At 39.5% G+C, this 144179-nt stretch overlaps 1 protein-coding gene and 1 long non-coding RNA gene across 3 annotated transcripts; one reads left to right on the top strand and one right to left on the bottom strand.

The window, feature by feature from the left end:
- Nucleotides 1-8213: 8213 nt before the first annotated feature.
- Nucleotides 8214-60293, bottom strand: BCHE (butyrylcholinesterase). Of its 2 annotated transcripts, none has more exons than XM_032697928.1 (4): nucleotides 60025-60293; nucleotides 35333-36854; nucleotides 16839-17005; nucleotides 8214-9546 (listed from the first exon to the last, which is right to left on the bottom strand). In XM_032697928.1, the coding sequence occupies exons 2-4, from the start codon at nucleotides 36847-36849 to the stop codon at nucleotides 9425-9427; spliced, it is 1806 nt and encodes a 601-aa protein (XP_032553819.1). In that variant the 5' UTR covers nucleotides 36850-36854; nucleotides 60025-60293; the 3' UTR covers nucleotides 8214-9424. The 2 variants fall into 2 exon arrangements, with proteins under 2 accessions (XP_032553819.1, XP_032553820.1); XM_032697929.1 differs by lacking the exon at nucleotides 60025-60293 and adding an exon at nucleotides 39947-40229.
- A 1140-nt stretch (nucleotides 60294-61433) lies between these two features.
- LOC116791649 lies at nucleotides 61434-114438 on the top strand. Its single transcript, XR_004358810.1, has 5 exons — nucleotides 61434-61699; nucleotides 90532-90678; nucleotides 96040-96108; nucleotides 97247-97465; nucleotides 114212-114438. It is a non-coding gene; the product is annotated as an uncharacterized LOC116791649 (long non-coding RNA).
- The last annotated feature ends 29741 nt before the right edge of the window (nucleotides 114439-144179 follow it).

Raw genomic sequence — 144179 nt, forward strand, 5'->3', positions numbered from 1 at the left:
ATCCAGTTTTCAAACACTGAGGTTCTGTTCCAACTGCCAAACTTTTGCTCCCCAGTCTCAAAAATGCCCCCCTTCCACAGCACCATCATTTCTGGATTGTACAAGTAAAAGGCCTGAGTTTATCTTCCCAAAATTCTGCCACTCCAGAACATATTTGTGTTGCACTGAAAGTGTACATCTGGCTTAGAAGGGACAAGGAAATTGGCCCTGCAGAAAACTCAGTAATTCATGAGCCATGTGCTCATAAAGTGAGAAAAGCCTTATATCAGAAAATACTTTTTTATAATATATATCCAAAATATAGCAGAAATTGTTTATTAGAGTCTCCAGGATGAAAATATATTCTATATTTATTAATATTGGAAAAATTTAATTGTTTATGTTCTTTGAAGTTGGAGTCAAAAGATTTTACCAGAGTACCCATTCCCATCAAATTTTAAGTCAATGACAAACTATTAAGACACTTTCATGAAGCCCAAAGGATTGTAAAGCAAATGTAAAGATACTTTTAATTATAGTATTTTCTATCAATATATACATTTATACTGAAGTAGATACACTCTACAGAAAGATGGCAAGTTTTTGTATGAAGAAAGGTGAGGAGGGTCAGAAAAGATGAACATTGTGCAGAAAATATGGAATATGGGCACTGTAATTAATGGATCAAATTGCAGGGAATTGTAAAGAGGATCAGAGGGCACAAAGATAATTAGCAGATCAAAGGGTAGGAAGCCAAATGTTGAACTAAAATGATAGTAATGGAGACAGCTAAAGAGGAATTATTGACCAATAATTGTATTGCTTTAGGCAATGTGTGCTTTGATAGAACCATTATTAAGAAGGTTTTTAATGGACTAATCTGCCTCTATAAATGTGGAGTTATGAATGTCAAATGCCATGAATTCATTTTAGAGCCAGAGTGCACTAACAATAATCTAGTTTTTAGGAGTTTGCAACAGGAATATCCATGGAAATAGAAGGAATTCAGACCCTTCCTTTGAATAGAGAAATAACAGTGTGATTTTCAGTGATTTTCAGCCAGGCAGGAAGAGAGCTGGGAGTTGGATGGATAGGAAGCTGAACAGGAGCCAGAGTGTGCCCAGGTGGACAAGAAGGCCAATGGATCCTGGCCTGGCTCAGGAACAGTGTGGCCAACAGGTCCAGGGAAGTGATTCTGCCCCTGGACTCAGCACTGGTGAGGCCACCCCTGGAGTGCTGTGTCCAGCTCTGGGCCCTCAGCTCAGGAAGGACATTGAGGGGCTGGAGCAGGTCCAGAGGAGAGCAACGAGGCTGGGGAAGGGACTGGAGCACAAGTGCTGTGAGGAGAGGCTGAGGGAGCTGGGGCTGTTCAGCCTGGAGAAGAGGAGGCTCAGGGGAGACCTCCTCACTCTCTACAACTCCCTGACAGGAGGGGGGAGCCAGGGGGGGATTGGTCTCTTTTCCCAGGCAACAATCAGCAAGACAAGAGGGCTCAGTCTTCAGCTGTGCCAGGGGAGGGTTAGGTTGGATATTAGGAAGAAATTCTTTCCAGAGAAGGTGCTCAGCCATTGGAATGGGCTGCCCAGGGAAGTGGTGGATTCTCCATCCCTGGAGGTTTTTAAGATGAGACTGGATGTGGCATCAGTGCCATGGGCTGGGAACCGCAGCGGGGTTGGATCAAGGGTTGGACTTGATGATCTCTGAGGTCCCTTCCAACCCAGCTGATTCTGTGTTTCTATGATTCTATGATTCTATGAAACCTGCTGCCATCGTTGCCTTACCCCAGTCTGAGGGAGCTAAAGCCGCTGATCTGACGTTTTTGTGCCCAGGGGCAGGAAATAAAACCCAATGAATTGTCCTTTATTGCTTTCTTTGTTCCCAAGTGTTGCCAAATTGCGTTTCTCAGCCCTGCAAGGCTGAGTTTTGACTGAGATCTGCCTTTGCAGTCTGGACTAACAGGGACAGTCCCAGGCTTGGGAGCTCCTGGAGTGGGTGTCAAGACTCCTCTCTAGAAAGGAATTTTAGGATATATTGATGTTATTATTTTAAATAATACGTATTTCGAGTGTGGATAAAGATTGGAACTGCTCCAGGGGATCAGATTTGTGGTACAATGAAACCAAACTGTTGAGAGCTTTGATGAAGGAGCAGAGGACCCTCAGGTAGCTGAAATCACCACCAGTTTTTTGAGGATGATTTTGGTTTCTGCTTCCATTTTCCAGAGTCCATTAACTAGGAAGATATAGAAATATGGAATATGTAAAGAAAATGGCACCTTTAGTTAGAACCTGGTGGATTTTTCTCCACAAAGAGGAGTAGATAAATACAACTTGTTCACAGCTTTGTTCTCCCATTTAGCTCATCATTAAGAGAAATCTGTGGGAAAAAAAGTATGTTTTGAGGTGTGGAATTTTTTTTCTTACATAGTAAATATCTCTTAGATTATTAAGTGATAGAGAAGATTGAAAATGTCACTCAAAGGAGCTCTTGTGCTTCTGCTGAAGGCAACGAAAAAATTTTCATTAACTGAAAGTCACCCAATTGTCTAAAAGTGGGAGTGCTGGGTCACTCCCAAAGATAGATGGATATGGAAGTTTTATGGAATGGAGGCAATGGTGAGTGAGTCTGTGTAAAATTGAGGGTTTGGTTTGTAATAATAATTTCTGCAACCAGAATTATCCCTGCTACAGTATCACACTCTTATTAAAAACAGAGTTGGGGAAAGTTCTAACTATGCTCATCACTGTAGTCCTGAAAATGAAACATGAAATGGGATGAATATCTAGATAAAATATATATTGAAAGATAACAAAGCAATGCTTTTTTTTTTCTACAGTTATAACTCCTAATTTTAGGAAAAAAGTATAAATATATCTGTTTTAAGTCAGGAAGAATGAGACACAGTTAAGGTTATTGAATGACTGATGTAATTTAGTGACTGTAACAGTATCTATAAAATTGATATCTCTGTAATTAGTGAGTGAGAAAAGTTTAATATTTCAGAAGTATCATTTTGGATGTGTAATTCCAGCTGCTTCTCAGTGCTAAATAAGGTCCCTGTGAATTATTTTCTAAACAACTCTTGATAAATGATCAGTCACATCTTTTGCTGCTTTTTCTGCATTAATACCCTAATTGTCTCACATATGAGATGGGGAAATAAGAGCAGGCTTAAAACTCAGTTGAAATGTATGTATTTTGTCAGAAGTGGTGCTGCACAGGATCTAATAGAGAGAGGATGATGAGGTGCCCTGGAGTGATTAGAAATGCTGCAAGAGGGAATTTAATTTGGAAGATTGAGAGGTGTGGTGATAACTCCTTTCTACCTCCACACTTTTACCACTACTCAGTCTAACTGAGGACTTCTAAATACTTTATGAATTAAAGAAATTAACCCCAGCACTCCCAAACTGAAGAGACCTTTCACACTACTTGCAGATGGTTCTAAACATTCACTCCTGCAGCCATGGAATATCTTGAAGCAGAACTGAAAATAGCAGAAGGCGCTGCTCTTTTCCAGGCAAATATATGGATTTGGAAGGAATAGATAATTTCCAGTTTTAATATAGCAATGCTTTAACATGGCAATAATTTCCTGGCTATCTCCAGATCCCTGAAAAGAATTACAGTATTTTTCAAAAGTGATATATAGGCAATGTTCAGATTCAATAAATCCCAAAAGACAAACCCCACACACAGCCTCTGTAAGTGTCCTCAACTTAGAGGAAGAAAACTCTTTAATTGTTCACTATTGTGTTGGAATTAAGCTTCATTTTCCCTCCTAATTCTCCCCAAACTAACTGAAATCATTATGTGACTAAACCCTCCCTCCCTAGGCCAACACTTCTTGCCTTGAAGCCTTATTTAATCTCACCTGCAATCCAATTAAAGGCCTCTCAAAACTTCACACCTGCACTAATTGTAGATTCACATCAGTGCTTTGCAGTCATTAAGTCTATGAGTTAAAGTTTTTTATGAGTGCAACTAATCTGGTTTATCAACAAAGCACTGGAAGGTTTCCCTGCTAAAACAGGATAATCAGTGCTTGGGCTCTGAGATTTCTGCAGGGGTCAGGAAGGAATTATCTTGTCTTACCAAGCATTTCAAAATGCCTAATTATGTTTGTTCATAAAACTTGCTCCTGAAACGACTGAAATCCGAGGGAAAGCTTTTGAACTTTTAACTGTGAATGACTAACTTGGCTGAGGTGTTGATTTATGTCAGAAAGTCTTGTGAGTGTTTTATTCTTCAGTAAAGACCAAAAAGATACCGGGTTTCTGTTTTCAAAGTGGAACATCTAAGCTTCCATCTTCATGTTGCTGGGAAGGTTGAGACCCTATATTTCCATGGATATGTGTGTGCATGGATGCATATTCCCTGAGAGGGAAGGTTGAGACCCTATATTTCCATGGATATGTGTGTGCATGGATGCATATTCCCTGAGAGACACATGGTGTGGTCCCCCCCAGCTCACAGAACAGAGTCAAGGCGAATAAATATCTGTGTTATTACCAAGGTTGTTAATAACTGTGCACACAGTTGCCAAATTCCTGTTGTAGATCCCAAAGTTCCAGTATGCAAATACTTAAAATTTGCTATTTTGCTAAAGATTTCCTTTTTTAAATTGAGTTTCTTCCCCCTCATCCAACAGCAATCACTTAGCAATGGAAAACCCACCTAGAACCATAGATAAATGAGGCTAAAGAAAAACAGAGCAGGGACAAAGAGAGAAATACTTGTAATTCAGCCAGGGAGCTTTATTTTTTTTTCCTTATGGATTCTTGCTCCCAATCCACCCGGAGTAAATCAACACGTTTGTGGCACATACTCCAGCTGGAGCAGCCGTGGGGAACATTCCCAGCTGCACAGATCCCTTACACAGGTGCTGGGCTTTGGGCTCTCTGGCTGGCCAAGGGCAGGGAGTTTTTGGCAAATGCCCATCATTCCATGGACTGGAAGAGAAAAGGCAGGGAGAGAGTGGTCAGCTGGCACCAGCACTTTCCATACAACCCCAATTCCGAGCCAGACCTGCCTGTCTCATTCCTCACCCCGTATTCTGAATCACTGTCAAATTCCTAAACTTATTTGGCAACTCAGTGGGAGGATTTTTGGCTGGAGTTACTGAAACAGAGACATTGGGATACTCAGTACCTCTGTGTATGCTGTTAAACCCTTCAATTGTTCATTCTGGACAGAAGGGTTTGTGGGGGGTCTTTTTTTCTCCTTTTTTTTTAGTTTTTTTCCTCTCCTTGTTTTCTGCTCTCCCCTCAGTTGTTGGGTTTTATTCCATTACCCCCCTTTGTTTTTTTCTTTATTTTTTTTATTCCTCTTCCCATTTGTTCATTTTCTTAATTCCCTCCCTCAGACATTTTAAACTATTTTTTTGCCCCTTCTTTTTTTTTACCTGTGATTTCTTTTTTCCATCCCTTCCTTGTTTGTTTGATTTTTTAATTCCTTTCTTTGGATTTTAACCATTTTTTCCCCTTATATTTTTCCCCCCATGCATTTATTTTGTTGAGGGTTTGTTTTTTTTTTCTCCCTTCTTGTTTTTTTTTGGTTTTTTTTTTTTTTTTTGAGGTTTATCTTCCCCCTCATTAAATTTTCCCCCTCAGCTGGAGGGGAAAGGAAGGACAAGAGGATTCTGTGGCCAGGCTGGCACTTGGCAGTGAGAGCTCAGGCTGTTCTTCATGAGCTGGACACGCTGCAGGTGTAACTCAAGCACAGTGACGCTTGTTATGGCCCCTAAATAGCTGCTGCTGATGTTGCAGAACTGGTGCTGAGCCAGTAGAAATGATAAACCATAATTAAGCCCAAAACCACGACGTTATGATGTTGATAGAGACAAATATACATCTCTCCTCTGTTAGTGCCACGTTCGGATCAATCCATGTGGGATCCTCACACGAAAATGGGCCCAATCACCTGCTGATGGTCTGTTGGGAAAGGCACATTAGAAGGGCCTCCATCAGGTTTTTTTGTAAACTGAGGCAATTTTCTCTCCAGTACTCTAATTAAAGTAATAATTATATTAAAAAAAGGATTAGATTCCTTATGTTGCAAAGATACCTTTCCAGCTGGGAGCTGACAGAGATGAGTTGTCTGTTCATGAAGATCTAAACTGGGCATGTCTGTCTCTGTGTTTATAGAGCACTAATCTCTGCTGTATAAATAACCTCTAGTGACCAAAAAAGGCCAAAAAGCAGACTTCCACTTCAACAGAAATCTGGCTTTATCAGTGTGATAAACTTGGAGCGATGGCCAAGGTTTAGGACAGCAAGGCCTGAGCACTCACCCCAAAAATCCAAGCTGCGAGTGTCAAATCTGCAGTTGGGAGGATGCCTGGAAACTTTGGGAAGGTCTTAATTGTGCTAGAGATGACTTTTGGGGGCTGAAGGCCCCTGTTCAAGGAGGAAAAACTTCAGCACTGGTTGGTCCAGCTATGCAGACCTGCCCTAGACAAGGTACAGTGGACATCCCAACTCTCTCCAGCAGGAGAACAGGTGGGATTTCACTCAAATAATTCTTAGCTTTACTGACAGCTTATCTAACCCAAATTACTTCAGACAAAGCATTTAAAATAAAAAAGAAAAAAAAAAAAGATGGTTTTATTAAACAGTTTCACTGGGAAATGTCTGACTTCAGTCCTTTTTAAAATACGTGTGCAATGTCTGTCATTTAACCAGTGTGCTGGTAGATTATAAACCTAACGACAATTGGGTTAATGCCAACATTTTTGTTGGCACTGCAGTTAATTTTATTATAACCTTTCAGCAACTCCGTGACTAAATTCAGAATCCTTGCTTTGGATATCAAGAATGGTAAGAAAGAATCTACATATTTTCTCTGGTTTCAGAGAAAAATTTGTGGGTTTTGGCTCTTAAGAGTAAAAATAAAACATAATTGGCAACATCATAGCTTCAGTGAGGCCTGGGTGAGACATCCCCCTAATATCCCTCTAATACTATCAATGACACAGGTTTTTCTTTTTCCTCTTTGTTACCTTAACCATTCACATCCAAGTACTTAAGGCTTTCCTTTTTTGTATGTGTGAGACATGAATATATACATGATATAGTGATTTCATATGGATGATAAATGGAGATGTTATTTCCCAGCATGTGAATAAACACAAAGCCACCAACTCACACCAAGCAAATCAGTAAAACCGCATCTCAAAAAGTGATTTAACCTTTGTTTTATTCAAAGAAAGGACACCTTCCCCGCAAAATATTTTATGAGCTGCTTCTCCACCTGTCCTTTCCAAAGGTTATTTTACATTTTAATTGGTTCAGATATTTTTCTCCTCATTGATTAGGAGGATGGGGAAATATATCTAAGAAAGGGATATCAAAAGAAACAAATGCTGCTTTTAAATGTGCTGCGGGTGCTGTCAGTGCTCATTGTGACAGATCAGCACCCAACAAATCTATGAAGTCCAGAAATAAAATGGGCAGTGCCAGAACTGCTCAGTGATGGACAGAAAGTTCATCCTCCTGTGTTTATTTTCATCAGCTCATCACCAGCACCAAGAATATTCAATAAATACTCAATGCAATATAGACTGACACAGCTCTCCATGCCGTATTAATAGCAGTAACTATGCTAATATATGTAATGAGCTACTATCTGTGCTATAAACATGTAGGGTTGCATTAAAAGCTCTTTTTAATCCCAGGTAATTTTAAGGTTTGATCAGCTTGTTCAAAAATCAGATTTTTTTTTCGTTGTGGAGCTCTGACTGCAGCCTTTGAAATCCTGTGCTAAAAGGTGGTTTCCCATAATGTAGTCAGGAAATAATTGTGTTCTCTTGGAAATAATTGAACAGATGATAAGCCATCATCTCTTGCAGAACTTGGCCTTTCTGTATAAATAAATCCTCTCAGTGCAAGGATCCTGTGTGGTCAAACTGATTGCCAGAAAGAGAACACTCTCTGTTCATTATCTGGATCTCTTCACTCTACTCAATCCAAAGAGGCATTTTGCAAAAGCTTGCAATCACCAGAACAGAAATAGATGCACTGAGATGTTATGCATTTACAGAGAGCTCCAGGATAATTTATTTATGAGATGCCTTGTTGCTTTTACATACTACTTACGTTCATCAAATTTTTGGCATTTATTCTTCCCAGTTGGGCCAGTGAAAAGCAGCCAATTAAGGTGTTATTCAGGCATAAAAATTCCAGCCCCATCATCACAGAAGCAGAGAAGTAGGAAAGGGAATTATCCAAGGGGTGTTTTTTTTTTAGAAGCTTCTCATAGGTTCAGCTCAGGTGGGCAGAAAGGGGTCTGGGAGGTGGCAGGTAGAGCTCAGAGCTGGGTCCTTCCCACCAAGGGCACAATGTTCCTCTGCAGTGATGCCCTTCCCAACCCTCTCCAAGAGGAGTTTTTGGCAAGGTCCGCTCCTGGCTGAGCATGGCTCTCATGTCTGGTCTTGATGAACCATTTGGGTGAAGTATTTGGACAATTTCTTCCTGTGATCCGTGGGGATGTTCCTGTGCAGGGCCAGGGGTTGGACTCGATCCTTGTGGGTTCTTGTGGGTCCCTTTGAACTCAGCACGTTCTGTGACTCTCTGAACCTGCCACCACCTGTTCTGTCATGTTCCATGGGGCTGTCCCTCGACGAGGAGGCAACTCAGTGGACAAAAAATGTCATGACTGGAGCTTATCTCCACAGGAGAGACTTTTACCAGGTGAAGTCAGTGGGTGCCTGAGCAAGGCAAAGCTGTGAGTTCACCACTTGTGAGTCTGTAGTTCCTCACTCCTTGAAAAACGAGGATGGGGGAAGCAGAGGTGTTTGGTTTTCTGCCTTGTTTCACCCCAGCACTCACACACAGCTTGCTGATGATTTAGCCTTTCAATACATAGTTTGAATCCTCTCCCACCGTGGCTTTGTCCTACAAATTTGGCCGTGAAGGAAGTGATTCACGCTCTAATGGCAGCCCTAAAACTTTTTTGTCCAACAAACAAATATCATTTTGTGTGTCCAGCAAAGTTATTGTACCTTTATGTTGTGGCAATTCAGTTATGTCTGAAAGAAGATTTAAGTGTGGTGGTGTTTCAGTTAAAGATCAAACCCAGCTGTGTTTTGCATGGTAACACTGTAACCACTGCTATTTCTATTAAAAAAAATCCATTTTTCTCTAACAGATTACATTGTTTCTTTGAAGTGTGAATTCAAGCAGCTGATATTATATAACATGTACATCATTAATCTTCAGACTTTACAGTCCTATTTAACCCAGTGAAGCTTCAAAGGGTACAGATGCCATACACTGTTTATTGAGATAGGAGGTAAAATCTAAATGAAAGATCTGAGGAATCAAATTATATCTGTAACACTGTTTTTAATCTGCAGAACACATTAATGCCAGACGTGGTACAAAGCTACCTGGATCTTGCCTGATGAACAGTTCTATGGACACACTGCAAAGGGTAAACATATTAATTAGAGCTTGCACAGCTCCTTCTTGCTGGTGTAATCATTAAATTGATTTTTCCAGTCTGACATGTAATTGTTCCAGCGATGGAATCCTGCTTTCCACTCTCGTTCTGCTTCATCAATATTTCCTGTAAAACATGAAATGGGTTACATTAATCTAAATTTGAATCTCTTTGTATGCTAATTGAAAAATAATTTTGATTATCAATGTCATCTGCTCCAAATATGTTATAGGCTGATCCTTTGCTTGTTTTCTTAAACCTGGAATGACTGAAAATTCAGTGATTAACGCTTTGTCTTTACTTCAGGAAGGAAGGACTGCAAAGATATCATTCTGGCACATTGCAGGACAAAAAATATACTTATTTATGGGCTTGTTGCTTTTGAATAGTACTTCTGTCCATCAAATTTATCATTTTAAAGGCACTTTTTAATTTTTTTAGTCCTCAAAATATTCCTTTTGTTCAATATACTCTGCAGTGAGAACTCCATATCCTAAAGGCTACAATATGTAAAATGAGATAGATGCTTGTAAAGATAGAATGAAATCACAGCTTTAGTCCAGGCAATTGCCATTAGTTTGGATGGAATTCAATGGATGGCCAGGATTTCACCCTCCTCTGGAATAAATCCCCGAGTTAAAAGCAAAAAGGGCCCAGGTTGGAGAAGGAACTGTGAAATGTGAGCTATGTCAACATGAACCATCTTCTCTTTCCTGTTTCATCCCAACCTATAAAGCATTTGCTGACTAATCCCGTGTCCCAAGGCAATATTTATTGCCAAATTGTTATGAGCACCAGAGCAGAGGGTGAGGATGAGAAGAGTAATAAAAGTACATAATTTCACAAGGTTCTCAGAGTATTTCACAGATGGAGATCACTCTCTCCAGCCCCAAAAGGTAATTAACTGTCCAGGGAAATGCAGGTGACCTCCAGGAGCAGCCCATACAACAAGGACATCAAAGGTAACACATGAGGGCTGTGTCCACACCCTGGGACTCATCAGTTTGTAGCAGTTGTAGACTTAGGGAAAAGTTTATAAACCACTGATGATCTCTAAATGCTTATTCGTTCTGGACCTGACTATCTGATGTCCCTGTTGCCATTGCTGGCTTCCAAAAAAACTTGGTAATTGTGTTCTGGAGAGAACAGATCCATGGTTTCTTTATGCTCTTCTGACTTTATGTTCTTCTGCTGCAGTGGAGCATCAGCCCTTTCCCTCCATAAATACACCCTTTCCCCCTTTTTATGATCTACCAGCACTGCAAGTGTAGCTGGTGATGGGAAAATGAAATACTTTTGTGTTTTACACATCAGTAGAGAAAATATTCAGGAAAGAGAGATAACTGAATCAGAGATTTAGTCTGGAGAAGCATCCAGTAATTTGGTTGCTTATCTGCAGTTTAGCTCAACATTTCCAAACCTTTTTGGTCTGGAAATCCAGATGGCAATTTGATGAGAGTTTGAAATGAGATTTACATTGCTTCTTGGTTTTAGTGAGACCAGAAATAAAATCAAGATACTTTTTCTTGGGAAGTTCTGTGTTTCTACGTGGTTCAAAAGGGAAAGTGTGGAGCACAACTACGGGAAAAAATCGGTAAAAAATTAACCACACTCTTCTCCCTCAGTTCAAAGTTGTAAATAAGCTTGGTTATATCACAGATCAAGAAAAGTTCAGATATTTTTATTTTTTTTTTTCTTCAGGCTACAGTTGCCATTAACTCAGAGAGGATTTGCAAGCGCTGGTAACAATAAAAACCTCATTTTAGTTGCTAAGCCATGACTCAGAACATATGGGGAGAAGACACACACATCATTCTGCTTCCTGATTTAAGAACTCTCCTTTGCACAGTTCTTAATTTAAAGATGTAGGCAGGGTCTCAGGTAAAGCCAAATTTCCATGTTAAGTCAAATGGATGGTAGTTTAGTGTATGAAGCTGTGTTAATATTATTTGGAGAAAAATACCTAAACATCTTTCTTATCTTATTCTTGATTTTGGGTATCCAGTTTTATTTATCCAGGCAAAGCCTCCACTTATGAATTTAAAAAAGACCAGTTCCTTCTTTAATTATTCAGGTGTAGATGTGTTTGAAGTCTGCCCGAAGACTTTAGAAACTAGAATATCTCTACCATAGACACATCTTGAATTAAAGTCACTGTTGTAGGATATAAATATGGGGCATTTCTGTGCTTCTTAAAGATTATGGTGAAGAAGGAGACAGCTAGAGAAAGCAGGTACCAAAAATTGAGAGTAGACACCATTATGAATCTAAAAGACAAAAGGGGGAAGGAAACACTGAAATAAGAACTTGAATTCCAATTTGTTTGCTTTTTTTTCTTTTTTTTTTTTTTTCCAGTGATAAGATCCAAATTGAAGTCACAAGTCAATGCATCCCATTATCACCAACATCATCAATCTCTTCGAGGCAACCACCCATGACTTAGATGAGCTGACAGCTGGGAGGCAGGGAAGGAAAAGATTAGAGAATTCGAGCTGACCGATAATTAGAGCTCAGAGCTCTGGGTGACTGCTCTGGGCTGCACTGCCAGGGGGGCCACTAACAACCCACAGGGAGGATTCTGCTCCCTGCAGTCATTTAGGCCACCCAGACTTTGGACTAATTCTCATTAGCCCAACGCAAAGCCCAGCGAAGCCGACAAGGAGAAAAGGGGAGATTCTGCAGGCAACGAGTCAGAGCTCTGAAAGGTCCCAGTCACAGAATCATAGAATCATAGAATCAGCTGGGTTGGAAGGGACCTCAGAGATCATCCAGTCCAACCCTTGATCCAACCCCGCTGTGGTTCCCAGCCCATGGCACTGATGCCACATCCAGTCTGTCCTTAAACACCTCCAGGGATGGAGAATCCACCACTTCCCTGGGCAGCCCATTCTAATGGCTGAGCACCCTCTCTGGAAAGAAATTCTTTCTAATATCTAACCTAACCTCCCCTGGCACAGCTTGAGACCGAGCCCATCTTGTCTTGCTGATTGTTGCCTGGGAAAAGAGACCAATCCCCCCCTGGCTCCCCCTCCTGTCAGGGAGTTGGATGAGAGTGAGGAGGTCTCCCTGAGCCTCCTCTTCTCCAGGCTGAACAGCCCCAGCTCCTCAGCCTCTCCTCACAGCACTTGTGCTCCAGTCCCTTCCCCAGCCTCGTTGCTCTCCTCTGGACCTGCTCCAGCCCCTCAATGTCCTTCCTGAGCTTCCTGGGCCTTGCTGGGCCCAGAACTGGACACAGCACTCCAGGGGTGACCTCACCAGTGCTGAGTCCAGGGGAAGAATCATTTCCTTAGAGCTATTGGCCACACTGTTCCTGATAATCCAAGGGTTCTTGGATTCCTCAGCAGTGCAGACACTGCATTTCCTATCCTTCCATGCAGCCCTTTCATGGCATTACAGCAAAGTGACATTTAGCACCACACCGTCCTTTGAGCTGCTGGATGTGCCAATAAAGTGCTAATCTTCAATGTATTTTGTGTATTAACATTAAGATTGGGACAAAGGCCATGTATCTGTTATGATATAATAGAATTAATGAGGGATGACAAGTTAGGATTAATTTTGTGTCCTCAAGAGCTCATAATTAAAGGTACTTTAAAACTTCCTGATTCATTAGTGTGATAAATGCTGCAGGTTTGTGCTGTAGATTCTCGTGGTGAGAGTTTCACAAATGCCCAGGAAGGAGAAAACAAATAGGATCTATATTCCAGTATCTCTATTCAGTGTTCTTGTGACCCTGCCTTGGGACTGAAGGATCTCCAGAGGCCCCTTTCCAACCCCCCTGTGATTCTCTGATTCTTTAAATCACGCTCTCTGAACACTAAAACTTGTTAACCCCAACATATATTCCTTTTCCATGTGTGTTTAAGAACTTCAGATTTATTTCTTTATTGTTTTTTTTCTTCCAAAAGTCAGTAGAGCTCTCTGGGAGAGGAATTACTGTAAAGGCTGGGATCTTTCCAATGACATGGAATGGAAGGTACTGGAGTCAAAAAGAAATCAGATTGTTAAGGTACAGAAACACACTGCCCATAGGTGCAAAGAGTAAATTTTACTCTGTCAGTAGGTGCTGCATATTGGTGAGGTTACTTTGACTAGTTCACATTTCTGTGGAAATTTAAAACTAATTGTGATGATGAATGTTCTATTTAGTCAAATTTTCAATATTCTTACTCCTCTGAGTGTTTAGCTCTGCAGAATCCAGGCACTGCTTGGAGGATCACAGCAAACACAATTATTTTTGTTGCTCACTGGCCACGAGGTTGAATTTCCTGCCTCCACATCCAAAATTTTTTTAGGGTGATTTTAAAACTTAATGTATTTATGGCACCTACTTTGATTTCTCTATAGATGATACATGATGCAGTAATACATAAAAAAATAGAAAAATATGTATTAGGCACACTAAAATAGTAATGGACCAGTAATGGAAAGCTTGGCTGCCTGCAGCTTTCTATAATCAAGAGGAAGTAGGCATATATAAATAACTAGGGCTCTAGATGCATTAAAGATTGTGTTGAGGAGGTAGAGACTAACATAGATGCTTTTATAATTAACATATGATTACTCTAAAAGCTACTTAAAAGTCACTTAGTGTTTACTGTCCCTCCAGTGTGTTTCTTGTAGAACCAGTCACCAGCAAAACTTCTGGGGCTCGTCCCAGTGCTCACACCCTCCAATGGAACATTAAATCTGAGTGCTCCCAGCTTGGCTGGGGCTGAGGGGGATGGAGAGTGTGCCCAGTGCCTTCAAAATAGGGTTAAAATCCCTGTGGAAATTGTGTCTACTTGGAATTTAGAGCTCATGTGAGGCAGGTCTAGGGCCAGTTTACTTGTCTAGTGATTGTTACCAAGCCGGGCACAAAACTGAGAGCTCTGACCCAATGATAGATTTCAGTGTTGAAACTCAAGGAGAAGACATTGAGAAATCTTCCAAAATTCTAGAGAGATCAAGGCTACGTTTTATATGTGGCTGTTACTCTTGTGTTACTGTGTGAGGTTTATTCTTTCCTTATTGATTTTTCTAACCCGTAACCGTTAATTTTTTTTTTAATGTATCTGATTTAGTTGCTTGAGGAAAATGTAAATTATTTAATCATAAAGATGGCAGGGGCTAAATATTTTCCTCTCTCATATATTTTAACTGCCTCAAGGAACTTGTCTTGCCCAGCCTGTGATGAGAACAGGCTTGTTCAGATGCAGGACATGTTTGGAGCTGGTCATTAAAAGCTGAAAAGATCTCAAGATTGGCAAGGTTTCTGCTTGGACGGGTCAGGAACTAAACAAGTGGCTACCAAGCACATCCTGATCACTTTACACTGAGAAATCATTGCAATTTCTGTAAAATAAGTTGCTTTTGTTGTCCTCTTTGGGTTCTGCCTGATAGAATTCTACCTACCGGAACCCTACTTGAACTTGTAATAATGATAACATAAAATCTCCTTACCTCTTCTTCTCTGTTGTCTTACATCACCTCGTGTTAAAGCAACTTTTTTCTAAGACTATTGCAATGGAAGGAGTAACAGAAAAGAGACACCCTCAGAAAATGAGAAAATACATATATTTATGGGATTCACTGTCCTTTGGGCATAAGAGGAGAAAAGAAATGCAAAACAATATTTCAGTGAGGAGAATTATTGCAATATAAAGTATTAGATCATGGTCTTAAGCAGAATTTTAAAGAGGTTTTTTTTTTGTCAGGATGCTATAACGTCGTATAGGGATCATAATGGAAATACTATGTTTTTATATTTACAATATTTCAAGGACTGCCAGATGTAGACACATGACTACAGTGCTACCTCAACAACATTCCTGTCTCAGCTCTACATTAGGATCCAGACACGATGATTCTTTCATTTTCCTGAGAATATTCTCATGAATGTCTTGCAATTGGATGATGTACATTTATGTTGTACATCACTGATAATGGCAAAGGGATGTGTTTCTCTCTCCTGGCAGATCCTGGGTGCTGCTCTGCCATCCCTCCCACCACAGGACCATGCAAAGCCACTCTGGGGTTGGTCTCTGCCCGAGGATGTTCTCCCTCCTGCTCCCCCCCCCCAGAGCACTTGGTTGTACTCAGCCCATTTGTAGGATACATATTTTTCCACAGGGATTCCCAGCCAGGTTCAAAAAACTACGGAAAACAGTTCAGTTCTCCTGGCTCAGCACAAACAAGTTGTCAGAGTCTTTGAAACCTCCCCAAAATCCATCTGTAATTTGGTACACTGTGATTTTAAAATCACAGAGTGAGGCTCATAAATTATTCATTTTACCTACTGATTTTGCTTCTCCTGATTTAATTGAAAAACATCTGTTGAACTGAGAGGGGATAAAAGTTGAACCATAATACAGTCATAGACTCAAATGAGGAAGGAATAAATTATTTCAGAAGGAATCATCTATGCACCCTGACAGTTTACATATTTTTAAGACTTCACATATTTTTAAGACTAGCATTCAAACTGAGCGTTACAGGAAGATTTTAAATTACTAATTAACATTTTAAACGTGTATCTTATTTCTGAAACGAGACTTTCCCCCAGTGAAACTGCAGAATGTGGTTCCAGAGCTGCAAAATCACTTTATAAAATCAATTCCTTTTCGAAATCCAAAGCACTCGGTCTGTTTGCTGGGCTTTGTGAAAATGGTGGTGTTTGCCTGCTAAAAATTTGAGTTCTCCCTGTTCAACTGGACTTAGAGTTTCACACAGCTCCTTATACTCTTCCAAGTAGTGAAATCTCAAACCCCTGTTTTATACAGGGTCAGGTACAAATCAGTTGTTTAGTTTAGGCAGATCTTGCAGTGTCTGTTTGTCATCAATGGCTGACACTCCAGAAATAAAACACAAGGCTCTCACGTGAGATGGAAACCAGAATCCCCTTTTGGCAGCAGCAACACACTTAATATCCTCTGTGGATTAGCTGCATAATAATAGAATCCCATAAATAATAGATAATATAATCCAAATATAACAACCTTAGACACAAGAAGTTTATACAGAACATCTAAAGCTTCCAGAAGTCCCTCCTTTAGCACTGTTTTTCCTGCTTTCTCCAGCACCCAGGAACCCAGAGCCTGGCAGCACCAAGACTCTTCCCTTGAGAACAGGGATTTGTAGCACTTTTAATGCCTCACATTGTGGCTGCATCTGCATTTTGGGACAGAGAAACTCCACATCACAAAGTCCTGGGCCTTGGTTTGTCCCCAGTTTTTGTCCTAACACCAAAGAGAGTGGTGACCTCTGGCCAGAAGCACAGGGCACGTCCTGGGATCCTCATCATGGACAGTTTTAACCAACACCCGAACACCTCAGTTACAAATAATATAAAGATTTGAACTCAAGCATCACACTAATATCCAGCAAAAGATCCTTGCATAAAAGTTTCATATAAAAGCATGCATAAAAGATTTTTTTACCTGTCATTTCCAGGACTTTGGGGAAAAAATATTTCCAGAATCGACACTGCTGAGCCCGTAGTTTCGTCAGGATCTCTGGAATGCTGGTGTTTAGTGTCAAATATTTCTGTTCAGTGCTGGTGAAGGCTGGCCATCTTATTCCATCAATCAGGGTCCCATTAGGAGCTCTAAATGAGAAAAGAAACACTTCATTTGGAATGAGAAATCACCTCAGCACACCAATACAGCATTATTTGGTCTTACTTAACAGTTATTTCAGTTTAAGTGTGTTAGTTTGGATTTACTGGTAAATCCTTTTGTAAGTAACAGGGGGGAAAAGGAAGGTAAATGTAATTTAGTCTCATTTGAAAAAAATATATTTATATTCCCCTTTTTAGGTGTTCTGGGTTCATCTAAGGGAAAAAGTTAATAAATGACCATATACAAACTACTTGATGAATTTGGAAATTCTCACAGAAGATATAAATTTTTGTGGATTACTCAAGAACAAGCCAAGCCACAAGTCTGGGAGGTTGAGTGGTTTATGATTCAGTTTGAAGGTTGCTGATGCCTTTAAATACATTGGACTAAATAACTGAGATAAACATGCAAGTAAAGCCACAAATAATGTCTAAACTCGAAGAGAAAACAATTATCCCTCATTAAGCAGAACTGTTCCTCCTTGAATTATGTTGAGCCCTGTTAGTAGAGTGTCAAATGGAAACAACTTGAAATCTTCTGGAAACTGGGAAGAGGTACAGAGTCTTGACCCTCTATAAAACAAGCTCTGCATGTTAAAGGACCACAGCTGTTGGTGTTAAAATAGTTGTGATAAATATTTATAAAACAACAGAATTCATAAAGTTCTAGGGCCAGACATCCAGTTTTTCACCTCTAAAAAAGACAGTACCAAATGAGGAAAGAAATGGTTTAAATATGTAGAACAAGAGTTTTGCATTAAGGAACAAATGAGACAGAACATGATTTTTAGAAAAAGAAGCAGATCAGTACTTCAAACAGTCACAAACCACCATTAGTTCAGAAGAGGTTAGGAATAGAAACTAAACATCTTGTTTCGGTGTAAGCAGAAAGAGTCATTCTCTTTTCTAGAAGCTGATATTGAGGAAACTGGGATTTAGGGCAGAACAACAGTAACTGATGATTCTTGGTGGGATCAATTAAGAATATTATTAGCTAAGTTGGTTCTCTCTGCTCTATTTTGCACCAGAAGGCAGCAGGCAAAGGGGAGTCCAGGGTGTGTGGAGCCCATTTTTGGGTTCTGCTTGCCAAGAGTGGGAATTGAGGTGCCAGGTGCAGGTGGGAGCAGTCAAAGCACAAGATGCAGCTGCTGAAGTGATATCAACATCTCCCAGTTAACTCAGAATTAACCAAGTTTTCAGACCAGGTTTTAATATTTTGGAGTCTTTGGCACTGGCTACTTAGAGAAACTATGTTGGGGTAAGAGCCTCAGCGTGTCATTTCCTCAATTGCTCCCTTCTTTATGAATTTTTCGTGACTAATTCAGCTCTGATTAACCTGTAGCACCTTTTTAAGCTGCACATTTATTTGTGGCTCATGAGAATGATGACTTAAGCAGAGCTGACTTGCACTTCAGTTCAAGATCAGAACACTAATGGTGCTGTCAGTATTCATTTAACAGCTTTTATGCTATGAAATAAATCATGACATCCCACATTATAATTTCCAGGTGTGTGGGGGGATTACACAATGGCTCAATGGCTACAGATGTATTTTACTAAAAAGTGATTGAAAGAACTGTCAGATGAACACAGCACTTTGAAATCCATGAACCTGCTGATTATGCCATTCCCTCTGCATTTCCAGGAAGTTTATGGCTCAAAGAAATGTCCAGTAATTTCCTTCTTAGCTTCGTTATTGAAAATTTCCCAAGTTAAAAAGCAGCTCCCAGTTAGAGCAAAATGGAGATCACAGGAGCATAATTTTGAACGGGGAAGAACAAGTTATGATTATAACCTCATTGTTCCCTCACAATTGCTTTCATTCCTTCTTGCTAATAACTTCATGATGAGAATTGCAGTGCCCAGAATAGGCTATAAAATTCCCTCTTCTTTGCACCAAATTCTGAGTTTAATAATATTCATATAGAAAAGTAAAAAGTATGGTGAGAATATCCTTAGTGAGCAGACAGGAATCCAACACACTGTACAAACTTCTGTCCATCTGCGTTTGGATGGACAATCTTTGCTGATACATCACAGGAACTTGTTTCTACTGACAAAAATAAGTTCGATTTCCATGGAAATCTCAATCTTATTGTCTTTATCAGTTCCTCAGATCTCTGCTTTTTCATCTTCTGGCACTCCTTAGCCAACTCTGCTTTACCACCTTCCAGTTTTGCCCTCTCTGTGCTGTCACTGGAGACTGAAGGTGTGTCCTGACAGTGTTTGGATCATGCAGCTTCAGGGAAAGCTTCTATCTTCTGCATCTACCTTGTCAAATCATCGTTCTTGGACCTCTCTCCAGATCTACAAGCTCTAGGTAGGGAAAACCTTCATTTTGCTTGGAGAAAATCATCAAATGGTTTGGGTTGGAAGGGGCCTTTGAAGGTCATTTAGCCCAACCCCCTTCAACTAGACCAGGAATATGAGCTTCACTCAATATTTCAGAAAGAACCTAGTTCCTTTTCTGCACAGTTTTTCCTGTTTACAGGAGCAAGTCTTAAGGCAATTAAGAAACACAATTATTTGAATTGCTCCCAGAGAAGAAATGCAAGAGATAGAGAGGAAAAAAAAAAACAAGACCAAAACAAACTCAAACCACCTGTGTTTAAATTCTGATGTGAACAGAATTTGTCTCACTATTTCAGATATTTTTTTTCCTTTGCATATGCCCTGAAGTTATAGCTGGACTCTCTCTACTCTGATAGTGACACAGCAGCTCATTTACAGTTAATTATTTTGTCTTTAGGGCAGCCAAACTTATTTTCTCATTAACTGGAAAACCAGAGTATCTTTGTGGGCTCAGTCTCCAGTAAAACTGCTCTCGTGTTCTACCTTCAAACTCATGTGTGCTGTTGTTGAAACTCATGAGCATTATTTAATCTTGTACCCAGTGGAAGTTGCTTGGCTGTACTTGTTGTTACAAAGATCAGGTTCATCCCCCTTCGAGTATTTATGTCCACAACTGTCAATAACATTTAATTTTCAAGATTAATTCATAGTAAGTATATTAGATTTGACATAGAAGTGAAAAGGGTTTTACAGGAGCTTATTCACTTATCATTTCTCTGCATTTAATGTTTGTCTTCAGCAACTTTAGAAGGAGAAAGTTAATTTCATTCAGATTGAAAATGCAACACGAACACAGTTCTGTTAATCATAATAAACATACATACATTATCATTCTCATTAATGTGATCAGTATAGCCTGAAATACAACCCTAGCTCACCGCATATTTATTTATATTCAGATAGCATTCCTTTTACAGATGGTCTATCACACAGATACACAAAAATACGTAATTCATCATCTGACTTTTTTTTGGTAAAAATTCACATTATAAAGTACTTGGGAAATATTCACTTTATTTTGTGAGTGAGCTCTGAAGAGCAGAGTGAGAACTCATAGAGTGCATTCCATCATTTAAAAGAGGTTGTTCTTTTGTACTTTTAACTTATATTTTGATATAGTCCACAAAGAAAAATTTTCTCTGCTAACTCTCCTGAAAACGTTTGCAGGCTGTTTTAGGATGAGTGTTGTAAACCAAGTGTAGATGGTCCCAAGCTTTCACCATACTCCTCTTTAGCTGCTCTATTTGTAAACAGATCTGGTTAACATGTTGTGCATTTCCCCAGAGCACAAGAAAACCAACCTGCCCATCATTTTAGCTGCTGGGTTAGACCAACCCAAACCCACCGACAGATTCAGAAGCTGGAACACACTTTTACCTCCAGTCCCTGGTGCAGCCCCTTCCTCCAGCCTGACAAATATCTGCTCTGCCTGGCTGGAGCTGTTGGTGGAGGGATTGCTCCCTGTGAAGCCTCATGCACTAATTGCACCTGGAAACCAAATGCAGACCTGCCCCTTCCTAAATGTGACTGTACTGGCTTCACCCTGGTTGGAACTGCTGATGCTTGTTTTCAACTCGGCCCTTTTTCTTTTAACCAGCTGGTTTTAAAGGAAGGAGAGAGTGAATGTGAATCATTTTTATGACCTTTTGTGATTCCTTGTAGCTGTTGGGCAGCGCTGGCAATCGGCAGGTTTTTATGGGATGGTGTTTTATGGTGTGTTACCGTGGGCACCACATAACTGGGAGGGGGAATGGCCTTGGAGCTGCAACAGCAGCAGTAACCCCATCTCTTGCAGGGTTTCTGCAGCTGCATTACAACACCTCTAAGAATGATGGAAACAGTCAGCTGGGCATCAAACAAGAAGCACATTGGAAATGCTTCACCCCAAAGGAAGCTCTGGGAGCAAGGGGTGTTTTTGCACATTTCTACACTATGTGAACATGCCTATATATGTCTGTACCACCCCTGGAGGGATTTAAAAGATGTGGCTCTTGGGGACACTGGCAGTGCTGGGGTAATGATGGTGATCTCAAAGGTCTAAACCGAATAGATGAACCTCTTTTCTTCTTTTCTTTTCTTTTCTTTTCTTTTCTTTTCTTTTCTTTCTTTTCTTTTCTTTTCTTTTCTTTTTCTTTTCTTTTCTTTCTTTTCTTTCTTTTCTTTTCTTTTCTTTTCTTTTCTTTCTTTCTTTTCTTTTCTTTTCTTTTTCTTTTCTTTTTTCTTTTCCTTTGCTTCCCAAACCTTCCCTTCCCATTGTATTTGTTTGTTTCCCCCCCCAGTCTGGAAGAAAACACCTTGTTGCTTTCCCTTTTATTCCCCATGGACAGAAGGACCCTCCTAACTAGCAGGAATGCTGATGAGGAGCACCAGGCTTTGCTGAGGGCTGGGAAGTGTTTTTGGCATTACCAGGCAAACTTATCCAGAGGTATCACATAATTTCTAAAGGCCATGATGTGTGAAATTTATACCTGTGTTCACCTTCCCAATGCAACACAACAACTGCCAGATTAATATCAATTTTGGGTGGTGGTGTAGTCCCCACAGGGCACATGTTTTTGTTGGGCTTTGCTTGGATAGTACAACTGGGAGCTTAACAGATAATTCCAGCCCAGTCCCATTAAAAAAAAGAGCAGGTTTTACTGTTAACTACTTGTTGAGTCTTCTCAAATCCTCAAACAGTTTGTCTTATTACTGGGTTCTTCATCCCAGGCTATTGGTTTCAGATGACTCACTGATAAGTAGACACCAGAGAGGGCTGTGAGGTTGAAGGCTCAAAGTCCTTAACCTGAGGAGCAATCCCACCTCCTGCAACAAAAAAAATGAACATTCCCTGGAAACTTTCCTAAAAAAAGTTAACCAGGGAAAGGATGAAGAAATATCTGTAAAAAAAAAAAAACAAACCCAAACCATTAACTGTAAAACATCCCCAGAAGCTCCAATTCCTGCATAAAATCTCCATTCAGAGACCGAGGGCTGTGTAAATCTGAAAAGCTCTCTCTGAGTGAATATGCAGATTGCACCTGATGCAATATCACCATCAATTGGGTCAATATATCCATGGTTCAGTATAATGAACTTATTCTTACCTTTTTTTTTTTTAAATTCAGATAGTTATCCAGGACCTTTTCCCAAGTCAGTCAGCTCATCTTCTGCCACCCATCAAAATGACTTGATGGGTCTCCCTGGATAAAATCTTTACATTACGCCAAAATATTTTACATTAAATTGTACACTTTGAGGCTGTTTGCTATTAAAAAATGCAAAAGCAAAAAGAAAAAAAAGATGACAAGGGCACTTTTCTGTTCGTTATCCGAAGTTTATGAGTGGTCCATTTGGAATAAAAAGCAAGGGGGAGTTATATTGGTTTTCATGTCACTGTTGCTACGAGTTGGTGCTCTTTATACATGATACTGCATAAAAAGTAAACTTGCTAGTTTTAATTTAATTAAGGGGCCCTTCAGAGTACTTCTTAATATCAGCTAATCATGAAACATCTTTTCTTATTGAACTGATGGACCCTCTGTACAAATGTACTGCCACATTTAATATTTTATTTTATAAAACTCTCTTAAGGCCTTTATCTTAGACTGATGGGACAGACAGCAGCAATCTAATCTATCAACTGAAATTATTATTATAATTATTATTATTATAGAATAATAACAATAACAATATTACTACTAATAATAGCAATAATAGCAACAATAACAACTAAACTTTAAAAACTATCACACTGGAAGGTAACAACTCAGACAGGGGTATTGTCAGCATGTGCAACACTGGGTGATTGGAAAGTGTCCATGGTTATCAGTTTCATACACTAAATTTCCTTGGAGCCTTTGGCATCAGTGTTCCCAAGGTCTCTGTGCCTGTGCCACTATGAAGAACTGTGGAACTTGGAAAGAAAATTAAAAAAAAAGTGTCGTATTTAAAATAATTTGGCTTTTTAGAAGTGACTTGTTGTGAGAAAATAGTAACCAGTTTCTGAAAATCTAAGTAATTAAACCCTTCTCATTTACTTGTTCCTTAATAAGGTGTAAAAATCATAATTTTGTGACATGGAAGGACATGAATGGAAGGACTCCTATGACGAGCACTACAAGTCTGGCAGAGGTGCAGATTTGAATCCTTCAAACTACATTTATTAAGCAGCTGGTTCTGGGAAGTTCATTAAATCCTGTTGTGCTCAGCTCTCACTCCCAGCTCCCACACACAAGTCCATAATCCAGTGACTATAAAGTGCCCCTGAGCCAGAGCAAAAGGAAACTGCTTTGCAAGTTCTATCGAAGGTAAATATTATTCCTTCTGCTGATCCTTGAGGAAACCTGTAGGATCCAGCTGGCACAGCCTTTAGCTGACAGAAACTGCAGAAGGACCTTTGCAGCCAGGCTTCCTTACACCTTCACTGGCTAAATAAAGCTCAGGATATTCCTTCCAGATTCCAGCTGGGTGACGGAGCAGATGAGTGTTTAAATGTCTTAAACTATAAATTATCATGCTATGTGCTGTTACAACCAATATCAGTTTCAGGAAATGAAGCAACAAGCTGTTGCTTCTTTGTTTTGGTCTTATTGTGTTCTGCTCAAAAGACAAGAACCCGTCAAGTTGAAATGATTCTTGATTGTGCTTGATACTTATTCATGAATCCCTGGTATATATATAAGATAGATCTTAAGGTATTGGCCATAAATAATGCAGTTTCTGAGAAATTCAGATCCAGCATGTTCTGCCTGAGCTCTCTCGGTATGTCTGTTATGCATTTAGGGTTCCTCAAATCCCTGGCTCCTGGATTGGAGCCTGCTCTGCCATCAGGAGGAATAATGAGCTGGGCCAGTTGAGCCAGAGCTAACGAGCCCTTCAGACCCTGCCTGGGTATTTCTGACCTCCTGGTCCCCCCTGGCATTCCTGCACAGAGGGGTCCTCCACTGGGAAAGTATTCCAGCAAAGCTTGGGGCTCTTCCAGGAACCCTTGCCCCAAACTCCACACAGAGGGTATGATCAGATGTGATTTTATCATACCAGGTCTGGAACTGCCCCACTGTTCCAAGAGTCACTGCCACAGTGATGATTTCACACCTTCTCCAGGACTCCAGGTTCTGGTGTGAATATTCACATTTCACATTTACATCACTTTTGAATAGCCATGAGAGAGGCAACACCACAGCTTAGTCTCTCTTTATTCTGAAGGAACACTTTTGCCTTTTTTTTTTTTTTTAAATGTTCCTGTAAAGTACTTTGTAAGATCCTCATGTCCTTTGGTATGGGATCAATTTTAGCTTTAAAGGACCACTTTTCAAAGCTGTTATTTCTTAACACTCTTGGCTGCAGCAAGAAATCAAACGCAACCGTAGTTTTTAGTCTTAGCTTGTAGAGGTTGGAGAGGCTGTTTGGAAATGGAAGAAGGTCCTGAACCCTATTGAGACTTTGAAGGAGGAAGTAACTTCCAAAGAAGGTAAGTAAAGGAATAAGCAGAGAGGAAGGCACATGGCACTTGTCCTTTTAGTCATCCTCGGAGACTGGTTTATCTCCTCTACCACCTCTTTTCTTTCTCAGGACCTGGGGAGAAAAAAGCTTATACAGTATCTTAACCAGAATTACCCCCTGGGACAAACCTAAAGAGTGGGTGTGAAGGGAGAGAAAAATGGTTTTATTGCTGTGGAAGTATTAATACCGTGTTTCAAATTCCCAGTGCCTTTGGTAAAATCTGTCAGCCCACTTGGTTGTGAGAGAGAGTGGATACTGTGCTCATGTGTGTATGATTGCTAGTTCCATCCCTTCCTTTCTCTCCCATTAATAAAGCTCATCCCAGGCACCCAGGAATTGTTAGATAAATGTGTTCAATGCTCTCCTTATCTCTAGAGCTCCAATTTTCAGTACAGACTGTGCAGTTGATACTACAGTAGGATATGATGTTTGAGATTTGTTTTCAATTGTAATTGCCCTAATCATGATTTCCTTTCCAGGCAGATGCTCCACACAGCCCTGCACCCAACAAAATTGTGTGGATTCAGCGTGTCCTGGTGGATTTCTTCATAGTTGCATTTTCCTTTTTATTTTCCACTACTGCCAATGCTTTATTTCTCTGAGTGGGAGGAAGTGCATGAGTCACAAACTTTCACTACGCTGTAATCCAGGCCAAATTGAGCAGTCCTATAAAGGAAACTATTGGATAGCTTTTGGGAGGGTGTATATGTGTTGTTGCATCGTCAGAATCAGAACTGCTGAAACTTCATGTTGGAAGATGTAAACAAGAATATAGAATCTTCACAACCCCCCCAAAGATATTTAAAAATAATGATAATAAAAGTGATTAAGTTATTTTCTTATCTGTTATAAATTCGTTGTAGGTTTGACATTTACAAATAGAAGTTACATGTAATTTTCCTCGATAAACACATTCAAATTCTGTCCCAGCATTGTAACATCATCTGAGTCTGATTTGAACTATACCAAGAGGGAGGTACCAACATTTGGACTGAGAGTTATAAAAGACATGCCCTCAAGAAGAAAAGGGGGGGAGATATCTGAACCTCTTCAAAGTTCTCTTTCAAAATTGAGGGGGGTGTAGTGGAAATTATGGTGTGCAACTATTTCACAACCAGGAAAAAACAATTGTTAAACCTCCAAGCATTTCCAGTTGTACAGAAAATTCACTTGGATGCTGATCAGTGAGAACACCATGAGTGAGATGTGTGAGATATTTAAAACCTCATTAGTTAAAATTAAAAAATCACAGTATTTGAACAGCCATTCCAATAAGAAAAGGATCCCTCTGGTGTGAATTTGAGGCAGCAGCCTTTAGAGCTTGTACTGTATAAAATGAGGAAGTTGTTTAATATTCCCTCAAGGAAAGGTAAAGAACACAGATGGGGATCAGAGATGTCTGGAAAAGCAGAGGATGGAAGCTTTTAATTTTACATAGAATCATGTAAAATTTGGTGGAAAAGCCTGATTTCTACTGAAGCAGCTTCTAGATTTGTGGGGACACAACTTCACAAGCCCTGTGACTAAATTTCCAACTGCATTTACCCACAAGTGCCTTCTCTTGCTGCTGAATGAAAAAAAAAAATTAAACACCATATTGAGCTACCTTCAAAAAATATGGTGTTGGGTAACCTCTGCTGCTCCTCATTTCCTCCCTTCTCCCCTTTGCCACTTCCCTGAAATAAGCCAATCTCTTGCTTTGGGGAGTAAATTAAAATGTCTACTGAAAGGTTTCCATTCTTCTCGGGAATTTTCTCAGCAGGGCTTCAGATTAGTGTTCCAGAACCACCTGGAAAAATGGGGTTTGCAGACCTTTCCAACTGCAATTTCTGTCGTCTGATGATGAAACAAGGACTAAGCTTCAGAAAAGCAGCGTGGAAGAAGAGTGGCCCTAAAAAGAGGATTAACTGTGGGTGAACATTAATTAGAATTTCACAGTGGCTTTTGCAGCCATGTGTTTAGGTGTCTGTAAAAGTTATGGTATAGGGAAAGCAATCCCTAATCCTAAATTGTCTCTGAAGGGTGCTGCTTTTATTAGTGAACCTGCCTTACACATAACTCAGAATAAGTTCGTGTATACCCTTCTTCATTTCTCTGTTCACAGATTTCTTCACCCCCTGAAATGCTTAGAAGTCTTTCAGATATTTTCTTCTTTCATATATCAATCTCTTTTTGCTCTTTCTCTCTTTGTGTATTTCTTTGTCACTGACTTCTTCCATCAGTCAGCATTTCTCTCTCTTGCTTTCCCATTTTCCTTCCTCACATGCTTTTCATCCAACACTAAATTATTTCCATTCGGGCTTCTTAATTCCACTTCCAAATTTGAGTAGCAATGACACTATGGTTTTATTTCAACTCTTGAAACCTTTGTTTGTCTTTGCTCCTCTCCTTTCCCTGGAAAATATCCGTGTAGCCTCTTTGCCAGGTTCTTGGGACAGCAGGGAACCATGTCCAGTGCGGGCTGTTCTACCCATCGCTGTTGTGAGAACAGGTGGAGCCACACCCAAGATATAGAGCCACAGACTCACAGAATCATTTAGGTTGGAAAAGACCTCTGAGATCTTCCAGTCCAGCTGTTAATCCAGCACTGCCAAGGGCACCACTGACCCGTGGTCTGAGTGCCACGTCTGCACGGTCCCTCTAGGAATGGGCACTCCACCACTGGGGAGGGCTGGACAACCATTTACATTAAGAATTTTTTTCCAGATATCCAATCTAAGCCTCCCTTCATGCAACTCAAGGCCAATTTCTCTCCTCCTGTCCCTTGTTCCCTGGGAGCAGAGCCCGACCAGCCCCCCCCAGCTCCCCCCTCCTGTCAGGGGGTTGCAGAGCCAGAAGGTCCCCCCTGAGCCTCCTTTTCTCCAGGATGAGCCCCCCCAGCTCCCTCAGCTGCTCCTGCTGCTCCAGCCCCTTCCCCAGCTCCGTTCCCTTCTCCAGCACCTCAGATTTCCCTCTCTTTTGTTACAGGGCCAGCTAAAGGCAGCACAGCTCTGCAAAAACCCACCTCAAAGAGATCCACTCCTTTTCTTGGACCTTGTGTGGGGGTTTGTGTGTCTCTGCCTCGGCTGCAGACCCAGGGAGTTCACCTTGCTCCCTCCCAGGACCGTGAATCATCACTGATGGTTTGGATCCCTCAGCCTTTGACAGTGGAATTAAAGTTCCCCCTTCTCCACAAAGCATTGCCAGTCCTCTCTTCAAGGCAAATCTCTGCATTATGGTTTTAGGTTTTTAGTTTTATGTCTCGCTCAATTACTCCTACAATATTTGGACATTTCCTTAATAGATGTTCTCATCTCCTGTTTGAAAATAATAGTTTGACTCATCTGTTGTAGGGAATAAAATCTGTGTGGAACAAATTGCATTTACTGCACGAGATATCCTCTTGTAATTGCAATATTTGTAATAGCATTAAACCAATCTAAACAATTTTATATCCCAGGCCTATTTTGAAAAGAGGACTGAACCAAATACTCCTGTTTTCAGTTCTGAAATTTGATGACAGCTTGTCAGCTTGCAGCCAGAAAGGGACAGATGCCTGTCAAAGCAGGGCTCTAGTTACTGATTTTTTTCCATGATGTACTTTTTCCAAAGAGTTTGCTAAAAAGGTGTTTCCATTACTGCTTCTGAATGTAACAATATATATGGACCCCACAAAGATGATGAGTCACTTTTAAGAACCTAAAACTGAAGGTGGAGAAATAGGACTAAAGTTTCTTAAAATTTGACCTTGTTTTGTTTTATTTTGTTTTGGTTTTTGTTCATTTCTGTGATTTCCACAATTTTTTTATCATGGCTTGGAAATTGCTCACATTAATGGGAGTGGATGTGAGAATAAACGTGCCCTTTTGGGCCAAAATGAAAGCTTTGGTTTTCCTTAACTTGAGAAAGGAAGACTTTCCACACAATTGTTTTTACTTTCAGCAACCCTTCTCGTGATTTGTGTTTTTTACCTCACATCCAGAAATCTTTTGTTCAGGATTCTTGACCTTATCACCAGAAATCTTTTGTTCAGGATTCTTGACCTTATCAGGGAAAACCACTAGATAAGATGAAAAATGACTTTTTTTTAGATGAATGTGAGATGTCAGGAGCATCAACCTCAGGAAAAGTCTCCTCTTGGTGCCCCTGAGTTCTGGCTCTGGTGTGTTTGAAGACCCTGTGAGGATCAGAGGGGCTCCAACCCAACCACCTTCCTCTCTCCATGTGGCTCCCTGGAAGAAATACAGCCCACAATAAATTTCTGACCTTGAAGTGGCTTAGTGGTACATAAAACTTCCTGCTTCCTGAAGTATAAGAAAATTAAAAGTGGTTGGAGTTTTTTATTTTTACTTTTTGCCACTATATTCAGTCCTTGCCATATAGAGTATATAGGTCCCCAGTTCAACTGCTGTCTGCACTCTATATGAGGCTGTTGGTTTTGTTCTCACTGGTCTGAAACTACTCTCTATAAACAGGTTGTGATAAGTTGGTAACAAAAGCACTGAAATTTATTATATGTCTACCAGAGGAACATCAGGGAAAGGCAATAATAACCAGACAAAGTGCTTCAGAGCTTTAGTGGGACAATCAAAGCCTCACAAATTCCCCTAAAACATAGCAGGAAATATTTCAAAGGCTTCACTTTATAGAAAAAAGCTGCAAAGATTTGTTTCAGCAGTTGTAAAACTGGCAGCCAGGCAAGTTTTGCCCGTTTCCTTTTATCCAAAACATTTTTCACAAAGCCTTAAAAAATATTATCTTTGTGTGTTCCGCTGCACCCTTATTTGAGTTCTCATCCCATCTAGTTTGTCTGTCTCATGACTAAAGAACACAGTTACCAAAATAAATGAAGAAAGTAATGAGAAAAGCATAACCTGGTGCCCACTGATTTGGGGGCCATCTAGTTTTTCATGTTAAATAAAACTTCTCCTTCCTAGAGGTGGCAGAGAATTCTGCTGCTTTCTGATTGATAGTACCTGTTAGTGTCACTTTACTTTTGAAAGCTTTCTGAAGAATAACAGAAGTGCAGCAAAGAATTGAACTTCAAAAGTGTTATAAAGAGAAATTGAAATTTTTTTTCACCACAGGTGGAGCTTAGAATAAAGTCTACTGGAAAGAATTCAGGAGAAGGCCACTGAAAACTGACATTAATGTTAAAATGAATGTTATTTACATGTGAACATGATCATTCTGAGCCTGATCCATATGACATCACACTGTGGTTTCCTGCTGAATCCAATTTGACCACATCTCTGTCCAATTTGATGATATGTGGTATTTTATCAAATGATTTTAAGGCTAACAATTGATATTCAACTGCCAATGTTCTTAAATACAAGAATAAGCAGAGGAGACCTTGGGTCAAGGTAAAGGGGGGAATTTAAACTCCCAGTGTAAATCAAATGCATTGATTTTGGAATCTGTTCTTTTTTATAACCCAAATATTTTATTATGCTTGATTTATTCAGACAGCAGGAGTAATAAGTCTCTTTCTTCCCTCGCTGGTAGAACAGAGATTTTTTTGAGGGTATGATAAAAATGTTGTTCTTTCAAGGATCAAATACATACAAAAAAAAAAAAAAAAGTAGTTTATGAAATTACATTAACTGCATGAGGAAAAATGGAGATATGTGGTCAACCCTACTTGATACCAAAAGTTCAGTCATGAAAAATTATAATATAATGAAACAGCAGAAATGTTCATGTGACAGAAAAGGAATTATCATTCCTGGAAGCTTTTGCTTCCAATCCCAGGAACTCATTGGCAGTTTAATAGTAGTTTAATTTCTCTGCACCTTCATGGACATCAGTATCCACCTCCAGACTGACCTCACACTGCTCATCCCTACCTGTGAACTCTCTCCCTCCTTCCAAGATCCCAAGAGATAACCTGTGCCCCTGATTCCTTAGATCTGCTTTGGAAGTAAATCATGGCCCTATTGGATATTTCTGAGGGAAGAGACACTGGGAGTGTTTAACTGGGGGGTGAATCCCCCACACTACCACTCTGCTTGGCCACAGCTCCAGGCTGGGGGCTCCCCTGTGTCCTGTGCTCTGTCCAGAGCATCAGGGGCAGCATTAGTTGGCAATAATCCAAAGGGCTGATCCTCAACATTGCTGCCAGGAATCCCATGGGCCTCCCAGTCTGTCCTTTCACCACAATACTCCATGTTCAGACCCAAAAGGTCATTGGGTTTTTTTTTTTCCATTCTTCTCAAACTATGTGATAAATCTATGATGCAATGAATAATATGGTGTGATATAATAGTATATAATACTTCATACTATATTATACTGTAATATATTATCATATAATACTAGATGATGTAATAATTGGGATTGTTCAGCCTGGAGAAGAGAAGCTTTGGGGTGACCTAATTGCAGCCTTCCAGTACCTGAAGGGGGACTTCAAGAAACACGGAGAGAGTCTATTTACAAGAGCCTGGAGTGACAGGACAAGGAGGAATGGCTCTAACCGGACATAGAGAAGGTTTAGACTGGATATGAGGAAGAAATTTTTCCCTGTGAGGGTGGTGAGGTCCTGGCACAGGTTGCCCAGAGAAGCTGTGGATGTCCCAACCCTGGAAGTGTCCAAGGCCAGTAGGAGGAACCTGGGCTAGTGGAAGGTGTCCCTGCCCATGGGAGGGGTTTGGAACAAGATCTTTAAGGTCCCTTCCAATTCAACCATTCTACAATTCTATCATAAAAAATAACCTTATTTCTCTGGGTAAATCTTGCAGACAGTCATCAGCAGCCTGTCCCTACGTGCAGCGACAGGTAGTTATGGCTCCCCAGCTCCAAGGGATTCCCAGACCGAGGAATCCTGCTGTGGATAATGAATCTACAGGGACTCTCGTGGCTGAAAACCAAAGGCTGATTGTCAGAGAAGACCATCTCAACAGGATCTTCACAGGTGTTACAGACTGTGTAAATATATGACAGATTCCTAAAAGTGACACTATTCCTAGGGATCCAGAAGAGGGATATTGGAGCATAACAACAGCACCTAACTTCAGATATTTGCTCCTGTCTCCTACTGAATCATCTACATCTCCCATTCCCTATTCGTATTCACAAATACAAATTCTTGACGCCTGTAATTCTCCAGGAAAAGTGGTCACTTATCACTGATATTTATTTTTAGGAAGGATGTGAAATAAGCAGTGCCTGGAGATTTGGAAAATTGCATCTGCTACTGACAGGGGTGGCAGTGCACTGGGAAAGCCTTGGGCTGCCTGACAGTCTCCTTTTAGTTACTGAGAAAGGCAGAAATCGAGAATTTCACATATACTCTTGGGATGCTTTGAAGAAATCACTTCTCCTTTTCTCCCTAACAATTTGCTTTTGTTCTTACATGACTTTGGGCATTTCTCAGGAGTTTTCTTGCTTTTACCCTTCAGATTCTCTCCCCCATCCCACTCTGGGGGGAGTGGGTGAACAGTTTTCTGGGGTTTAGGTGCTGCCTGGGGTTAAACAATGACAGAAGCAGAAAATGCTCCTAAAGTGCGTATTTTTAACTTTTTCTCTCACTAATTTCATTCCTCAGATGAGAATAAAAAAAGAAAGACAACTAAGGTCAAAGTTTGGGCTTGAAGACCACTCTGAGAAACAGCTCTGCCACCTCTCAGTCCCTCCCAGTCAGAAAACACCAGGAAAGATATGATGTCTCCCAGTTTTGTTGACTCTACTCCATCTCCTTCCCTCTGCAGGCTCCTCTTCCCTCCCTTGTGCTTTTGTACTTCTTCACATTAGAATATTAGGTCAAACGCCCTCACTAAAAATGTGCTGTACAACATTTCTCATTTTCATCTTTTCTGCTTGATTTTCTCCTCATCTGCTGGAGACATCAATGGTAATTTTTCCCTCAGAGGTTTACCCTTTGATCATGCCAGAGTTTCCTATAAACATTATATCAAAGCAGGGCTTCCCCAGTTCTTTAAAAATGTTTACCATGTGCTCAAATACGCCAGGAAAACAAGGATCACTTATTAATCTTGGAATTATCAGCAATTTTTATTACTTCCCCACCCATTGTACACTATGAATAATGTGTAACAGAGCCTGAGGTGTCTGAGCTTTGCTCAGGGAGTAAAGTGTCATATAGTGGGTTAATCCTCACCTTTTACTGTTACAAAAATTGCACAATTTTATTGTTTATCCAAATAGTGATGCTTTTGATACTTGTGTGGAAGCAGAGAGAGGGATTATTTTGCTGTTTGCTGTGGAAACCACTTGAAATTCAATCTGTAGGGTAATCTAATGTGAATGATAATCAGACTAGATGATAGGACTGTCTTCTACAGACTTTAGCCTGAATGTACCTTATGTTGTCTATTTTTAGCAGGCTACAGTGACAGGGACAGTGCCCTCTGTTTGCAGAACAGGTTATTGAGATTTATATATGTATATATGCACACAAAAATTATGTAGATGAAAATTAAATATATATATATATAATTTAGGGTAAAAAAGGGCTTCACAGAACTGTAAATATAGTTCTGCAAAACTTATTGTGGACCTGAATTTTCTTTTTCCACTAAGAAATAGTTGTGTTTAATGGAAAGATCTGCTCTCTCTGGTGTAGGATCCTGATTTCAAACTCCTGTAGGGCTGGAGTGTGTAATAAGGAGCCTTCACTCACTTTGCTCTCCACCAAGGACCTAAAAATACATCACAATAATAAAACCTGTATTAAAACACTGTGTATTGATGAGTACTGTTGTTTTCTGAGTTTTAGTACGCTCCCCACTTATGGTAAAAGACATATTACAAGCTCCAAACATATAAAGGGGATAGGAGTTGTTAAGATAATTAATATTCCTACAAACCAAGGTAATCAATCAATCAATCAATCAATCACACCTTGGATAACACCACAACCAAGGCAACCCTTGGATGAGTAAACAGGGTCTATCAGATTGAACTAGAAGGGATAGATGACACCTTTAATTATGACACCTTGGGGACAACAGTGCTTAATTCCAACAAGGAAAGTTCCAACAAGGTGTTGATGAATCCCAGGTTTAAAAGTGGAGAACCATTATTTAAGGAATTGGAAAAAAAACACATTATAGTGAAAGGCCTAAGAGTACAACCTGCTATTTAATAAAAAAAATTTAAAAAGGATTAAGGGTTATTAAAGATTATTTGAATAGACCCTTAATAAAGATATTTATCTATATATGGAAAAAAATCATAAAATAAAGCTTAAAAATTGTCAAACAAAACATAGTGCTTGGAAAAAGTAGTAGAATAGGCGAATTCAGGCTAGAGACAAAATTTATTTTTATAACTCTAACCCTTTTAAATGTAATTAAACTTTAGAACAACCTATCAATGTTTGTTCTGGGTTTTTAATCACTGGAAATGCGTTTTGAGTTCTGTACGAGGTTGTATGGACTAAATGAGCACAGTGGTCTCCCCTGGTTTCTAATCTACTAAGAAAATTAATTAGATCCTGTTACAATGCTGATTTCAACCTTTACAAATCTATATATAAATCAAAGGAATGGTTCACCTTAGAAACAGAATTAATGCACTATTTTGAAATTTAAGTTAAATAAACACTTTGTAGTGTCAATTAAGTGTTTGGATGTGAGTTCTAAAAGGCAAGTAGTTCTATATATATGATTTTCTCAGGAGAGAGCACAAACCAAGCTTCTGGAACACAAGATCCCCCCCATCCCATCAGGTTTGCAGCCTTGAGATTAATCACACATGACTGCAGCAGTGGCTGGTTTTCTTATTGCTCTGAAATGTTTTCATTTCCCACTGAGTGTTGCACTGAGAGCCCAAAACTCTGATGAGCAGAGTGGGGGCTGCCTCACTTCTCCTGGACACCAGCAGAAGGCACCTAACGAGGGATTGTATTTAATCCATCTCAAACATCCAAATGAAATATTCTAATTTGCTTCTTGGCCAGGCTTGGACATATTTCACTTATAGATGAGTTAAATGGAAATAGGGAGTGATTTGTCATCAGGATCAGTGAAGTCCAGGCTCATCCTCACAGCACACGTGGGAAGAGAGGCTTTCTGGGAAGCATGTCCTGAAATCCCAATCTCTTCATCATGTGTACATAACACACCTCTATATTATAAACCTGCATGTTCTGAGCAACTTACATCTTCAAGGAAATTGGCTTTTTTGCTCCTACTTCTGCTCCTACTTCTCTGTTTCCCAGAGTCTGAAATCTTTTGTTTCTAGCACTTGAAACCATTACCTTCCTTTGTAACCACTGCTGCTCTGGCAAAAAACAATGTTTTGTACTTGCTTTTATGGGTGGATAAACATTGTTTTCTTAAGCTTATTCAATACTGTGAGCAGCATATCAACAGTTTATTTTATTAAGACAGTGTTTTTAGCAGAACTAAAATAGGAATTTTGAATAACTGAACAATAAATCTCTTCTCAGCATTCCAAGCAGTACCAAAACCATTAAGTTTTTTCCGCTGGTGAAACAACAAGCAAAAATCAAACCAACTTCCACAGCAAACTTACCCAGTTTTGGCAAAAGTTGCCCAGTCTCTCATCATGGAGCGGCTCAAGATTTCCTCAGCTTTGGTGTAATTCACCTTTCTCTCCAGGGGCAACCCAAACACAAACTCAATCTCGTAGCCATGCATCACTCCCATCCACTCGGGCCAGGGGAGCTTGGAGGATCGATGTTCAAAAAAGTAGAAGAACACGTTGTTTCCCAGCTGGGCGAATTTTGTGCAGAATTCCATGACAGGACAGATTATGTTGTAGTCCCCGACGGCGTCGTCCGCGGCATCACAGTAGTGCTCTGGCTTGTGCTCGTTTTCCCAGTCCGTGTACTGAAAGATTATGGATTCTATTGCAAGTTTGCTCACTCCTGGGAAGGCCAGAGTCAAGGCTGTCTCAAACTGGGTTTTATTGACCAAGCCATCACTATCCTTGCTGAAGCCAGGGACTCCATATGCTAGAAATCCTGACCCTTCATCTTTGTTAACACCCACTAAGATCTGTGTTTGTTTGAAAAGGCCCTTCTCAATCAATTTTTCTGGCATGTCTAAGAGAAAATTGCCATCCACCGTTGGACAAAAATATACTTGCAGAAAAGAGCCACCTGGAACAGCAAAAATTTCATTCTCCAGTATTTCCTTCGGGTCCTTGTCTTGGAGGCAGAGAATTAGCTCTGTCTCGTTGCTGGTGGGACACTGGAGCTGTTTAGCTAAAGCCACTGTTCTGTTTCTGGCTTCAGTTGCTGTGATTGCAGCCCAAGGAGCATTGGCAGATCCACTCTGCATGATGGCTCTGGTGAATAAAGGATGGCTTTTGGGGGACAGGAGGTGGTAGTTGACAGAGGCTGAGCCAGCACTCTCCCCAAATATCGTCACGCTTTTTGGGTTGCCTCCAAAGGCTGCTATGTTCTCCTGTACCCACTGAAGGGCCAACCTTTGATCAAACAAACCTGCATTTCCAGGAGCTTCTAGGTTTCCTGGTAAAGCCAAAAATCCTAACGCAGCGACCCTGTAGTTCATGGAAACCACAACAACTCTTTCTACCCTGGCCAGAAACTTGCCGTCGTAGACCGGCAGGGCAGTGGACCCAGACTCGAAGCCGCCGCCGTAAATCCACACCATGACACTTGCATTCTTGGGCTTGGGAGAAGGAACCCACACGTTAAGGTACAAGCAGTCTTCACTCAGGTTAGTTTTTGGGTTCCACATCTCTGATCCAGCAAACCCCGGGTAAGCTGTATCTATATGCTGGTAACAGGAGTTGGCGTGTTTTGTGGCGTCCCAAACATCCGACCACTTCTCCCGAGGTTCTGGCTTTCGAAACCTCAGTCTGCCCATGGGTGGCTGTCCATAAGGTATTCCAAGGAAGGCTGTCACAGTTCCCCCCAGGACCTGCAGGTTTGTCCCTCTGACTCTGCCTTTCGTGGTTGTTATGATGTTGTCTTCAGGCACCACCTTCCTGATGAACATGTACAGGAGAAGAAACCACATCAGAAACCTGGTAGAGAGACTTGGGCCATTTGTCCAAATCATGATGCCTGAAACACACGAAAAAGAAATTCAGAATTAGTGTTGCAATATGTTACTACCAGAGCCAAAATGAGATATTAATTAAGAATGTAGGCTTTGAAAATAAGATGGTGCTGCTACACAAAACTCAGCAGTATTTAACCATAAATTCTCGTTTGTCCGTTGTGTTGCAAAGACTGTGTTTGGTATTTGGTATTTAGCCAGTACTTCAGACAAATTCTGTTGCTAAAAAGCACAGAACTGAACGAGCCAGACCAGGGAAGGTAAAGTCATATAAACAGGCTCTGATTACTCCAGTTAGCAGGTGACTTAAATGCTAGTCAAGACTTAAATGAGTCATGTCTTTCAAGATCTTGTTTCTCTAGAGGAGTTTAAGCAAGTTTACAACCATCAGAGTCCTACAAACTAATAGCCAAACTTCTGCTACTTAGAATGAACATTAAAATGCTAAAACATCAAGGATCTTTGAATACATGTAGATGATGCCTAAAAATTTACATATTGTCCACTCATTGGTTCCTGAAAACCTTTCCAAGTGATAATTAAAATAAAAATAAAAGTTGATTATATATCATATATAAGTACTAATAGTCTGATTTACCCCAACGTCCTCAAGTGCTATAAAACCATAGTACTGTCCTCTTGAAACTGAAAATTCAGACAAAGACTATTTGCATAAATCCATTTCTGTGGTTTACATATCCGAAAATGCTCAACAAAGCTCCCTTCTATTTTTCACTTGTTGCCCTGTAGTACATCATGTACTCTGTCCTGCCCCTTTAAACAGGGCACTCTTTGTTAATGAGGAGAATTTGTGTCCTTAAAAGGAATGAGGCCAATTTGTATGGAAAATACAGCTGTGGCCTAATTTGAGCTCCTCCTGATTGTTTGCCTGTTCTTGGAAAGAAAATGTAGAGCGGGGGGGGAAAGGGAATATTTTGTGCAAAGAGGTTCCTAACTTTGAGACAGCACCAAAGGAGCAGAGGGGAATCTTCAAGGATATTTTTATCATTCATCAAAACGGATAGAAAATAGATAAATTTTAGAAAGCAGGAACATGTCATTTTATCTTTTTGCTGTGTTAAAAAAAATAGATAAGGTGGTGAATGGGGACAACAGAGTTGGTGTCACACTCCACCTTCAGCTTGACTTGCAGAAATCTGCAAGTGACCCCTGTTTGCTCAATTTTAGAAATGTGAGTTGTCAGCTCACGTGGTCCAGCAATTCCCAAGGAGTTTGGGTGAGCAAGACTTGCTCTGGCACGGACAGGAGACTCACTCACATCAGTTAGTGGCACTTAGCTCCTCTCCCTTTGTGGCCTTAGAGAATCATAGAATATTCTGAGTTGAAAGAGACCCACAAGGATCATCCAGTCCAACCCTTGGCCCTGCACAGACACCTCAACAATCCCACCCTGTCCCTTGAGCTCTGGCAGCCTTGGGGCTTTGCCCACTGCCCTGGGGAGCCTGTTCAGTGCCCAACCACCTTCCAAAGGGAAAACCTTTTCCTGAGATCCAACCCAAACCCCCACAAAGACCAAAGCAAGAGCCTGTATTTACAGTTACCATAGTTTGCTAAAACACTCAAGCCTAAATCCCGCTGTCTTTGAGAGAATTTGGCATAACTTAACCAGTCTGCTGAATATTTCCAGCCTGCTAAACCAACACAGACTCCACTCTCACTCGGGATCACTTTTTAACATGGTGTGTTTAATTTTGAAACTTTCTCAAGAAAATTTAAGAGATGCCAAAGAAGGAGAGAAAAATAACTTGAATCTGCTCTTAAAACTTCGCTGGTTTTGAGCACCCCAGGGCTCATCTCAGCCCCTCTGCAAAACCAGACCCAAACTCTTCCCCCAAGGTCCTGAAAACCCATCAGAGCTGGGAGAAGGATGATGATGGAGAAGGGATGGAGAAGGGATGAAGGCATCCAAGGCAATGGGGTGACTGGGAGGGATCTAGTTGGGTATTTGAGTGCCCAATACCACTGTGAGATGGGAGAAGTTACTTCTATTCATCTCTTGCTTCACTGACACTGTCACTTCACTGAACATGTGAAGAAAGATCAGGGTCAAACCACAACAACAAGCTGGAAATAATAAGATATTTCAAAGATTGTCAATGTGAAGAGAAAATAACACCAAGAAAAGCAAGAGTCTTTAAAGTTTCTAAAGCTTTTACTATCAAATAGTAATTAAAAGGAATTCCCTTGTGCACTTTCCTGTTAGTTAAAAAGGAATGGGATGGGATGGGAGGAAAACACTGTAGCATTGCAAGATATGAAACTGAAGAAGTTTTAAACAAGAATATAAGAAAGAAAAAAAAAACAAAAAAAATCAGTTGGGTACTTTTTAAATTAGCTCTGCAAATTTCAAAGAAAAAGTTAGAAACAGATCAAGCTTGAAAAACACAGAAGTTTCGTACTAGTGAATGAAAGGACTTGTCTCAAGCTACTCTGCCAATACTAACAGAAGCAGTGACAGGGGATTATTGTTACACCTCGACTGCATGGCAAATATTACATTTAATAAGGTTTTTAATGCTACTTTAAACCAAACTCAGCAGTGTAAAACACACTGAGCAAAACAAACATGACTTGATTATTGCTATGAGAGTATAAGGGTCAGAAATTGCTTTAGCTCATCAACATTAACCCAGTATAGTTATATCCTACAATGTATTTGCATATTTTAAAAAGCTGCTGCTGGAGTAGTTTCCTCCAGCAAAAGTTAAACAGACTCTACTTTTGCATTCTTATTCAGCAAGGGAACACTGTTTATTTCAATGACTGTTTCCTCCCCTTGCAAATCCTTACCCAGCTAAAAAATCTATACACAGAGCTATAAAATCACTATTTAAATACGAAAGATGGTTGAATTAATAAGAGATTTCTAGCTCAGCTTAATTTACTTAGCCCAGGATCCCTTGAATAATCCCGAGGTTGGATACACACGCTGCATTCGCAGAGCAGAGGGAGTTTTCCCAGGAGAGTAACAAATGGGCAGAGCAGAACGTTTTAAAAGATCCCAATCCCCCTGTAAATCAAGCTGAACTGTAAATTTTCCTGGCAGACAGAGACATGGAAAGAGAGAATCACTTACCCCACTTCTATTACAAGAGCTACAAAAGTTTTTAGGAGTCGGGATCTTTGGGTACCTCAGGGAAACGCAGTCGTGCAGCTGCTGCTTTAAGCCCGTAAATTGGCCAGTGCTGACATTATAATCAAGTGTTTCTGACATAAAGCTCGCGAGAGTTGGCAGCAGCAACTTGATCTGCAGGCAGGCACTGCTTCCCACCCGGCATCTGCTCCCGGGATAACGGGATCACTGTGGGAATGCCATGGAGAGACACCCGCACTGGGCAAAACCAGGCAGGAGCTTCCAGGGGGCTGGGGGAACTCAGGGATGTGTCCTTTGAGTGGGGCAGCTGGTTTAGGAGCTGGAAAGATAAATGGAATTGCAAATACAATAAATCCTGCCCGTCTTTGCTCAGAGCTCTCTCCCACCTGTGCTTTTTTTGCCCAAGATCAGCACCATTTTTACCCACCGCAAACTTTGCACTGTAACATGAGTGGTTATTTTTGGTTTTAAGCAACTGTGGCAGATAAAACAGGAGTGTCCTCTGCCCAGGCATGTCACAACTGGCAAAGCATCAGGTGTGTCACTTGACTCGCTGCCATCAGGGCTGTGGCAGAGCTCTGCGTGGTCCTCTGCTGATGGTGGGGTTAAAAATGGGACCCAGACAGCGTCACATGCTGATTTCTGTCTTCTTGGGCTTCCAACAGGAAATCACCCACGGTGCTTAGGACACCTGATACCCTCATTTTACCCCAGCCTCCTAAGCACTGTTCCCACCAGAATTCCACCCTGCAGGTACAAAGCCAGGCTGAACAACAGGTCAGGTCCTACAACACAGGGAGGGTCTTCAAAAGACAAATATTTTGGGGAGCAAATGAATAGAGAAGAGGGGTGGAGAAGAGAAATAAATTATGTAAACCCTCCCTGCAAACTGTCTTGTCAAACCCACATCCCTGAGCCACCCCATGAAACCAGGAGGTGACTCCTTGGTGGTGGGACTGCTGCCCCCCAGGAGCCTTTGCCCTCAACCTCTGCTCTGAAAAAAAAGCAACTTTTCCACAGTTTAAGGTTTTTTTCTATGAAGCACCTTTACTTCCCCCTGTACAGCCAAATACAATTACTTTCCCTGTTTAATAATCAAACTATGGCTCTGTTTCAATTACACAAAAGCAATATTTGGCAATGCAGAGAAGAGGAATAAAGCAGAAATAAAAAGTTAAGCATGAAGTTTATAGACCTTAATATGGAGAGTACAAGTGGGTTTTTTTTTTTAAAGCTAGAATGGGAAATGGTGTTTTAACAGAGGAAAGTTTAAGAAATCATGATAATTTCATTTCTCCTGATAATTTTGCAGTCTCCCTTTAGGTGTATTGCATGGACAAGCTCACTGGAGAGAACATGTCCCAGTCTAAATCTAAACCATCAGGGTAAGGGGTTGGAACTGGAGGATCTTTAAGGTCCCTTCCAACCCAGGATTTTCAAGGATTCTATGATTTTGTGATACATCCCTAAGCTTTCAGTATGGGAGCGTCCATTAAAGTTGCCAGTTGGGAATTTGGAATTCTTAGCCGAGATTGTTGTGTCAGCAATGCAAATAGAAATATTTGGTGATGAAATAAGATTAATTCAGAATTAATTCGAGTGACAACTCTGGCTGATTAAAACCTTTCAAGCGCAGTTTCCTGCAGGAAACACCAAATCATGCTCTTCAAATTAAGACAATTTCAGTGTTCTCTGCTGTGCATCCACTGTCTTTCTCTGACGCCTCTTTACCCCCTTTGGAGACGTGGCCAGGTGAGACACATTTCCTTCATTTCCATGACATCAGAGGAATGAATTACAAGCCCCAAATCTTGTTAGATTTTAAATAAGGTATTTCAGATGCTTGTGACTAACCATTGCATTCTCAAACCTCTTTGCCTTGAGCAGCAGAGGAACCACAGGACACTCAAACACTAAAAATGCAGTTTCTGGCTTTATCTATTTTCCAGCATTGTCTGCCTTTTCCTTTATCTGCCATCAGGGTTGTGCCTTCCCCTCTCCTCCCCCCTGTCTGCTCCTCTTTACAGTGCCCAGGGCACTCAAACACCCCCTGCTCTCAGGCAGAACCCTCAGGAAATGCAAAATGTGGAGCCTTTGTGACAAGGTGACTCTGGGATAAGTGAATCGACTGTCTTGAGCTGTTTCTGAGGCAGCAGAAAACACTGAATTCAGCCTTGGGGTTACCTGGGTGTCCTCAGGGAAGAGTGGTTGCGCTGTTAGACATCTCAACTATTATCCTCCAGTCTAATGTTAGACTATTATGCTACACTTTTAAAGAAAACTAGACCCTCTTCTATAATTCTTTCCCTTTAATTAAAAAATTAACATATAAATTAAAGTTTCACAACTGTGTGCTGCACAAGGAAACACTTCTTTTAGTTATTGCTGAGCTTACTAAAAATACCTGGGCGAAAATTAGAGCTTAAATACATTTAATGCCTTTTGTAATTCTGTGTAGAATCGTTGTTTTCTCAGTTATCCTTTGGGAGCTTGAAAGGAAAGGAGGTATAAACCAGTGCATGGAATATTATATGTGTGTGTGTATATATATTTATATTTATATGTGTGTGTGTGTGTGTTGTACATATACATACACATATATATTTATTCTGTTACTTTTAAATATCTCCATCCATCTATCTAATGAGGTTTTATGAGGTTATATGATTTTTTCATTTAATGTTCTGAAAGTTCACTGCAAATTATAAAAGTGTCTTTTCATTATTTCATGTGTGTATGTGAAAGCAGTGTCAGACTGTCATAGGAATTTTGATACAAGAGATATCTGTCCAGGTGCCTTAAGAAGTGAAAACCAAGGTCAGCTCTAGAGAGGGTTGATATTTATCAGGCTAGGAAGTTTAGAGAACAATAATTATTATATATAAATACATAAACATACATGGAAATGCATAATCAATATATATCATAAAAAATATTTTTGTTGTTATTTAATTAATTATTTAGGTGCCTTTCAGGATATTATTTAAGCATATGCAGATTTTTTAAAAATTATTAATATCCTAAGTCATGCACATTCCATATTATCATAGGATCATAGCCCTCTGAGCTTTCCAGGTCTACCTGCACACAAGGAGCCCCATACACCAGAGCTGGTCCTGTCCTTCCAAGCCACCTACAGCTCTGGAAGAGCACCTGGGCTCCTGTGAGGATAACTGGGCTGAAAAGCTTTGCAAATGTCCCTTCAAAGTAAAGGATGTCACATACCAAGCGTGGGCACATTCAGGGAAATATTTACATGCTCATACTTTGTAAAAGTAGGAAATATTCTTATTTTTTAATTGCTGGGAGGGTAATCAAAAGGGAAATTATAACTGAACTATATGTAATGTCACTTGTGTGAAGATGTGGGGAGGTTGTTTTAAACTCCAGCTCTAAAATCCCTCGGGAGGGTTCAGCTCTCTCTGATCCCTGGCTGAATTTTCACGCTGAGCATCTGTGTGACCTTGGCTGAGACCTCTGAGAAAACCACCACCTTGGGAGGGAAAAAAAGCTGTGAGGAAAAACAAGTAAACTCGAGCTGCACAAGATGCAAAAGGTGAAATTGCAGGCAGGGGGAAGATTGCTGAGAAGGGGACACTTAACAGCTCAAGGACTCGCAGGGAAAAAACATCAAAGCTGCAAGCTGTGAAATTTTCAGGTAAAAAATAAAAACACAGAAGAGGGAGCTCAGCAGCAGCAAAGAACTACTGATGTTCAGCTTTGGGGCTTGCAGCCATGATATTCTACTGTGAATATTAGGAAATAAATCACTACCTTTTGTTTTGAGTTTGCAGAGAATCTTTTCATGCCCAAATCCAGTGACCATGAAGGGTTACACCTCTCAACTCTTTCCGTATTTCTTTTGAAAATATGTTTGGTATGAGACTGATTGCTCTTACTGCCCACACACCTCTGTATATCCATGAATGTAAACCAGGGACACCCTAAATAAACCTGGAGAGAGCTGAGGTGTTGCTGCAGGTGATTGTAGCTGATGGTCAGACCCGTCGGAAATTCTGTTGTTATTCTGATTATTCCAAGAAGCCTCACCACAGAGTGCATTCCAGGATGAGCAGAAGTTCCCAACAATGGAACTAAAGGGTAATTTGATAATATTAGGAAAGGTGTCTTAGATACACACCAGGAAAATAGATACCAATTTATTAAGTAAACAGGAGACACTAACACTCATATAAGCCATTAAACATGATTATATTTTCCCCTTATTGGTTCAATTATGATCTGCTGTGCCTTTTTCCTTATTACTCTAATTATAGATCAGTATAATTTCCTCTTTATTAGCACAATTATGGTCTGTACTTTTGTAAATGTCTTGGAGAAATCAGAGCCAATGAGAAGATATAGCCAGTTAAAAAATAGAGATATTATTATTATTTCTTTTGAATGTTCCTGTATTCTTAATTCCTTGTGGTATTACACAACTCAGTATTTTGTCTCATATGGGGATCAGGTTCAATAAAATATGATTAATGTGTACAAAATATGTCTTTCATGACATTATTATAGCCTGATGTTTACCTTGCAAGAAAATAGGCAAAATTGAAGCCTCAGCAAAGAGCTCATCTTGTGTGAGCTTTTTAAAGCTAATTAAATTACAAGTTGGGTTTCTCAGATTTCTACAGATGATTAATTAATTGACTATACACCTTTTTCCCCCCATTTCTTTCCTATGAACAGTAAAGCTCTAATTGTTTAAAATAAAGATATTTGAACTCCTATGGTCACCCGCCAACAGCAGATTGAAGTTCATGATATTATGTTCTCTCACACCCAAACTCTGTGAATAACTAAGAAGTTTGGTGGATCAATGATCTCCTTTGAATCTCTAAAGTAGAATTTCTACCTGAAAGGTGGGAATTCTCCTCAGTCATCCCAATTCTCACTCTTTATTTTAGGTTTTCAGTTTCTACATCCACAAGAGAAGGAACATCTCTAATGAAAAATGCCACAGGGATGTTCAAAGGTTTATCTTAAGTCACTGCTGTGTTCAGATTTCAATTTCATCCAGCGTGGTGAAAAAAGGAATGAAAGACTTGAGCCCGACATCAGGACCTGCTGGGACCTGCGGGAGGGAAGTTACAGAGCAAACAAGTCCAGTGTGCCCCAAAAATGGGTCATAGCACCTGAATATGTCACAACTGTGGATTTTAGTGGAAATAATGAGGTGTTTGGCACGAGATAAAGTTTCAGTTCCACTGGTGCCCTTGTGGTAGGTCTGAAGCTTTTGGGAGGTGTGGGAGGTCACTGCAGCCCCAGTGCTGGAAAACCCTTTCCAACAGCTTTGTTAAGGAGAAAGAAGAAAGTGTTGATGGAGGGATTTAAAAGACATGTAGATGTGGCACTTATGGACATGATTTATGGTGGCCTTGGCAGTGCTGGGTTAGTGATTGGACTCAATGATCTTCGAGGGCTTTTCCAACTACAATGATTCTGTGTTGGCCACATCAGGACACACGTTTTATTTTTCCACACTAAAATTGCATCAGGGCAAAACTAAAAAAAACATTCCAGAGCCAGTTTTACTTTATTTTCTATAATTCCCAGCAGACTTGATCTCTTTGCCTTCGTGTTTCAGGAAAGAAATATAACTTTGGGAAAAAAACAAATGACCCTGGAAGAGGTTGTGCTTGTTTTGGCACCGGTGGGGCACCGCAGGCCATCCTATGCCAAAGGGTCAGGAAAGCTCAGAGCCACCAGACCAGCAAACTTCTCAGGCTGGGTGACTTCCCAAGAGAAGGACTTCCCTTCCTTCTGTGGATGTGCAAGTGTTGTGGAATCATGAAAACCCCGTTACAAACATCTGTGCAAATGTTTCAGGAAGACGCGGCGATTGGTGAGTCCCAGGTAATCCATCACGGGGCCATCTGCCTCAACAACAGCCTTGTCAGACCAGGTGGCTGAGTGCTAAAGTACAGGAGACCCCCTCTGCTCTTGCTATATGTTTATGTATTAAGTACATAACGTTAAGTGAAGGGTGATGTGATGTTCCAAATGTGGGGCTCGATGTGAATTTTGAGGACACGAGTCAAAATATTAAGGCTATATTTATTCCAACAGTGTTCTTAAAATATTAATCAGGTATAACTATTAGAGAACATTATATTATAAAGGGGATAGAGTTATTCTACATTAGTTTAATAACAGTACAGTCTGCTCATGATTATCCCACCCCGTGCAGATTCCTGATGGATTCACCCATCCCATAACCTTATCTTTCCTTCCTCTCACCTTTGTTTGCACGAAGGAAAATGTACAAGCCTGAAACAGCACTCACTTCTCCCAATCCCGTTCCCTCTATCATGTAGGAGCATTTTAACACCAAAAATGATGCCTAAGCCTATTTTCCCCTAGCAGGAGTTGCAGCAGGGAAGGAAAACTTCAGGGCAGTGCTAGAGAACCTGGCACTGTGAGCAGATCCTGCCGACCTCGGGGAGAAGAGGCAGTTTTAGTGATTACAACTCTCTGCTCATTCTCTCCCTTTTGCCTGAAGGCAGGTTCAGTACAAAATGCACAAAGACAGTCTACAGCCTGAAAGACTTTCTATTTAAGTTATCAGACCAAGGATATTGGGAAATTGAAAGATGTGCCCAAGATCATAGAAAGTCTGAATTGCATTCAGACACTCAGGATTTTAAGACACTGTTCTTTTTGGTTTGTTTTAAATATCCCACTTTTATAGCTGCAGTGTGGTAGGTTTTCTCTCAATATATCATTAAAAATAAAGAATTTTTGATGGTAATCTTGAATAAAAGAAGCATTTCCATCTATTTTCCACAGTAAACAGAAGTCAGCCCTTGAAATTCAGAGATTACATTTTCTAGAAGTCACCACAGGCAATACCCAAAGGAAGAGAGGGAAGGATATCCCTGGGCTCCTGAGCTGAGGAAGGAAAGCCACGTGGGAGTAGCCTGCCCAGGAACTGCCAGCACTTCTTGTTGGAGCCACCAGCACAGCTGTGAATCTTGTGTGCACAATAATCAATCATAATAAAGGTTGTAGTGAGGATTCGGTCTGGAAATGGATTCAGGAGGCACAGATGGAATAACATGGCACAAACCCCTGTGCCTTCCTTTCTGCCAAAGCAGCAACTCACTCACACTGAAGAAAACCCACAGGTAGGTGGGTGGGAGCTGCTGGGTGAGATTTACATGGATTGCTTTCCAGTGCCCATCCCACAGGAGCACAGCTTCCATAAAGTAGAATCATGGAATCATTTAGTTTGGAAAAGACTGTGAGTGTATTCCCAGTGCCCCTGGAGGAATACAGGATGGCTCAGGCTTGCTCAGTGAAAGCATTCAAGTGAGTTTAATTTTTGTCTTCACGCCAAAAAAAAAAAAAAAAAGGCAAATCCCACCCCCGGCTGCTGAAAACATGGAAGGTTTGGAATGTTGCACAAAGAGATGGAAGTGCCTGTGGTGTTGCTTTTCTAATCAAGCACACTTGTGCCTATATCAGATATGAGCTGTCCTCCCCAGTGAAAAGGCATTTACCAGTGTTCAGGATTTAACCATGTGAAAAGTGAAAAGCAATTTTCTAACCTTCCTATGCTGCCTTTTCTCTCCTCCTTTTATTCCACATCTCCCCCCACACACCCCAAATTTTAGTTGGCTATTCATGAAGCCAAAAAATCTGCAGTGATGTCCTCACATGCAGACTATAAAAAATAGTTTCTCTAGTAAATGTTAACAGCAGCCATAAAACAGCAAAATAAAATAACCCTAAGAAAAGCAATCGATAAAAATCTGTACAAAAATTAAGTATTGGTGCATGAAATAGGACAAGGGGTTGAATCCAAATATTTTACAGAGAAACTTTGAAGCTTTTTCCGGAGAAGATGGGCAAGGAGTAAAACTGATGAATTTTTGCTGACATAATTATACCAGAACAGACAGAAGCAGATTCAAAGCAGAGGCTACAGAGGTGCTTCCTGTTCATCAATGGATATTTATTCGATAAAGTGGCTGAAAGGAAGACATATTGCAGCCTCCTCCTCCTCACCCAAAAATCATGAGGTAGAAAAACACCAACAGCCAACAGCCTCACTTGAATAATGGGGTGAGATTCTCCAAGTATGGAAAACCCAAAATATCTGCTGGAGATGACAGTGACCCCACAGTGAACACCCCATCAGTGATGATAACCAGCATGGGACATAGTAAACATCCAAAGATTTATATGGAGCAAAGCTTTCACTTGGAAAGCTGTGCTGGGCCACTCCACGACTGGATTTTCAGTCATGATCTTCAAGTAATGCAAAGAAGATCAGTATGAGCAGCCTTGGTGACAAAAAGCTTTCCATTTAACATAAGTGGCATCTGGTGGGAGCAGAAAGATGGGGCTCACACACACTGAAAACCACAAAGCAACATTTGTCAGTGTATAGCCAAAGGAATGTAAGGCACTGGGAGGTGACAAAGTTGTGTGAAATTGTTTATAGGAAGCTCCTTGCCATACACTGAGGAACAGAGAGGTGTTTGTCTGAGACAGGATCAGCCAGAAATGAAGTCTGGAGCTTTTGGCATTTTTCCAGCAGCGAAAACAAGAGGTAGGATGAGGGCAGGCGTTGAGGACAAGTCATTGAGAGGGAAGCAGGAAGGGCTCTGGCACCATCAGGATGCACTGAGCCAGTCCCATCCCAGTTATTTGCATGTCCACCTTTGACAGGATGCCTGAGGAGTTTCTCCACGGGACAGCTGCTGGATTGCATCATGTCAGGGCACAGGACAGAGCTATTAATGACTTTTAATGTGATATCCTGCATCCTGACAATGCATCCATTCCATACCATTAGCAATCCTTAATCCCTGGATCAGGGATATTGATACACCAACCCCAACAGCTCCAAAGGTGTGCAGTGCCCATGTCTGCAGCACTATATACTTAAACCATTAGGCAAAGACCCAAAATGCTGTTTAGTTTACAGGAAAATTAGGACACATCCAGGATTTTCTGAATTTTCCTTTTCCAGGTGTCCACCTACTCCTGGGTTAATGAGAGAGTGTCACAACCAGCTTTTCAGAAATATAACCAAAAAATATTGCTGCTTATTTTCCTGGCAGACTGCTTGCATCACTTTAATTTAGGAAGCAAAGCATTTCACAATAATCACAGACATGTAAATGAGGCAAAAAAAATGGTGTTTATTCTGTTGCTTTCCAAATTGAAGCTGACCTAAATAATTTAATGCAAAATTTACAGCAATGAGAACACACAATTTGGTGGACAAATATGGGAACACATCGAATTAGTTCTACAGAGCTGTTGCTCCTCCTCCTACATGTACTGTAAGTGCTGATGCAACATTTATTTTTGGGTCACAAATGGCACTGTGAAAACAATGCAGACCCTCTCCATGTTCCCTCCACTTACAGGGAGAAAGGAGAGCATGAAAACTGGGAACATGACTATTCTCTGAGAGGGTTTTTGATACTCAGTTGTCAAGAGTTTGCTCTCTACAACACCCTGAAAGGAGGTCAGAGCCAGGTGGGGGTCGGTCTCTTCTCTCAGGTAACAAGTGACAGGACCAGAAGAAATGTCCTCAAGCTGCCCCAGGGGAGGTTAGACTGGATGGCAGGAAAGATTTCTTCACCAAAAGGGTTGTCTGGAAAAGAAACAGGCTGGAACAGTGGGATCACCATCCCTGGAAGTGTTAAAAAAAGTTGAGGCTGTGGCCCTTGAGGACATGGTTGGCAGTGCTGGGTTAATGGTTCGACTTGATGGTCTTGGAGGGCTTTTCCAACCTGAATGATTCCATGACTGGAAGGTGTCCCCAAGGAGTATAGTAAATTATTTCCAACAAATTCTTTCTGCTAAGATGAAAATATGGCTTAACTTTGGCAAAGAGCTAAAGGGGAAGCAGAGTGGAGGACTGACCCTCCCAGAAGTTTCTGTGCTACCCCAGACATCACCCAGCAGTTGTGGCAGGAGGGGCTGATGGAGACATGTCAGCTCAACCCAACTGATCTGAGATGCTCCATCCAGCAATCAAAACTGTCTCTGCTTCGGGAGCAAAGCACAAATCAGTGTCTCAGCTGATGGGATATAATTAGAGAGTGATCAAAGCACATCAAGCAGATAGACTTGACATCACCGTGCTCACCAATCCTTTTCAGCAAGCTGGAAAATAATCTGGAGTTCTTCCATCCTGAAGCAGGATGTGTGGGAAGCTGGCACAAAGGCATTTCATCTCAGAGGTTGGTTTGCTGTCCATAGCTGTGGATACCTGTGGCAGAACTCAGCGTGGTTCCCATACCTACTCTAGTGGGATGCAGGAACCACATCACCTCCCTGTGCTTTAGTGGGCTATAGGAAAAAGTTGTGGACAACAGCATTTGGTCTTTGATGATTTTGTCCTCTAATTTGGCACTCAAGAAAACAATTCTTTCTCTTATTTATCTTTTCTGTTTGTTTGTTTGTTTTGTTTTTTGTTTTTGTTTTTGTTTTTCTATTCTACACTTTTCCAAAGCTCTTTGTACAATTTTTCAGAAGTGTCGTCACTGGGCTTCAGAGTATTTTGTCCTATTTATGTAATAATGTATTTCCTCTGTAATAAACCAAAGCAGAACAATAATCATCTTCATGAATTTCGACACGCTTTATATATTTGATCACCATAAACAAATAAAACTTGAACGAGTTTAAATGCATTAATCACACTTCCACATGGACTCAGTGCTTTCTTGGACCGGGACTGTGAGTCATTCTTCAGCCATGAACTGAGCTAAAGGACAAAGATAAAGCAAAGAGACACCTCAGCATTTCTTTGTGAGGAAAGTCCTGTAGGAATATTTGCTGCATAAATATAATGCTACTTTTGCCCCAAAGCACTTTAGTCCTTCAGTGTTTCCATAGGTGTCTTTTAAAATCCCTTTGCTCTCAGGTCCAAACCCACCCAGGTGAAATTAAAGGTTCTTTCTATCAAGCCAAGCAGGACTGAGCAGTCTGTGTTTTGGACACAGCCTGAAGATAAATAACTCAGAAGGGTTGTGGATTCCCAGTCCTTGGAGATGGTGAAGGCCAGGCTGGATGGGGCTCTGAGCAACCTGGTGTATGGAAGGTGTCCCTGCCCATGGCAGGAGTTTGGAACAAGATGAACTTTAAGGTCCCTTCCAACCCAAACCATTCTATAATTCTGTGATTCTATGAAAAAGCCTTTCACAATCTCAGTAACAACCCCAACATTGGACTGAAACCTTTTCTAGTTACAGTCAATGGCTTTTGTCCCCTTCTACATGATCAATAAATGACCTGAATATGTAGTTTGCAAGATATTTAGTTCAGCACCCACAGCAGTCCCAGCTGCTTTGCCAGTAATAACAGCCTGTTCTTCAGAGCCCAGCAAAACACAAAATGTAATTAATTTTATTTGGAAATTCTGTCTGAGCACATTTGCCACCCGTTTCACTTCGCTGCCACATCAGAAGCTACACCCTGACCAACGTCACTTACCCTGAAGACACAGAGGAAAGAGAATAAATGTTATTGGTGTCTGAATATTCATTCTGTGTAAATGCATTTTATACTTTGCTTGGCTTCGACATAATAGAAAGAGCAAGACAAACTTGCATTTTTTTCTACACACACTTTCCTTTTGTCTATTTTTCCAAAATTTCGCATGCTGCATACTGCAAGCTTTTCTTTTCAGTTATACACCTCTAGCTATTACCTTGGAACAAAAATTCAGACATATCCAGCACGAACCTCGAGGTTTCACAGTCAGTGATGCTGGGAAGGATCTGCTATTTTATCTTTTTGCAGTGCCCTGACAGTCTGTTTTTTTCTATTTATTCTGAAAACCTCAGGTAAAATAGTATCTTAGGAATGAACTAATGAAAACCAGCTGCAGTTCTGAGCAGGTTTGTGGGGAAGGGAAATTTCTGTGTTTTCTGTGCAGATACCTGATCTGATGCATTAGAATAACCATAAACCACCAGGTTGTGCTGTTGCCCTTAAGCAATATTCATCACCACAGAGCTGGCTCATCTCATGGCTGCTATTCGTCTGAAATCCTAGAAAATCAGAAAGAAAGCAAGCCCCTCAGACTCATTTTGCTTCTGATTATACAGCTCAGTATTTTTCACAGGACTTTGTCTCACTTCGAAAACCACCAGCAGCGTTTGCTGAAATTCAGGTAGAAAATAAACTAAAATAAGCAGTAGAAGTAAAATTATTAAAATAACAAAAATAAAATAATAAAAATAAAATAATTTATAACAATAATTTTAAAAAGAATCAGCAGCAGCACAGGCTTAGGATGCAAACACTGCACAGCTGACCCTGGTGTTATGTACAGTGCAATTTCCAATGAAGCTTCCATTAATTTCATAGCTGCACCTAATTTTCACTATTGCATTTCTACGCCTTGCATAGACCATTTCAGTCTTTCAAAACTCTATATTATCTCAAAAATCAAGAGTGTGCCTAGGAGAGAGCTCTGAGGATGCCTTGGATAAGTAGGGATTAATTAAGATGTTGGACATGGTGTCCCTTTGCAGTTGGAACCTCAATGCACTGCACTAACCCTTTGAATCTTATGAATGCTTCTACCATGCTGACCTCATCCATAATTTATTCAGAATATTTTTCAGATTACCCTTTTTGATAAGTTATACCTGAATATTTATTTTCCTTGCTCACTTCTGAACAGATTTAATCTTTCCAGGTTCCCCGTTATATAGTTTTTAAGTAAACCACAACTAAACTAAGAAGATTTTTTTTTTTCTACAAGACTGGTCACCTCAGACAGGGGTGTGACTCAGGGTTACTTTTCCACCCTGTATGACTAAAGAGATGTGTTAACTGCAGAGATGTGTTAACTGCAGGGATATGGTAACTGCAGGGAAGTATTAACATTTTTAATTAAATGAAGAATGTGCAAGAATGGCCAAGCAGAATCTGAGCAAAGGTAAATCAACAAATCGTAGAATGACAGAATGGTTTGGGTTGGAAGGGACCTTAAAGGTCATTCAGTTCCAAGCCCTGCCATGGGCAGGGACACCTTCCACTAGCTCAGGTTGCTCCAAGCCCTGTCCAACCTGGCCTTGGACACTTCCAGGGATGGGGCAGCCACAGCTGCTCTAGGTAACCTGTGCCAGGGCCTCACCACTCTCACAGGGAAAAAATTCTTCCCAATATTTAATCTAAACCTCTCCTCTTTCAGTTTGAAGCCATTCTCCCTTGTTCTGTCACTCCAGGCCCTTGTAAAATTCCCTCTCCAACCTTCTTATCATCTCCCTTCTGGAACTGAAAAGCCACAATAAGGTCTTCTCAGAGCCTTCTCTTCTCCAGGCTGAACAATCCCAACTCTCTCAGCCTTTCCTCATAGCAGAGGTGCTCCATCCCTCTACTCAACTCTGTGGCCTTCTCTGGACTCTATTCAAAACTTTGCAAAAGTAAAGTAGAAGAGCAGACAAAGCATAAACTGATGCAAGTAAAACTTCCCAGCCAGCAGAAAATGGAGTCTCAGTAAGAGGTGATGTTTTTAGTTCCTGTTGCCACACAGCTTTTCTTCCTTGAATTAATCCAAGCACTTTTTACAACCTTAGAAACATTCAGCATCCAGAACATCTGGTGACAAAATCCACTGCACTGGGACATGAGCCGTGAAAAATGGTTCCTTTGCTTTGAACCCGTTCCCTGGGAGCTGTGCATGAGATAAAGGGAAAAGCAAACCTGGTTAAGATTCAAGGCTGGGTCCTGATACTATCCCTCATAAAACTAGGTAATTCCATAAAACCAGTTTTATGGGCTTGTGACACAAGAGATAAGACTGTCCCACAACATGAAACTAAACCAGGATCCCAATCTTTAAACCTACATGAAATAACTGAGAGTCACATTTAGAAAGGATTTAGTTGAATTTTAACATCCAAATCACTAAGCATTTGATTATTTATTCTCTTCTTAATATTCCCAAACATTTTAAGATTCTTCCTCAACTACCCTTCAGCTTTTTCCTTGGCTCTGGGGAGCTTTTCCACGCTGTGTCCTTTCCTCCTCAATTGCAACATATACTGTCCTCTAGCTTCCCTCAAAGTACTCCAAGAAGAAAACCTTTTAGTTCAGATTAAAAACAAGAAGGGGAAAGGCTCCTTTTCTTTCATGCACCTCAGTGGGAATACACTGGATCAGGAATTGTTGTAACACAAGAAACACAACTCAGGTTGTTCAGTTCCCAGTGGGGAGCTGGGACCATCCTGGCTTGTGGATCACACTGCAGTGGCACATTACAGGCTGCACAGTTACTCCCTCTCCTAAAATAGTCTCCCAGGGGATAACACCAGATTTTCAGCTACTGAACAGTAGCACTTTATAGCTTGTTTCTGTCCATCTATTTAGAAGTGAATCTGTCCTTTCAGAAAGAGGATAATTCTATGCTGGACATTTCCAGATTTCCTCCTGCCCAAATTATTGACAAGCAACTCCTGCTGTGTCCGGTGCAGTGTTATAAACACTGACAAATGTGAATATTAAACCCCAGAACATTTACTAAGTGGTGAGAGAGGGGGAAATCCTCCCCTCTCCCCTTTTGGAATGGTTAAAAATGTTGTCCCATAGATCTGTTGAATGCCAGCAGAAAGGTTCACAGAATAAAAACCAACCTAAGGAGATCACTCAGTGGTAGTTTTAGAAGGCTTATGACCCAATCCATCACCAAAGCCTATTATAGAAATTTGAAAACTACAGTGTAAAAGGTAAATTTCTGCCATGGATTAAAAGCTATTCATGAGATAGAGAAAACAAAGGAGAAGAAAAAAGATCTAATTCTTGCCATACAGAGAGGTTAATATGGAGTGCCCCGAGACTTGCTGCTGGGACTGATTTCTTTTTTGTCCCTTTAAATCCCTGTCATAATGCAAAAAGTCTTTGCTTACTCAGCAAATATTCTGCACTCCTCTCTTGCAATAAATACTTGTGCTTCAGCTCAGATTGGAATAGCACCCACCAGACTATCAGGGCACACAGGGAGGAAGCTCAATCTCCAAGTGGTTCCACTTCAGCAAAAACATCCCAAGGGGGGGATCTCCCCTTGGTTGCTCATAAATCAGAACAAAGACAATCTTTCTTTTCAACATTCCACGTGTCTGAAGCTCTGCAAGACAGATAAAACACATTTTTCTCCTCTTATATACTAAAAAAATAAAATATGTGGGAGCCATGTTGCTGCTGTGGAACACATTGCTGTTATATCTTAGTGAATGGCATGAAGCATCGAAAGGAGTCCTTAAATACAAAGTAAAATCTTAAAGGTTTAAGTGATAACATGCATGTATGCAGATGTTCAGCAAGGAAGTAATGATATATATATTTATACAGCTCATAATAATAAATATATATATCTATAAATAGTGAATATATATAAATATATATATTTTTATATATATACACACACATAGCTCATTTTCCAGTAAATGCAGCTATCTGGAAAAAATAGTAAAGAAAGTTTCATCCAGATGAAGATTGATGAATCTACCAATACAGACATTAATGGATTCAGAGATGGTTGCTTAACTCTTAAAAATAAACTAAATCTAAAAAATGCAGTAAAAATGTCTGGTTATTCTTCAAAAGCAGCCAAAAATGGTTAATGTGTTGCAAGTGACTGCCAGCAAAAAAAGATAAGGGCCAATTAAAAAGTTTGTTGCTATTGCACATCTTGATTTTGAATTCAGGTTCAGTCACGACAGAGAAAACACGGTAAACACTCAGAAGGAGTGAACAGAAATGTCTTCTAGGTAACAAGAGCTCTAAGAATTGTGAGAAAAAGCAGTTTTACACCTGGTTCTGCTCCTTTTTGACCAGAAACCCAGAAAAAGTCTTTCAACTGGGCAGTGTCTCCAACTGTGCACAGATAGCAAGATACAAATATGATAAATATGATTCAGGACATAAATTGATTTACAGTCAGTTCAGCCCAAAAGTTGTCCTGGTGGTGTTTTTCATAGGCATCATGGCAGGAGGATTGGGCAGAAAACAAAGTTGAACATTTAATTTCCAGTGTCAGGTGATGAAACAATGAGCTCAGAAATTGTTATGCCAACCCGTGTGGATAAGGGGTTCTGTGGAATATTTTCATTTGCGTTATGAATAACGACACCTAAAATATCCCATTTGCCTAAAAATGTTTTTGGGAGCTTTCCCAACTTACACAGCACTTTTGCCCTTTTGAGAATGCTGTAGAAGTGAAGGCAATAACTGTGTTTTATTTAAGGTTGTGTGCAGCACATGCAAAGCATTCAACTTCTACTCAAGATTAGCAGCTGGGAAATCTTGATGGTCCCTCTTCTGATGGAAATCAACAGTGGATTTCCCCCTTGAAAGGAATTCAGGGAGTATCCCTGATTTTATTGGTATTGGTAAGAGTATCTATAATTTTTTTTAAAATATGGATTTTCCAGTACCTCCTTTTCCTTTCTCTTGTTCTGAGATAGAAACATTATGGTAAAGCTGAGTTTACTTGTTTATTTTGTTAAAAATGTAGCATCTCCCTTTCCTTATATGCCTCAGTGTTACTTAGCTGTGAGAACAGAGTTTAATTAAGCTAGAGAGGCCCACTAACCATACTAAACCCCAAAACATCTGTTTGCTGGAGCAGGCTGGTAACTTCTGCCCATTTTTTTCCTTCTGAACATGTTGTTAACAAAAATCAGAATTGGATTTTTTCACAGCACAATTCCTTAAGACTAACTGTGTCATGCCCAGATCTCTACTGTTATAAAAAAATCATCATATATTATTTCACTCATTACTTGATTAAGCATAATCTTATAGCTTCTTGGTCACTTTGTTCCTAATGTAAAACCTTTGAAAATCTCAGTCACGGGTGATTAGAAACCTTACTCCCCTTTCCAGACAAATGTATAATGAAATTTCATTATGAATTTTATAATTTCTTCTTGTATTCTCCCTTCTTGGATGGTTCTTTATGGTTAGATTTATAAGAGGGAAACATCTTTATTAGCTGCACCATATTTCTAAGTCAAGTCAATCTGTTTCAGTCTATCAGGGTTTTTGGGAATAACAAAAAATTTACTTTCCGAGCATCACCCTGTCTCTATTTGAGAGCATCACTCTTGATGTGGAAGGATCAGAAATATATAAATACATCATTTTTATTTCTTAGAGGTCAGTGCAGACCATCAAAAGTGATAGTTTCAAGACTTAAAAAAAGAAATACTTTTTGAAAAATACTTATTCTGCTCAGAAATGAAGGTCCACTGGACTGTCCAGAGTCAGTCCTTGTTCCTTCCTCGTTTGGTGTACAGGACCCCTGGAGCTGTTCTGGCCTCATCCACCCCATCTACTTTACAGCTTTTTTAGGGGGGAGAAAAATGAGAGAAGACCATTTCTTGAATCAGAGAAACTCTGGGAACAGGGATAAAGAAGCAAAGGAAATTGAAGCAGGGCAAGTGATGCAAAGCAGAACTGGGATGTCCTGGAGTGAATATTGAGACCGAATTTGTCCTGTCACTGAATGGTCTGCAGGCTCTTTGCATGGCACTGAGACAGGAGGAGCTGGGTTTCCAGACTCTTCTTTTCCACATTTCTCTCAGATTCCTTCTTTTCTCTGCAGCTTTGCACCAATATTCCCCTCTGCCAGGTACTGAGAGAACTGATTTGGTTCCAGGCAGGAGGCAACTGTTTTCCCTGTGCAGACCACGCACCCACATGCCCCAATACACACACACCTCTCAGGGGAAACTTCTCCAGCTGTATTTTCTCTCCAGAAAGCTGTTTTATGTAATTCCATATTGACTGAAAGGATTTTCGGGGGAAAATACATCCAAATTAAAATCAGCCACTTTAAAAACATGGAAAGAAAATTGCTGTGTAACAGTCATATTCCTGCCAGAGAAAACCAGGTGTAGAAAGGGAAGAAAAGCCTTTCTAAGGGTTTTAGAGCTGGGAAAGCCTGGGAACTTCATGTTTAAGGATTCTTAGAAATACACTGATTTAGTGCTGTTGCTCACTGAAAGTGTGCTGGCTATGGAAAAATGCAGAGAGGTTTATGCCAAGATTGAGAAGATGAGGAGCTCTGGGATCCTGACAGAGTAGCCTGGCTTCTCCAGAGTCCAAAAACCTGAGCACAAACGCTGGCAAATCTATAAAATGAGATCAATCCCAGGAGGGAGAATGCAAAGATTTAACTGACCGCTACTGCAGCATCACACGTGTTAATCAGAAGTTACCAGCAGCATCGACCCCAGGGCTGTGTCAGCTAATAATTAACTTAATTGTGCCCCAGTCCACCCCTGGCTGCTGCAGGAGCCCTTGGGGCCAGCTGGGAGACAAAAGGAAAAGGAGAATGGAAAAGCTGAGCACAACCCATGTGTCCTGAGGAAGCTGGAGAAGAAGGAATAATCACTCAGAGCTTGTCTCTGAGCAATCAGGCATGTTACATTATGGCTGGAATTTTTAACTGTGAAGGCTCTGGGATATCAGCAGTACCTTGTTGAGCTGTGACCAAGGATTAGCTGCAAACAACCTCTGAGGAGCTTCCCCAGCCCTGAAAGCTCAGAACCCTCCCAGCATAAGCAAAGAGCACGCTGGGAAGGCACCATGGAGTGCTGCTAAATCTCAAGAGTCTGAGCTTTGCTGATCTCACGGCACGACTGCAGCACAAAGAAAGACACATTTGAAGCATCCATCTTTCTGCCACCCCTTCTGTGCCAGTGGAGGAGCAGGGAATGAGCTCAGAAGTGTGTGGCCCGTGGGTTCTGTTTATAACCAGCGTGATCAGCCAGAGAGGAAGAGCTGAGAAACTGCAGCACAAGTGTGAGTGCATTTATTATGGCTGGAGTTTTGATGATTGGGAAACTCCCAGTGGGATCTGGGAGATGCAAGCAGCTGACATTTAAAACATTTTAATTCCACCTTCATGTCCCGCTAGCACTTTAAAGAGAAAAGAATTCATGCAGTTTCCTTCCACTCTGATGCCTCATTTTACCTCATTCAGTTTACACCACCTAATGCTAATTCTACCTCCAATATTTTCTGCAAAGGCTGACATTGATTTTTTTTTTTGCACCCATTTTAGATTATTTTTTTTTAATGTTTAGATTTAGATGATGTGTTTTGCTCCTCTACAGCTCTGGTAGTTCCTACACCAGTCCCCTTTTCACAGGGGTGACCCCACCTGGGTGAAAACCATCCCCTTGCTTTTCCACGTCTGTACATGTTGTAGAGTCTCTCAGTGTCCCCCAGTGGGGCACCGAAGTGTCTATATGTCCCTTTTGTGGTCTAAGAAGAGATTTTTCAGTAGTAAAATATAATAGCAAAGTATTGCAATATATTTAAGTGCTTATCCATTCTCCAGAGCATATGGGGCCCTGAGCAACCTGATCTGGTGGGTGCCATCCCTGCCCATGGCAAGGGGTTGGAAATGATGATCTTTAGAGTCCTTCCAACCTTCCGTTCCTTCCCATGATTTAGGATTCCTTTCTATATTTTGCATTTTCAACAATAAAGAGCGCAGAAAGGACCAACAACACGATATTTTCAGCCATCAGCAATCAGTTCATTCTGGTTTGGAGATCCCAAAATAGAGGAAACACACAGACACACACCCTGATTTCCTGCTTAACACCTTTAGTCCATGCTGTGTGAGCAGCTCAAAGCCCAGGGCCAGGCTTGTCTAGCAGCCTGCCTCAGGCTCGGGGGGGGCAGTTCAGTTCATTTTCCCAGATTCTCATGGCTGGTTGGAGCTCAGAACACCCTCCAGCTCTCCTGGGCCAGTGCCAGAGGCAAAGTCTGCAGGACCAGCATCCTCCGAGGGGCTGGTCCAGAGTTCAGGATAAAGGACAGGGGAGCACCCGGAGCCCTGGACGAGGAGCTGTCACAGCTCCAGCTGGTTCTGCTCTCACCCTCCACCCTCCGAAATGTCAGACCCGCGGAGATGGCACCAAATTAACACAGAAATGAGGGGGAAAGCAGCAGCTCTTCGTTCGTTTACTCCGACCCACCTGTCTGATCGCATCAGCGCTGCCACCTCTCCCGCTCTTAACACTCCTGTCGCTGAAAAGGAAGCAGAAAGGACCAACCTTGAAAAAGCTGATTTTCCCCGTCTGGCTGCTTCTCCTGTCGAATAAAAGAGCCAAGAGCCGGCTACCAAAGTAGCCAAACTATTTATACCCCCAAATGCTGGTTAACCCCCAAGATAAGCGGGAGGTTGGGGAGCCAGGAAGAGCACATGACTCCAAAGATGGGCTATTTTTTCTCTGTAAATAATGTACTGAAGTAAGGGCGCTTTGGCAAACAACTGAATGAACCACACACGTTTCTGCTCAGCTGTGTTTACTCATCTGTGCTGTTCCTGCTTTGCTGAGACCTTTCCCAGTTATTGCATGTTTTTAGAGTGACTGGTAGGACCGGAGTTTTTTATTTGTTTTTCAATCCTTTCCAAGCTCCAAAAGAAGCACACGCAGATTTAATTGTTTTCTATAACTGTTTGCGGTTTTAATTCACAGGACAGATTTGTCATTTGAGAGGAATTTAGATTCCACGTTGCTTTTATTAGAAATAAAGAAGCAATAAAATCTAATATAACAATGAGGGAGACATTCAACTCAGTTATTCAGTTTTCATGGTGTTGCTTGGCTGGATGAGTGGTGGGACATCAGTGAGAAAGGGCTGTGTTCTGGTCAGGTCCCTGATGGGGCACTGAACTACTTTCTTTTCCACTTCCAACCTTTTGAAGAAAAATAAAACTGTTTTGTTGTGGCTATTTGGTTGAGGGGTTGGTTTGGTTTGTAGCTTTATAGAAGTATTTTCTGCTAATATTTTGATTGAATATAAACCCCCAAATTTTACTGTGGAAGGAAAACATCTGAAAAATAATTCAAATTGAAGAAACTCCACTGTTCAGTCCTCAGCAAATCTGCAACGTTGTCACTCTCACATTGCCATTGACTGTATTTTAGTCCTACGTGTATTTGCCATCTGCATTACAAACTCTTGAGCCTGAGCCATTTATGTCCTGAGTTTTGGCCAACTAAAACAACACAAGCAAGTTCAGCTGGAAATAACATTTGCCTGACTCCAGCTGCTTCCATGATTGTCCCCAGCTTCAGTCTGGTGTTATTATGCTCTGGATTCCATGTAATTAAACATTTTAAGAGGATCAAAGGTGACCATGCCCTAAGCTGCAGAGAGAGTGGAGCCACTCAGGAAGTGTCCAAGGCCAGGTTTGGAGAAACCTGGGCTAGTGGAAGGTGTCCCTGCCCATGGCACGGGGTGGAACGAGATGAGTTTAAGGTCCATTCCAACCCAAACCAGTCTGATTTTATGATTTTGTGATTCATTCAGTGGTAAAGCACAAACAGGTGGCACAGCCAGGCCATGATTAGCTTGTTAAGCCAATGGTAATAATTAACTGGTAACAGCTGGTAATGGTAACACCAGAAACGGGGGTGGGAACAGGTGCTGTGGGTGACACAGACCTTGAGCCTTTTGAGGGAGGGGAGTGCTGGGACCTGGGTGGATCTTCCAGGTGCCACCAGCTGGTTTTCCAGCTTTAAATCTGTGCTGCCAGACCTTTGTTGGTACCTGTTGTTCTGGGACCCCTCACACCCCCTGGTTCCAACAGGTAGGTCTTTCCCCCATTACACCTGGAGCAGGTTCTGTGCTCAGCCTCTGCCCGTGCCCACACATCACATTCCCTGCTCCAGAACGATCCTGTTCAGCACCAACAAACCCATTCAGGAGGTTTTATTGAAGGTATGTGTATTTAAGATGTTAAATTACAGATGCATGTTCAGTTTTTAGCTGAAAAGACCACAGCAGGTCCTGGGGGAAGCTGATGAGTGCAGTGTATGAGCAGGTCTTGAAGGACAGTTGGACCAGGAAAATGGTTTATAGGTTGAGAAACTCATCGGGAAACTGGACTGGAGTCTCTCAGTTGGGGTTTCTGTTTATTTCTACAGTATCAAAGAAAACATGGCTTGCTTTATGTAAGTTTTCGGTAAATATTATTGTACCTAAGATACATTTCACTAATGCCAACAGTGTATTATTTTATCCAAATGAACAGCTGGCATGATTATTTTGATTATTTTTCTGTGGAAAACGCTCACTGAGGCCATGATATTTCACCCCTGGGTGTTAGATTTATTCTATACACGTTAAGACAGCTCTGGCTTTCAGTATTGTAATTTGGAAATATAATCTAAACACACTTCACAAGAATTTACTGTCTCTTTTGATCCTTGACCTGTTTATATGGTAATTATTAACCAGCCTAATTCTGAGAACTGTGTTCATGTTATGTTTTTACACAAGATACCTTGGCATGATAAAATGATGCCTAATACAAGTCAAGGTTGCTTTTGCTCAACCAGAACAGTCACATTAATTCTAAATTCAGTGTAAACAAGAAGCAGAATAAATGTTTTCCAAGTAGAAGAACAAACCTGGCAAGGAATAAAACATATTCATGCTTTTAAGTTCATAATATGAGTGTGCAGAAATACAGAATCTCGGTTTTCAAGGATGTCAGGACATTTTACAGGCTATGGTTTATGTATCTTTTCCCTTTAGTTTTGAGCTAATTTTTTATTTTAACCAGCCTTAATCTGTTTCATTCCAGGTGTTTATAATTTGTACATATATCCAAGACTGAATTTGGGCCTGATTTTGAATGTCTTTTCAGGCAAGTGCAAATCAGAGCACAGGTTCAATTTATCTGGGGATAAAGTACCAGCACAGAAATCCCCCACTATGAACTTATTCTGACTCACATAATAGCAAGACTCCAGTGCTGTCAGTGATGCTGTCACAGTTTGTGTAAGGATCAGAAGAGTTACTACTTTTTAATAACTTATTATTACATGATTTTTCACATCACTGCTTCCTTGACTTCAAGAGAGTCATCTCCTACACCATACTCAGATAAACCATACACATTCAGTTTTATAATTCACTTTCTATAAAATATCTTTTCCAGACATCCTACTTTTCATTTTCTGAATATTTCTTGTTTTCATTGTCGGATTCAAAATTAGGCTGCAGAATTAAACAGATCATTCCAATAATGGTCCCCATGGACAAGATGCCACCTCTTCCCTGCTTTTTCTTCTTCCTGTCCTTGCTCTTTCTTGCAGCACTTTGCTAACACTTTATATTCAGCTTCTTATCTAAGATCCTTGCTTCTGCAGTGCAGGATATGTTGATTTTCTAAGCATAAATATGTGACATTGCAGATGTACAAAGTATGTTTGTCTACAGTAAAATACATGTGATTTACACTTGGTAGTGGTAAACCTTCCCCAGTAGTTCTTTAATCCACATTTCATTGTATCAAATCAGAAATGGCCAGAAACTATTTTTCAATGTGTTTTAACATAGACTGTAGTAGTGTGAAAAGTCTAAAAGCAGTGGTTTAATGTTGCCCAAGTGTACTATTGATCATTAAAAGTGGTACTAGAGTGAGTGAAGTCCTGTACTTTAACACCTACTGAAATATGTGGTCATGCTGAAATCAAAATGAATAAACCTGTGATCATTTATGCCAAGTAAGAGCTGGCATTTCCTAAGTTTACAAATATTTAGCAATATTTTAAATTGCCTTTTTCATATCAAAAGCAAAAAATAAAAAACAACTTCTTTATTTATCATCTGAAATTTGTCTCTACTTCCTACTTTTGGGAACCAAAATACAGAGGGTGGAAAAAAAGCAGAAATTGCTGAATAGAAATAGCTCCCTCCCCTGTTGTGAGCTGTGTTATGGCATAGAAGTCAGCTTTTTACAGTTTTCTCTTTGCTTAATATTTTTTAGTCAAGCTCTTTGCTGTGCAAATGAGTGGGCACATGCAAATAAACAAATTTACTAATGGCCTTTAATGTTGTCAATACTTTTAAAATCTAAATACTTAAGAAAATAATGTGGCCAGAGAGGAAAACTCCTGAGAAAGAGTCTTACACCACCTGTAGTCAGCATTTCTAACAGAAAAAAACAACCAATCTCAGACAAATCATGGTAAAAAATGTCCTCTGCCAACAAATCTTTGGGCTACTGCTACAAATACCCTCATTTCCCATGCCAGTAAAGCCTTTTTTTGCCTCTGAGTTGAGCAAAACAGTTTGAAGATAATGACTTGAATACTACATTTGAGAAAAGACTGTAATCTTAATCAGGGAGGGGTGGAAGCAGAGAGAAGATTACACAATCAAAAGATAGGAAGAGTGTTTATTCATTATTAAGAACAATTTATCCTCTGCTATTTCTGCATCTCCTGGTGCAGGCTTTAAAACATATGGAACTTGCCCAGGAAGGGGCTGGGAGGAGGCAGGAATCTTTTTAAGGCAGATGTATTTCATGGCATCCTGGGGAATAGGAAAGATTACTCTCTGCATTTCAATAGCTGGCATTCAATCTGATTTTTAGAAGTCCCAGACCATAGGACTTCCATCTCTTCTATTATTCAACAGTTTAATATGCTGCATTTCTTGATATTTACATCAAATGTCTTTCATCCCTTATAATATATTCCCTTCACCTGTTAAAATTCTACTGTCATATAACAGAGTGAATAATTATTATCCTTTCTACAGGCTTATGTCCTCAGACACTTGAAAGCTGTTATTGTGTTCCTGCTTATTCCCTATTTGGTCAAATTATAACTGCTTAATTCTCTTCATTTTTCTTCCTGCTTCAGTTCTCACAAAACCCCTTAATTTTTTATTCTGTCTCTTCTCTGATTCCCTTCCAATGCAACATCTTTCTGGGAGAACATTTCTCAGAGTTGCCTGCAATGGTCAGAGCAAGGTTGCAGATAATCCCTGCTCTGTCACTGCCATCCATGGCCAAAATCCTTTGAAGTCCATGGCTGAGCTTCCAGTGGATGCGAAGGGCGCTGGATCTTAAACTTGCATTTTGCTTTTTATGCTCCTTGTGACATCCTCCAACTCTATTCTCCATTGCTACTGTTCTATTTCCTAAATTGCTGGTTCATCTTCTGATTGGTTCTGTGCTTTCTGTTGGCTTTGTGTTTGCAGTAAAATAATTTTCCTCCCTTGCTGAATCTGTTTTGGCCAATGTGCACCTGCGCTTCCTCTCAGAACCTTTTTATTTCACTCTCCTTATTGACATTTCAAATCTTCTAGAATGAGTATAATCTGTGTGTTTAATTAAGATCTCAATTATGTCCTTTTTCTAAATCATTAATGAAGATATGAAGTAAACCCAGGCTAACAATCAGTGTGTGTTACCCCACTGGACATTTCCAACCATCTCGTTTCACAGCTGTTTGTCGTCATTTTTTTCATTTGTCTTTTAGCCAATATTCAATCCACACACCATTGTCTCCAGCCAAGCAGACTTGAATTAATTTTTCAATTAAGATTTCATGAGACAGTGTCAAATGCTGCACTAAAATCCAAATATCTGTCAACTCCCATACTGGGGGATTTTTATTATTTTTCTTTACTTTTTTTTTTCCCTGCTCCATCTGTTTAAAAGTTATTCCTTCAAGTGCTTCACACAAAGACATCAACAACTACCCCACATCTGGATCACTTTAAAATTGTGCTTGTCAGCAGGTAGACTTGAATTACCTGTATGTCTAAACACCATTTAGCTGAGGGTTTGCAGACCATGAAGAGACATCTCTCTCCTTCTCTCTGCAGAGTGACTGGTGAAAGCTGGAGGAGTTACAGGCTTGTTCTAACTAAATCCACTCTCAGACTCCTAAAGCCCTCCATTATTTTAGTTTACACAGATTGAAAATACTTTCTGTCCCTTCCTTATCATGATCCAAAAAGCAGCAGATGAATCTGTAGCTACATTCACTGATTTTTATGCCAACTAGAGAAATTTCTTTCCACCTCCATCATCTGGTGTCCGTGGTGTGCCCAAACCAGCAAACCCAGCCTTCCTAAATCCAGGTGGCTCTTTCTCAAAGGGTCTAAGGATTTGAATTTTGACAGTTTCATTCCTTTCCATTAATCCTCTGGTATTTCCATTGCTTTCAGAGGGACTAATCATGTAGAGAAGTGCTGTTAATGTTAATTAAAATAGTCTAACTTGGATTTTATTTTTTTTTTTTAGAGCTGCTCTGTGCTTCTCTTATTGAGGGGAAAAGATGGTAACCTGTTGTATTAATACATTACTCAATTTAGTTAATTCCTTTCATTCACTGACAACAGCCATGAAATAATTGTTCTTGTCTCTATTAACTTGCAGTGTCCTGGATCCTCACTCTTTACTAAGGAAGTTTCATGTGATTAAAAAGATAGTAAGTTTCTATGAACATATCATTCGTGTCCAATTAAAAGTAAATCTCCAGCCACTAGAATGGATTTCAAATTAATTCACAGTGACTAATTAGAAGGCGTTTCTTCATTTATTCTAGAAGAATATTACAGGAAAAACATTTTATAATATATTCACACTCCTGCCAACACAGAGCAAGCAATAAACAAGTTTTGAAGAATTAAAGTGCTTTCTCCTTCTGTGAGAGACCATCAATGTCCAATTTTTCAGTAGCCAGAGACTCAGATTAATTGCTGAAGGATTATGTATTTCTTTTTTTAAAAAATCACATCTGAATCTATGAAAGATTTAAAGAGGCTTTTGAATAATGAAGAAAACCATTGAAATTAAAGAAAGCCAATGGCTTCTATTTTATTGCAAACATATTTTAAGGCTTGACAACAGTTGCAGTGTTCCCCTAATTTTTGCTGTAAAAGGGAAGTAAAACAATAGTTTATTGTGGCAATACTTCATACTGCCCTACTTCTGTAAATTGTCTTTAAGCTCTAGGGTAAGGACAGAACATTCATGTTTTTAAATTGGATACAAAATGCTGTTTCTATGCAGTGGCTGCTGTAGCATAAATTGCTGTACAGAGACTATCAGATATATCTGAACACAACGATGCTCAGCGAGTTGTGGATGTTCCTTGCCTTGCTTTACCTGCAACGCTTGTAGTCTGTGCTCCTTTGAAATGTTTTCCAATGTTTGGAAGGTAGAACACAGACCTGGAAAATGTTTCCTGCTCGTGGGAAGTTGCAGAGTTCTCCTCAAAACAGCCCCCAAACTCTCTGAGCTGTCCCAAAGTTTTGCAAAGTTTTAGCACAGCTAATTTATAACATAAATTGGGTGACTGGTGTGAACCTGGATCTTGCACCGGGATTTTTTTATGAGGACATAACCTTCTACACACAATAATGGAGAGAAAATAGTCCTTATTAAAATTTCATTGGAGAGCAGCAGAGGGTCATGTGCGGTGTCAGGGAGGTGCTGCTCTCTCCAGATGCCACCGAGGAGGGGCCAAAGGGTGGCCTTGCCTTGTGCCTTCTTGGCCAGGCAATAGCAGGGTGATGGATTTAGTCTGTGGGGTGGGTGCTGTGCTGGCTCAGCAGGAGCAGCACCTTCCTTGGTGTCCTAGTTAGAACAGCTGGGACCAGTTCATCACTGGATGGGTGTAACCCAAAACTGTGTATTCTAGAACCTTCCATGCCATTGCCCAGAAACTGTTATCAATAGACCATTTACACCCTCTGCCCAGAGCAGCCTCACTCCTCAGGCTGTAAACTGGGTGTTAAGAGACCTGTGAGATAGGAGGGTGCCCCCTGTCCTCACACCCTTTGTGGAACTCCCCACACTAAGGGAGGTTCTGGGCATTCCTGCCTGAACTGGAGAATATATAATCTTGGGGTCTTGGGACTTTTTTAACCACTTGTGGGATCCAGAGGAAGACTGCAGATCATCACTCAACCAGGTGGCAACCACCACTCTTGACCAGACTGCACCAGCACTCTCACCAACAGGTTTTCCCCTCTCCTTTTCCTTTGGACTCAGGGGGCCCAAGGAACACCACTCTGTTCATGCCCCAGGGTGCTGGGTTATACATTTGGGTTTTGTGGGTTAAAACCAACTGTTTGTCCGTATAATCATATTTATTGTATTATTTTATTAAATTGTTATTCTGATTTATAATCTCTCTTTTGAGTTGGGTTCATTTCCCCTGCTGGTTTACCTTTAAACCAGCACACTTGGGAAAAGGTCCTGGGAGTGCCCAGGAAGCAGCTGAACGTTTTGCAGGTGGTTGGGATACTGCTCATATGTGTTCGATATTCCAGATGGCATCTGGAATAATTACATTTAGTGCCACGTGAGGAAGGGAACTGTGCCGTTAAGGAGCCCTCACTAAAGCTGTTTGAACTGCTGCTGCAAGTCAGACAAGTGCATAATGTGATACTGAGCAATTAGACATCGAATTAGCAATTAGCTACTGAATCGAGTAGATCTCTGCCGCAGATACCAACTGTCTCTGGAAACTCCTTCCTTGCTTGTACTTTCATTACACTTCCTTTGTTATTCATTACAGAGCAGGCTTTTGCATTCGAAAATACATTTTAAGGCTATTAAGTGCTAATGATCGCATTGTAGGGTCCTATTGCTTTGTTTATTTATTTATTTAAGACCAGAACCAGCAGCAGCAACTTCTCCCTTTGAGAAGTTTGGGTGAGATGAGGCCGTTTGCAAGAAGAAACAGGCAGCTTTTGCCTTCACAAAGGGGTGGGAAGTCCAGCTGTTAACTGCAAAATTAACAACCTAATCATCTGATATTTTAAAGAATAGGGGACATCTGAAACATGAGAACAAATTAAGCCCTGCCGTGGATGAGAAAATATTACCTGAAAAATAGGTACATATTTAGAGCTTAGCAACAGATGCTGCACCTGAAAAAAAAGGTATTTACGAAGATGTACAAAGCTGTCTCTGTACTTTCCCTCTAAACTGCTCTAAACTTCACAATAATTACAAATTAACTTCAGAGAGGACAAATGTGCACATGCAGCAGCAAGCAGTTGTGAAACAATTGTTCCTTGTTTCTGAGATTAACACATATGTTGAGGTTTAATTGGCATCGATTTATAACGAGAAGAATTTCAAAAATAACAGCATGTTCTTATTTGATTTTAGTGCTTGGGTACTAGATTTCTTTTTTTTTGTTACTATTTATTTCAAATTGATGTTACAAAACCTTGAATTTGCTGCAAGAGGAAAAATAGCACTTTTCTTCAATGCTGTTTTCTGACTCAGAAAAAAGTGAAAAACGTGTCTATCAACTTGTTCACTTCAGAAGACACAGCAAAATCTGGCTACGGTGGAAACATATATCTCCGTATAGTTTCCATATCTCCAAACTAGTGCCCGGTTCAAAAGCAAATCTTCAATTTACAGCAAAATGCTCAGCTTGATGTGTGGGTTTTCAGCAGCTGCACTTGTTGAGTCCTTGGAAGTCCCCTGCAAAGTCAGCCCAGTGGGTGGAATTAGGCCTGTCCGTTATTCATGGAACTGTGTATTCCGAGCCATCTCCAGCCATTCTTCCTGGGCATTAACCTTTGGTTTTGTCAGCTCCAACATTTTCTGTTTTCCTGAGTGTCTATAAGCTGGAAATAAGAAGGCAGTCAAGGCTGACGTTAAATACAATCAGCTGTCTTCTAAGCAGGACCTGATTTAATTTCTCTTAACTTGCATTTTTAAAATCATGTTTTGCTCCTCATAGGAAACTTTATTGTCCTTGATATTAATGCTGTTCAAAAATTATTCACAAAAAACATGAAAGACTTCAGATATAAGTATACAGCCACTATATGCTGTTAATAATTAGATTATTTTTTGGACTATCTTTTAGAAAAGAAAGAGTTAAAAGACTTATGACCTATAGCTATAATGTGTTAAAAAGGCTGGGTTTGAAGAGAATGTAGCTGTGGCAGGTGCAGCTTTTATCACCCTCACAAAAGATGAGGGCACACAGGAGAGAAAAGGTAGGGAGGTGAGATATCTACAAATCAGACTCTAAATAGACAACCTTTCAAAAAATATATATATTTCTTACAGTTAAGAAAGAAACAGATCTCATCAAGTTATTTTTCTCTATATTTAAAAATCTTATAATGTTCTGTAAAAAATAACTTTCCTAAGGCTCCAAAGGCTGAATATATTATATTTTCCTTAAGACCTAAAACTCCTTACAGAGTCCATTTATTTCTAATGGCATCAAGAAGATGTGAATTATGGGCAGCACAATCAGTACATTAATATTTCCTAAAAGACTTAGAGTAGAACTGCAGACATGGGTAACTTTTGTTTTCTTTGTGTTAAGAAAGTTTGGTCTAAAACATTCCATAAATGGGGTCCTGCAGCAGGTTTTGGTGCTGTTTTTTTGGTGTTGTAGAATGATTTCCCCTCAATATTTGGGTGCATTGTAGAAGAAAATGGTCACACAAACAAACTGGCTGCATATTCCACTAATTCATAGGATGCCAACAATAGGTTAGACAATATTAGTTCAGTCCTTTATCATTGTTGAGACTTTCCCTGGATAAATGTCCTCATATCTCTGATGATCAGGTATCTAATATATGCTGTTATCTCATCGTGGCTGCTTTTAGTGGATAAAATGGACAGAGAGCAGAGAAATAAAGCTTCATTTGCAGAAAAAGCCTGTCTGGGTGATGTTATATTAGCCCAGACTTAGCAAAATAGAGGCGAAGCGTTTTTTTGCAAAGTCTGTTGTGAAAAAGAAGTTTTATTTGCTTATTACTTGTACTCTGATGCAGATTCCAAGAGATTAAGTGAATATAAAAATGTGGGGATTTCCGTTCATGAAATGATGGTTCCTATCTGTTCGTCCATAACACCATTAGAATTCCCAGAGATTCAAACAATATATTAAAGCTCATATTTGAGTTATCAAATGTTAGTTTGCAAGATCTGGATGACATCCAGGCTGTGGAAAAATCAGAATTGTCCCTCCCTCTGGACTTCGGGTGAAGGCAAAGTATTTTCTGATCTCTCTGGGAATAAAATATTCAAGTAGATTGAATTTGGCCTCTATTGTCCAAGGAAGAGGAATTGTACGTTTTCATGACAATCACAAGGTGATGCTCAGACTAAACCTGGGTTTAACCAACTGGGAGCGCAGATGAATCTCTGAAATTTGTCTCCTCCATTCCTGCATTTTAGGCAGCTCCAAAACAGCTATTCTACTTTATCTTATGCTTTCTAAATAGCACCTAAGAAGCAGATAGCCCATAAAGAGGTAATTTTATGTTTTACTTCAAGTGTGCATCATTTTATCTTTCTGTTGTGACATTGATTTATGTATTATGCCAAAAATAGAGAATGTGTATGGAAAGAGCAGCTGCTTGCTTAGAAACACTCAATTCAAGCATTCCTTAACTTACAGAGTTACTCATGGGATTTTAAATCACATCACATGGTTATTTGCTCTTTGACATCATTTTTCATTACAGTACAATACATTATTTTTCCCCCTGTATCTTGCCACCTTCAGTTGATACAATTCTCACTGCTCTGTCATGTAGTCAATAAATATTGCATCTAATTCTTGATTTTTATTTTTTTAATATATATTAATTGTGTAGTCTTCAAAATGAGGTTGTTATTCCTAAGTAAATGGGGGGGGGGAAAAGCCTTTTATGACATGATTCTACGATTCTAGGATCTTTTATCATTCTAATTCTTGGTGCTGCCCTTGAGGTATCATGGTCCATCCTACATCTCTTGGCTTGTAGAATGTCTATTTAAGCATCCACAGCACAAGTTTAGGTTTGTTGCTCCAGCAAAAAAAGAAACATTTGGAGAGGGTTTCTTGTCAACATAAAATCCATGTTCTTTCCAACACACAGAGAAAGATTTCCTAACCTGGGGCACTTACCTGCCTCCTTAGTGGTACGTACAGAGCTGCCCAAACGCAGCCAGCTTGAGGTTCTTGGACACACAAGGAGCTACAAATTAGATATTTCTGTCTGTCAGCAGCACAACCTGAACTAGCCTGGCATCTCTACTGGATAAGGCTCTGAGCAAAACATGGGCATGGAAAGAGGGAGTCCAATCTCTCCTTTACAACTTAAAGAAGCACCAGGATATGGGGGGGGGAAAAAAAAAAAAAAAGGTTAATCCCTCCTTTTATCTTCTTTATAACCAGATCCCTGCTTCCCTGTTTAATACTCGAGCTCCCAACCTATACCTTGCAGGAGGAATGGGGGGAACAACCAAGCAGTGTGTGGCTTGACAGGAGGCTGGGGGGAACAACCAAGCAGTGTGTGGCTTGACAGGAGGCTGGGAAGAGGGAAGGATGTTGCTTTGCTGACAGTTTAACACCAGGAAACCTCAGTGTGTGTGAACCTGAGGGAGGGGGAATGTGGGTTGGCAGCCAAGTCTCAGCTCTTTGCTGACCCAACAAACCCTGAAGCTCAGCAATGAGTTGCCTGGTTCTTGCAGAGGTGTGCGTTGCAGGGGGGTAAATACCTGTTAATTCCTTACTCCAATTGTCCCTAATTAGGCCTTTCTGTAGTTTTGTGAAGGTTTGTTTTACTTTGTATCTCCACAGACGTTTTCCCTGTGTTTTTTGAAAGTACCTTTGAAGTGTTGCAATTATCCCTCTGCACTGTGTGACTCCCTCCCTTCTCCTTCTCTCCTTTCTGTCTGTAGCTCCATCACTCCTCCTTTCCTCAGCTACAATTTCCCACTTCTCCTCTCCATTTACTCCTGCTCTGTCCAACTTCTGTCACTCTGTTCCTGTTCACAGTTGTTGTTCTTGATGCCTCCCAGGTTCACCAGTCCCGTGTCTCATGTCAGAAATTTTCCACACTTTTCAGAGGAGCAGGAGGACCAGGAAAAGCCCTTTGTTTTGCTTTTTGCCTCCTACCACAGTGGGCCTGGCTGGAAAAATCTGTTGAGGGACTTTTGAGTAGGGCATGGAGTGACAGAACAAGGGGGAATGACTTCAAACTGAAAGAGGGCAGGGTTAAAAGCGATTTTGGGAAGAAATTTTTCCCTGTGAGGGTGGGGAGGCCCTGGCATAGGTTGCCCAGAGAAGCTGTGGCTGCTCCATCCCTGGAAGTGTCCAAGGCCAGGTTGGACAGGGCTTGGAGCAACCTGGGCTAGGGGGAGGTATTGGGGGGTTAGAAAATGATCTTTAAGGTCCCTTCCAACACAAGCAATTCTGTGCCCATGAATAGTCTAATTAGTAAATAGGAGTTGAGAGAGGCCACAGCACAGAGAGTAGAATGAACTGTCAGCTGCTTCTTGGCACCTTGTCTGGATTTCTAATGAACAACTCTGTGCACACTCAGTTTTCAGAAGCTTGTTATGGAACCAAATTTGTTGTTGGGGAGGTTATTTTAAAGGGTTTCCCTACATTAAAAAGAATTCTGTTAAATGAAACAATCCCTTACTGGCTTCCTGTGCCTAGAAATGCTAAATTTAAAAGGTCCTGGATTTAGCAATTAACACCATTCCTGACTAACGTTGTGTTAATGCAACATGACTAATTTCATTCCCTGTGCTGTAGTGCTACATGGCTTCCAGTCAGGAACACCTCAGCACAACAGTTCAGGAATAGTTCAGCAGAAACTGGTTCTAAGAAATACTGAGTCGTGGTACAGGTGGTTTTTTATCTCTATATTTATATCTCTATCTATATCTATGTTTACAACTCATTCCAGTGCATTAAAATAGTGTTTCTCCATGAAACAGCACTGAAAGCAGTTCCCCTTTAACCAAGAAATGTTGTAGGTATTTTAGAAACCAGATGTGGTTCTACCATGAATTTTTAGAAACAAGATGTTTCTAAAATACGCCAATTTTCTGCTGTAGAATGTACCCCTTAATAATTTGGTTTGCAACAATAAAACCAGGTGAAAGTGAGCCCTCCCAATAAAAAATTCCAGGCAAGTACAAGGGTAAGTCACCCATAAGAGAAAATGATAAAGTGCTTTTGAACTCTGTGCTACCATCAGGTGTTTTATTACTCCATGTCATCTTAGATATTTTCCATGTACTTAGTGTTGCAATTAATAAAAATCCTGATATAAAGGTAACAAGGTGTCAGCTTCATTTCCAGTTGAGTCTGTCTGTTGATTAAAAACTACTTCACAATGACATTAAGCTGCAAAGAACGAATCAAAAAAAAAAGCATAAGCCCGAGACACACACCGTCAGTCCCCATAGATTTAAATTTAATTAAATGAGAAAACTGCAGGACTCTTTTTGCTCACACTGGAGATTCCCAGAGCTATCCCATGAGCAGTGTTCAGTCATTGCGAGTCGTGAGCTCAGCTTGGAATATTGTTTTATCATTAAGGCTGCCAGTCATTCCCCATTAGGTCCAGGCTCCGAAATGCCACGGTGTAGTGATGAAAATAAAAGGCCTTGGCCTTGTACTAAAAGCATCCTGAGGATGCAGACTGTGTAATCACATCTCTTTATCCATTTACTAACACAGCCAGCCAGTTGTTTGGGATGTGAAATCCAACACTGGAGTGCTGCTATTTTGAGAGGTGGTGACCACCTGCTCCGGGATGCAACAGAGCCCTTCGTTTTGTAACACCCAAAATGTGGGGTTGGGAAATGATGGAGAGGAAAATGGTGGTGTTTTATCTCCCTTTAAAACCACATCCTGGACCCACAGCCACGGGAAGCAATGCCCCATCTTCCCCCTGTGCTGGTGTCCTCATTCCTCAGGGAACACGGAAAAACGCTTCATGTGCTCTCAGTAAATCTGATATTTTTCCCACAAAGTATGAGAAAGAACCCGACAGTGCTTCCTAACCCCTGCAAATAATTTGCTGTCCTTTGAAGTATGGAATTATTCATCTGACATTTCATCTTGTCTCTCTACCACCACCCTCAAGTCAAATATAACATCTTTTAAGTCCAGTTTTCTATTTCTCTTTTTTTTTTTTTCTTTTATTTTAGCTCTAATATTTGTAGGTTTTCTGTTCTCAAAGACAAATTAGGAAATAAATGAGCCTGCAGACAAAGCTGAGAATATACTATATGATAACAGTAATGCACAAAGATGAACATGTAAATGTCATCAGCATCATTGCCAGACATGTTCTTGTTAATCTTTTTTTTTTTTTTTTTCAGAAAACTGGCTTATAGTGTTGGAGAGAGAAATAAAAAGAGGCTGAGGAGATGAGAAGAAAGAAAGGAGAGAGCTGGACAATCAGACCTCCCCAGCCCTTCTTAACTTGCTCCAAAAAAAGGTAATTCTTGTCTTTGTAATTGCTGAATTTTCTAAACTGGCCTGGTCTGGGTGAGGAACTGTCCTTTCAAGCAAGTACTGTGACTTTTGGAGATTAAGGGCCAAACCATGTGTTCATGAATTTTAATGTAAACAAAATCAGCTTTTTTTTCTCCCAGTTTTGAAGATCTTTCTTTCCTTTGTTGTGTGGGGTGAAGGGCAGGGGAGCAGAATGGCCAAAGGCTGAGCTGCAGTGTGCTGGGTCATGTGTTCCCATCTCCAGCTGAATCTTACCCTCCATGCTCCAAGGACATCACATTTACAACAAAGAGACCTGAGAGACTGACACCAAATAAGCACCTGGAGCAAAGCTTTTCCCAAACACCACTGATAGGAAAAGAACATGAGACAAGATTAACCCTCCTGCTCTTCCCAGGTTTCTCTGAATCTACTCTTTGTTAATAGACAAAATATAGATTTCATAATGCATGATCACTGTGGATTTTTAATAAATTGGAAGGGAATTTCTTCCTTGTGTTGAATTAATAATAATTGGACATTAAGTAGTTGTTTGTTGCAGCTCAGTCTGCTCTGAGTACCATGGGTTAAATTTGTACCTGATTAGTCCTGAGTGGCAAAAATACAAATGTTTGTTCTCAAACATGACAAAATTTCTTTAAAACCTCAGTTGATTTGATTCCCTGCCTAAATGAATCCACGAAAGCAAATTGCTTTACTGCAACAATAGTCATTAATAATATTCATTTTCAGAGCACTTTTAACTTATTCTTCTCAGCTCCAGTGAATTAGCTGAACATTTCTGACTGGTTTGTCACCGGGGAGGGAGCAGAGGGAAGCAGAGCTCTGTCCTTGCTCTGCAGAAAGGCATTGACAGGTCTTTGGTGGGACTGTGGCTGTGGCAGCTCCATCCCAATTATCCTCAGCAAATATCCAGGCCAAGGTGACCTGTCAGAGGAGTTCAGGCAGGACTCTTGTGAGGCAGCATCTGCAGAAGGTACCAGCCATGGTTTCTTACATTACTGCTGTCCTGTGAGTCCCTCAGTCACAGAATGTGTTCCCAGCACTTATTTTGAAGCAGAGCTGATTTTGCAGGGCGACTCCCATCCCCAGTTTTTGACTTCTGAAGCTCTAACTAATGATGCTGATGCACCAAAAATGCCATCTGCTATTTCAGAACTGACACCTGCCCTGCACAGAACTCCGAGCATCTCATATGGTAATGCCAGAAACATCCAGGCTTCAATCTCTGCCATCCACCTCAATCCTCCTCACACATCTCTCCCTGTTAGATATTCCTGTACCTACATCCCTATATAGCTACACTAACATCACAGAGATGCTCTGGGAGTTAAAAATTCAGGCTCTATGAATATTTTTGGGAAGGAGCACAACGCTTATTTCTTCAGAACTTCTTCACTTTGAAATTTGCAAGAAAAGAAGTACCTGCAATTAATTTTTTACTCTATTTTAAGAGTACATATTTTTTTTTTCTTATGCAAAACAAAAAGTCTGGGTGAGTAACCACATTTTGAAGTATATTTGCTCTAAAATAAAAGAATTGTGCAACTAGTTTTGACACCTGCAGTATAAAGGTACTGAAATTCTGAAATTATAAAGAACATTATAACTTCTTGTAATACACTGAAATAATATTTGTATTGTGAAAAAATGAGTTCATGTCATCAGAAAGTGACTGAATTAGTATTTGACCTCTTTGAGCTGAAAATGCTCATTCCAGCCTGAAGTTCTCCAACAATTCATAGAATTCTCAGAATGCTTTGGGTTGGAAGAGACCTTAAAGATCATCCAATTCCAACCCCTGCCATGGCCAGAGACACTTTCCACTATCCCAGGTTGCTCCAAGCCCCATCCAACCTGGCCTTGGATACTTCCAGGGATCCAGGGTCAGCCACAGCTTCTCTGGACAACCTGTACCAGGGCCTCCCCACCCTCCCAGGGAAGAATTCCTTCCCAATATCCCATCTAAACCTACCCTCTGGCAGTTTGAAGCCATTCCTCCTTTTATCAATCCATGCTCCTGCTGGCAGTTCCTCCCCAGCTCCTTTGTAGCCCCTCTAGGTCCTTTAAGCTGCAATAAGTTCCAAAGGACAACATTGTGTGACTACAAACGACAGCACTGTGACAACAGCTTTAAGTCCTTTTCCCAACCTTCTACCTCCATCTCTTCAGATATTATTATTTTTGGTCCAAATTCCACTTGAGGCAACCCAGCACCTGAAACCTGCCCAGCTCCAGCAGAGCTGCCTTGGCTGAGCTCCCCCTGAAGTGAAGCTTTTGTTTACAGCACTTGCTCTGCTGCATCCCCGTGTTTGTGCTGGAAAAGCCACTCGAGTGATTTGTGAGGACTTCAGCCTCTGTGCCAAGCATGAAGCCACAGCTCTGCAGGAGGAATCAAGGCTCTCAGCAAAGCAAAATGCAGCAGCACTGGATGACTCTTCTGCACAAGGACCACTCGAGAGCACAAAGCTCTTCTCGCTGCCACCAGCACAATGGGACTGGTTATTAAGGTTTCTTTTTCAATCACCACTTGAAATTTCTGCTCTGAATCTCAGTAGCTGCAAGTTAAGATTATTCTCACCCTCTCCTAACTTCTGTCCATCATCTTCATTTCAACACAGTGTGATGCATTTTTGTTAGCAGGCGAAAATTATTTCTGTTCCTCTGTTCTCCATTGTCTTTTTTTCTCCAAGCTCAACTATGTTTGCTCCTAGAGAAATACCAGGCTCACACAAAGGTCTTGGTGTGACTCTTAAAATGTTCAGGCCTTATGGGGACAGTGGGAGTGAGGAGCCGTGGTGCAGTTGGGATGCAGCAGCTGCATCCTGCAACCCTCCTTGAGGGATGATTTCAGGAATCAAATTGTTTCTGCAAATGATAAAAAAATTGATTCAATGGTTCAAATCACTGAGGAATGATCGATTCAAAATTGATTCAAAGTTGATTCAATGATACAAATCATTGAGGAATGATTTGCATCTTGTGGCTGCTCAAGCATGAAAGCTCAGCCTGGAAGGAACTCAGTTTTGGGGCATGGCTTTTAGAGCTTGCTAGGCATTTAAAGTTTCAGACCTAAAATATCAAAGTGATTTTAATTTTGTTTTTTTCATTAGCAGGCTAAAAAGAGTGAATATCAACCCCCAGCCCCCTCCCCTTCCACAGAGGGGATTGTTTTAGTTCTGTGAAGCTGATATGTTTAAAGCTGTGTGTTTGCTCTCTGTTGTGCTGCACTTTTACATTCTGTGCATCAGAAAGGTTATACAGAATATAAATAAGTTTAATGATAAAAAGACATTATAAAACAAACAAATGTAGAGCACCTGTTTTTAAATTGATTTTGCTCCTCATTCCTGACACAAATAATGGTCGAAACAGGATACTCTTGCATAAATCATTTCCATTTCAATGAATTGGTTGTTGCCAGCAGGACAATATTTACATCTTTGCTTGTTCTATCAGCTTCTGGATTGCAAATATGTCTCAAAAGAGCAGCTAAGCGAAAATATTTTGGGGAAGCTACAAAATGAAAAAAAAAGATTTTCTTGGCCAAAGAGAAAACTGGAGGGATGAGCTGCTTGAACTCTAACACCTCCCATTTAGTGTGGAAGCACGGCAGCAGTGCAATGCTGAATTGACAAAAATTACTGCCATTCAGTTCAGCCATCCAAACTATTTTGGTTCCAATTAAGCAGAAGAGAAAATGCAGAAAATTGGACCAAAAACATCGACAAAAAAGTCCTGATTAGCTCAAGTGAAAAGGCCAGGATGAAAAGGCTCAACTGCACAAGGGCAGAAGAGAAAGTTGAATCTATATTTGGAAATGATAAGAAGGGTGGAATAAAAGATGAGGGTGGTTATATTTATTTTGGTTTTCACAGTTCTATCTTAACTTGAAATGTTTTGAAGGCAAGGTCTAGGAAAGATTGCCAGCAAGACATTCCATTTTACTTGTCAATTATTTAGTTCCTTTATAAGAACAAAAAAAAAAAAAAACAAACAAAAAACTAAAAAAAAAAAATTAAATCTGGCCTTTGATCTCTCATTTCCTTGATTGAGAAACTACATAATCATTTTATAAAATGGAGCAACTGTTCTTTTATCCCTTCATTAGATCAGCTGGTTCACTGTGCCAAGAGGGTGATGGAACCACGCGTTGAAAAGTGGTGTAAATTCGGAAATTACTCTATATTACAAATTCCTTTGAGCACTGAGCTGCTGAAGCAGCCTGGGATCACCAGCCAAGATATTCTGTGGTGTCACAGCAGCCTCAGCCCCTCCAGTGCTGAATGTCTGCTCTGTTTGCCCTTCACTTCATGATGCAGGTGCTGCCTGGAGGTGCTGGGAGGGCTCCAGGAGGGGATGATGGGACTCAGGTTGTGCTCTCAGAGCTCCTTTAGCCTCAATGGTCCTTTTGAAGGAAGAATGGATAAAAAAATGAGGGGAAACCCAGCTGGATCTACCCATCAATCTACCTGTAGCACATCCTAAAAAATCCACATTTTGTTAGGAATTAGCTGGTGGTGTTTCACTACATTTCTCATCCAGCTTCCATTAATATCACATTCTTACTACCTACTATGGAAATGTGATTTAATGCAAATATTCTGCATGAAAACAAGTGTGAGGAACTAAAAGAAAACTGTCACTGTTATTGCTGATCCCTCTCTGCAACTGCTTTTCGCCATGTGCTTTTGTGTTGATTTTTTTTATTTCCTTATTGGCATTTTGGGAATATGTGTCAGTGCTCAGCCACAGTGTGTTGTGTCACAGTGTGTGCAGGGAAAAAAATACAGCATAAAAATAAGAGTTATGAGCAGTTGCATATATTGCCATAACAACAATATCAGGCTCCTTCCTGGCACTGTTTGCATAAACATTGAACAAAATGTTCTTTATGGAGAAACCTGACATTATTTTCAGTTTTACTGTGAGGCCTAGAACAAATCTTGATCTTGATATTATACTCTTGTATAAAATTAGACCTTCCCTAGTACCAATATCAGTCTAGATTTACTGAAAAGTATCTAGTTCATATATAAATTCAAGTGATGTTCACAGCATTTGTTTATTGAGTTTACCAGATTCCAATGAGAAAAGTATTTAATAGGATTAGTTAGGAAATAGTTTGTTCAATTTTTAATTCAATTTTAATTAACGTCTCAAATGAGTATCTTCACATTAACTTTTCAGCTTAAAAATGCTGAAATGTTTTATAGTAAAACATTTCAACTGATTGTCTTAATCAGTTGTGTTGATTGCTAATTTTGTGTTCCCCTTGCAAATGTTTCACAGCTTGGGAGCTTCAGAGCAGAATGTGTAGCCTGGGCTTCTGAAGTTACAGAAACACAGAAATGGCAGATTATTTTTGGTTGTTTTTTTTTTTTTTTTCCTCCTGCATTTCTATTTTTATTTAATTTTTTGCATCAGATACTTTTTTTATAGTATGTTCCTGGTTTTGTTTGATATCATAATCTTAATTTCTGCAGCACTAATGTGATGCAACATGTTTGATACTTTTGACTTGCAAATATTTACTGTCACTTGGGTTGGAAGTGAAAGTCTGAACTGGTTTCTGTGGTGGGAGTAGCATTTTTGTTAGTTTATTTAGTCTGCCAAGAAATGCACTGTTTGCTGCCATCCTGCCTCCCTTATTCCCTGAGTACATTCCAACAAGGTGAGGTACAGCAAGAGGTGTGAGGGGATCAATCACCACACACCCACAGACTTTTCTCTTTACATAATTCCAAAGACGGATTTTAACCCAAACCGTGACGGTTTGACACCAGTTTGGTCATTTATACAAAGGAAATTAGTAGCCTCCAACCAGTTGGTAGTGCAAGTAGGCCTCTGCATCCAAATACTTAAATTAAATTCGTACCTTTGTCTGGAAATCTCAGCAGAGCTTTCGGGATTGAATGTCACAGGGGTTTGTCTCAGGAACCACACCGTGCCCTGTTAGTGTTTACCCAGGCCTTACTGGGCTTTATGGATAACTTCCCAAATATTTCTGAAGTGTGGGTTCTTTCCATCTGTATTTTACAGAGAAAAGTACAACAGTGATCACAGCCATCAGGCAGGACCAGGGACCAAAACATCAGCTTCTTTCCTTACAGCTTATGTAGCTTTTTTTTTTTTTGCCTTAATCCTCCATTTCTAAAATTGAGGAGTGGTAGCGGCGCTGAGGGTAACGTCGGGATCCCACTGCACTGACACTATCTGTGTTTTGTCTCATTTCAGTACTTTTTGCACCTCAGAAATCCCCTCTGACTCCCCAGGCAGGTGCATTGAGGAGGATCCCACCCCACAGCCAATGCCTCAAAAGCAGCGACTCCGTTGGCACTTTCTCCTGATCCTCAAACTGTGACGTTATTTTCCGTGCCACGTGCAGGAATCCACCCCAAATTTGATTTAATTAAACATTTATAGCACACCAATGTAATGGTGCTGTTGTAGCAATGCTCCTGGCAATGATCCAGTTCCCTTGTTGGAATAAACGGCGCAGGCTTTCGGCTCCGTGGTTTATTCACTCAGGGACTGTGTTACTGCCTCATAAAACAGTGAGATAGTACCATTATCACTTAATTATCCAGCAAGCTTTTCCAGGCTTCACTTCCACATCAGCCACAGCACATTTCTCTGAACCCCAGAATGTGTGGGAAATACAAATTGGCCTGTTGGAACGTGCAGGAATAAATCTCGGGAAGGTGTTTTGTCAGGACTCGGAGATTTATCAGTGCATTATACTCAAATGTGATAAATTGCTACTTTAGAACAAACCAGTGAATATATTCCTAATAGAATTAATTTTAACAGATAATTCTGAGTCATCACCTGTAATACCTTACATAAAAAATCCCAGCGGTAGCAATGGGCTACTTATCTGGGGAATGAGGATTCACTGAGGAAAAAGAGAGAAAGAAATGCTGAAATTTAAACTGCATAATCGTTATCACTAATTGTTGGTATCTGCAATAGGTATTTTTGGGGGTAATTTCAATAATAAAAATACCTAAATGTCACACATGGCCACAACTTATTCCAGGAGATCAAGGTTATCAGTACTTTTTTCTCTTTGATGATTAACAGACTTTTCTTCTGTGTTGAAGCACTTGTCAAAGTGAGGAAATTCTGCTGAAAAAGAAGAAAATAAAAAAAATCTAAGTTAAAACAATATAAACTTTTCCTAAGTTCTTATTATTTTAGGTAAGTTTAAGACATGATGTCACACAAATTAATGGAAAGTGTAGGATTACTTGTTTCATATCTTATTTCTGTAGTAGTTGTTATTTTTTTCATTCAATGTAATAATTTGTTTATTTATTTAAATTCATGGTGATTTAATCAATGCCTAGAATGAAACTTGGGCTAGGTTTATATTAAAATGGGGGGTTTTTACAATGTAAGGATATGAAGCAATCCATATCTGTCTGCAGACTGACAAAACTCTTAGGACTGCCAAACGTTTAATTTCCCTTGAAATGGGTTTGGAAACGAGAACATTTGACTTAAGTGACTAACTAAAGATTCACACGCTTAAGTTTTAAAGTTTTAAATGAAGTGAGTCGTCCGACTCTCTCAGTTTAATGACCTCATTCAACCCCTCAGGTCCTTAAGGTCGCTCCTGCTTTGGTGTGTGGTGCAGGGTTGGTGAGTCCAGGTGGCTGTGCCAGCAGGGACAGCAGAAGAAGGGACTATAAAATGCTTCCCAGGCAGTAAATTCTGGCACAGGGAAGAACTGCAGGCACTAAAGGGGAGAGGGATGCACAGCATGTCCCACGGGCAGCACTGTGATACACCAAAATCTCCCAGCACTGCTCTGCTAGAAGGGAAAAGATCCACCCTCATCTGTACCCTGCTAGGAAACAGAGGGCAAGAGGCTCTGAAGGTAACTGCTGATCCTCGAGCCAGCTGCTTTTTCACCATGGAAAATGGAAAAAAATAAATGAAAAAATGCTGAACCACAAACTCCAGTGAAGGAGTAAAGTTCAGCTGCTGCATACTCATAGTCTGAATAAGCCCTTCTTGCATTGACACAGACCCTTCCTGCATACCAAATTCAAGTGCTTGATATTCATAAAACACTCCCAATATTTCAGCATTCACAATTATTTACTGCACAGTCCAAATTCGGGTGGCATCTCATTTCCTGCACTGTAAATTCATCTCCAGCCCTTGTTACTACACCCCGTGCAGCTGCAGAATCCTCAGGTATTTCACCCCTGAGGATTTTATCCTCAATTATTCCTCAGCCTCCACGTTACAGTTCTTCCAGCATCATGCAGCACGAAGCCAAATTTATCTCCAGGTACATATTATCCAAGCTTAGATGCCTATAAGCATAAGTAACCTTTCATGCTGCTAATTCTGGTTTTAGGAAATAGGCAGGCTCAAAACATACAAAGAGGCTCGTGTTGGTTTTTGCCAACAGTGAAACATTTCTGGTTCCTTGAGTCTGAAGAACTTGGAAGGTGAGTTTCTGGGCTTCAGACAAGCCAATGCCAACAGCAAGCTTGGCAAAAGTTATGAAACATCTAAATTAATCTCATGAAAACTGCCCACAGCTCACTATCATGATATTTTTCCTTTCTTTCTCTTGTACCCTCTCCAGCACTAAATATAGAAACACGAATACACGAGGTGCCAATTTTTTTATCCTTTATTTATAGAAATCAAGAGGTATAAAAATAACTGAGAATGACTAAAAGTTATTCTCTGGTGCATTCCTGACAATTGAGTTCTCGCTCCACATCACTCACAGTAACAATCTAATTTTAAAAAGCAAAGCATTGTTCTATTCTTTGAGCATTAACCTGCAGGTCTGTATCCACCTCTAGCAAAGTAACATAGATAAATATGACTTTTTTTTTTTAGCAGTGGAATGGTTAATCATGCTTCCTAGATTGAATTAATATCCTAGGAAAATTCTAATTTGATTATTTGTTCTCGCAACAGAAAAATTCAAGTCATTTGTTGCCATCTACAAGAGAGGATTTTGTCTTTAGAATGTGAGAATTGATTTAAAAGGAAACATTCAGGCTGCAAACCAAGATATCCAGAGACAAAGAAGGAAATTGAAGCATTCCAGGTTCCAGATAAGGCTGGCAAAGATGCTGGTGAACTGCAGAGAGGCCCTTGTTCCTTTTTAGAGGGACACAGGAGAAAATTAAGCAATTACTTTTAGACAGAAAGTCACAGAGGGAGAAAAAAAAAAAACAAACAAAAAAAGGCAGCTCAATAACAAAATATGCAGATAAAACCAGAGCTGGAGGAATTGAATCTCAGCAGAATCATTTCTGAAGAAATCCAAGTTGTTGAGCGTGAATATTCCACGTCCTTCTGGCTGCTGAGGAGATTCATCCCAGAGATGGGTGGGAGATACCCTGAGACATTTGAACTCATCTTCCTCTCAGATTAAAGTGGAAATACAGACACGTCCCATTGTGCTGGCTGAAGTTTTGTGACAAATGCAAGACAGGGAAAAAAAAATTAAGATGCCAAATGACACTTTTCCAGTTTGAATAAATAATCTTCAATTCTTATCCACCAATCGTCGAAATAACTCCTTACTATTAATCCTACCCAGACAACAGCTCAGACTTTATCCTGTAAGCAGTCATAAGATGCTTGTATTATTTATTTCACAGTTATATATCAGATTTAATCTTCAATTCTTTCAGGTAAAACCCATTTGTTTGTTAGAAGCATTGGCAAACCCCTTGCTGGAGAGATTCCAAGGGATTCGTGGCTTCTCTTCCATCTGTAGTTGGAATACTTATTTTTTCTTAGGCTTTAACTGGGAAATATTTAGTTTACTGCTGTCTGTAAGGACCAGAATACATCCTTAATACCATGTTATTATTTAGCCCTAATTTTAAAGCTGTTTTCACACAGGAATTTGTTATTATTTTGGTGGTATCTTGCCAGGATACTTTATTCATGAGGTAGCATTACTTTTTTCAGGTAGTAAATGACAGTATATATTAATAATAAATGTCATAATATTTAAATCATGACTTTAGCACCTGGATCACATAAAATCTCTGTTACAAAAGTGTTACAATGCATACCAGCAAAATAGTCCTTAAAAATAGTCTTTAAAAGTGAACTTGACTGAAGAAAAGCAGTTTAAGATCTGAGACCGTCTTTCAAATATTCACATTATGGTCTATTTATATAAAGACCTCGCTCATGAACTCTGCTCAAACATCATCAGATTCTTTTCATATCCACATTTCCATAATTCCAAAGTTTTCTCTGCCCAATGTCAGGTATTTGAGCTGCTATTTTTGTTCTTTGCTCAAAGAAGACCGTTCAAAATGAAGACAGTTGGGTGAGAGGTATCTACAAAAGCAAATATCAGCCAGACTGCTGCTCCAAATGTGTGCTGAGGGAAACGGAGCTCCTTTCATTTGCACCATGGAAGGACCTGGCATTTTGTATTCTGGCAAGGCATCAAAAGATTTCTTTCCTGTGAATCATCTACAACCTGCAAGAGAAATGTCTCAGAAACATGTGCTGCCTTCCAAATATTCACGTCTCGCTCTTATTTAAATGAAACTTCCAATAAAAGAGAAAGTTATCTCTTGGGGAGTAATTCTTGTTCAAAGTAAATATATGTCTGGAAATTGCTTTTGGAAAGCAAAACTGGCCAAACAGCCACTCTATGATTCGTTACAAGAGTTAACCTTTTATTTAGGATTATGGACTTAGACCTACTGCCATTCCTCACATGAATAACTTCACCTTAAGTAAAAAGTACAACTGCATTTCAAAGGATTTTCACTAAGTTAAAAAAAAAACCAACAACACAGTTGGGCTGAAACCTCACTGTAAAAAACATGTTCTTTTAAATTAAAAAGTGCTTGTGTGGGGGAAGAATGGCCAATAAATTCCAGTTAAAGTCAATTCTGTTAAAAACCTTAAATGTCTGCTCTAATAAAGACTTCAGGGAAAATAAATGGTACAAAATACTTCACAGGAGGGTTCAAGTGCAAGGCATATTTTCAGATAACTAGACAATCCATACTAGGATTTGTTGGAGGCAAAATGTGTTTTTATTAATCTTTCCAGAAGTCCTTTCCAAAATGGGTAAGAGACTTGAATTTAGGCTGGTTTGCCAAACATCCAAGAGGATTATCCTGGGCTTAATATGCAGATTTTTCTGGACTCCAAAAAATATTTACTCTTGTAAAAAAGTTGTATATTCTATCAGGTTGCAGCCTTGGCTACAGATTTTATAGCAGTTCAGAAAGGCAAAGGACAGGGAAATTTATTTCAGTGCCATCCCCTATTAGGTTGATTTCAGAACTTGCCCAATTTGCTGCAAGTTCAGGTGGAGAAATTGTTTTTTTTTCCTCTTCAGAGAAAATTCTTTTAAAGGATTTATATCCTATAGAATCTTCCAGTTGATTTTGATAACTCTCAGGTTAGATTAGTGCCTGGTGTGTGATTGGGGATGGGGTGACTCAGTCCTTGCTGGAAGTTCCCTCACCCTACAATATACAAAGAATTCCCTGTGGTGGTCTGGCAGGGAAATCCTCCTCCTCTGGTGGGTGGTAACATTCCAAACCTGTTGTTTGTGCTGGGAAATTGGGATGTTTTCTCCTTTGCAAACCCAGCCCTTGTTCCTGCAGTTTTTTTTTCCTTTCCCTTTGCAAATGGTTGAGGTTGCAGATGGACGTGGGAGCACCACGCTGAGCAGGACAGCTGTTCTTCCCATCCCTCTTGCTATGACCCCAGTTTTTATGTCACTGCCTCTTTGGTTTGTTTGGTTTGGGATTTTTAAACACTTTGTTCATTGGAAAAAACAAGGAGGGAAGGGCCAGCTGGCAACTAAAGCTGAGCTGGAGAGAGAGAGGAAAGGAGCAGGGCAATCACATCTCTACTGACTTTTTATCTGGGGTTGGAGATGTTGTGGTTATACTTAAGTAGTGAGCAATAAATTCCAGTAGGGGAATGTAAGGAGTGCAAAATTCAACATAAAATGTTACATTTAAACTCCTTCTTTCCATCTTTGTTTACCTGTTCTCCAAGAACAGACTGAACCGATCAATGAAACAACTACAGAAAACATGAAATCCAGGTAATATCCTTTTTTTGTAAGTGAGGGAGGGCACATATTTTCCCAGAGGAGTTTTTGGTGTTGGGAGGTTGTAAGGTTGTGGCACGGTTTGGTTTTGAAAACGAGGAAGGCAGCCCTAAATACCTGAGGGGGAATTTTTGACTAAAATCCTGAAGTGCTCAAGAATAATTTAATGTCAACAGGGTGTAACTTGCCTAAAATAGCTACATGTCTCACAACTTGCTAAAATTGTTACTTTATCTGGATTTTTCAGTTCCCCTGATAAGACAGGGTTTGTCTGATACTGATAAGCTGGAATTGATTCCGGGCTTGTGTGAAACAAGTGAAAGTCAAGGGGAAGATTTTGGTCTGTGGTGTGGGGGAGTCAAAATATGGCAGAACACAAAATGCAAGGTCTGATTTTGAGATGATTGGAGAGAAAATAATTAACTCAAATGAACCATCGTCTCCTTCAATTAATAAAGAACACATGGAAATAGAAACTAATATTAGCTCTATTATTTCAAGGCTGGTTTAGATTAGTAGCCCATTTATTAACCATCATGACACTCTTTTCTGTATGAAATTTAGGTATTAATAGTGTTCTCCCCAGTCCATGTCAGTAGAGAAATTTTTAGGGCTGAAAATCAAGGTTTTAAGCCTGGATTTCTCTTAAGTTTGGTCTTCTGAAAAAAAAAAGGCAATTTTACTCTGGCCTATGTTAGGTCAGATTCCTGCCCAGACTTCCTGTTTTCTTGGAGTCTCCAAAAACATAAGACCTGATTTTTAAAGGCAGCTTCTCATTTGCTTTCACAATTAACTACAGGCACAAATATACAACTACCTGGCTGCCTGGTAGCACAGCCCAGTTTTTTCTCTGTTCATGTTTAACACAGGCAAAAAAAAAAAAAAAAAAAAGAAAAGCAATTATAAATCTAACATAACATTAAACCCATATGCACAGATGAGAATCAGGTTCTGCCACTTTTTAATGGTCAGGAACAGGGTTTTTTGGGGTTTTATTTTGGTTATCAATGGGAGCAGCTGCTAAAGAAAGTGCTAATACTGGTAGGGGAGTAAGATTCAAGCAGGCAACCCTGTGTGAATAATAACCTAAGTACCCATTTAACTTTAAGCACTTCTTTATGGTCCTGGAAGTTAATGGCTTTACACATTTGGTCAAAGTTAAGCATATGTTTAATGCCTGCCTGAATTAGAAATTAGATCTTTGAACTTCAGTTTTGCTTACACTCTGTATTATTTTGTTGGGAGGTTCATTTTGGGAAGGCAGGGAAATAGCAGTCACTCCAAATGATATCCTTTTGCAATTAAACGTTGCCTGTACAGTAGATTCAGCACATCAGCACTTAACATATTTCTTCTTAATGTATATTTGACTCTATGAGAGTCATTAGATGGAACTAACTATACAATTGTTTCGATTAAATTCTCTAGTTCTCCAATCCAAGCAAAACCACTCAAAGTTAAGAGGAAAAAATAACCCATCTTTTGAGTGACTTCAGTTTTCTATTTATTATACCAAAGTTTAGGCTCAGTTTTTGCTTTGTGTAACCTGGCAACTCATCAGAATTCCCTGATTTGACTTAAATTTGCTCAGTCCCAGCTATCATACCTGATTTTACACTCCTATAAACTATAACTTATTAGAAGAACTATGGAAAAACCACTGTTTTACCCTGTATTCAGTTTTTATTTATCATTTAAATACCCTCACCTTTATTGTACTTATTGGGAATTAGGGAGATCAATGCCTTTATCAATAATAAAAAGCCATTCCACTTGCTCATAATCTTATTCAGAGCAAGTTATGCCAGTCTTCAACACACACATAATTCTAAATATCTTCTCTATATGCAGTGAGATTTTAGAGCCTGAATCCCACAATAAAACCAGATTTAGTCTCATCAAATAAACTAGAAATCATGTGTTACTTGACAGAAAATACAAGATTTCTGAAATTGTGGGGGGTCAGGGTTCAAGTCCTTCCAACTTCCACTTGGGGACTGTGGTATCCCTGTTTTCTGGGAGCACTGATGAGTTAGGATGGGTTTTTGGTGGCAGGATCCTGCTTAGAGGTCTGAAATTAGTGGATTTCTACAGCTTTGCCTGCAGAAGGGACCAGTACTCATAGGTAATGTGACAACATCCCCATTAATTAATTTAATTACTGCAAAATAAACAAACTCCTGCTGGTTTCAGTGGAAGCTACATCAAGAACAGAATACTTTAGTATGAGCAAAGATAAGACTTTATTTTATAAGAATTTTATTCATACATAAGACTATCTGAAAGGGAAGCTGATCCTCTTTGTTATACTGAATTCTGCATTGTGAAGACACAACTGAGGCCACTTTCTGCTTTAAAAAATCAGGAGTCTGCCCACAAAATCAAAATTATCTCCACAAGAGCCTTGCAAGTCAATCCTCGACATTAGCAGGCAGTCCAACTCCAATTATCCTTAGCTAGAACCTTCCAAGTTCATCTTCTTCTCCTGTCCCCGTAATAACACTTGTGTTATCTCATATTAATATTAAATATGTATTGTTATTCTAATAACTAATTATCAGACTCATAATGCTAATGATGGCAATTCAGTTTGTAATCCCATCTGTTCACTTTACCACAGTTGTTTATTTTCTTTCCTGCTTTCAGAATACTCTTGATTTGTAATTAATCACGCATTTTGACTTTTTTTAATTAGAGATTCGCTGGTTTATTTTAAAATAAAGGATCAGGAGGAATAAACAAGAGCTGGCATGGCACTGCAAAGAGAAAACATTTCTGTTCTCAGTGACGAAACAACTGAAAAAAATGTGGCTATAAATGAAGGATGGAACAGCTGAGTAACTTGTAGCAAAGAAGAAGTAGATAATTTATGAAATATTCCTACAAAGCCTGTTGTTATTTTCTTTTAAACTTTCTCTCTTTCACTGGGGATCTTTAAATTCAAAAATATCTATTTTGCTGATATATTTCTTGTGTTTCATTTGATATCCAGAAGGCAAAGGTGACTAAAACAACCTGATGGAGAAAGTTTCCATTGATCTCGCAGAATAATTATGTTATTCTATTCTGGATGTATTTTAGTATCTTCTAAGAGTACTGAAATGAATTGAAGGTAACAAAACCTTCCTTCTCTAACTGTTTTATACATTTAACTTAGATATCATTTCTAAAACCTTAAGGTAGTCTGGCAATCTTTTTCTCGTATTTTTTTGCTCTTTAGTATGTTTTCCCACTTCTCAATAAGTGTAAATTTATGCACTCTCAAGCTCGGTCCCATTTTCATTGAAAAAAAAAAAAGTAATATGATTTGGGGGTTTATTTGTTTTGCTTTGCTTTTTATTTTCTTATGCTCTTTTAATTTGCTACAGTTCCTACACTTTTTATAAACTGATTTTTCTCACCCTCTGCTTTCTCAGGTGTGCAGCTATTGCTGTGAGGAGCAAGATTTCCCTCCAAACAGTTAACAAAATCTCCATCTGTATTTTTGCTCCCTTGAATTTTAAATGTATCAGTGCTTGTCTGATTGAATGCAATGAACCATCTGCAATAGAGAACAGGAGAAGGTGGGGTTTTTTCCTACCCTCGAAATGCAGCAGCCACTGTGTCACATTGCTCTGAGTTTTGTGAGCATGTTTTTATTGTTGGTTTCTTGGCAGCAAAACATCCTCTGCTGACCAGGAGGCAAGAAAGTAATTATTTCAGACAAGAAAAAAATGGATTCTTCTCACTCCTTTTATTTATTAATTAAAAAACCCAAGATACACACCCTTCCTTCAGCAGTGCTGTGATCAGAAAAGTTGGATTTAGACCTTAATCTGCATCCCTGTGTTTCGACACAGGATCAAAGCGATGGGTTTGCTGTTTGCTCCGGATCTTTTATCTGTGATGCAGTGGAAAACATCAAACAAATCTCATTTATTTGCAGCTAACACATGCACAAAGAGGGCAAGGCATTGTAATTACACGTGTCTAATGCAAACTGAATTCATTTGCAGCTTTGTCTGCACAAATGCAGTATATTCATACTGTCAATATTCAGTGGTGCTCAGCCCTGGGCCCTGCTGAGATATTAAACAGCTTTAGGACTGATATTTTTGTTTTAGAGATGTTTTTTGGTCCCCAACACCAGCCCAAGTGGCTGCACTGTGTTTTATTTATTTAGCTGTGTTCCCTACAAACAGTTTCCCCAGCCTGGCCTGTTGTTTGGTTCTGCCCCTCTGACTGGCTGTGTGGCTAATCAGGATTTCCAAATGCTGGGTTGTTAGCACACGAAGCTTAGAGATGAGAAATTCTGTCATCACTCAGAGATTAAGCAGAGATTTATTCAGGTAACTCGGAAAAAAATTCCGCTATGAGGTTTAAAACCGGCCGTGCATCTCAATTTTCAAACTTGCCCTGCACAACTAAACACCCTCCCTGGGTGGGAGGGCACTGCCCTTTGACCAGGGGACTTTTTTATGGTGTATACCTATTTTTTTATTATTTTAAAATGTGTGTGGAAATGGTATTGATGATAAATTAAAAATATTTTTTTAACAAGTTACCCAAAAAATAGTAATTACAGACACCTGTTGGAACTATTCTCCAAAACAACCTCTCTGTTAAATGATGGACTAACAACGGGGAAGTAAGAGCAAGGGGAAAAGTCTCTTCTTACTGAAAAATATGAGGTTTCCACCAGTACCTCTGGGTGCAGAACGTGAGCACAGCCCCAGTTGGTGACACAGTGAATTTACTGAGTGAGCAGCAGAACCACCTGGACACATATTCACCATAAAAGGGTGATTTTGGGCTTCCAAAAAAATGGAGGGGGAAAAAAAATAATCCTAAGCACTCCCCTGTCCATACTGTCCATATTGCATCCCATCCAGTCTGTCCTTGCTTGGGTGACTTCCCTAATTCTGAAGCCTCAGTGCAAGAGGTCGGTGAACACTTTAATTGCATGTGAGAGAAGATCAGCTCCTGGCACAATTTATAACTAAGGTAACTAGTTCAGAAATCCACGGCTCATTTAATTTTAAAAAGAGGGTCTAGTTTAATTATTTATGCTGTATAAATAATGAGATTCCAACAGGCTGAGGAGTCACTGAAACATTATGATATTAAATCTTTGCAAAGAGACAGAAGGTGAAGGGAGAGGTTCTTGTGTGTTAGAAAGTGTGAGGATTAGCAAAATGTGAATTAGTAAGGGTCTGCTGCATTCAATATAGAATTTAGGGTGAACTATTTACTGTTGGCATAACTTATTAAAGTTAATTATTAAAGTTACTTATTAAAACTAACTCTATGAGCTGGTAAATAATAGAAAATGCATTTGATGAAAGAAATGCTAATTTTTTTTCCTAAGAACGCTATTTGAAGTTATTTAACAAATTCCATTTGCTATTACCTATTAATAAACAGCAGGAAATGTTCAATACCCCGTGTTCAAACCTTGAAGCATTTGAAGCAGATGGATGATATTTTGGGCTTCATCATTATTTTTTTTTTATCTGTTCAGATTTGTTTGAAATTAAACTCATGCAAGATGAAGGGTGTGGGAGAGAAGAAACACTTTTTATCCCGGGATGCTGAGCTGAGAAGTCAGCACGTGGTTGACTGTGTTGATGGCACTAAAATAAACCAGGGAGAGCTCTTAAAATAATGTGTGGTCTATTGATCTAAAGATTAGGCTGGAGTGTGACAGCCAGGGGGAAAAGCAGGAATCTATTCCCAGTGACAATGAAAGCCCTCCATGCAGGGGATGGAGAGGTGCATTATGCTGTGTAGGGAAAAGCACCACCAAAGTCCTTCACAATTCCCAAGGAGCAATAAACCTCATGGGATGTGACACAGAGAGTGGAAAAACGTGGGGGAAACAAGAATTGGCTGCTTTGTCTCCCAGAAGGCTCACAAATCTGGCACCAGAGGTAACCAACCAGTTGTTATTCCTAAATCTTGGACCCCTATGGCAGAATTTCCAAATCAACATTTGTCCCTGTTTTCATGGGTCCTGTTCCGTGTTTTGTTACCTTGATCCTTTATTAATTCCATTTAATTACAGGGTAATCAGTGCTGCAGTTTATGTTCCTGTCACTTGTTTTGCTTCTGTAGGAATATCCATCAGGAATCTCAGCCCCTCCACACGTCAGCTCTCCCCTATTTTTCATTTTGACATAGTTTATAGCAAGTGTCATCATGGGATTGCATTTAAGCTGCTGCTGACAGCATGTCATTGTTCAATTAAGTTTTTTGACACCTCTTCTAATTGTGTATCTCAGCACTTCATATTCCTAAGAATATGCTGTTTCTCACCTTCTCCAGTTGCTTAAAAGGCAGGAAAATCTCTTTCCTCCAAACGTGAAGATTGTGTTGAATTTATTTTGTAAATGTGGCATTAGAGTCGCACTCAAAAACCCTGCAGGTTGATGCAAATTTTCCTCAGGAGTCTGAGGGATGAGGTTATTCACCTACTGCTGAACAATTGCTGAAGTTTCTGGAAATTTCCCCACAAAATGCTATTTTGGGCAAATTTCTATGGATAAAGGCACATTTCAAAGAGTGTTATGATGAAGTCCTTTATCACTCTGCTGCAGTACTTACAGACCATCCCAGTTTCAAGGTTGGTTTTCTTTTTCCCACAAAAAAAGAGACCTATTTCTAAATATTGTTAAATGGATAGAAAAGTGAAAAAAAATTTCAGAATCCCAAATCTGATCAAATTATCTTGCTGCACAGAGGTAGTTGACCTTTTACAACATAAATACAAAGGAATTATTTTAAATTTTTTTTTGCTAAAAGTGTGGGGTTTTTATGTTCACTTGTGGCCTTGCAGTTGGGATTTTTTTTTTCTTCATTTCTTTAAGAATAAGCTTAGATTTCCACAGGGTGTCTCTTGGAATGCAGCAGAATAAAACATTTCAGAGTCTTAGAGAAGGAAATCTTTTACTGCTGAACCTTCATGGAATGACTAACTTTGAATTACAGTGACTGTGAATCATCTGGGAAAACAGGTAAACGTTTTTAATGACATAAAGTTAATTTCTGGATGTCCTTGAAGACTCTTTGGCTTTAAAACCTTTTTTCTAGACTGGTCACACAGGACTCAGGTTCTATTTTGGGGAGAAAGATGAAAATGCTCATCTTCTCTTTTAATTTTTTGACAAGATGAGCACAAGAACTGAAACAGGTTGTGCTTCCTTGAATAAAAGAACTAAAACTAGCTGGATCTAAGTAATGTAAAACCCCTATAATTATAAATGTGCATTTTTTTACAGCCGCCACAGAAAAAGTTTTTCAAGCAAATGGAAAAATTCTATTTGTTTGGTTGGTTGGTTGTTTTTTTTTTCCATAAACCAGAACTTAATTTATTACTGAAAACAGCACATGTGGGTAGGAGGCCTCACTGGGGAACAGGTTTTGAATCTTGCATCTCTGTTTAGGACAATAAGCAGAAGCATCATGAATTCCCTTTTTAGAGTTGATCTTTAATATTCAGCAGTTTGATTTTCCTTCCACTTTCACGAGCAGGAGAGACTTTGTAGTGCCTTCCCAGCACTTTACAGCATCAGGCGGGTTTTCCATGTAGTGTGAAAATACATTTTCATGACACACTATTCATTTTATGGGAGAGAAAAACACCTGCTCAGCACCTTTGTGAGAAATATGAATTAATGCTGCAGAGGAGGCTCTAGACAAGTTTAGATAATGTTCAACTTCCAGGCATGAAGTTGTGATGTAAATCAAGAGGTGCAGCAAAGCTGATGCCAAACAGATCAGCTCCCATTTACCTGAGGGATCCAAACAAAAGCTTCCCAGAGGCTCTCTGAGATATTCCGTGGAACTGTTGGAATCTCATCCTCACCAACACCCTCAAACTGAAGCTTCACTAAAGCTGGAAAAGGCCTTTAGGATTCTCAAATCCAACCATCCACCACCACCATGTTCACTGATTAACCACGTCATCAAGTGCCACATCCACACATTTTTCAAACACTTTAGGAATAGTGAGTCCACACCTTCCCTGGGCAGCCTGTTCCAAGGCTTTACAACCCTTTCCATGAAGAAATTTTCCCTAATATCCAGCTTAAACCTTCCCTGAGGCCACTTCCTCGTTGTTTAGCGTGCAAAGCAGACACCAAGGATTTAAAGAAATATTTTCTTGCCTGGTAGGATCTTTGATTGAGTGATACAGCAACAAGCATCTCTTGAAAAAATAATTAAATATTAAAAAAAAAAGTTATGGCAGCAAACCACTTTTCAACAATATTGCAAACTGGTTGAAATGGATGTGCAAAATAACATCTTTTTAGAAGTTAACATTTTGAGCAAATAATTATTTCAGTATATTTCTGGAGATTTGGCAGTATTTCTAGTACTAATGGGGGAGATAAGAACATATGATAAACCTTTGAACACCTGCTAGATATTTATTTTCATGCTTTCTCTTATTTTCCTTTAACCATTCTTTTTTTCTTCCAACTGCTGCCTCCTTCTAATTGTATTCATAACCTTTCCTTGTAGTACATAAATTTTATTTCTTTTAAAAGTATCTATTCAAATACTCTGAAGTCCATATCACTTCCTTTTTTTTTGATTTTCATTAAGCTGAATTATTTCCCATCTAGCACAAATCATTCTATCTTCAGAGCTTTTGTTGTCTGTGACTCACAGATTCTAAGATAAGACTTGAGATACTTCTGGGGGTTTATTTTCTTTTACTAAATGCTTTTTTTCCTGTGGTGTTTGAGTTGGCAAAAATCTTCCTGTGTGGTGGAAAGGATCTGACTCATGTTACTGCTTCCTAATAGATAATAATATTGCCTGTGGCCAGGATTTTCCAGACTGGTAAATCACACACCCGGCTCCCATCAGCTTTTATTGGATCCTTCCTGACCTTTGAAGAAGATTGAGCATGCATTAATTTTTATTTTCTTGCTTTATAGTGTGCATTCCTCTTACAAGAAGCACCTCATGAAAGAAGAAGTGAAAAGCAAATATTTATCTAAAGAAAGGTGAGTAAGTAAGGGAGCAACAGGCCACAGAAAAACTGTGTTTCCTCAGAGAGGGAACAGAGCAATAGAAAAGATTAAAACCAGCAACAGCAGAAATTCTCATAACAGGAGAAATTATTACAGGGTGAAAGAGAAGAAATGTTCAGCTTAACGTAAACTGTGTGGAAAAACCTAATAAAAATATTTCTACAAAACTCTACAATTTGGGTGAGGAGGATTTAAAAGTATTCAGTCTCAACAGCAGCATTTATTAGTTGTTAATTGAGGGGTGTTAAAGGCTTTTCATTTCTTGAATTCTCTAAGTCAACATCAGGTATTTTCATGATAGACCAGGTGTAGCTCTACAGTGTTGAGTCAAAGTTGGATAGTCTGAAAGAACCCTATAAAATAAATTAATTTTATTTTACCAACCTAATTTTATTCAATCATTACAGTGTTATATGTATGTTTAAGAAAAATAGCTTTATCTAAAGAAAATAAAAATAATAACAGAGAGATTTATACCTGCTTTGGCCAGACCTACACAACTGTACCAGGAAATCTAAACAAATTGAGAAACCTTCTGCACTGTCTTCAAGTTTATCATGTTCCTCAAGGCAAGGCAGAGGAAGAAATAAATAAGGTGGCAGCTTCAGGAGGAGAAGTGTCTCTGGAAAAGATGTCATTGTCATTGGGAGAATTAATGAGGAGGGATGACACGCAGGAGAGGAATTAGCAAAACAGCTCTTGACATTTGTTAGGAAGAAAAGAGCTCCCAGAAGCTGGAGACAAAGCAATCCTTCAACACATGTAGGAACAGCAGAGGAACTGAGGATCCAGTAACCCCCACTGGCAAAGAAGGTGGGGATTTAAAAAAAATAAATAAAAGTTTCCATTTTAGAAAAGGAATAAATTTCAAATTTCACCTGGTTGCATTGTGGGGTTTCTTGTTCCTCAAAAAATACATGTCGGGATAAAAAGAAGAAAAAGCTCCAGCTGTAAACTTGGGACGAGCTGGGTGTGGCTCAAGGGCATCGTATGTGACAAATTGCAACACCAGCTTTGCAGTACAACTTCCTTTTGAGGCTCTCCTGCCTTTTCTAGAGAGAAAATGCTCTTTCTGGGCCTCTCTCTCTCTGAGTTTCCATTTGCTTTCGAGGGCTGCAAAGTGATGGAGAGATTTGAGGGGTTGGTCGACTTTCCTGCTGCTCCTGAATCAGAGCTCATGCTCCAAGCAGCTGCAACAGATGTTTCTGGATTATACTGAGCAGTCAGAGCATGAAAAAAATCCTTTGTAGGAACAGAAACAGGAGAAAATGATGGTCCTTGACTCCAGGAAAATAAACCCAGAACTTGACAGATTCAGGTGTGAGCTCTGGTAAGTCACCGGTCTAAATATTCATAAGAAAAATGAGTATTTGATTACTTTTAAATTGAATCCTTAATCTCCGTGGACCTCTTCTATTCTTTTCCTGACAGAAAAGTGGTTTAGGAAGTATAAAATGACATGTTCTTTTAAGCACTCAAAACTGTTTAGAGAAAACATTTTCACTTAGGCACGAGAGAAAAAAAAGTTTCGAAATAGGTAGCGGTTCAGCAGAAAGCAAAATGAGAGAACTTTGGAGACTGCAATTCATTTTCTTCATGGTGGATTCGTTGGGATTTATATGGGAGCTCATAAAAGGCAGAACTGGCGTTCCAGAATTCCAGCAGCGAGAGCAGCGGTGACTTCTCGATCTGGGATTTGCTTTAACTGCCTCAAGTCTCACAAAGGAAATTAAGTGCAGTCAACCAGACAGCCTGGTGCACTGGTCACCACTTCTGCATTCCTACTGCAGTTGGATTTACCTCCTGACCAGTTTTTCCATCGCAGATATAAAAGTTTATGGCTACAAAATTCCTTGGACGAGTTACGTTTGTGAGTCCTGATGGCAGAGGTGGAAATTCAAGTCTCCAACTCCTTTATGCAAACACTTGGATGTGAAATGCCATTACCAAAAGCCTTGCAAATATGCATTTTGTGAACTGTTGCAACACCAGGATAAATATTTGGCCCTTACTTTACCAACATCTACCACAATAACAGGCACTGCCTCCTCCTACCTATAGAACTAATGATATTTCCAGAATTTAAGGGGTGGTCACTTCTAGTTTTACCATCTTGTGTTTCCTAGGAAGCCAATATCAGTGTTAACTTTTCCCATAAATTGCTATTTGGGCTGGATTTTAGGGGAGGGAAGAACAGATTCTAGATTTTGGCATTTCTTTTCCAAGTCCACGTTTTCCAGCTGCTCAGTGCAAACCCACAGGTAAAGGACGTATTTTTCTGAAGGCTTTTCTCTGTGGAAAGAATATTAGATACATTGGGAAGTGGAGTACATGGGAAAGGGATGTTTGGAAGCAGAAAATTCCAGTAACCACTAAAGGTCCAGCCCCATGTGCCATCGGGGCTGTGCTGGGAGCAGAAGGGAATCATTCCTGGACAGCACCAGTGGTCCTGGCAGGAGGTTTCTCCCAGCTGCCCCATTTCCCAGGCAAACATATGGAAACCAAATGGAGCTCGTAAATATTTGTTTCCCAAATCACGTAATGACAGACTATAAAAAAAGCTCGTGAAACTTTAATTTGATGGGACATTATTATGGGCTCTCCAGAAAGCACAGACGTAAGTAGTCAGTTATGTCCAACACAGATGAACTTCACTTCTCAGGGGGAAAACAAACAACCAATATTCCCCAACAAACAAACAAAACAAACAACAACAACAACAACAAAACCCCCCAAAACCCCAAAAACAACCAAACAAAAAAACCACCAAAAAAATCACAACCAAACAACAAAACCCAGATGTGCAGGATGAGCTGCACATGTTAGACATGGTTGCTGATTTATGGGAATTGGCACAACAGGAACAACTTTTGCTTTGATTATATCACCAGAGCAGCAATGTGCAAGGAAACCCTAATCCATTACATTTTCAACTTATAAAATTTATTAGACTTGAACTGGGATCTTTATTCATGCCAAGCTCTCTTCTGAATTTATGGCAGTTCTGTAATCATTACTCAGCCTGAATGGAATCATATATTTCTTTGAAATAAAGTGAGAGGCAGCTTCCTAATTAGCATTACAACCGTTAATGAGAGATCACATGAGTTGCAGTGAACAGAAAGACATAATGCTATCAGACATTCAGAGTCAGACATATTTTAAATATACTCTTCCTATTTTCTGAAATTCCCACTCCCAGAAGTCTCCAGAGTTTAACAAGATCATAAAACTGGAGCAGCATTTCATGGAGTTCCTTTTAGTTAATATCACAGTATTAAATAAGATCTTTCCTGCAAAGGAAAGAAAATGATTGTTCTCTCTCTCCTAAGCTGACTGTGTAAAATGTTCTTCAATAAAAACCAAGAAATTAATATTCAATGATTTACAGTAAATCTCTTGAGCACAGGAGGTTTGCTCTAGATTGGAAAAGCAAACACTTATGGGTACATTATTATGATGGCTTATGCTAATTAAATTGAAGCAGAAATGCTTAATTTATTCTTTACCATCAAGTGCAGGGGGGAAAATTCTTTCTTGGTTCAAGCTTTATCTTGTTAAGAAGATTTACCTCCTTATTTCCTACAATAAAGAGCTATTTTTGAGACTCTACTGAGAAAGCAGAGGCTGCAGAGCTTTTCTGCCAGTTGCCATGACACTTTGGATCTCAACCTCCAGTTCAATACAATAGCTGCAATTAGGTAATTAGAACATTATCTCAAAGTACATAGCTATTGTACAAAAGAAGAAACATTCTCACTGAATATGCTGCTTAGTCACCAATAAATGATTTAAAAAAAAAATAAATTACATTTTCTAATTATAATGAATAATTTATTTCTCCTGGGGAGGCTTGACATTTAAATATTGTACCTTGAAAAAATAAATACAGGATCCATCCAATATCATCTTAGGACACGTGAAATTTCTCTGACCTTTTAGTTATTTTTCTTCTATCAAATATTGAGAGAGAAAAATATAGTTATTTTTCTTCTATAAAACATTGAGAGAAAAAGAACAACTATAATAATGGGTTGTTCTGGTTTAGCTCATTGTTATTTTCAAATTCAAAGGCCTTAATGAAAAATTAATCCATCTTTTATTGGGTTTTTTTACTATCTCAACATCTAGAAGGTTTTTATTTAGATGGAATTGGTTGTACTGGGTGATGTATGATCCCGCTTCCCCGAGGTGTTCTGCCCAGGGCAGTGGTGGAATCACCATCCCTGGAATCATTCAAACACCCTGCAGATGTGGTGCTTTGGGACAAGGTTTAGTGGTGGACCTGGGAGCTCTGGGTTCATGGTTGGACTTACTGATCTTAGAGATCTTCACCAACCTTATTGATTTTATAATTCAAATAAACAAAGTTCTTAGTCTACACACACACACACAAATGCCTGGCAGGTACAGACTAATAAATACAGGAAATAAGGAATGCAGATGAGTAGCCTGGTGAGTTGGGGTCTGTGGCCATGAGAAGCCAACTTGTCTTCCTATTGGTTTTATAATAATTACGAAAAGAAAAGCTCTGAGGAGAAAAATGAAATATTTGTGTGTTTTCTGAAAACTCAGCTCGAGCACAGAAGGAAAAGGCACCAGGAGCACGTGGATGAAATGCACCTCCTTGGAAATCCATGGGATTTCTGTCACTGATGTCAAGAGAGGCAGATCCAATTTTTGAGTTCCCTACATAAATTGTTGACTTTAAACTGTTAATGACCCAAAATAAATGTTCGACCACCTCAACCTATTTTGTCTGGCTGTACCCAAGTGACATCAGTGGCACTGAAACCACCTGTGCCAGAGAACAGGTACCTCTGTGCTCCAGCCAAGGTTCCACCCTGTCCCAGAGACCAGCCCAAACTATCCGTGTGTTCTGGTCTCCAAAACACATTTAAGTTCCCCGCCTGTTTCCTGGAGAGGCTGCACATGCTGCACAAACCTGCTGTGGGCAAAGGCTTCCCAACATACATCTCAGGAATGTCGTGGCTGTCGCTGGGAAATATCAAATGCCAAGGTTTTCATCATTTATTACGGAATATTTGACAGGAAGGGACTTTTTGAGGACAGAACTCTAAATTTAAGCGTTTGTTTCTGCCTTTTCGTGTCTCAGATTTGTTCCCATTCCCCACCCCATTTATCACTCCCTTTCACTAATCATTACTGCCTATATTTATCTTCCATAATCACCGACCCTCATTTCTCCACGTCTCGAAGATAAGAAAGTTGCTGTCAGGTATTATGCAAACTCTGAACATCCCTGGCACGGAAGGATGGAACACCAGTCCCTCACAAATGATTGCAAAAGTCCCTTAACTTCAAGAAAATTACGCATTCCCTGATAAGAAAAGTTATCAGCCAGATGCTGAGCTAAGCATATGAGCATAAGTCACCTGTGACTGAGTTATGGTACTTTTGGCTTCCAGGATGTTTGCCCACAATCCAGGAGCACAGTTCACATTGTTTAGGACTTCCTGATTTTGTTTTTATTTCATATTTACACCAGTTCAAACCTCTCAAGTCCTTTTTTTCTTTTTTTCTTTTTCTTTTTTTTTTCTATTTATTCATTGATATTCAAAGGATGATGCTTCTTATAACCCAATTCTTTGGTTTAGTGAGGCAATCAGAAGTTTGCTGACCTGGCACTTTAGATATATCTGGCACAAGCTAAAAACAAACTCAAAGATAAATCCAAAAGCACATAAATCTCAGATAACACAAAATTCTCAGACAGAACAAGTGCACCAGTAAATTCCAACTTGAGCCCAAATACATTATTTTGCACTGTGAGCAACCTTGAGGACTAGCAGAGCAAATAATTTCAGACCACAAGATGAAGCATTTTTTAGTAAAATTAGGACTTTTGGTTTCTTCATTTAAAGAAGGAGAAGAAAAAAAATAATTTTTAGATTAGTTTGGATCTTCAGTGGCCTTGTACTTCATGGCTATGCCATTCAGTTCCTCCTAAAAGCAAACCTGATTAAAATTCATCATTTTCTGTTCCTGTTTCTTCATTTGACCTTTTCCATTGCTTCCCTCTTCAATAATGCCTGTTTCATGTATTTACAGGATATGTGCCCAAGTGTATCCTACATAATACAACATATGGTATTATTTGAGTGAATCACAGAAGAAAAATCAATGTTAATATCTCTTTCCTATGCTTAATCAAGCAACACAACCATAACCCTCATAATCAGTTTGGAGAGGCTGGAAAACTGCCAGGGGAGACACTTCCCATCTCAATCTGCAGCACTTTGCCCTCCCAACTCCTTTCAGCTCCCCACTATGAGAGCCAAAATAATAACAGTCACTAAAGTTTGAACTCCAAGTAGTATTTGGTCTTACAGCTGAAACTCTTTAGAACAAATAAACAAGGAAAAAAAAAAATCTTCCATTGTGTTTGTCAAGGCAGTGAAATCTGCAGGGGAGACAAGGATACAATGACAAAATGTGTTGCTGTGGGTAGAGTCACAGAGATCAAAGAAAGCAAAATGTTAATTTCCCAATATTACTGTTCCTTTCTCTTGTGCTTTCACTAAGTTTCAGTAAAACCTATCTCCTGCTCTTCTTCCAGGCAGCTCTGGCTGCTGCTGCCAACCCAGCTTCCGTCATTCTGATGGTGACAGACTCCATGGAAATCTCTCTCAGCTCCCTATTTCTGCTCATACTTATCCTAAATCAATCCTACCACGAGTGAGAAAGCACATCCTCACCTTACCCAACACCTTTTTCCCCCTTCTCTCACCCTGTCACCCTCCCCGTGCCCTTTGTCACCTTTTTGCTTCTCTCCAGTCAAAACCCCGCTCGCTTCACCCAAAATCTGACAAACCACAATCCCTCAAACCCCAGCAGTAACATCTTCTGCCACTTGTGATCTGGAAACCATCAAACACCCTCTTGTCTATTTATATTGCAAATCCTTCCAGGGAGAGATGATCCATTTGAGCAGAGCCTGGTGTAAATGGAAACCTCTTCCCAAACGGTCTTTTGGAGAGACTGAAAAAAAAAAAGGAAAATCCACTTGCGTGTCCCTGACAGTTGGTGACATCCTGGCAGGATGGAAAAGAGTTTTTTGGATTCATTTTTTCTCAGCCTTCAAGTGATTTGTCATGTAAGGTCTGTTCAGAATGTCACCGACTGTCCTCGAACAGGAGTTCTCTCTGCAGGTCTTTTCACTAATAATAATCCAGCATCTCCTCCCTCCACAGAGCTCCCTCCTCCCCCAGATTATCTCCTCATTCTGCTGCACTTCTTAGAACTGGTTAGGAAAGAAAAGATGCAATGGTTCTCAGGACAGGAGAGATGCAAAGGAACAGGACAGAGGAAGAGAAGAGAGACCCTCAAAACCCACCATCCTTGAATCATCCTCCTCATCATCAGTATTGAAAGGTGGAAATCTAGCAATGCATCTCTCTTGCATGACACAACAGCCCAGTCCCTGGTTTTACAGCATTTTAGGTACCCACACATCAGCCTGCCAAATTATGCCAAATTTCAAAGCCATTTATGACAAATATTCATTTGTTAAGAAAAAGGAATATTTAACCCCACCAAGGCGACAATGTGTTTTCACCAGGATATCAAAACCCATTTCCATTTTATTCTGTGAAATGATGTCTCTCAAAACTAAGGTTTCTGGCCATCAACTCTCAAAAATTCTGTGTTTCCTACAAAACCTGTGCAGAGGAAGTTGCAGATTCCTCGAAGCTCTAGTGTTCTACAAGGTTTGGGCAGGTGTGTTTGATTCCTGGTTACTCAGTCCATCTATTTCTGTTAAAAAAAGTGACAATTTTTATTTATTTTACCTTTTAACGTAGGTTAAATCAACATACATACCACATGTTCTTACTTTTTGGGCAGGTGTGTTTGATTCCTGGTTACTCAGTCCATCTATTTCTGTTAAAAAAAGTGACAATTTTTATTTATTTTACCTTTTAACGTAGGTTAAATCAACATACATGCCACATGTTCTTACTTACAGCAGCAATTCCTTGAGTCTTTTTTAATTCACGGATTCAATGTAGCAATTATTGATTTTTTCCCCCCCTTCTTTTAGTAGCAGCAAATGTTACTTCATTAGTAAATCCATCTTGGGTTTTCTTCACAATAAATTCTGCATAAAAGTTGCAACCAGGAAACACAGAGTACATATTTTTATTTATTCCAGGGGCAATAAAAAGCACCAGGGTCTTCCACCTACAAGGATTTCCTGGCCTTTGTTCCCCCTTGGCTTCCACAGGCTCATTCAGTCCAAATTTGAGCACACTTAGAGATTAAAATAAAGTCTTTAAAGGGAGGCACAAAAATGGTTAAAACTCGAATTAAAGAGGGAGAAATTCAAGCAAGGAAGCAAATTCTCCCCATCAGTTCATTGCTTCATGACCTATCACTTGTTCCTTGTGAATTTTATGTGGGAACTGATTTGTAGGGCAAATCAATCACTCTGGCAGAAAGAAAGCTGTCCTTAAAGCTGGGTGAGAGAGTCTGTCTGTGGCAGCAAATGTGCAGCAGGAATAAAGATTGTGTACAAAGTTCTTTGCTTTAGAGGCTTCCCAAAGTTTTATATTAAAAAAAAAGGTAAAAAACCCCAACAACAAAACCCCACTCAAAACACCAAGAAGAGAAACAAACTTTAAAGCATTTGCCAAAACCGTAAAAAACCCCACAAAGAAACAAAAAAACCCAACACCTAAATATATACTCAAATTATCTCTGTCCTATGAGCACCTACTTAGCATGTAAGTAATGGGAAGAGGGAAATTGGTTAATCCTTGTATGTATTAGAGTACAAATAGATGTTTTAAGAGGTATTTTTCTGTTTATGGGTAGTAAAGAAGTACTTACAGAGCAAAGTTAGGGGAAAAGCCTTAACTACACCCCAAGGTGCAGCACAGGTTACAAAGCAAAGCCTTACTCCAACAAGTAGAGCTGAAAGAAATTAATTCTTAGTTTGCTTGTTGTTTTTTTTTTCACCCAGGATTATTTTTTACATTGAAAATAAGTAGTTGAGACCTTATTATTCCCATATAAAGTCTAACCTACCTTATTACCACTTTAAGAGACCTGGGCATGACAATGAGGAGTATCTGGGGATGGGGCAGAGGTACCCCCCCAACTCAGACACTCCAGTGCTGTCAGCTGGGACTGGATCAGAGACAGTCAATCAGTGAACTGAGACATTTCCCTCAAGTAGGAGACAGTCTGGATTTCATTATCCAAGGCCTTCCCAGGGTAAGAGCCTTAATGGCTTCACTGAGCTCGCTGGGAAAGGACAGTCTCTGAAAGCAAAGGAAACTTCTGATGGGTTTAAGTACTTTAATTTTTATCCCATAAACAATTCGAATGAGACGAGCTATGTAATAGCTTTCTTATGATAATTATGTCTGTTTGGTCTTTTACCAGATCATTAAAGTTACTGAGGTTGCTGGAGAGCCAATTTTTTTTTTCTTGAACTGTTTTAACTGTTCTTATTTGATTGCTGGAGTTTAGTGATAATAAAGATTTATAAGCAGCCAAGAAAAGATATTTTTAAAAAGCTTTTCTTCTGAATATAAACAGTCCCTTCCTCTGCAAATAGTTTCAGTGACAGCTTTTCCTTTATTAAAAAGCAGAAAACAATACAAGAGAAGTTATCTAGAAAACATCACAAAGAAAAATAAGGGTTTTTTCCCCATAATATTATGGGGCAATAAAGAAGGCAAGCAGAAAGAAGAACATTTTTAATAGTGAGATCTGGCAAAAATTCAAGCATAAATATTGCTTCATGAGTTGGGACTGCAGGGTCAGGACACAAGAATGAAGTTAAGAGTGAAATTAAGAGGAACTTCTTTTCATCCTAAAACTCATCTCTGGAAACAATTCATTCCACTTCAGCTCTTGGCATGGGATTGCTCCTGTAAAACCATGGGATGGGGTGGGTGGAGAAGGATGTATAGATACAAATACCTATAATTTCTTCCACCAGAACACAGGACTCTGAACTCAGGTTTAATCCCCATCTCCAATAAAACACAACACAAGGGCTACTTCAGAGAAAATTAACCTTCCAGATTCTCACCATTTAACAGCCTGGGGAATCAAAACACGCCAGAAAAATACCAATTTATTCACACGTTTACTGCCCAAAGTGTTGAACACACAATTAGTTTTATGGGGGCAGATTTTTCTCGTTACCAACAGTTGTGTGTGTTTATGAGCCTGAGCGGTTCCTGCAGCACCGAGTCCATCAGCAGCTCTTGCCACCTGCACTGCAATCCTCAGGAATTTAATTATAATCCCCTGCACATATCCCTGCAGTTGTGGCATCAATTACTCTGTTATCACTTGGATGTTATTTATTGTACCTGCTTAACCTTTGTATTTTCTAATAGGTTTTCAAAGTGGTTTTACTCGGTGTGCTTTGTACACTGTGTATATCATACACAGCAGTATCAAATTTAGACAGAAATTTGCATAGTTCTTCAAGGTGTAAACTGATCCTCCACTCAAAGCCATTAAATATCATTTATCTGTATATGAATGCCTCTTTTTTTCCAAAGTCTCAATCACATCTATATGCAATTTGATTCTCAGGAAGCAGAAGCTCCTATAATACGTTAAAAGAAATTTGTTTCCTTGCATTAAAATTTTCATTTACATTTTTAATACCACAGATTTTGAAGAAATTAAAACATTTAAAATATAACACAGTCAATGTTGTTAAAAAAGGAACATGGATGGTTTGTGGGGTTATTTATGCCCAATTTTTGTATATGACCAGTCATTTCTTAACTGATCTGAGTCTCCAGGATCTGGATGTCTGGTCCGAGTTGCCAGAATCATAAAACTCTGATTTGGTTTGCCACAATTTTGGATCAAGACACTGGAAATTTGTCTTCTGCTAAAACACAAACCATGTGGTGAAAGGTAATCCCGCCAAAATGTTCACCTGAAAAACTGCTGCTGATTTTTTTCTCTACTGCCTTCATAAAAAACACCCCAAGTATCAGTCAATAAAAACAACAAGGGTTTTTTTTCCTGGTTCTTTTAATAAAAGCAGCAGCTATTGAGAACTAGAGCAAAACTAGTGTTTATCCCCACAGTGATTCAAAAAGAAATATATTGAACCTCACAGAATTAATTGTCCTTAGAAAATAAAAAGGAAAAGGTTTCAGTAGCAGGGATTAAAAAACAGCCACTGCATGAACCAGGTTGAAATGATTATTGACATTATATTTGAGATAGTTTGGTTTAGGGGCAGTTGGGCTGAACTGCCCTGCTCACATAGCTGCTCCTTGTGGTGCCACCAAGGGAAATTCCTGGATGATCCAGACAATCATGGGGTGTTTTGGGGGGGGGGTGTTTAAGCCATGAGGGTCCAAGGAAATCGGTTCTGTGTTTGCAGCCTCGGTGGGAAAGGAGAGTAGAGCCATTTGTGCAAGAGAACTTTAATCCAGGTCCCAGGGAGAAGGTCTCACACAACACCACCAGACACTTCTGCAGTTTAATGGGAAAGCCCACAATGCTTCCTAAAACTCTGTACCTAAAATAAATCATATCTGCTTCTTTTATTCTTCTTTACTGTATCTACTTCAAGAACAATTGCTTTCCAACTGAGTTGCTCAATCACTTTTATAGAGGATATGAGAAGAGTTAGGAAGTATATAAAAAGCACGGAAATTAAATATATCTCATTATTGCCCCAATACTTTGATGTGACCAAATAAAAAAGCAAACAAACAAAAAAAAAATAACCATACAAACCAAACCACCAAAAAACCCACAGAACCCCCCAAACAAAAGCAAAAAAAGGGAAAAAAACCCCCAAAATAAAACAAACAAACAACACACACAAAAAACTCCACCATAAGTTCTGGTGCCTAGAATCTGTAACTTCAACCAGTACATTTTAATTTACTTTATTTTGTGTTTTGTTTTGTTTTGTTTTTTTTTTTTTTTAAATTTGGCTGAAGAAACATGTACTGAATACCTCAAAGAAAGTTCTAGAATACGGTATGACAGTGTGTATCTGGGCACGAACTTTAGGTCTTTTAAATTTACCTTCCCTTTAGGAATTTCATTAGGTTAGAAATAATTATTGACAAAAAAAATTCCCTGTAAGATTGAGATCCAGTACTATGAAATTAATTTCACTCTCTAGGCAAGTGTGCAGAATTTCCAAGGAGATACTTATATCCTTTCACTGACCCAAGAAACTGCCCCTGGAAAAAAGTCAAGGGCTGCTTTCAGTTAAAAATCGTGTGTAGGGGGAGAAGGTAAAAATTAATTTAGACAGAATAGAAGGGAAACAAGCAGCCAAGACGTGCTCCAACCTGCAGCACTTCTGTCTGTCACCCTCGGAGGAGGTGACACCAAAAAGAGCTCTGAGAAACCTCACATCACACACAGCAGCAAAGGAAACCAACCCATCAAATGTGACTCTCCTGGAGATTTAAAGAGGTTTCTTTGAGATGTAAAGATGAGACAGTGGGAACAGCAAGATTTTACTTCTGCAGGAGGGCCATCAGTGCTGAAAGGGGTGATGGGGCAAAGCTGTTTGAACATACCAACACTTGTGCAGCAAGGGATGAAACTTGTGTGTTTGGGACCCCACCCCGGCACAGGCACAAACTTTGTGTCCCCAACAGGGTCTCCCAGTTGTGCCACCATGGGGCAAGACCAGAATTCAGCCCCTCCTCACTGCCCTGCAGGAATGAACATCTGGATTTTTCCCGCCCTCCTCCAAACCACAACAGTTTGCCATCCCTTTCTAGAGTTTTTCATGCACAAGAACAAGAACTCCAGTGCCCCACAAACGCCTGAACTGAGAGCATTCACCCTTAACACCGTTTTGACAGGAAAGGGCCCATGAACACAACATGTGCTGACAAAGGAATTGCTAATGATGAGTAGAAAAAGAAATGACATTGTTAGTTCTGCAAGATTCTTCACTTGAAAAGTGCTTGTGCCAATGCTGGCACATATTTCATGTCTTTAATGTTCACCCTTGTTTGCCATTATAAAGCAAATATTTGTCAAATCCCTGCGCTCTGAAGTTCCCCCGGGCTCTGCTGCCTCAGACACTGATGTGTCAGAGGAGACTGCAGGAATTCAGAGCAGAAAATGGGAGGTCAGGCCTAGGTGGAAAAGCAAAGAGGTCTGAAGAGTTTCCATCCAACCCGAGTCAAAGGACTGGCTCAAGTCAGCAGGTCCTGTGGTGCATGGTGTGATTGAAGGGAGGGACATGGAGGTTCTGAGACTCTTCCCAGGCTGGATCAGACAATTCCCTTGGGATGTCCATCAAAAAGTGATAAAAGATGCAGCCTATGCACTTAATCAGAGAGTGGTTTAGATTGGAATGGAACTCAGAGACCATCCAGTTCCAACATCCCATCACAGGCAGGGACACTTTTCTTCTGTTTAGCCCTTTCTATCTGGCCACAGACCATCAAGCACCAGGATGTGCCTTCCCCTTCCACCTCTCTGCAGCTCTCCAAAAACCCAAGTCCTCAATAAATCACCTCCTCCAACACCATCCCAAATGACTCCCATATTACCAGATGGTCAGTTACGATTCTAAGATATCAAACAACATTTATTTTATTGTATGCTTATGGCTGAGATTCAGAAATGAAACAAAACAGAGAGTTAAAGCCAAATCAAAAATTTGGAAGCTTTCCTCCCACTCAGTTTGTTTTCAAAAATATCCCATCGATTTTCAAACACATGTTTTATTGACTCACAGTTTATTGACTCCCAAATACTCCTAAATTACTTCTGTAATTTCTGCTCTGGATATTGAAATGTCTTAAGACAACTTTGGAAGTCAGAGTCATTTCTGTTTACTATTTTGTTATATTTATTATATTATTTCCATTTTCATAAAAGTGTTTTGTCATTTTCAGAGTTTGCTCCCTCGTTTTTTCACAGGAAGGGAGGGGATGGGACCCAGATTTTACCAACAAATTTAAGAAACAAACAAAAGGACAAGGAGAGAGAAGATATAGAAAAATAAAAATTTTGAAAAGTATCCACATGTCAAAGTTTTCACAATATGTAGGTTTACACTACCTTGAAATCAAAAACATTTACATTTATAATTACACAAAGGAGAATTAGAATCCAAATGAATTACCAAACCAAGATGGCTCCAATTGTGTTTACCAGTATTTCCTGCTTTATTCCAATTAGCCATAACTTTATAATTTGCCTGTTTTCTCTGCACTAGTCATTCCAAGACAATGTCAGTGTTGAGTCCATAAGCATTTTGAGAATTAATTAAAATGTCATGAAATAGTTCTTTCATTAGCATATATATGGTCATAAAAATAATTATAATTACTTCTTAGAGGTGGAGGAGAGTTAAGTTTGATTGATGGAATTAATGAAAACGGGGACAGCTCCAACATACTAAATAGCAAAAACTTGGAGTATTAACTATCTACTGTGTAAAATTGGAATAATTACAGCAAGGGCTGAAAAGATTAGCATTCAAAAAGAATAATGTACCTTAGAGCCTAAAATACCCGTTGCAAATTGTGAATGTATTTTCAACTGTTTATAACATTCTCAGAAGAAAAATATCATTTTGATTAACTTCCAAGGACTCCCAGATTAATAGGTATTTGCAGTCTTACAGAGAGTACAATCAATCCCTCTAATCTTGTTATCAGATGCTAAACAGCTGGGTGACCTGATTTAAGTGTTATGATTTTAAGGAAGTAATAATGTATAATAGTTTCCAAATGCCTGCTAAGAATTTGCAAGCTGTATAATACACCAAAAGATATGCAAATAAATGGCATTAAAAGAAACATTATAATTAGCCCAGGAATGCACATAAAGCACTTGTGCAGCCATGAGCAACCTAATCTTATTTCAGTTGTGTTCCTTTTCATTTAGTCTCTCCTTTAAAGACCTGCAGCCCAGCAATGATGGTTTTGGAAGCTCAGGTGAACCCACCCTGAAAATGTTGTTAAGCTGAATAAAACCTTTTGATTCAGTAGTTCACAGGATGGGTCAGATTGGAAGGGACCAGTGGGTCAGCTGGTCCCACTTCCAGCTGGGTCATCCCAGAGCACATGGGTTGTGTCCAGAGAGTTTTGGACATCTCCAGCGTGGGAGACTCCACACCCTCTTTGGACAATCTGTTGCAAGAAGTTTTTCCTCATGTTCAGGTGGAACTTCCTGGGCATCAGTTCCTGCCTGTTCCTCTTGTCCCATCTGCTGTCCCAGAGCCTGCTCCATCCTCTGCCATCATCTGTCACATATTGGGAAGGTCCCCTCTCAGTGTCTCCTCTGGAGGCTGCACAGCCCCAGCTCCCTCAGCCTTTCCTCACCACAGAGATGCTCCAGTCCCTTCAGCATGAATTAAAACACTAATAAAACTGACCACAATTTGCAATAACATTAAAACGTTAATATATAATAGGTACATTCATGATATTTATTGTTCTTCTCCATACACTTAATGTGCAAAAAAAAAAAAAACACCAAGCAAAGCCAGGCCTAAAAGTGTCAATAAACTCCCTCTGTGGGGTCCACATTGTGAACAGTCCCCTTGGTGAGGTGGAAGTGGTCAAAGCTTAATTCTTCATGCAGAAACAATTAATTTTTTTAACATACTTAATTCCTTTGTCATTCACCCACCCCCCATTATTATAAGTTATTTCCAGATGGCAGGTTGCTGATTTTTTTTTCTTTTTTAAGAGCAACTGCCAAGTTTATGAAAAAATATTTTGCAGAGGCATTAACTGCATTTAAAGGTCTTTTCTTTTTTTGTAAGACAGTTCTAATCTCACATTCCCCCTTCTAATCACACAAACAGTTTAGGCTAAAAAAGCACTCCGTGGTAGGAAGAGGGAGGGAGTGGGCACCCACAGCTGTGCCTGCTGCTGCCAGGGAGTTTGTTTTCCATCCTTGTGTTGGTAGAGATGCTCTGACAATTGTGCTGCCAGATTCTCACAAATGCCATGTTTTGCAAACTGCCAAATTAAGGACTGAAGATCTTGGGTTTAAAAGCATTATGTTTTAAATATTTCTCTCTCTTTTTTTTTTTTTTGCTATTAAGGGAGCATATGGTGGAAAGCAACACATTTTAAATGGTCTTACTGATGGCTGGTGCCCAGGGGAGGATTACTCTATTAAGAGGAGTATGAGCTACTTGGAATTATTGATCAGAAGCTTCCACCAAACAGTGGAAATACCTGTAGTGTCTCGTTGAAAAAGGATTTAATTTGTGCTTTTCATTCTGTTTGAAAAGAAGCAAACTCTCAGCCAACTGAGCTCCCCTTCCCTTGAGCTGAATGTTGTAGGGATGAAATTGTGCTTTCTCCCTCTCAGGTTTGGTTTACAACCCCTTGTATATAAACCACACGTGCTTTGGTAGGACTGATTTATCTTCAGCACTGCAACAGAATCAAGGAATCAGATGAGCCTGGAATAACGCATTGCAATTTCTAAACCAAACAGCAGCAAGAGGACAATCCCAGGGTGCCAAGGTCTGTTCCAGGGTTACCCCATTCCATAAGGATCTGTCATGTCAGGGAGGGCTCAGCCACCCAAAGAAATATTTGCAACCAAGTTGTGCGGGATAATCAGAGAATTCTTCCTCTTTCCAAAGGTGCCTTTGCAGCTAGTGTGGATGTCCACATGTGCCTCCTGTGTTCCACGAGGGCAGCTCTGCCCTTCAGCCAGGCCTGGCAGCTCCTGTTCCCTGCAGAGCACCCTGTTCTTTACAGGGGGTCTCCCTGAACTTCTACTCATTTATTTCTTCCTCCTGCATTTCTATGACCAGCGTCTTAAACCCGAGAGTTCCCTCCCTTCAAACAATTGTACTCCCTCTGTGAGTTGAGAGTGGGGCTTTCATCAATTATTCACTGCTCTGAAGATGTAAGAACTATCTCAGGGCAAATTTGGGTTTCTTCTCACTCCTCAGAAGCAGGAGTTGGAAAACGTGTGCACCTCAGCAGGGAGCACATGGGAGCTCCACTCGCTTTTAAGGGAAGGAAAAATCCACCTCTGGCACACTCTCCTTGCATATTGGAATGAGGACCTCCAGCTCAACAGCATTTCCAAGACTTATAAATAGGGATGTTGAAAGAGACTGACATTTTTCAAGTAGAACTGTCAGAATTATTTCATACCAGTTTCACCTTTTTTTAATCTTATTCATATTTAACATTCTCCATAGAGGGTTCCTACCTCCAAAATTAAGGAAAAGAAATATAGGTATAGGAATGAATTCAGGGTTTTTTTAATGCACACTTTGCTTTTCTCTCTCTTTGGTTTTCCCCCAATATCATCTTGATTGCAATTGTTAAACCAATGACATTAAAGAAGTTGTCATATGGTTGTTTTCAAATTAAATATTCCTCTATGTGATGTTGTAGATTAATTAATTTGGTATAGGAAATAATGTATGTTCATTAACATGCCATGAGTTTCATTTTCAAAAATCTCTCAACCCTCCTACAATAATTTTTCCCAAAATCACCACTGATAAACCTTTCACTCTGTCAAAAGAATTAGGCTAAATTTAAGCTTTTCTGATAATCCTAAATAATGCTGAGATTCCACTGTTTATCTTTTAAAGTATTTACTATGAAATAAGAAGAGTGAGGCTCAGAAGAGTAGAACTATGTTTCTTAATTTAAAATAAATTTGGGGTTTCCCCCTCTCTGTCCCAAGGAAAACAAACCCAGCAACAACAAAGCCCTGGAAATGGTCCTTATAAGCACAGCTTATCCTATGGAGATTTCTACATGCACATTTTACAGAAAATATAATCATTAAAAACTAACTCCAAAAAAAATCAGGGTCTAAGGAGATTATGAATAAAGGATATTGTTGGCTTTGTTTTTAATGAGATACTGCTGATTTTTTTAAAGCTTTTTTTCATTCTTATCCACATTTTTACTCACATTCAACGTAACCCAAGTTATTTTCCAACTAGTTCTGTTAAACAGGACAAAACCCTCACATCTCCTGCCAGTTTAAAAATATGCAGGTTCTTGCATCTTTCTGAGCCTTTGTGAATATTGTACAACTTTTAAGTCTAACCTACTTTTTCTTTTCTTTTTTTTTTTCCTAGAAATATTCTATAATCCCTTATGAACAGTGCAAAAGATTCACAAATTCCAACTACTGCATAAAGTGGCAAAAATTAACATCTTCAAGACTGTCACTGAGATGAGCAGACATCTCCCCCCCTCCAGCCCCAGTAGGCTGGGCTTTGATGAGTCAGGCTTTAAAAAGGAATTTTTAAACCTCTCAAAACCTATAGGAAAAACATAATGCAAATGATGAATAACCTGCAAAGTTACCTATTCTCCCCTGGATCAAAACATGTTGGAATAGACTGAAAAACACAACTTTTTACCCTGTTAAGTTTATTATGCTCTGCATCCCTGAAGTACTGTGTTTCCCAAATGGCTGAGTGTAGGAATTCTTTGGATAATAGTGGGTTTGAGTTTCAATTTTCCCCTGTCCCTGAATCAACCAAGTAAATAAGCCCATAAATAAAACATGCAGTACCTTGATGGATGGAAAACTGGGTTTGGAACACACATAGTTTATTGACTCAGAACATGATTTTTGGGACTAGGAGGCAGCAGCTCCTTCTTGTGTCCTGAGAACTAGAACTGCCCTCCATTCACACCTTACAATGCAGCTGAATTAAGAAAACACTTGTAAAATGCAATTTAAAAATACCCCACAATACAATTAAAAAATACCCCACAATACATTTTAAGTCTTGAAGGAGAACACAACAGAATTATAGCCCCATTCTAGAATTTGATTTAAGAAGAGGAAAACCACTGAATTCTGCAGAGATTCAGCCTGTTCATCTCATAATTGCATTGGGCCAGAAGAATAAAAGTAATCCTTTGAATGAAAGGAATAAATCTACCAGCAAAATCTCATCATAAAAATCTACTTTGGTTATGAAAACACAAAGAATGTTCCTGTCCAAAAGATCCAGTGACAACTGAGGGGAAAAAAAAACCCCAACGTTCTCAGCTTCAGAGTACATGACATTTAATTACCAGGGGCTGCTCTTCACAGAAGATGTACAACAAACTGCAGGTCTTGTTGCACTGCAGGAAACTATTATATTATCAAAGATTTATTTCTTAAAAGTGCAGCCACTTCAGCTAAAGCAGCCTGTGATACAATCCATGCAGGAGAGGTGGCTTGGTGGTGGTACTACAGAAAACAACAGGCTTTTTTGTTTCTAACAAATACATTTCCTGCTCATGACCACTAAGAATGGGACAAATCATCAGCTTCAGCCTTTCTGCTCATTTACCAAGTCTTTCCCCTCCAAAGATGTATTTCCTTTTAAAAGAAATTCCATATTAAAATTTTCCAGCCTTTCCCAGCGCTCCCCCTGGACACACAAGGTGCCCCCACATGTATCAGCAAGGCTCCCTCCACCCCAGCCTGCAGACCCTCCTCCACTGCATTTTCTACCACAAAATATGGTATTTTTAGGCCTTTAGAGAGTGTAAATCTTTATGAAATCTTTATCTCTGTCCCCTGAAAGAAGGAGCCATTTCCCCTTTCAGGGCACCAAAGATGTCTCCGTTCTTTGATGATTTCTTTATACAAAGACGCCCCTATAGGAAAAGTTTAGGAATGAAATGAAGAAAATGGATGAAGCTTTTAGATTCAAAAGTAATGTTGCTTATTTTATTTTATGGGGAAGAAGGTCAAGAAGTGAAAACATTGTTTTCCTAGATTAAAATGCAGCTACATGCGAGCTGTGATTTTCTGCTTTAGGGAAAGCACTGGGCCTTTAATCATGACACTTTTCTAACTATTGAGAATTTAGATCCAATAGGCCCTTGAACATCAGAATTTTGCTAAAGACTTGAAAGAAGTGGTTAACTCCTGTTTGGACTGTAATACTCAATTGGTAAAACAAGCATTTTCCCCTTCTTTCTATAAAAAAACCACCTCCAAAGGATAAAGTTTTATTTCCATTTTCTGCCTTAACAGCACTTCTTTTACTAACACACAGATACCAGGTTGTGCAATAAAGTGTTGATACACACAAGAAAAAAAAAAAAACAACCAACCTAAAACTCCAGGTTATGACACACACACAGAGAATTTGCTAAAATATAACCAAACTTGTTTTACAGACCACTGCTCTGGGATGTGTATTTTTACTCAACATCTTTGATTATGCTGCCACCAGCAGCTTTTAAGACATAAAAAGGCAAATGACAGGTGCTGTCAGTGACTGGAACAAAAGCTGTGGAAGTTCACTGAGCGTGTAATTCGGCAGATTTTAGCGGAGCCGAAAACCCACCGTGGCTTTGACTGACTTGATCTTTCAGAAAAAGCTGTTTGAGGGGAGAGAGTCCCGAAATAATGAATTGGATGGAGTGTTACATAACAGAGAACTCCTCGGGGTCTTGTCTGCTGCCTTATCTCATCAATTGTAATGATTTTCATGTTAGATCAAAGAAGAGCATAAAACAAAACTGAGATGAAAACAGCTATTCATTGCCCTCGAGTGAATAGCTTTTGTTTTAAGACACTCCTAAGGAGCACTGGAGAAGGTATTTCTTTCTTTATACAAATCACTGCTCAGTAATCTGTTCTGTGACAGCACCAACAACTCCACTGGTGGAGGCACAGACACCTCAAAACAGGTTTATCTATTATGGGTGGCCAGGTGGAGCCACTATTCCCTTTGGGATTTGTTTTTTTAAATTTTTATGAGGAATGGGGATGAGAAAGGAAGATTGTCTGCACAATAAAAACAATTAAAAAAGTACAATTTTTGATTTGAAAATAAAGAAGAAAGCAGTTGGTAGAGTTTTCACCAGAAAGAAGGGGCAGGAATACGCCAAATTTTCTGTATGCAGCAAGAGTGATGTTTGCTCTGCTCCATTCACCACAAGATCTTTGTCCTGGGAAAAATACCAGGGAACAAGGACACATGGAAAGGTTTTCCCCTCTCTCAAGGATTAAGAGAAAGTTATGGAAAGTAGAAAAAACAGTTATGATGAAACCTTTTAAGACACTCAGAAGCAGGATCAGAAAAGGTATTTCTTTCCTAACACAAGTCACTGCTCTGTAATCTGTTCTCTGACAGCACCAACAGCTCCACTGGTGGAGGCACAAACACCTCAAAACAGGTTTATTTACCTTTTCTCTTGAGTCATGGGCAGCCAGGAAGAGCCCCTACTCCCTTTTGGGATTTTATTTTAATTTTTTGGATAAGAGGGGGAAGAAAATAAGATTATCTCCATAATAAAAACAATAGGAAAATACACTTTGGGATTTGAAAACAAGGAATACATCCAATTTCAGGTGTGTAGCAAGAGTGATGTTTGCTCTGCTGGATTCACCACAAGATCCTTGGTTTGGGGAGAACACCATGGAACAAGGACACAGGGAAAGGTTTTCCCCTCTCTTAGGAATAAGGAGAAAGTTATGGAAAGTAGAAAAAATAATTACAATGGAACCTTTTGTTGGTGAGAGAGCACCATCATCCATGGCTTGCCAGACCATTAAGCTCAGGGAACAGGAATTTCTGAAAACTAATTTATGCCCAAAAGGACTGTTGCATCATGAACATGGTATCAAATTCCAAGGAAACACATTTTCAGCAGAGATTGATCCTACTAAAATTCAAATATTGGTAAATTGTATTGGTTAAAAAGGGCAGTTTAATTTATCAGGTTGCAGAAATTAGGAGAGAGACTTTAGCCTCATTCTGTGAACTCCAAGTAGTTTAGAAGACAACACAAATCAGATATATTTAAAAAGAACCTTTACAAGTGTAAGTTTAGGATGTTTCTTTTTACTAAAACCATAATTGTGTATTTATCACAACTATTAAATTTAATTTCCACACAGGGATACAGTGGCACAGAGAGGGGATTTTGAGGAATGATCTACTAAAAAAAAAAAAATCAGAAATTATTTTTCAAACTCAAAGACAAGTAATTTTTTTCCTTTCTTCATGCATTATGAATTAATTAATTCCCCTAAAATTCTTAATACAGAAATATTTTATTATAGTTCAAGAATAAAAAAAAAAATCTCATGAAACATAAAATGAAAATGCTTATTATCAGAAATGAAAAAATAATAATTTGTCAAAGTTAACTTCATCTTCAGTTCATGAAATATTCATGAGCAGAGATTGAGTCCTTTCAATTTGTTTTTTGGACCTATGTAGTATTTGCTCCTTCCAAAGTGTTTTATTATTGATCAGGACTCTGGATCTCACGTGATCCTTCCTGTGGAAAAATCACATTTCACCCCTGGAATTTCCCTCCCTTGACTGGATTAATAAGATTCTCTAAACCAGAAGTTCTTGGTGTTGTCTTGAGGGCTTTGAAACACTCAGAGAGGGTTGGAAGATAAGTGGGTTAGGAAATGACAGAAAACACTAAAGCTTTTTCTTTCTGGCTCACTGAGGCCTCAGAGTCACAGCTCCCACAGGATAATGTAAAATTTAGTGACTGCTTACAGAATCTGAATTTAATTTGCCTTTTTCCATGGTCATGTATGTGCATGAGCTGAGGAATGAAGGAAGGAAGTGGATATTTCCCACCTGAGCCAATTGCATGGCTGGGGATCTTGGGATCTGCCCCTTTTCTGGGGTGAATTATCCACTAACACTGCTAACAAATATTCTTTAGTTCACATGAAACAAAAAGATATTTAATGAATGAATTCAAATTTTTCCTAATAGTCACCACATCTCTTGCAATATTCACCTAGTTATTGCTCAAAGCTACCACCGATTGCTCCAAGTAATAACAGGAAAAAACGTTATTTCAAGAATTATTTTATTTAAAAATAATTTTATCCAGAATCGGATTTTGTAGTCAGGGTACTCAGCTATGGAGCAGCCTGACAAAAACAGATAAAAGCACACTCCAGTTAATCTCAAAGTTAAGGTCTGTACGTGGGAGGAAGGAAAAATGAAAATATAGGGTGTGACACAGAGGGTAAAGAAGAGTATAGGATGTTTTCTCTGATACAGGCCCAGAAGAATTAGACTTAAAATTTCTTTGAGAAGGTTTAATTAAAAAAACAGGCATCACAACAAAAAGCCTCAAAAGCCAGACTGCTTCCTATCAACCCTGGTGGTTTCCAGCTTTGATGAATTATTAGACAGGGGATAAATAACCCATAGAATGAAAAGAGAGAAAAGGAATTCCTTTTATTAAGGATATAAATAACTTAGACCGCTGTGAATTCTCAGTAAATATAAAGAGTCAAAGTCATGTTCAGTCGAAGGCTTTGGCTTGATTGTACAGAGAATTCTTCAGCAAATTTGTCATCTCGAGCTTAAAAGATCCTGGAGACCCCTGTGAGCACCAGAGATGGAATTGTTTGATGACATTTTATCCAAAGGGAAGTCCAGAACTGATGAGGAAGGGAAAGGACACTATGACTGACACCTTTTGAGTTGAACTCCCATTATTTAACACAGGTGAAAAGTCTCTGTCTGGGACCATTTTGTTTGTTCTCCCTCCTCTTCCCAAATTTTAGACAGTAAAATGTTTTAATTCTCTGTATTCATTAATTACAGCCCCGATCTCCAGAGGGCAGGGAAGTCCTTCAGTTCTACAGAATCAAAGATAATTTGGAAGTCAGAGTCACATTCATTTCTATTTGTGGAAAGCATTAATCAAATCTGAAATTGCCTTTTTTTTTTCTTTCATTCCCCCTGAATTCTTCACAAAATCCATGACAAGCCATCAACATGTCAGAGGCTGGATAATGTTGCCCAAATGAGTTTCCAGTAAAACAAAATCAGGCAATATCATCCATTAGAATCATCCCTTCAGAATTATCAGTGTGTTGACTCACAGGCCTAAACAGCAAAGAAAGAAAAATGAGGGATAAAAAAAGATACCAATTTTTAAATAAATTATAAAAATTATTGAACTGTAGCAATCAAATTAACACAAAAAAAACACCACCCAAAAATATACTTTAACTCTGCAAAAAAGCCTCTGTGAAGGGATTGCTTTTTCTCAGACCATTTACAGGTACTTTCCTTCCTTTCCTCCCTTACACTGGTGATTATTTCTAAGTGCATTTTGGAAAGTGAGTGGAGTATTTGGCTTTCTGAGCAGCCTGAAATGAGGATATCTGATCCAATAATCTGCAGATTTAGTCTCATCATGAAGGCTCCCTAATTGTACCCTCCTCAGATAGAGCAGAATTAATTCTTGCCATTCTTCCCCTGAAATGTATCTGGGCTGATACACTGATAATAATTTTCTTATCTCAGAGACAGACAGTTAAGGAAAGAGCCTGGAAAAAAAATAAAGGGAAATGCTGAAGGTGATTATCATAATGAGAATGTTAATTAGCTCCATTTCAGACACCAATTGTTGGTACATGAATCAGCAAGCAACTCTCCAAATGTTTCTATAAGATTCTTCTATTTCTAATCTTTCTATTTCTTATATTTCTCTTGCTGTCATTACAGTCATGAGGAGCCTTGATAAGGAACAATAAAGTTGATTTAAGCAGCTGGGAAAAAAAAAGTATTGTTGGGAAAGACCCACATAATCTCTTTCTCTTTCAAATGGTTTTTATCCATGATCACAAGTACTTGGTAATTAATGTAGTTAAAGGGAAGCCCAAATGTGATTTATTTCTGTTGCTCAATGGCTGGGGGATATGGGACATACCTGGGCAATGGTCGTGCTTGGTCAGAACCAGAAAGCTGGATTTCAACTTCATCTGTGGGGTTGTATACAAGGAAAAAAAAACAGAGAAAGAAATTTATTCCCTTTTGGTTTTTTCATGAGGTTTTTCAAATGTTTTTTTCCTGAACTCTGCCTTCTCTGGACACCCCCAAACCCACTCCTTTCTTAACTTGTTATACCAAGAAAATTACCACCACACCAACATGCAGCTGAGGCTGATGCTCTTAGAGAGAAAACATTTTTCCATTTTCTCACTGCTCTTGTGTCCTTTGTAAACAAGAACTTTGAGGGAATATTGGGATCATTTTTCTGAACAACTTTGCACTGTAGATCAGGTTTCTCTGAGCCCCACTCTTGGCACTGCTCAGATTCCTGCCATCCATTCCAAGTGTGCTGTAAACTGTTTACATCAGAAGGGTGTCATTTTGTCTTCTTCCCACACATCTGATCTCCCTGACTCTTTCAGATATTAAGCCCCTGGTTTTGGAGCAGGAGTTCTCTATTTCAATGTCAGGGTAGAAATTCAACGAGCTGACATTTCTTCCCACTCCCAGACAAGTCATGTAGTGCCCAAGTTTAAACTCAATCCTGCTGCATCTGCTGGGGCACATCCCAGCACAGCAGGATCCAGTGCTTCCCACTGTTCACTTTAGGAGACAGGTTAGCCCTTTGCTAATTTGGGTGATATGTTCCATAACATTTTCATGGGATGCATCAAGTGCTTGTTAAACTCTGATGTTACACCCACTTGTAACTCTGCCCACTCCCAGCTCAGCCAAATAAGAGCTGAATTTATCTTAAAAACAACATATATGGGCAAGCTGGTCATTATCAAGAACTTGTTTATCAGGTTTTGGTTTTCAAGTGCCTGAAAATTAGTGGCACGGTTCAGTAAAGCAGAAAGATCAGCTCAGCCACACCCACTGCAAACAACAGCAACTGAGGAAGAAAGCAGATGTTTGAAGCTGGGTTTATAATAAATATGACAAGATAAAAAACATAGGCTTTGAAGAAAGAGGTGAAGCTGTGTTTTCACTCTCTAGGAGCTTTTCAGAGCCACAAGAATAATCCAATGCCTTCCCTCATAGTCCTGTCTTTCAGTATGAGGCTTTATCTCCATTAATCCTTTGTTACAACCCTCTATAACTGAGGATACTCCAACCCTCCACCTCTGCTGGATTCCAGCAGCATTTCCTTATCCTCTGGCTTTCCTTCAGAGCATCTGCTTGATCAGCTCCACAGTGTCTCATGACCAGTATCCCCCTTTTAAAGCCTCCCCAGTGCTCAGAACACTTGATCCCACAGCTGATCCCAGAGAAGACATCCCAGTTTACCAAGTGCCAGGATATCAGTTCCAGTTTACAGCCTCAGCTTTCCTGGTCTCGGAGGAAAAACTCCCGTGTTTCCCTTTCCACGTTTCTAAATAATAACTTTTGCATTTCCCTGAAATTAAAAATAATAAAAAAAGTGTAAGTACACATAAAGTTTTTAGTTTATTAATAAATCACATTTGCTTAATTCTTTCATGGTTAGGAATGTATATAGAGCTAAAATTAATAGCATGGGTTTTTCTGGGATTTCCCATCACTCTTCTCCAAGCATTTCCACATGAAATGGCATTGAGGAAGTAGAATTTTCATAGGAGAAAAAACACAGTTAAAATATGATATGAATCAAAATCAAAAGTCCCTGATTCTTAACACCACTTTTCTCCTATTGCCTCAATTTTTATATTACAGCAGCCTCTGCAAGCATGGCTAGGGAATATCCAAGCACAGACAAAAATTAGGGAAGAGGTCTATAAATCCATAATGACTTGTGTTTTGTTCCTATAAATAAATTTAAAGAACACATCCACCTACAGATCTTAGCTGTAGATGCTGAAGGATGTTACAGCTCCACTAATCCATTAAACAAAGGTACAAAGTGCTCCATGTCCCTGGGAATGTTTCTCTGTTTTGCTTAGAAGGAGGGTGTATTCCCACAGGACTTGGTCCATGAATCCATGTAGCCATGTAGCCATGCTGGTGTTATGCCAAAGCAAATTATTAAATTGGGTTTTCATTGTGCTAATGGAGTCGTGGAGTATTTACTCAGTTCAGTGTTGGTACAGCCAGGAATACAGTCTTTATCTTCCCCCAAGAGCAAGTTAAAATACAGGACTTCTACCATTTTAAAGACCAACCTTTATAAAACAAATTTGAATACTCTGTTTTGTTTTTTTTTTTTATTATTTATATTTGCATAAAGACACGTTTCATCTGCATTAGGAGTTATTTCCTACTCATTCTTAGGCTCTTCACACTCAAATTTGTTGTGACAGTGGATTAATATTTACTTACTACTATTTGTAACCTCCCCATCAGAGTCACAAATCCACTGTTGTGCTCTTTGTAACTCAAGGAGAAGGGGGTTTTAGGAGAATTCTTTCTGAGAGCAGTCACAAGCTGTTACTCTAACAAGCAGCACACAGACAGGTTTCCTCTCCCTCTCCAACAATTCCTCATGTCAACTGGAATTACGTGTCCCACAAACTCTCTTATTTAAACAGCCTATTTATAACTGCATGAGAATGCTCAGTGCTCAGACCTGGAACATAAATTCACTGGTTTTGCTTTGTTTCTTCTTTTTTTTGATTAAGGAAATGGTATTGCTTCAATATATTTGATGTCACTCACCAAACATTTTTAAGCAATTTATGTGGTTTTCAAGCAGTCAGACATTACTCATGGTGATGTTTATCATCATTTATCATAAGCTTTCCCAATTAAGAAAATAAAAGCTCTTCCATTTTTATTTTCTATGGGCTTCTTTGTTTCCAGACTTGATTTTTACTCTCCATTTTTTTCCATATTTGTTCATGGTCTTTTTTTTTTGTGTCAAGGAATCCACAATTCCTCATGGACTTGGTCCCTTCAGGTTACCATTTTCCATGGAATTTAGCTGCTACCTTAATTGCCTTACCCAATGTTGTGCCCAGCATAAAAACAAGAGAAAAGTCTGCATTTCTAAAGCTAAGTTGCATTTTTCTTAAAACCGAACAATAAAATACATAGATGTTTCTCTATCAGTCTAATCATGAGCACCTACACCATCTTCCTTGAGCTCCCTCTCATCATCCTTTTCGCTCTCTTCTTTTTATTCATGTGACCATTATTAAGATTAATATATAAAGAGATGATTAACTTTCTCAGTGAAAAGCATCATTATTAAGTGCTATTTAGGTATGAATTCAATGCCATCAGAGAAGTTTCAGTATCTGTGTGAGGAAAAAGGGGTAGCAACACAATCCACCTGTTGGGGGACAGATGAAACCAAGATTTTCTTTGTGATTTGATGTCTTTGCAGCACTGTGGGACGTCTTTAAGAGGTTATGCCTGAATTGCGTGGCCATTCAAAATAAAGCTTGGGTTAAAGTATATGAAATTATTATATTATGTTACTGTGTACACCTTTTTCTTCTTTATATTCCAAAGAGGCCTTTTACCACTGGAGGTGATTTTACAATGATGATCAAGGCCAGGTTGGATGGGGCTTGGAGCAACCTGGGCTAGGGGAAGGTGTCCCTGCCCATGGCAGGGGGGGGAACAAGATGATCTTTAAGGTCCCTTCCAACCCAAACCACTCTGTGATTCCATGATTCTCTGATCACTGAAATTTTCTTATTCTCAGCCTTCAACACCCAAGTGTAAGCTGGCTCTGCTCTCTGCAGGAGGGCACTGGCTCCCTCAAATCCTCAAGCAGATGAGCACAAACTGCTACAGGACTAGTCAAAAGCCTCCCACCACAGAAAGGCACAGCCACGTTGATGTATTTACAGAATAAAATAGTATCTGGTGGCCAGTGTGCTGTGTTTCATTTCAGTGATCTATTAAGTAGCAAAAGATGAGCGCTGGACTTCATCTTTTGTGAAGCAATTTTACTCTCCAGCTTCTGCTGCCGGAATGTGAGCTGAAGGATGGCTCGCTGGTAATTTGTAATAGCTTGGGGGATAGGGCTGCCTGAGCTGGGAAGGGCTGCAGATGAATCAGCAGGTGAAAATAGCTGTGTGTCTTTTAAATTTTTAATGGAGATTAACACTTTGTCGTGGCAGTGCATCACTCAGTGGAACGTGTGGAATAACGCTCCGTGTTGGATGAGGTGGCGCGAGGCCCCGATGTACTGAGGGGATACAATGACAACCCCCTGACATAAAGCCTGTCCTTGTTTGAACCTCCTGCCTCTCCAGAACACAGGCAGACACATTCCCACGACGGAGGACAAGGGATGGCTTTCCATTTGTTTGTTAGTGGATGTATAAATCCGAAGGAGAAAGTTAATTAGACTCCCTGTGTGCAAGGCAGTGGAGTACACTCTGATTGCTAATTATTTTAATATAGGTAAACAGCTATTGACAGTACAGGTAATTTTCCCCCATCCACACTTTAGAGGCTACCAGGTATCAGTCTAACAGCTCAGAGCCAACCCGAGGCAATCTAAATTATGGGTTTTAATCAATATGTAAATGGTTGTTGTGGAATACATCCATGATACTTTGCTGCAGCTGCCCCGTCATTCCTCAAACACGGCAGGTATTAACTCTGGTCGGGATGTGAGTGGCTGTTCCTCACCCTGACGGCCCATTTCTGAGCTCACATCTCACTCCTTTACCCACATATTCTCTATTTACAGCATCTCCTACTCAGTTTAATTGCTGTGGCCAACGCAGCTGAACCCAGCAAGGTGCAAAAAGCCCTCCCTGTGCTGAGCCATCCTTGTTTGTGGGTTTGAGAAGGGGTGTACCTGGAGTTTGGATGGTCAGAAGTGCCCCATTGTATTTGTTTGCCTTTGGCATTGTCACCAGAGGTGTTTCTGCCAGTTCTACAGCTCTGAGCTTTTGAAAAGTTTCTCAGCTCTTCTTCCCCAGCAGCCCTCTCACCTTGTATTGACCTCCTCCTTTCAATTTGTTTCCTTAGCAATAATAACAAAAAATAATAAACTCTGAAAACTTATTATCTTGTAATTTCCTATCCTGTAGCCTCTAAGGCATAATCTAATTTAAAAGTTTCCAGTTCTCAGTGTTTTGTACTTAATATCTGAGATGTAGCAAGGTGCCTTGTCTCATTTGTTCTTGCAATTGTGTCAAAAAGCTGTACAGTATCTTCAATTTTAGTAGGCATGTTTCTTTTACAATTTAATTACCATTTTGTACACTTTCCCTTAGGTGAAATTAGATTTAACACTGATTTGGTGAACGATAACCAAGGTTCTTTTCTTCTTTACTTAGTTCTAAATGTTCCTTGGGAGCCATTTCTGATACCTTCCAATATATTCAGCAGTGGAAAACAGAGAGGTCCTCCAATATTGCTCCTTCCAGCTGGCACCAAAACCATATTTCTCTAAACCACGACCAAATTTATGTTTTGGATCAACTTTGGATTAATAAAGGCCAAAAAAAAATATGGTTTGCTTGCAGCAATTAATATATTCCCTCCTGCTAGAGACCTACAGCAGCTGGCACAAAGTAATTGGTCATATTTTTCAGATCCTCAGAAGTCCAACTGCTTGGTAAAGTTTGGGAGAAATACAAAACCACTTCAGAAGAGGGTAAAAGACAAAGAAGTGGTCTGGGGAGGAATACAGAACATGGAGCCCTGAGGAAGATCCTCTCCATCAGCCTGAAAGATCCTGGATGTTTTCTGAGGATGATGTTCTGGGGCAGCAGCAGGGAGGAATTCCTGGGGGTCAATTAACACTTGGAATCAACCAGTGACCCTCAAAGAGCAAAGTGTCTGCTCAAGGATGTGCAGGAGGAGATTCATGGCAGGAATGCACAGCTTGGAACACTTCAGAATCCTTCCATTAACCACTGACCTGCTATTAGTAAATTTGGTTAATTGATGCATTTATTGCCCAACCACTGCCTGTCTCAGCCCATTAAATGTTATTTGTGCTGATTCTGGGAGGGTCTCCTCTCACTGGCAGCACTGGGGCCACTCACCCCCCACCCCTGTGAGCCACAGCAGGAGGAAGTGGTGACTCCCTGCAGGGTTTGCCTCAAGTCTCTCCATCTCCCCTTCCATTTGATCTGGCTGCTGGGTCCCTCCATGGACACACAACATATCCTTGGTGTGAAAAAGGGCTTGAAACCATCAAAAAAAAAAAATCTCCTTAAAGGAAATTTCCCATAACATTGTGCTCTTGCGGACTCCTCTTCTTCTGCAACCTTGAAACCACACCTGAAGTCATCACAGACACAAAAATTGGTTCTTCTTTACCCCGAAACACCCAGAATGCTTTAGGCAGGAAAAAAAAAAAAAAAAAGTAAGAATAACATTATGAAAAGTTGCTGCTCTTTGGCTTAGTTTAGAGAGGCCGATTCCAGTGGGATCTGTGGACGGTTATTTTTATGCATTCATTGCTCATTGACCAGGATAATCAAATAGAATATTCCATTTGCTTCCTGCTGTTTAAGTGCCTAATTCAAAGCTAATTGAAGTCAATGGGCAGATATTCGTAGACTTTAATGGAGCAGCCATAATCTTATGGCTACCCTCGTTGTGTAAGTTATTTTATTTATCCTAATTATTTTCCTCATCCCATGCATGCTTGCACAATTATTTATTTCACATGCATAATCATCATCTGTAAGTGGAAGCATTTTAAAGTAGTTATTAAAAGGTATTTCAAGAGGCATATTTGCACAGACCTGTGGCTGTGATAATGGCATATATATGGGTTTTTAGCACAATAGTACTTTGATATCCAGTGTAGTGGTTATCACTATAAAAATGTACTTAAATTACAAGGGTTTTTGTTACATCAGCTACATAGGAAGGACTTATGCTAGTAATGTGATGATATTAAAAACCTATACATATTTATACACTAATGGCTTAACTTTTCACCTACTAAGAACAAAATATACCCTGAACAAGAGTCAAAGTATGAGATCCATGAAAAAAAATGCTTTAAAATATCTCATTAGCGTTTCCAAGGAAAAACAAACAAAAACAAAACCAAGAAAGAGCAACATAAAAAAACCACACCGACAAAAAAATGCAATGAAAACCAAATGAACCAAAACAAAGCAAAGAATAAATAAATACAAAAACCAAACCCAAAACACAACAAAACAACCCTCCAAAGCCACAAAAAATCCCCACATGTTCAAAACTATATTATTTTTTACTTATATTGAAGTGCTTTCACTTAAAAATTAAAATATATATATATTTCAGCTTTTAATGAATCTCATCAAGCTGAGATAAGGATTGAAATCAGTATATTCTGTCAGGGTTGATGTCTCTGCAGCAAGGATGTGAGACCAATGACACAAACTAATAATTCATCTTCCCTTCTGTTTTCTCAGCTTTTCAGCATCTCCAAAGTCCTCAGGGTGCTGCAAATTCTCATGTCACTTGTTGTGAGGGTCTGAATCCTGTGGGAAAAATCTGCCTTTCTACCTTTCTCAGGGGTTTCTTCAGCTTTTGTTTTGAGAAACATCTGTATGTGCTATAAAAAGTTACTTTTATGGATTTTTGGGGGGTTTTCAGTGCCAAGAATTTGATCTCATACACCTGACACGGAGAGACCAAAACCCAAATGTTTAGTCCTTAATAGCTGAGGCTCAGTGACACTGTTTTCTCCTGTAATGAAGTGCAACACTTAACAATAAATTGAGGCTCACCTTTGTGCAGTAGCTCAGATCCCCATGGAAAGTTCGTGTCCATGGGAGCAGCAACACAACATTTCCCTGTGATGAGTTTTATCAACCACACAAAGCAAAATCCTGGATAATTCTGTCACTGACTTCTGCCAGGGCAAAGACAGGTCAGCCCCAAGTGTCTGGAGAAATCTGATTTTTTCTTGCCATACAATCAGCACAGAATCCAAGCATATAATTACAATTCCATGCACACAATATTTGGATACTTAATAGTGCATTAAGCAAGTTACATTGAATGTTTTGATATAATTTAATCTCGCTATGTGTCAATATTTAGCTCCTAATTAATAGCATATTTACTTCTCTGTCATACATTGGTGTGCCAATTATGAGCTTAAACACCCTTCCCCAGCTCAATACTTGTTCTGGAAATTAAATACACTGAACTGAACTTGTCTGTGATGTAACTTCATCAAAAGCAATGAATTCACTTCCAGAAAACATTTGATCCACTGCACAATGTTAATACAATCCAAAGGTGTTTTATGGATTATATTTTCTTTCTGGGATTGTTGTTGCTTCAGTGGGTGTTGTACACACCCAAGAAAGAGAAAGGTGCATTTTTAATTGCAACTTCTTGTTTCCTATACATGGATTATTTCCAGTTCACCTCCCTTTCAGGTTTATTTGGGCAATAAATTTACAATTAACTCAAACCCATCAAGTATTACAAAAACTGAAATTGTGCCTGACACGCTATTTTTTTGTCCCAGAATTGATTAATTAAGAGGTTTAGCCAGTCATTTTTCATCCAACATTAGAGGAAGAATTTTGACAGACGTACATTCAATTAAAGTGTCTTCCATCTCATTTCACCTTTCTCCATTTAGCCCTCAGTCTCTGCAGAATAACTCTGTTATTTAGTGCCTGTAAAGAATTCATAAATATTCCAGCCTGTCTTTTTTTTCTTGAGAGTTTTGCTCTCACAGACTTTTTCTTTTGAATTTTTAGTTCTAATAAAAATCCTCTGTGTTTTCTTCCTATCTGTACATACAGATATGCAATAATATTGTAAGTATATAATTGAAAAGCAATAGATTTAGGAAAAAAGTATGATTTTTATCTAGAATTAGATATTATACATTATTATACTTATAATTATAATATACTTATATATTATTCTTGTATGACAATATTATGTCCTTTTAGGGATATGTTGCTTTATGTATATTTATGGAGTTGGGATTTTCTTCAGGCAAACAAGTCCTACTGGTCCATGGCATCATCGCACTGATTTTGGGCTGTTCTAAACAATAATAGAAATTGTTTAAGTGAGCTAAGAGCTAAAAAGTATAGTTAGTATAGCCAAGAGAGGAATTAAACACAACTTTTTCTCTCTCTGGTTTCCCCAGCACTGCTGCTGCTGCCCACATGGATCACAGGAAGACTTTCCAAGCGAGTCTCTGCCCGTGGGGTTTTGTGGATGGAAAGTCTTGACCCTCCTGCTCAGCTCAGGACTTATTTCTTAGGGAATAACTTGAATTTCACCCCAGGACAAGCCCAGCTTTAAGGGCTGCTCTGTGCCCTCACTCCTCTGCTTTCTCTAGCACTTTATCAAAGGCTCTGTGAGTCAGGGACACAAAGGGAGAAATAAAATCCCACCCACGCAGGAAAGTGATGGAGCAGATCAGGACAGAGATCACGACTGTTCTGGAGTGGAGCCTTCACTTCAGAAACTGAGACTCTTTTTTTTTTTATTTCCCCCAGTGTTTCTGTTCCTGAAAAGTTTCAGCAATTTTACTGAGTTTTTCCCACACTGGGAAAGTAATAACTGAGTAGAATCAGAGAAAGTACAGACAAGAAGGAAAATAAATATATGCAATCTTCAGCCAGTGAATAGAAAGGATGTAGACAGCAGCAGTAAGGCTTTTAAAAGGCAATATTTATTTCATAGTATCTGATAAACCTAAGCTGTATTATTGGGAGAGAATTCAGCTGGACACAGATTGAAGAGAATTCAACTCAATCCCAAGTGAAAGATAAGACCAAATTATTTTTGTTATAAAACGTGAGTTAAAATGTGAGTACTTGATAATAAAACATAATGTAATGACTCTAATAACTATTTCTGTTAGGACTGAGGAAAACTTGATGGTGCAAAGGGAGATGGATGATTTAAACATAAACACACTGGTATAAAGTAAATATTGTCACAGCAGCACTTTTGCTATTCTGAAATAGTAATTCACGGAAATGTAGTGTAAGGATTGAGTTCCAGCTCAATAAACTCAGAGTCAGGGATGGCTTTGATAATACAGGTAGGGGTATGGAAGCCCAGCCTCCCTTAGTTTACAGAGATTTCAGTAGTTTCTGCTTATGTCATGTTTAAAATGTTTTGCCTAAGAACAAGTAAGATAGCAGTTCCTTTTGTTGCTAGAGATGATCTGTCCATCACAGGTGTCCCAACTCCTCACATGCCTCACATGCAGAATTCCCTTGGGTTTAATACATTCCAATCCTCTTTATTTTCCATAACAGATGTTTGGTTCTGCTCTTGTTAAGAGGCAAATATTTTCTTCTAAAAATAACAAACGTCTTGCTGCATTCCTTTAAGAAACTTTTCTTCTCTCCACGTTGTCTTCCAACCCATTCCTTTGGAGACCTGCAGTAAAAGAAGCCTTCAGTGAAAGCCTTTCACCACAAATTACCACCCCTCAAACGCTAAATATCAAGAACCAGGCATGCAGTTAATTGCTGACAGTTAATCCACAAAGGAAAACAACTCACCAAAGTTCAGCCTAATCATGAATACATTCAGGGGAATGATAATCTGCTCGTGATGACTCCGTGTAGAGAAACAGTCTGGGAACTCACCCGGTGAATTATTCATCACGGATTGTTTGTGAGTGTTACAGTCAGAGATCGCAGTCCTGGATTTTTCCTGCCACTGCCACCGAAAGAAATGCAACTGCATTTCCTTGCAAATGCAAATGGCAAAATGCAAATCCAAACGCAAATGCAATGGCAGAAATGAGAACAGAATTAACCATCTTTGTCATTAAAGTGCAGTTGACTTCAAAGTAAACTGCTTATCTACAGGGTATCATGGAAAGGTGGAGGAAAAACTTCAGCCTGTGGCTAAATGTTCATCTTCAATGAAAAGATTGCCCAAATGGCCAGAAACTCAGCTCAAAACAGCACCTCCTCACTGGCCTATTAATCATAGAGAGAAGGGATCAATGCTTTTTCATTTCTCAGGCTTTCCCAGAAGGTTTCCCTGTGTCCAAAAGGATGTACTACGTTACCATCTTTTTCCTCTCAAACTTTGAACAAACTTGATATTAAATTCCTTCCTATAGAACTCTCTCTCTCAATATTAAACCAAACAGAAGTTGATATCTCTTTAGGAAACCCAACTGCACCTCCAAAGAAACAAGGCTTATTTAAAAAAAAAATAGACTATTCCTGTAGTTTTTAAGGTCAGAAATAGAATTCCTTCTGAGCCAAAGCTTCTTGAGGATTGCAGTGGCTGCTAAGTAAGTGGGCAACCTAAAGGAACAACATGCAGGGTATTTTGAGGAAAACTCACTTTCTGGTACTATTTTCTACCAGGTAATTGTTTCTATCAGGTGTAATGCTGTTGTTTTAGATAGGATATAAAGGAAGGTTTCTAACCAATGTAAATGTATCTTATATCATGGTACAATGCAGTAAATACCCTCAATTATAAACAGAATCCATATGTCTTCTGGTTTTTAACCCACAAAACACTGAGGAGCACTAGAGAGCTCACAAAATAGGTAAGAAGTAGCACTGTTTCTCCAGTAGGTCCTCTTCTTTTTTCAGGAGGTGAGGCTGGGGGTTAATGTAGCAGAGAAGCAGCTCTCCAAAAATCCAAAAATCAGTGTAATGCCCAGCCATTTCCACTAAGGCTTAAATGGCTTCTCTCCTTATTCCCAGAGGAAAACCAGGCTGATGCCACTTGTCTGATGGAAGGCATTTTACTCTCTGACTATTCACAAATATGACTTGTGATCAGAAGTCAGTCTGACTTAAAAAATCAAACCCCCCTAAAAGCCACATGTGCCCTCAGTACTTGAACTTCGAGGCCTCAAAATGTGAAACCCCAAAATGTGAAATCAAGGCCTCCATATGAAACATCTTTTCATCTCCTGTTTGTTTATTTGAAACTTTGAACAAAACCCAAGATCTGGTCCAATGTATGGTTTTCCCAAATTATTTTCTCCACCTAGTTCATTGGTCACATGTGGCAGAGTTCATCCATTTTCTCTTGGCTATTCCTTCTGAAACAACAACATTAAACACAAACACATGAAACAACCTTAATAAGTAATTAAAACCAACATATTTCAATATTTGCCCCTATAATGTCTCCTTCTATACCTGCATAGGACTGTTTGGTAAAACAAACTTGGGGAAAGGGAATCTGGTGTTGAGCTCAGTTATAAATAAATTAAAGTTTCGTGAAAAATGCAGAATGTTTTTTTTAAGTGTGTGTGATGAGTGTATTTTCAGACCTTTGAGCTCAGGGTCTGGCACATTTCTGGCTGGAAATATGGGATTTTTCTGGCCCACTTCCCCTGGCCTCTCGCTAACTACTCTTTAAATCGGTTTCTTAGTGCAGCCACTAAGGGCCTTTTCTGTCCTACTTGCTCACAGTCAGTATTTATTTGCTCATGTGGAATAGTCTTACTCACAGTCAGTATTTATTTGCTCATGTGGAATAGTCCTGCTGGCTCTAATGGGTTGATTTGTCAGGATGGGAGTGAGAGTGAACAAGAGAGCAGGGTTGGACCATCAGTGGTTCCCATCAGACTCACACAAAACTACCTGATTGAAAATGAGAATGCAAAGGAATCTTGATATTCCTCCTCTGGATTTTTTAAGGTGTTTACAACTGCCTTTCCCAAACAGCTTTTCTCTTCTTCCTAGAATTAATTAAAGTGGTTTAAACTCAGGCTGGGACAATCTATTCCCAGAAATAGAGTTCAAAGACCAGTCCTAAGGAGAAATAAATGTACTGTAAACTGTTTCTGTAATCCAAATTTCCATGTTAAGTATCAGGAGATAAAAGGAAATAAATACTTCCATAAATACAGTGAAGTTCATGTCTCACTCTCCTTTAGCTTCCATGTGGTCTATATTGAATAAAAGTACTCCCATTCATCCCCAAAATATGGAATATAAGGAATATATTCCTGGACAGGGGAACTGTTCATGTTGATAGTCCATTTTCATAATATGTTTAATATTATATACTGTGCTTTATATATATATATATATATATATATATATATATATATATATATATAAATGTATCTGTTACAATTTCACACTATATTAAATGTAATACAATATTGGACACAATATAAGCTAAATAATTTATAAAAAGTATGTATTTTATAATATATATTTTTTACATATATATTACATAAAATTCTGATTATATGTGAAATAACTGTCATTCTTCAGTATCTCTGTCACCTTTTCATCCAACACACTCCGTATTTAGACAGTCTATATTAAATACATGAAGTATTTTAAGACAGCAGAAGAAACCAAATCCCCCATTAAAACTTTGTTAAAACTTCAGACAAAAGGGCTTATGGGCTTAAGGTGAAGGGAGAATTTTAATTTTAAGGAGAAATGTACTATGCTCCCTCTTAAAATTCCAAAGTTCTTCCCCTGAAAGTTCAAATTTTCAGTTCCATGTTAATTTTTTTCACAACCTTGCCTCGTTGAAGACAATCAGAAAATGAAGCAGAAAAGAGAAAAAGGAAATATTATTTTTTTCTGTGATTAAGCCATTAGATAAAGACTGAGAAGCTACAAAAGCCAGATCTCTGATGAACTGTAGCACTCTGGAAATACTCACGAGGCTGAGAAACATTAATTTTCTACCTCATTTTTGCCTGCTTAGTGTTGAACTTTTTCCTTCTCTTTTCCCCCCCTCACATTGTCTGATTCATTCCCCCCATTTTCACTTTGAGTAGAGTTAAATGTCATGACTGTTTTCAGTTTTTTAGTTAATTTTCCATTCTACTTCACAAAGCAATTAAATACTTAGAAATTTGAATGAAGGAAGTTTTCCCTCAATGAGTTACTTACTCCTTTACCTGTAGTCCCTCATTCACCTGGTTGAAATGTTGCTTCATTTTTTTGACATATATGCAGTTTAATGCTTTTTGTCATTTTTCATTTAGGCAAAACTGATTCTTGCCTTCACACTTTCCAGACTCTTTCCCAAACATACTAAATTTAAATATTTAACTAAGCTACACTTATGTCATTTCACCCGTTTAGGTTAATATTGACTGGCTATATTATGTATCATGGACAAGTTCTGTCTTTGAAGAAAGCAGAGGAATTTTTTTGCATTAAAAAGTGTAATTTAAATGTTGGCTGGAAGGCACAAAAAAAAGCATCAATAAGCTGAAGTTCTCTATTGTGTTTCATTGCTCTTTCCGGTTATTATTATCCCCACAGGATAAAGAATGAAACAGGGATAAACTGAGTCATGATGCTGCTTAGTGGATCCAATCCACATGTGATTAAATAGTGATATTAAACTCTCAGGCTCATGTCATGACTCATAATTATTAGTAATCTACTTAAAAACATTTGTTACTCAGAGCTAAAGGGTGAAGCTCAGACTTCTTTTGTTGCTTTATGTAGTGATTAATTTCTTCCTATGTGAAATAAAATGCCATATAATCTGGAATTGTCTATTTTAGAATGAGTGCATCAAGCCATTCGTGTCAGTCAGTGACCATTTTTCTGTCAGAATTTGAAATCAAGTTCATCCTTCTGTTTGGTGCCTAATGAGAAAATTGATAAAAGGTGATAAAAGGTGATAAAAATGATGAAAGAGATGTTTTCCAGTTGTACTTAACCAGTAAAAAATGTTGTCTCTTAAAAGTTCATATGGAATCTCTCAGAGACAGGGATGAAATGTGCATCTTACTTCTTGCTTCTCACTGCTTTGAAGCATTTGCTTCAAAAAAGAAGTTAAAGAAGAATCAGGAATGAAATTTTTTGTAATGAAATTAATTATAAAATTCTTATCTTGAATGTATACAGCCTTTATACACAATCTGCTCTGTGTAGGCATTGTTGTAATTCTGGTACATTTAAGCTGGTTCTCTCAGAAGTGGTACTGAAACATAACAGAAGAGTAAGAAAAGGATCGGACCAAGTGTTCTGCTATGAGGGAGTCTGACAAGATTCTGAATTTATACAAAACTACAATCAAAAATAGGAAAGAAACAAGCTCCCGCTTTTGAACAGCTTTGGAAACTTGTTTTTCTTGCCGGAACAACAATCCAAAATCAGAGAGGTGACACCCACAGAAAGACTGTTATATATAATTTTCATCATGTACTAGAGAAGTCCAGTCAACATCCTGCTGAAATGCAAACAGGGTTGTGTTGTTTGGCAAGAAAGAGCAAAGCTGGATTTCTCTGTAAATCAGGGAAGAGACAAATCTGCTTCCCTGTCTCACAAGCACAGGCACCGCATTTGCTGGGGGTACAAAGGGAACAGTGCATTAAAATATCACCTTTCTGTTGCTGAAAAGACATTTCAACACTTTATTTTAAAGTTCTTTACAGAATCTACTTTTATTTCAGCCAGGTACTGAATGCTTTGGAAAAGCTGCTAATTCAAGGAAACCCTCGGGAGTGCTGGTTCTATTCTAAGTCCTTATCGTAATAAAGATCAAATTGACAGTCTCTCCTCTCTGGTTTCTCTGTTTGAAACTGCAAAGGGTTCTTGAGCTGCTGCTGCTCATGATTAAATTTGCTTTCTGCCATGCAATTACATTTTTAAAATTCTGTTCAGTAAAATATTTCTAACTGCATTACAATAAATTTAACCCAGTGTCACAGGAACACATGATTCACATTAACAACTCCTCCTGCTGCTGCTGCTGCTGCCTGGTGATGAGCTTCCAGCAGCAAATGGGGGAATTGAATTTTTTTTTCCTCACCTTCAAGAGTTACACCCAGCCCGTCACTGTGAAAATAAAACTGCCATAGGATATAGGAAATAAAGCTATTGCAGGTAATCTGCTAAGCCTTGGCTCATTCCTGCTATCAGACAACAGATTTGCTCTTTAGCCACCACTGATACATTTGACATCTGTCACAAAGGACCCATTGGCTTCTTAAAGATCTCTTAGAATGCTCTTTTTTTTCTCCTTACAAGCTGTTCCTACCAGAAACACGTTTCCAACCATGAGGAGAAGGTGAAAAAAGGAGGGAAATAGCCCAAATATACCCAACAAACCACCTGACAAAATGTGCTGGTAGGTGTTAAAACTGGAATATCAGAACAGAGTTTGAGCACCTGCTGAGTGTGGTTGAGTGACAAGGATCACACTCACTCCCCTCCATCATTTGCTTCATCTGATAGTTTTCTTTGGAAAAAGCCAGATGCTCCATTAGAAAATAAGGTGTTTTATTTAATAAAGAAGAAAAAGTGTGTCTCTTAGTTTGAATTTATATTCATTGTTCCTTCATCTGGTTAAGCCCTTCACGTTGCTAATATGCTAAATTTAATGAGCTTCTTCACTTAAAATAAATTAACTTATCAACACCAACATAAAATGTTACGTATAATAGAGAGACAAAACATATAAAGATAGCTGGGAGGGGAGGGGGGGAAATCAGGCCATTTGTGAACACAAGTGGTTCTTAGAAAAAACTTATGTGAGTAAAACGCAACAGGAAGTAATTTAGAATCAAGGCTTGCAGAAGTTCAGACAATCTGTGGTTGCTGAGGGATATTAGATTATAAAATATGCACCTGAAAAACACTCCACTGCAGACTGCAGAGTCCATCAGAGGCAAAGAAAGCCTTAGATTTCCACATCTTTCCTGTTCATCCACTGTTATATCTATATATATATATCTATAGTTATATATATATATAAAATATATATATTTTGTACATTTTCTGTCCATAATAGATCCATACAAAAGTTATCAGCTCCTGGGGATTAGATTGGCATTTCTTATTTATACCTTTCCCCATTTAGTGAGTCTCTTTTAGAAGGTTATTCTTGAAATTTCTATATTTGTAGATTACAGTTTATAAATAAACTTTGTATCATTTTCTGACTACACAGTTGCCATAAAGGAAGCCAAATAAAAAAAAAATGCCTGCACTAAATCATACACATTTACATCAGCAAAATGATTTTTTTCCCATAATCTGACTGCTCAGATATTCTACTCCTTTATCATAATCAAAAGAAAGGTGGGTCTTTAATTTCTTTAATTAGATAAATCTTAGCAGGGAAAATGAAAAGCTGAAATGAGGCAACAGAGCTGAATTAAAAAAAGAAAACCAAAAATCTCTTTGCTTTCAAACCAAACCCAACTGGAAGCACAATTTTCTACTTTTACTAAACTAAGATGTATCTGGCTAAATATGAATGTTTCATAAAAGATTCATAAAAGAATTTGGACCTCTTACAGGACATGAAAAACTGAAATATGTTCGATTTTTAAGGAGGGAGATCGAAACTATTTTCTGTTTTTACTTCTGCAGAAGGATCCCCCTACCAAGGATTCAGATGTTTTCAGCTGCCCTTACTGTGCCAGAGCTCCCAAAACCCAGGTGGACTGTGGGCTCTGACACTCCAATGCAATCTAGAGGTGGCTGCTCCATCCCTGGAAGTGTCCAAGGCCAGGTTGGAGCAACCCAGACCAGTGGAAGGTGTCCCTGTCCATGGCAGGGGTGGAATGAGATGATTTTTAAGGTCCTTTCCAACCCAACCCATTCTGTGATTTTATGACCAAACATTCCTCACAATGTTCTGTTGCAACAACATGGCAGCCTTTCACTTCTGTACCAGCCTTACAACCCTTCTTTCCTTATTCAAATTTATCCTTTAGCTCCTGAATGTTAATCCAAAGGGATTAACAGGCCCAGCCCAGCCCTTCCCAGGCTCCTCTGGAGCATTGCAGTTCTGTGCCTTCCACTCTTTACCATCACATTCACTTATGGGTTTTTTTTTTCCTCCTTCCCAGCTGTCATAAAAGAGGAGATTGAAAGGGAGGAGCACTCTGTGCAGCATCTCCCAGCCCCAAACAGCTCCGCAGGGATTTAGGGTGATTTGCACAGTCATCCCCCCAAACCCAGGACGTTGAAAGTCTTTGTTTTGTGGAAGTGAACAAAGAGTGAGGGAAAGAGCAGTAGGTAAAAATTGCACTGTGTGGTATAGAAAGGGAGGGGAAACTAAAAGAAACCTAATTCTGCTGAGATTCTTCATCATGACCAGCACCACTGTTCCCAGTCCCTGCCATGTGTGTCACCCCATGCCAAAACTCGAGGGGAAAAAAATGAATCTTAAAGAAAAAAGATGGGTAAAATGTTTGAAAACGTCTTTTTGTTGTAATCAGTTTTACAGGTTGCTGGTCCTGCTGGAATCTCTTTTGGGGGTGATGATCCTGACTCCTCAGTGCTCGGATCAGCTGGTGGAACGAGGACTGGAGCCTCCTCACCTCACTCTGCTGGACTCCTGTTCTCTCCAAGTGCTTCAGTGTGACAAAAATCTCCCAACATCCAACCCTAATCTCTTCTTCCTGTGTTGTCACCTCAGAGCTGTTTCGCTGCAGCCAGCTGGAATATCCCAGCTTTCCTTTGGTGACAGCACAGAGACAGGAATTCATCCTGCTCATTTGGTGCATTTATGCCCCACAGTGATGCAAACGAAGCAGGGAGTTGTTTCTGGAGCCTCGTGAGCTGATTCCCCCCAGGAGCCAGGCTGTGATCTGCCAACTGTTTCTGCCCATTGCCCCTGTATTACTTATCTCTTAATGACCTTTCAGAAGTGCAGAACATACAAAGTTTCTTTATCCAATTACTACTTGCAGTATTCAAGTAGTTTCTGTGTGAACAGCATTAAATCCTTCGAGCATCTGGCCTTTTGTGTTAAATGAATTTAATCAACCCTACTTCTACTGAAATAGATTTTTTTTTTTTATTACAGGCAATTATTTATTTATTTTGATATTCACAAATTATTTACTCTGTAATCCTAACATTTATTTTTCATGGTTCTGAATCATAAAAGTTTATAGACGGGGTGTTTGAAGGGAGAGAGACAGCTCATGTCTACACATTAAAGTGTGTTATGGTTTATGATGTTACAGATTGATCAAGTATAAATATTAAACAAATGTGAAACTTCTGCATAAAAAACCCAAAGGGGATAAGAGTAATAGCTACAACTTCAATGCAGTTGGTAACTCCAGGCAAAATTCCATGTTTTTTCCTTTTCAGTGGCCTGATGTATAACAAGACTTGCACCTAAATCAGTAAAAACTAATCAAATTACTGTTCTCCTCACAACCCAACTCTGATTGTGGTGTGCAGAAATTTTAGAGCAGAAGGATTATACACACAGGTATTTGAATTTAAATAGCCAAAATACACAGAAATTTTAGAAGAAAGGGATTATATGCACAGGTGTTTCAATTTAAATAATGAAATGAAGGAAGCTTGGATTTGAAAGAACAGTTTTTCACAAAATTTCACACAAGAACTTAATGACAAAGCTGAAAACTCTATAAGCATTTCCCTGTTACCAACATGTAAATTTGAGCAGACATAGTATTTTCTTTTTTTTTTTGTGACAGAAAAAATGCTGCAAATCTTTACCAGACCAGTGGTCAGGCAGGTCAGAAGGGAAAGCAGAGCTAAAAATAAATTCATACAAACCCATGAACATTTGGCCACCTCCGAAAAAAAAAAAAGTATTAAAATGCTTTAATGATTCAAAATTAGCTTCCCATAGACAGTTTCCTCAGTTATATAATTCATGATTCAACTCTCAAAAAACTTTTCACTTCACAAATTCTGAGCAGTCTGTGTTCTGAACAATGCTTTTGAACTGCCAATATGGCAAACAATCCCAGGGTGTTTTCTGTGGGGAAGAGGGAATCATGAGCTCTGTTCTCCTCCTGAACCAGCAGAAGCTTTGCCCTGGACTTCAATGGAAGAAAGACAAGATTTCATGTCTTTAAAGAGGGAAGAGCATCAAAGTGGGCACCAAACAATGCACAGATGTCCCAGGAAGTGACTGTGTGTTGTAAAGGGTGAAATCCTGGCTGCTGTTCTGGGGTAATTTCCCATTCCTTTTCATATCTCGGCATCTCCCACTCTCTGTTCCTGCATAATGAGTTGATGAAGCTCCAGTTGCCTCCATCACTTTGTGATCTGACATTCCTCCTAAGATGTATTATGTATACAAATTATTATACTTAAGAAAACTTTTGTTCTGAGAAATCTCATCAAAAGGAAGTCTTTTTCAACTGAAATAATTAGCAATGCTATTTGATGTGCAGAGAGAACACAACCCTGCTTTGGTGGAACCATTGCCATTTCTTTAATGCCTAAGGCCTTTTATACACAGGGGTTTGGAAAAATTTGGCTTTTAAAACTTGTGGAGTTATTAAACTTCATTTTTGAAGACTCCTCAACAAGTTAACAGGGCTTTTTTTCAAGTAAAATAATTGATGAATCTCCCTCTTTTTTTAAGATATCAACTGTCAGAGACTTTGGAGAACAAATGGGCCTGGAAGAGTCAAGTATGAGGAGAATTTCTGTGGGAGTTTCATGGACAAACCACTTACCGCCTGGGACCTGAGTAGGCAAGTTTTTTGGATGGGGTTCTCCTTTTTGCCTCACTAGCACAAATCCCCCAAAGCTTTAGTGCATCCCTAAGAGATCAGAATTTTACTTTGAATCATGGGTCCGAATCTGAATCATATCCCTTAATCCAAACCCAGATGGATGTGAACACCAAGGAACTGCACACTGGGGACAGAAGAGAAACAACATTTCTTTTTGGGTTTCAAGCGTACATAATTTACATCTGTAAGGTGTTTGTACCAATCAATTTAATAATGAACTATGTTTATTGACTTAGTACATTCAGCAGTTTCCACAGGGCTCATCCCTTTGGTGCAATCAAAGCAAGAACACTAAAACTTCCCATGAAGTTCTCAGCACTCCAGAGCTGCTGCTTCACTAGAGCTACTAAAACTGTCACCTCTCAGGTGTCTTATTCAGCTCCATCTGCAGAGGGGGAACCAAACACTCCATCCCAATTGCCCTTGGAGCAAAGAACTCACGTGCCCTGTGGCTTTGTGAAGGCTGTGCTGTCAAAATAAATGCATACAACGTTGTGAATATATTTCAACACCAGAATAAATTCACTATGTGTGGCTGCTGTCAGAGCTACCCAAAATCTTCAAAGGGATATATGGAAGAAACATGAAAGGACAGGCAGTTTTTTTCCTGGTTAAGTGGGACATAGGATCACAGAATGGCTTGGCTTGGAAGAGATCTTAAAGATCAGCTTGTTCCACCCCCTGCCATGGGCAGGGACACCTTCCACTAGCTCAGGTTGCTCCAAGCCCTGTCCAACCTGGCCTTGGACACTTCCAGGGATGGGGCAGCCACAGCTTCTCTGGGCAACCTGTGCCAGGGCCTCCCCACCCTCAGTAAAGAACTGCTGTTGATGCTGCTGTGAATCATCAGTGATATGTGATGTTATTGGTGAGGAAAAAGACTTTACCACCTCTGGAGCTGTTTAGCAGCCGGAGATGCCTGAACTTGGAATAGACACAGACTTGATTTTATCTTTAAATATTTAAAGTAAATAAGCCAGACTCACATACAGAGGGAGCAGCAGGTGACTGACATCTCCCAAATGATCTTCAAACACAGAAGAATTCAGCTGATCCCAATCTCCAGCTTCTGGCCATGGCAGTTACTGCAGCCTGTGGGAAGCACAAGGAAATCAGAACTTCACAAGGCCATGACTTGCTGTAGGTATGTCTTCTTTAGACCTTGCAAATATACCTCAGATTTTCTTCTGACTTTTAAGGAGCTCTGTGAACAGTCTTTTCTCTAAAGCCATCAGTTATTAAAAGGTCAAGAAAATGGAGCAGTCCTAGAGGAAGAGATCAATTAGGAATGCGTGCTGGTGAGCTGATTAAGTTTTAAAAGCTCTTCATGCTAAAATATTATCTTTGAGATAATGTATTCTATAGCACCCACCAAACTGCTTTAATTCTGTAGTGGTTCTGTGAACTTTTAGAAAGGTTCTTGAAGAAAAATAAAAACAGTTAAACCCTTTGAATTGAAATGCATTAAAAAATCTAATGAAGAAATTAAAATGGAAGAAACACAGTTTCCTTTGCCAGGCTCTCACCAGTATTTTCTATGCAGATGTTATGTTAACTCCAGGATATTGCTCTTTGGAATGTCCCAGCTTTAATTTCTTCTCCCTACTACCAACTAAGATCTCAGTTTATCAGGATGGTTAAGCACCTCACTAATTTGATTGATCTGTCCCCTTAATAAATGTTCATATTTTTGAGAAACCAGGTATCTATATTATTAACCAAAAAAAACCCCTCAACAAACCCAAAACAAAGAAATAAAAATTCCCCCCAAACTGAAATGCAGCCTGGTCTTTATTTCCCTTCTTGGATAAAACTATATCCATAGGCTGGATTTCAACCTTATTGAGAAAAAAATTCCCAGTAGTAACAGGTTTTGTATCCAGACCTTAATCCTTCTCTTTAATTACAGACACTGGGTAGGGAGAATTACCAGGAGAGTATAAACACAGGACAGCAAAGAATTTGATGCAATAAAACACAGGTCTGATTTTTTCCTCCAGTTTCTACATGACTCTGTAATATTTTCTTGTTTCTCTCTGAAATCCTTTTGTGCTTTCCCAGCTGAGAATATAGATAGAGGAAATCAATGCAAAAGCAGAGTTTCTGCTGATATTTAATGGGGTAAACAGTCTATTCTAAACTCTTCTTAACAGACAGCTCCTCTGAGATGTGCTTGGCAGATGCTTCTCAATCCAGATAAAATATATCCCATTATCTTCTTTTCATGTGGTAGTCACTTTGGCTCCTCAAAGATTCATATCACTTCTCATTTGGAAATTTCTTATTCTTTAGGGAATTGGCTCCTCTCAAAAAAAGCAGGTACAGAAGAAGAACTCTAACAAAAGGCTTAGAGAATGACTCAAAGGGAATTAATACCTTCAAGACTTGAGTGAAGACAGTATGTCAGCTTCTCCAAGTCAAAAACTGAGGATCTGATGCAAAGATTTATTAAAATTCCACATTATTTTTAATTATTCTATTTCTTGCTTTGTCAGGACAAAAGTTTGCTGCATGTCAGGGAGAGAGACATCTGAGTCAGCTGTGTAAGAAATGCTGGGAGTGAGATGACTGAATTGAAAAAAAAAACTTAAAGAAGAAAATATATTGCAAGTTGAGCAACTGGGATCAAGCAGAAATATTAATTGAAATTGTAGATGAATCTTGTTTCTAAGGGGACATCAGCTCAAAGAATTTCTGTCTGCCAGCATTCTTTCTTGAAGGGTGTTTGCTACTCACCTTTACTTTAGAAGTCCTGAGATATTGGTGATAAAAATTATAACTCAAGCTAAAATATCAGCTTATTGACAGTTATCAAGGCAGAGATTCACCTAATCAAAGGACCTGCTTCTGAGTTTCTAAATCAGCTCTGACTCCAGGAAGCCCCTGAGCAACCCCCTGGTCCTTGGCTTTCAGAGGAACCTGATGTCCAAGGTGAAGCTCATGTTTATGGGACTTTTGGAGGACTGGGATGTTTTCCAGAACCATTTGCTA

This window comes from Chiroxiphia lanceolata, chromosome 10, assembly GCF_009829145.1.
Source record: "Chiroxiphia lanceolata isolate bChiLan1 chromosome 10, bChiLan1.pri, whole genome shotgun sequence".
In the NCBI taxonomy this organism is placed as follows: Eukaryota; Metazoa; Chordata; class Aves; order Passeriformes; family Pipridae; genus Chiroxiphia; species Chiroxiphia lanceolata.

Bases quoted from the DNA above. Each gene is read 5' to 3' on its own strand.
- BCHE (XM_032697928.1), bottom strand. From the start codon at position 36,849: ATGATTTGGACAAATGGCCCAAGTCTCTCTACCAGGTTTCTGATGTGG. The intron at 17,006-35,332 runs GTAAGTTTGCTG...TTTCTCATTTAG, and splicing joins GCAACTTTTGCCAAAACTGG to AGCTCCTAATGGGACCCTGA. The intron at 9,547-16,838 runs GTAAAAAAATCT...CATGTTTTACAG, and splicing joins CAAAGTCCTGGAAATGACAG to GAAATATTGATGAAGCAGAA.